Source organism: Nycticebus coucang, chromosome 12, assembly GCF_027406575.1.
Source record: "Nycticebus coucang isolate mNycCou1 chromosome 12, mNycCou1.pri, whole genome shotgun sequence".
NCBI lineage: Eukaryota > Metazoa > Chordata > Mammalia > Primates > Lorisidae > Nycticebus > Nycticebus coucang.
The window spans coordinates 80,735,342-80,840,679 of record NC_069791.1 but is presented as its reverse complement, the minus strand read 5'-3'; the positions used below and the strand labels follow the sequence as shown (position 1 = coordinate 80,840,679).

The 105,338-nt window shown below is 44.4% G+C and overlaps 5 protein-coding genes, 2 non-coding genes and 1 pseudogene across 9 annotated transcripts; 5 read left to right on the top strand and 3 right to left on the bottom strand.

Annotated features, from left to right (window-relative positions):
- The first annotated feature begins 11,870 nt into the window (after positions 1-11,870).
- Positions 11,871-25,946, top strand: CCT6A (chaperonin containing TCP1 subunit 6A). The gene is made up of 14 exons (XM_053555068.1): positions 11,871-12,151; positions 12,545-12,608; positions 15,689-15,823; positions 16,608-16,781; positions 18,807-18,910; positions 19,416-19,526; positions 19,767-19,926; positions 20,018-20,100; positions 21,583-21,679; positions 22,442-22,589; positions 23,370-23,503; positions 24,046-24,148; positions 25,211-25,283; positions 25,556-25,946. Exons 1-14 carry the CDS (start codon positions 12,015-12,017, stop codon positions 25,626-25,628), a joined length of 1,596 nt encoding a protein of 531 aa, XP_053411043.1. The 5' UTR covers positions 11,871-12,014; the 3' UTR covers positions 25,629-25,946.
- LOC128563003 (small nucleolar RNA SNORA22) lies at positions 16,336-16,469 on the top strand. Its single transcript, XR_008373680.1, has one exon. It is a non-coding gene; the product is annotated as a small nucleolar RNA SNORA22 (small nucleolar RNA).
- On the top strand, positions 22,638-22,772 carry LOC128562989 (small nucleolar RNA SNORA15). The gene has a single exon (XR_008373667.1). It is a non-coding gene; the product is annotated as a small nucleolar RNA SNORA15 (small nucleolar RNA).
- An 815-nt stretch (positions 25,947-26,761) lies between the features above and the next one.
- On the top strand, positions 26,762-48,990 carry SUMF2 (sulfatase modifying factor 2). Of its 3 annotated transcripts, none has more exons than XM_053555151.1 (9): positions 26,762-26,845; positions 28,989-29,145; positions 34,800-34,914; positions 35,335-35,379; positions 35,743-35,893; positions 37,289-37,344; positions 40,672-40,756; positions 40,937-41,081; positions 47,438-48,990. In XM_053555151.1, exons 1-9 carry the CDS (start codon positions 26,791-26,793, stop codon positions 47,454-47,456), a joined length of 828 nt encoding a protein of 275 aa, XP_053411126.1. In that variant the 5' UTR covers positions 26,762-26,790; the 3' UTR covers positions 47,457-48,990. The 3 variants fall into 3 exon arrangements, with proteins under 3 accessions (XP_053411126.1, XP_053411125.1, XP_053411127.1); XM_053555150.1 differs by lacking the exon at positions 47,438-48,990 and adding an exon at positions 42,572-42,883; XM_053555152.1 differs by lacking the exons at positions 35,743-35,893; positions 37,289-37,344; positions 47,438-48,990 and adding an exon at positions 42,572-42,883.
- On the bottom strand, positions 42,883-53,924 carry PHKG1 (phosphorylase kinase catalytic subunit gamma 1). Its single transcript, XM_053555111.1, has 10 exons — positions 53,748-53,924; positions 50,705-50,820; positions 49,993-50,171; positions 49,572-49,626; positions 46,499-46,564; positions 46,066-46,229; positions 45,312-45,402; positions 45,022-45,175; positions 44,724-44,849; positions 42,883-44,354 (listed from the first exon to the last, which is right to left on the bottom strand). The coding sequence occupies exons 2-10, from the start codon at positions 50,785-50,787 to the stop codon at positions 44,109-44,111; spliced, it is 1,164 nt and encodes a 387-aa protein (XP_053411086.1). The 5' UTR covers positions 50,788-50,820; positions 53,748-53,924; the 3' UTR covers positions 42,883-44,108.
- A 5,378-nt stretch (positions 53,925-59,302) lies between these two features.
- Positions 59,303-66,151, bottom strand: CHCHD2 (coiled-coil-helix-coiled-coil-helix domain containing 2). The gene is made up of 4 exons (XM_053555186.1): positions 65,992-66,151; positions 62,930-63,179; positions 60,276-60,426; positions 59,303-59,420 (listed from the first exon to the last, which is right to left on the bottom strand). Exons 1-4 carry the CDS (start codon positions 66,039-66,041, stop codon positions 59,410-59,412), a joined length of 462 nt encoding a protein of 153 aa, XP_053411161.1. The 5' UTR covers positions 66,042-66,151; the 3' UTR covers positions 59,303-59,409.
- A 12,803-nt stretch (positions 66,152-78,954) lies between these two features.
- Positions 78,955-79,756, bottom strand: NUPR2 (nuclear protein 2, transcriptional regulator). The gene has a single exon (XM_053555206.1). It carries the CDS (start codon positions 79,738-79,740, stop codon positions 79,453-79,455), a length of 288 nt encoding a protein of 95 aa, XP_053411181.1. The 5' UTR covers positions 79,741-79,756; the 3' UTR covers positions 78,955-79,452.
- A 20,812-nt stretch (positions 79,757-100,568) lies between these two features.
- On the top strand, positions 100,569-101,793 carry LOC128562002 (target of EGR1 protein 1-like; annotated as a pseudogene).
- Positions 101,794-105,338: the final 3,545 nt, after the last annotated feature.

Sequence of the window (105,338 nt, the reverse complement as noted above, 5' to 3'; positions counted from 1 at the left end):
ATAGTGGTTCACACTTTGCATCTTCAAAATTCAAGAAAAAAAAATAACAAGCAAAGGTATGAACAGGCAAGTCATAGATGATGAAATGGAAACAGCCAATAAATACATGAAAAAAGTCCACATAGCATTTAGGAAAAAGCAATTCAAATTCAAACAAAATAGCATACTAAATTCCATATAAGTGGCTAAGGCGCCAGCCACATACACCAGAGCTGGCGTGTTTGAATCCAGCCTGGGCTCACCAAACAACAATGACAACTACAACCAAAAAATAGCCGGGCGTTATGGTGGGTGCCTGTACTCCCAGCTACTTGGGAGACTGAGGCAAGAGAATCGCTTAAGCCCAGGAGTTGGAGGTTGCTGTGAGCTGTGATGCCACAGCACTCTACCGAGGGTGACAGCTTGAGGCTCTGTCTCAAAAATAAATAAATAAATAAAATAAATTCCACATAAGAAATGCAAATGAAAAAGTGTCTTGGTAAAGAGTGAGAACAAAATGAGCAGGAGAAAACTGATACAATACTTCTAGATAGAAATTTAGAGAATTTATCAAGTCTTTAAAATTTGTGTGTGAGCCAGGCATGGTGGCACATGCCTGTAATGCTGGCAGTCTGGGAGGCTGAGGCGAGGGGATTGCCTGAGCCCAGGGTTTGAGTTTGCTATACGCTATAGCACTCTACTAAGGGTGACAAAGTGAAACTCTGTCTTAAATAAATAAATAAATAGCTAGGTGTTGTGATGCATGCCTGTGGTCCCAGCTACTTGGGAGGCTGAGGCAAGAGGATTGCTTATGCCCAAGAGTTTGAGGTTGCTGTGAGCTGTGATATCATAGCACTCTACCCAGGGCGACAAAGTGAGACTCTTGTCTCAAAAAACAGGAAAAAAAAGATACATTGGTTAGTAAAGAATGCAAGACAAGAAGAGTGTTATGTTACTTTTTTTTTTTTGTAGAGACAGAGTCTCACTTTATGGCCCTCGGTAGAGTGCCGTGGCCTCACATAGCTCACAGCAACCTCCAACTCCTGGGCTTAAGCGATTCTCTTGCCTCAGCCTCCCGAGTAGCTGGGACTACAGGCGCCCGCCACAACGCCCAGCTATTTTTTGGTTGCAGTTTGGCCGGGGTTGGGTTTGAACCCGCCACCCTCAGTATATGGGGCCGGCGCCTTACCGACTGAGCCACAGGCGCCGCCCTATGTTACCTTTTTAAATAAAGAAAAAGGAAAAGATCATATATATTCTTATTTTTTCTGTTTGCATAAGGTAATTTTGGGGAGATACATAAGTAACAAAAGTAGTAATCTAACAAAAAAATAAAGTAGTAATCTAAAGGTTGGTGGGAACTGGGTGGATGGAGTGGTGGATAGGGGTAGCGATGACACTCTTTATCACACACCTTTTATGCTGTTTATACTAAATAAAAATGCAAAACAAGGGCAGCGCCTGTGGCTCAGTGAGTAGGGCGCTGGCCCCATATGCCGAGGGTGGCGGGTTCAAACCCAGCCCCGGCCAAACTGCAACAAAAAAATAGCCAGGCGTTGTGGCGGGCGCCTGTAGTCCCAGCTGCTCGGGAGGCTGAGGCAAGAGAATCGCGTAAGCCCAAGAGTTGGGGGTTGCTGTGAGCCGTGTGACGCCATGGCACTCTACCCGAGGGCGGTACAGTGAGAATCTGTCTCTACAAAAAAAAAAAAAAAAGTGGCGGGTGCCTGTAGTCCCAGCTACTCGGAGGCTGAGCCAAGAGAATCGCTTAAGCCCAGGAGTTGGAGGTTGCTGTGAGCTGTGTGAGGCCACGGCACTCTACCGAGGGCCATAAAGCAAGACTCTGTCTCTACAAAAAAAAAAAAAAATGCAAAACAAAACAATATGTACAGTATGTAAGATCAATATTATATATACACATAGACCGGGCGGCACCTGTGGCTCAAGGAGTAGGGCGCCGGTCCCATATGCCGGAGGTGGTGGGTTCATAACCTAGCCCCGGCCAAAAAAAAAAAAAAAAAAAAATATATATATATATATATATATACACATAGACCATAGCCTGGCAGCGTAGACAATAAATGGTTAACAATGGTGTATTAGTCAGAGTTCTCCAAGGAAACAGAATCAACAGATATGTGTGTGTGCAGTAGAGATTTATTTTAAAGAATTGGCTCATACAGTTTTAGAGCCCCAAAACTGCTGGGTAGGCCAGCAGGATGGAGAGCCAGGGAAAGGTTGCAGTTTGAATGCACAGGCAGTCTGCTGGCAGAATTCCTTTTTGCTAGGGCATGGCTAGTCTTTGTTCTACTAAGGCCTTCAACTGATGGGATGAGGCTCACTCACATTATGGAGTGTAATCTGATTTCCTGAAAGTCAACCTTGATTTAAATATTAATCTCAGCCAAAAACACCTTCACAGAGGCATGCAGAATAACGTAAGCCAAATATCTGTACACTTTGGCCCAACCAAACTGACATAAAATTAACCATCACAAGTCCACCCCTTGTATACTTGGCACCCAAACATATCTCCTTAAACTTCAACTCCAAATAAATACGATAACAAGGTCACACTTCCACTTAATATGATACAAATATCCTGCATACACCAAAAATACACTAACGCTTTCCTCAGAAGATGCAAAGTCTTTTGGTGATGTTTACTCTTCTTGGTAGCTTATAACTTAAACACTATGATGTAATGCTAACACTTAAATGCCATGATATTAAGTCAATATCTTCTTATGTTCTGTGCTAAAGGGATAAGAGAGAGAAAATAAAGCTATTTGCTTAATACACACATAGAGACAGACACAAACATATTCATAGCAAAATAAGAAAGAAATTACTCCTGACACCTACAGTCCTCATTTCTGTGACTGGTCATGTGGTTGTAGCTGGTATCTATAACTACCTTCTTCCACTCCCCAGTCCATATTCCCTTTGCCTTCAGCAAGCACCTCAGCTGACTGTGGTTCTTCACTTTGATGGTCGAATGCAAACCTTCATTCCTGAAGGGTGTGGGCCTTTAGTAGTCCTGCCTGAATTGGATAACTGGAGTTTTCCATTGACTTTAATCACAGGGCATAGTAATACTTGGGCATGCCCTAAGGGAATGCCTGTTTAGCAGACATACTCTCCTTTACCTCCATTGTGGAGTAGCAGTCCAATTTCCCCTTGGTAGACAGCCAGCACAGTATGGCTGTCTATTCTTTGCCTATTGATTCAGAGACATGAGGAGCAAAAAATGCCTGGGTGGCAGTCTTAATGTCCAGTTCTTTTTTTTTTTTTGTAGAGACAGAATCTCACTTTATGGCCCTCGGTAGAGTGCCGTGGCCTCACACAGCTCACAGCAACCTCCAACTCCTGGGCTTAAGCGATTCTCTTGCCTCAGCCTCCCGAGCAGCTGGGACTACAGGCGCCCGCCACAGGGCCCGGCTATTTTTTGGTTGCAGTTTGGCCGGGGCCGGGTTTGAACACGCCAACCTCGGTATATGGGGCCGGCGCCTTACTCACTGAGCCACAGGCGCCGCCCTTAATGTCCAGTTCTGTGGAATCAATATTGTACGGGCTGGTGGAAACATTTGTCCCTTTGGAACCAAGACCTCTAGGTCAGCAGAGAATAAGGTCATGGAGAAAGGTAGCAAACATTTTGTTACTGGGGTACTAAGGGTAATAGTAAATGGTATCGCTCTCATTTCCACCCCTTGATTCCTGGACCCGTATGTTCTGGCTATGGGAGAAAAAGGACTGTCTATTTAACATTGATCCAGGGGACACATATTGTACTCGTGTATCCTCCTAGAGAACTCTTCCCCAACCCTACTGCTAGTGCAGTAATGCAGTCTTCAAATAGCCATTTTATTATTCTGTCAAGCCAGCTGCTTCAGGACAGCAGAGAACATGGTAAGACCAGGGAATTCCATGAGCATTAGCCCATTTCTGCACTTCTTTTGCTGTGAAGTGAGGTCTTTGATCAGAAGCAATGCTGTGTGTAATAACACGGTCAGTGGATAAAGCAGTCTATAAGTCTATCGTCAGTAGTTTTGGGAAAAGCAAAACTACTTTTGTCAAAAGAAGAAAGAAAGGCAAATCCATATCCAGAGGAAGTCTCTATTACAATTAAGAACTGCTGTCCCTTCCCTAATGGAACCAGTCCAGAGTAGTCACACTACCACCAACAACTAGCTGGGTTATCAGCCTAAAGAATGGTGCCCTATCAAGGTTATTCTCTACTGCAGGCAGATTGAGCACTCAGTTACGGCTGTATCCGGAGCGGCCTAGTGAGTGGAAGCCCATGTTGCTGAGCCCCTGTATAACCTCTATCCCCACCACCATAAGCTACTTTGTTCATGAGTCCACCGGGTGGATGACAAGAATGGCTAGGAAAAGAAGGTGACTAGTATCCACAGAATGGGTCATCTTATTTATTTGATTATTAAAATCCTCTGTTGAGGTCATGCTTCAGTAAGCATTCATATGAGACGTGTTTTTGTTTTTTTTTTTGAGACAGAGTCTCACTATGTTACCTTTGGTAGAGTTCTGTGGCATCACAGCTCACAGCAACCTCAAACTCTTGGGCTTCAAACAATTCTCTTGCCTCAGCCTCCCAAGTAACTGGGACTACGGGCACCTGCCACAACGCCCAGCTGTTTTGCTGTTGTAGCAGTCATTGTTTAGCTGGCCCTGACTGGGTTTGAATCCACCACCCTTAGTGCATGGGGCTGGCGCCATACCTCCCAGAAAGGTCTATCCACATATCTCTTTCTTTTTTTTTCTTTTTGTTGACACAAAGACTCACTATGTCACCCTTGGTTGACTGCCGTGGCATCACAGCTCACAGCAACCTCAAACTCTTGGGCTTAAGCGATTCTCATGCCTCAGCCTCCCAAATGGCTGGGACTATAGACGCCCACCACAACGCCTGGTTATTTTGCTGTTGTTGTTACCATTATTTTTTTAGCTGGCTGGGGTCAGATTCGAACCCACCAGCCTTGGTGTATGTGGCCGGTGCCCTACCCATTGAGCTATGGGTGCCACCGCACATACCTCTTTCTCAGACTTTGTTATCAACAATCTTCTTCCCATATCATTGATCATACAGCCAAACCATGGGCCACAGGCCACGAACTCCTATGTAATTGCTCTTTCTCTTTCCAAGCAAAGTGAACAACCCAAAGTTCTGCCCACTGGGAGGATTTCCTTTAGCACTGTCCTCCAGGGATAAGCTAGCAAGAGGTTGCTATAAACCAAGCCTGAGTCTTTTCTTCCTCTTGTCAAGTGATTGTAGGGAACTCCCCATGAAGCCATAAATGCAAGTTGGGAAAGAGTGGGAACCATGGGTGACTGGGTCACTTTTTTTTTTTTTTTTTTTTGAGACAAAGCCTCAAGCTGTTGCCCTGGGTGTCATGGCATCACAGCTCACAGCAACCTCCAACTCCTGGGCTTAAGTGAGTCTCTTGCCTCAGCCTCCCATGTAGCTGGGACTACAGGTGCCCGCCACAGTGCCCAGCTATTTTTTGGTTGTAGTTGTCATTGTTGTTTGGCAGGCCCAGGCTGAATTCGAACACGTCAGCTGAAGTGTATGTAGCTGGTGCCTTAGCCGCTTGAGCTACAGGTGCTGAACTATTGAGACAGAGTATTACTTTGTCTCCCTGGGTAGAGGGCTGTGACATCATAGCTCAAGGCAACCTCATACTCTTGGGCTCAAGCAATCCTCTTGCCTCAGCCTCCGAAGTAGCTGGGCCTACAGGCACCCCTCCCAACACCCAGCTATTTTTAGAAATGAGGTCTCCCTCTAGCTTAGGCTGGCCTCAAACTCCTGAGCTCAAGCAATCCATCTGCCTTGGCCTTCCAGAGTGCTAGGATTACAGGCATGAGCAATTGAGCCTGGCCTCACCTGGGACACTGGGTGTAATAATTTACTTGTGCCTTTAGGACATGCTGGGACTTTAATCTAGCAAAGGAAGGAGACAGGAGGAGAATTAGCAATGTCTAGCATGGCAATTGCCTCAAAGGCAATCCAAGGTGAATTTCCTCAGGTAGGGGTGGACAGACTACATCCATTAGCAGAAAAAACTCAGCATTTTGGGCCTCAATGTCCTCAGGTTCATCAGAGAATCCCTACACAACTCCATCCCAAATTTCATGATCCCATTTGTTCAGATCAGTGCCCTGACTTTAACATAAGACCTTGCAAGGCTGAAGAGTTCAATTTGTATTGTAATTTAGCCACTCACAGAATGAAATTCTGGGTTTGGTTTTCAGTAATCTCAGCTCTGCAGGAGATAAGGATCTCCTTCCGGAAAGACATAGAAGTTTTCAGGTCATTCATATACAACACCTGAGCTGGGAATTTGAATCCTAGAGCTCATCCTTTCTTTTCCCACTTAGTCCAGTGATTTGAGGAACAACCAGCCAATCTCATTATAACTTGTTAGTTTGACAAAAATGTTCAAAAGTATCATATATATATGGTCACTCAGATCCCTGTCTCTTATACATGTTTGATTAGGAACGTCCAATGGTAACATTTTGCACATTTCTGTTGCCACATCATGCCACTGACTATTGATGCTCTTTACTACTGGAAATGGAATAATCAATATGTTTAAATCTAATCAGATTGGATAGCCAATTCCACAAACTCCAGAACCCAAATCAGAAAACTCATCCTTCAGATTCTGTTCTTCTAGAGCCATTCTCAGTACCAAAATGTGCATTAGGATTCTCTGGGAAAATAGAGCCTACATATAAAATAGAGATTTATTTTAAGGAATTGGCTCACATGATTGATAATGGAGGTGTATCCAAATTCTGCAGGGAGGGCTGGCAGGTTGGAGACCCAGTTTGAGTATAAAGGCAGTCTGCTGATAGAATTTCTTTTTCTTTTTCTTTTTTTTTTTTTGAGACACAGTCTCACTTTGTCACCCTCAGTAAAGGGCCTAGAGGGCCGTGGCATCACCTCCAGCTCCTGGGCTTCGGCGATTCTCTTGCCTCAGCCTCCCAAGTAGCTGGGACTACAGGTGCCTGCCACAACGCCTGGCTATTTTTTTGTTGCAGTTTGGCTGGGTCTGAGCTTGAACCCACCACCCTCGGTATATGGGGCTGGCGCCCTACTCACTGAGCCACAGGCGCTGCCCTAGAATTTCTTATTGCTAATGGGAGATCAGCCTTTGTTCCATTAAGCCCTTTAGCTGATTAGACAAGGCTCACCCACATTATGGACAGTAGTCTTTTTTTGAGACAGAGTCTCACTATGTTGCCATGGCATCACAACTGACAGCAACCTCAAACTCTTGGGCTTAAGTGATTCTCTTGCCTCAGCCTCCCAAGTAGCTGGGATTACAGGCACAGCTATTATCTGGCCACAACGCCCAGCTATTTTTGTTGTTGTTGTGTTGTTGTTGTTGTTGTTGCAGTTGTCATTGTTGTTTACCTGGCCCAGGCTGGGTTTGAACCTGCCAGCCTGGGTGTATGTGGCCAGCACCCTACTCACTGAGCTACGGGGGCCACCTGACAGTAATCTGTTTTATCCCAAGTCCATTGATTTAAATGTTAATCTCATCCAAAAAAACACTCTCACAGAAACAAACATCTGCACACAAGGCCTAGCCAAGTTGACACATAAAATTAACTATTACCAATAGTTTGTGGTGAGATTAGTAATTTATTTAAAATGTATTTGTTTTTGCTACCTTTTCTAAAGGAATGTGGCATTTTTGCAATCAGAAAATCAGGCTAGATGCTGTGGTTCACACCTGTAATCTTAGCATCTGGGAGGCCATGACAGGAGGATCCCTTGAATTCAGAAGTTTAAAACCAGCCTGAGCAAGAGCAAGACCCCATCTCTATTAAAAATAGAAAAATTAGCCAGTCATTGTATTGTGGCAGGCACCTGTAGTCTCAGCTACTTGGGAAGCTGAGGCATGAGGATCACTTGAGCCAAACAGTTTGAGTTTGCTGTAAACTATGATGATGCCAGGGCACTCTACCCCAGAGTGACAGAATAAGACTCAGTTTCCAAAAAAAGAGAGAGAGAGAGAAAAGAAAAGAAGAGAAAATCTAAGTTTTTAATAAAAAAAATTTGCTTTAGGGGTGGCGCCTGTGGCTCAGTGGGTAGGGCACTGGCTCCATATACTGAAGATGGCGGGTTTGAACCTGTCCCCAACCATCTAAAACAGCAGTGGCAACTGCAACAAAAAACAGCCGGGTGTTGTGGCAGGCACCTGTAGTCCCAGCTACTTGGGAAGCTGAGACAAGAGAATTGCTTAAGCCCAAGAGTTGGAGGTTGTTGTGAGCTGTGATGCTATAGCACTCTACTGAGGGTGACAGAATGAGACTCTGTCTCAAAAAAAAAAAGAAAGAAAGAAAGAAAGAAATTTGCTTTAGGAAGTCTTCCTTAGTAGCCTGGCACTGAGAATATACCTCCATTTCAGTTCTTTAGTACATTATGTACATATAATGCTTGTCTCTTTAAGAGACTTGGAAGTCTAAAGACAAGGTCCTTCTCTTTTCCTGTCTATATGTTTACCCTAATCACAGTAGATCCTCAGAGAGTGAATGATCTACAACAAAAATAATAATTACCCAAAATCAATACTGTCACTCCACTTCCCCTTTCCAAACCTGCCCATTTTTGAAATTGCCTTGACCTTTCCAGACCCCAAGACTAGAAATGGAAACCGTGCAGCATGTTTTGAAATTCTGTCAATTTGATGTCAAAAATGTTTCTCACCTCTGGCCTTTGCTATCTCCACTATCACTGCTTTAATTTGGAATACCCCACCTATTAACAGATGTGTTTTACTAAAAAACGAGTATGTGTTACAGCATTTTTAAAACAATATACAACCAAAAATAACAACAGATTTTTAAAACTAGATAATTCTATCATTCACCTGGAAAGAAAAACAAATGTGAAAATAGCCAAAAATATTTTGAAAAAGACTGATAAAGAGGTCTAGCCCTACAAAATTTTGAAACATTATAAAACTATAGTAAATAAAACAATATGGCATTGATACTTGAATAGATAGAGCTATGAAACAGAATACAGTGGAAAGCAAGTACACATGTAGTAAGAATAAGATGGAGTAAGTCAGGCTAGGGCTGACCTGACACAGCTGGTCTGGTCAGTTTAAGTCCTAAGTGACCTTTACCTCATGTCTCCCATTCTTGTTGTTTTCTAAATTTAGCTCCCACCCTAAAGATTTCTATATTGAGTAGTCAAGAAGAACTTATTTAGGAAATTAACTTTTGAATTGGAAATGTTATAATGGGTCACCGTGTTATGCTGATTATTATTTAAAATAAGGGTTAATGTGGTCTTTGCTTTAAACTTTTGTTTTGGAAATGGAAGATCAGAACAGTCTTGCAGCGGCTACTTTCACCATTCTCCAGAATGGCTGGCCTTCTGACAAAGTTTGGTGGTACTATCCGCATCTCTGCATATTGCCTGACAGTGACAAGGGGCTGGACCCTCTTTATCCGGTAACAAAAGTAGGTCCACATATTAATACATCTGGGAATGTAACATATGCTAACAATTGTATTACATATATATATATTTTTGAGACAAGAGTCACTCTATCATCCTCGGTAGAGTGCTGTGACGTCACAGCTCACAGCAACCTCAAACTCCTGGGCTTAGGTGATTCTCTTGCCTCAGCCTCCGGAGTAGCTGGGACTACAGGCGCCCACCACAAGCCCCAGCTATTTTTTTGTTGCGGTTTGGCTGGGGCCAGGTTTGAAACTGCCGCCCTCAGTATATGAGGCCAGCGCCCTACCCACTGAACCACAGGTGCCACTCCGTATTACATATTAATTGTGGAAAAGAATAAGTATTCTGGAAAAAAATCAAAGTGGATTTCTGTGTGAGTTTTTTGGTAAACATTAACGATTCTCCAATTCTTAGACACCAAGTCCTTGATTCTCCAACATAATTTACATATCCAACAATTCAATTTTGACACTATTGTAGTCAGACTCCACCAGTTAAGGATTCAGTCCCATAAGGATGTTCCTTTTTTTTTTGAGACAGAGTCTCACTTTGTCACCCTCAGTAGAGTGCTGTTGTGTCATAGCTCACAGCAACCTTGAACTCGGGGCTTAAGTGATTCTCTTGCCTCAGCCTCCCAAGCAGCTGGGATGACAGGTGTTTGCCACAAGGCCCGGTTATTTTTTTGTTGCAGTTGTCATTGTTGTTTAGCAGGGCTGAGCTGGGTTCGAACCTGTCTGCCTTGGTATATGTGGCCAGCACCCTAACTACTGAGCTATGGGTGCCAAGAAACCCCACTCGAAATTATTATTAAGACATTCACTATAGCTTGAATAACAGAAGATGGGGGACAAGCCAGTAGGTGACTGGTTAGTTCCCTTATTCTTACGAAGAGTTATCATGCAGCTATTAATAAAAACTTCCTATTTGTATTGATATGGTACAATATTCAAGATACTTTTTTTTTTTTTTTTTTGAGACAAAGTCTCAAGCTATTGCCCTGGGTAGAGTGCCATGGTGTTGTAAGTCATAGCAACCTCAAACTCTTGGGCTCAAGTGATTCCCTTGTCTCAGTTATTCTATTTTTAGTAGAGATTCACTTTTTTTCTCAGGCTGGTTTTGAACTCATGAAATCAAGCAATCCACCCGCCTAGGCCTCCCAGAGTGCTAGGATTACAAGTGTGAGCCCAGCCATTCAAGATACTTTTTTTTCTTGTAGAGACAGAGTCTCACTTTATGGCCCTCGGTAGAGTGCCGTGGCCTCACAACAGCTCACAGCAACCTCCAACTCCTGGGCTTAAGCGATTCTCTTGCCTCAGCCTCCCAAGTAAGCTGGGACTACAGGCGCTGCCACAACGCCCGACTATTTTTTGGTTGCAGTTTGGCCAGGGCTGGGTTTGAACCCGCCACCCTCGGTATATGGGGCCAGCACCTTTCCAACTGAGCCACAGGCGCCCTCAAGATACTTTTAATACACCCAACAGTATGTACTCTGAATTGCCATTTGTGTGGAGAAACAATTAGTGTTTATACTTCATGTTTATAAATTCAGAAAGCCTTTGGAGACTTTAGAGTATCTAAAGGTAATTGTGCTTGCCTCTAGTGTTGAATTAGAGAGAGGCAGGCTTAAACCATTTGCCCTTTAGCAAGCACCTTTTGAACGCAGAGCAATTTTTCGTTATTACCTATTAAAAGTAAAATACCACACACTACCAAACACGTGGTATTTTGCGAGACACCAGTATTAGAAAACGATTTTAGAAATTTTATATCTTGTAAAGAGCTCCCTCAAAGGCTGGGCAACACGACTCAACCAAGTTTTAATTTTCAATCAGCAGTATGGACAGGCTGATTCTTGTTCAATTCGCATCGCACCATTCCTATAGCTTCCTAAAGGCATCTAGCACTTTCTATCTTGCATTACATCTTAGCTTCCCTAGGCCTTAAAACAGCTAGGGAAAGGTCGGTATTAGACCCACTCTGTGTACCCCAAGCACCTAGTATACCATCAAGTACGTAAATTTAGAAAACTCCAGTGAAAGGGATAAAAGCAGCAAGGGAAGAAAACTAAGAGCAAAACGCGCACGTGGGGGAGGAAAGAAACCCACCCTATGCCCTTCCGACGCGTGCGCCTTACTCGCGGGGCAGACAGGCCCTGCCTCTCGCAGAGCAGGCTGCGCGCCCCGCCCCGCCTGCGTCCTATGGTCCCAGGTCAGCAAAGCTGGGCTCAGGCAGCACGCGCTGCCGGAACCCTGTGGGCCCAGACAGCCACGGCACAGGCTCCTCCCCCGCGCAATGGCGCCCCTGCCGGGGCGCGGCGGGCGGGGCCATGCATAGCCCTGTGGCTGCGATCCAATCAACGGGCGCTGGACGACACTCCACCCAATGGCGGTGGCGCGCGGGCACGCTGGGGGCGGGCCGGGTGCGTCCGACTGTTCCAGAACGCCCGGATAGTAGTACCTCCTGGCCACGCTGAGCCGGCCCTGAACCTTGCGCACGCCGGCTTTTTTTTTTCCTTCCTTTGCTGGATCAAGCTATGGCGGCCGTGAAGACCCTGAACCCCAAGGCCGAGGTGGCCCGAGCCCAGGCGGCGCTAGCGGTGAACATCAGCGCGGCTCGGGGGTTGCAGGACGTGCTGAGGACCAACTTGGGGCCTAAAGGCACCATGAAAATGTGAGGCGGGGCAGGCGGGTGGGTCGGGCGGGCACCTCGCGCTGCTCCGGGTCTGGCGAGCTCGAGCCGCGGACTCGAGTCCGGTGCCTTCAGGCCTCCGCGCTCGCCGCTGTAGCCCCCCTCCCCGATCCTCCTTCCTGCACAGAGCTCCTCCTGTGTCAGGGTTATCTCGGTGGAGAACAAAGCTTTCCTCGTGCGCGGCTCTCCCCCGCCCTCGGGCTCCCAGCCTCCGTGAAGGCTCGGCGCTGCACAGTTCACCTTCCTTCGAGGAGATAATCCGCCCCGTGACTCCGGCTACTTAGGATCTGGGAAAAGCTCAGTTTTTATGGGACTTTTAATTTAATTTGGTTGCCGTAGAAAAGTGACAGTGGTTCATTTCTACCCGTTGTACAGGTTGGTTTCTGGCGCTGGAGACATCAAGCTTACCAAAGACGGCAATGTGCTGCTTCACGAAATGGTGAGGCTGCTATGTTAGGTCAAAAACCTCTTGTTTTTTTTTTTGTGTGTGTTTTTTTGTAGTCTGCTTGATTTGTAAAAAGATTTCTAACGTTAAGTCTCAGGTAGGAGAAAATTATATTCATGAACTTTCAACAGGTAGTCATCCAGAAAAGGAAGGTAATGTGTAATGGTTCTCACCGTGCAATACTAGGAGGAGCCCTAGAGCCTGACAGCCTTAGCATTTGAATTCCTGCTCTTTTGCCATTCATAGTCTAACAGATTGTAATTATGTATTTAAAATAATTATAATAAAATCTGGAAGATTAAGGGTGATTGACAGAATCAGCTGGGGAAAATGCAGCAGGGTGGTTATGGTGTTTATTTATTTTTTGAAACACTTTGTTACCCTGGGTAGAGTCCTATGGAATCATAGCTCACAGCAACCTCAAGTCCTGGGTTCCAGTGATGATCCTCTTGCCTAGTTTGCGGGGGTTTTTTTTGTTTGTTTTTTTGTTTTTGTTTTTTGCAGTTTGGGCCAGGGCCAGGCTTGAACCCGCTACCTCCAGCATATGGGGCCAGCACCCTACTCCTTTGAGTCACAGGTGCCACCCATTGTTTTTTTTTTGTTTTTTTTTTTGTACAGACAGAGTCTCCCTTTATGGCCCTCAGTAGAGTGCCGTGGCCTCACACAGCTCACAGCAACCTCCAACTCCTGGGCTTAAGCGATTCTCTTTTTTTTTTTTTTTTTTGCAGTTTTTTGGCCACGGCTGGGTTTGAACCTGCCACCTCTGGCATATGGGACCAGCGCCCTACCCCTTTGAGCCATAGGGGCTGCCCAGCTTAAGCGATTCTCTTGCCTCAGCCTCCCGAGTAGCTGGGACTACAGGCACCCGCTACAACGCCCGGCTATTGTTTGGTTGCATTTTGGCCGGGGCCGGGTTTGAACCCGCCAAAACCCGCCACCCTCGGTATATGGGGCCAGCGCCTTACCGACTGAGCCACAGGCGCCACCCCATTGTTTTTGTTTTTTAATAGCAGTTTCTCTGTTACATCTCCTCCCTCCATCTCCAAGTGGATAAAAGATAAAACTCCTTAATATTGGTTCATGCCCGTAATCCTAGCACTCTTTGGAGGCAAGGTGGATCCTCTGAATACAACCTGAGCAACAATGAGACCCAGTCTCTACTAAATATAGAAAACCTAGCTGGGTGTTGTGGCTGGTGCTGGCAGTCCCAGGTACGTGGGGAGACGGAGGCATGAGGATGGCTTGAGCCTAGGAGTTTGAGTTGCTGTGAGTTATTATGGCACAGTACTCAACCAAGGGTGACAGAATGAGACTTTGTCTCAAAGACAAAAGAAAAAAACCGAAACTTTAATATTTTTAAGGTCCCAGGGATCAAAAAATAATAATTATAAGGGGAGTATCTGTTTTATTTATCCCTAAATTCTCAAAGCCTAGCAATTCAAAATTTCAAATGCAATAGAGAGAAATGTCTTGCCTTGGGGTTTTTTTTTTTTTTTTTTTTTTGAGACAGTTTTACTGTGTCGCCCTCGGTAGAGTGCTGTGGAGTTACAGCTAACAGCAACCACCAACTCTTGGACTTAAGTGATTCTCTTGCCTCAGCCTCCCAAGTAGCTGGGTCTACAGGTGCCCACCACAACGCCCAGATGTTCTTTTGTTTTTTTGGTTGCAGTTGTCATTGTTGATTTTAGCTGGCCTGGACTGAGTTCAAACCCACCACCTTCTATGTATGTGGCCAGCGCCCTACCCACTGAGCGACAGGCGCTGCCCATTGCCTCTGATTTCAGACTAAAATTTAGGGGTTTGTTAATAGGATACTGTGCTGTCAACATCCAGATATTTATAAATATTTTCAATAAGGACTACCTATTCTAGAGGATTAGTTTTGTTTTTAGTGGGCTAAATGGTTGCTTTTGTCATCAGAGAACAAGTGCATCCATAGTTTAAACTTGGTATCAGAAAATCTGTATGTCTACGTGGCTTCTTTTTATTTGGTTTTTATTGTGAAATGCAAAGAAGTGGATTAAACATTTACAGTTTGAGGAGTATAAGGTAAATACATGTAGTCACGGCCTAAGAAATTCCCTCCCCCTTATATCACCTCTTTTCAAGTACCAGGGGTCTGTGTTATGACTTTTTCCTTAAATTACAAAGTTATTGGCTCGGCACCTATGGCTCAAATGGCTAAGGCACCAGCCACATACACCTAAGCTAGCAAGTTCGAATCCAGCCCAGGTCCACCAAACAACTACGGCTGCAACCAAAAAAAAAAAAGCCGAGTGTTGTGGCAGGTGCCTGTAGTCCCAGCTACTTGGGAGGCGGAGGCAGGAGAATAGCTTGAGCCCAGGAGTTGGAGGTTGCTGTGAGCTGTGATGCCACAGCACTCTACCCGTGGTGACAGCTTGAGGCTCTGTCTCAAAACAAAACATTGCAACCAAATGCTATGTAGGGCCCCTGATCCTTTTTAATTGAGAATCTCTAGGATGATTTTGGAGATGTGAAGGTCCGCACAGAGATATTAGCATCCATGATAATGTATGCTAAGAACACTATTTTATTTCTCTTTTTAATTTGGTCAGTGCTGCTGGGCTTTTTATTTTAGAGGGTACCTGGCTTATCATACAGAGAGATCTGAGAAGTAAATTTGTTTATTTTTTTAGACAGTCTCACTACGTCTTCCTCTGTAGAAAGCTGTGGCATCACACCTCACAGCAACCTCAAACTCTTGGGCTGAAGTGATTCTCTCGCTTCAGCCTCCCAAGTAGCTGGGACTACAGGCGCCTGCCACAATGCCTGGCTGTTTTCTTTGTTGTAGTTGTCATTGTTGTTTAGCAGGCCTGGGCTGGGTTTGAACCTGTGCCCTAACCACTGAGCTATGCACGCAGAGCCAGAAGTAAATTTATATGAGAAAATGTTTTGATCATCACAAGTGAGCATGTGGAGTAGCTAATTTTGACATTTTAATGGAAGTAAAATGTAGCCAAACACTTGGGCAGTCTTTTAAAGTAGATTGCATGTTTTGTTTGAGGTATATTTGGACTGCTTCACTTTAAGTGATTCTTTTCTTTTTCTTTTAGCAAATTCAACACCCAACAGCCTCCTTAATAGCAAAAGTGGCAACAGCCCAGGATGACATAACTGGTGATGGTACTACTTCCAATGTCCTAATCATTGGAGAGCTACTGAAACAGGCGGATCTCTACATTTCTGAAGTACACAGACTCTCTTGTTTGTGTGGTATTTTATTGTATATAGGGAAGTCTGGTATTTATTTATATAAATTGATGTGTTAGTAGTACCTGAGGTCATAGAGTAGAAGATAGAGATCAGGGAACTTAAATCTAGGAACCTGGGTCTTTATCCTGGTCTGACACAATTAATTGTTATCTTGAACAATTTTTGGAAACTTCTTTGGCTGAAAAGATGATTTTTTTTTGGTCAAGTTGTAAACATGATTTATATTTGTCTTTATAATATAGATTAATAATTGAGACCTGAAAATGGGATGCCCAGGACTAGGCATATTTATTTATAAGGAAAAAAACCAATCAGAAACTTACACCGAAATAAGAATTCCACAATTTTTTAACCCCAGCTAGTCAAGACTAAAGCAAACCTTAACACTAATCCACTATCAGACTTTGCTTGGAAGATTAGTTTCAAATTACCTGAGACTGCATGTTGTTAGGACACAATTTTGGGTTTTGATACTATTGCTTGTGGTGTGCACAGTGAACACCCAAGTGTGCTTTATAGTTCCCTTGGCTTTGACCCTGTGCTAGAGCAATGCCTGTCTTTTTCCTCTGCATTGAAAGGTGTATTTATCCTTTTAAATGTATTCAGAAAGCCAGCACATTATTACTTTGATTGTATTAAAATATATAAATGATTTAGAATATACCTTCAAAGATTAAAATTATCTGAACTTTATCATGAACTCATGAACTTTTAATTGCACTAATTGAAGGTGTGTGTGTACTTGTATGTTTATTACAGGGTCTTCATCCCAGAATAGTCACTGAAGGATTTGAAGCTGCAAAGGAAAAGGCCCTTAACTTTTTGGAACAAGTGAAAGTAAGCAGGGAGATGGACAGGGAAACACTTATAGATGTGGCCAGAACATCTCTTCGAACTAAAGTTCATGCTGAACTTGCAGATGTCTTAACAGAGGTATGTGTTAAATACTGTGTGTGTCAGCTATAGTACACCTAAGTGGGAAATCCCTGGTAATGGACACATTGGTGTACTTACCAATTCCAATTACAGGGTGTTAGTCTTCATAGCATGCTGTGTGAAGCCAGATCTGGTGGCTTACACCTATAATTCTAGCATTCTGGGAGGCAGACGTGGGAGGATCACTTGAGCTCAGGAGTTTGAGATGAGCCTGAGCAAGAACAAGACCTGGTTTCCACTAAAAATAGAAAAATTATCTGGGCAATCTGGTGGGCAACTGTAGTCTTTAGCTACTCAAGAGGCTGAGGCAGGAGGATCACTTAAACCTAGGAATTTGAGGTTACTGTGAGCTAGGCTGACTCCACAGCACTCTAGCCTGGGCAGCAGGGTGAGACTGCCACACACACACACACAGACAAACACATAGGCTTGTTTTTGTTTTTGTGGTAATGAAGTCTAATCTATGTCTCTGAAAAATAAAATGAGAAAATTAAAATAATAGTATACCTCAATAGGTTACCAAAATGTAACTAGAGCTTTTATTAAAAAGCTTATAAAATGGTAATATGGTCATTAGAAAGTTTTCAATTATCAGAGGTTTTTTTTTTTTTTTTTTTTTTTTGTAGAGACAGAGTCTCACTTTATGGCCCTCGGTAGAGTGCCGTGGCCTCACACAGCTCACAGCAACCTCTAACTCCTGGGCTCAAGCGATTCTCTTGCCTCAGCCTCCCAAGTAGCTGGGACTACAGGCACCCGCCACAACGCCTGGCTATTTTTTGGTTGCAGTTTGGTTGGGGCCGGGCTTGAACCTGCCACCCTCCATATATGGGGCCAGCGCCTTACCGACTGAGCCACAGGTGCCACCCTTTCTTTTTTTTTTTTTTTTTTTTTTTTTAGAGACAAGAATCTCACTTTGTTGCCCTCGGTAGTGTGCTGTGGCGTCACAGCTCACAGCAACCTCCAGCACTTGAGCTTAGGCGATTCTCTTGCCTCAGCCTCCCAAGTAGCTGGGACTACAGGCGCCTGCCACAATGCCCGGCTATTTTTTGGTTGTAGTTTGGCTGGGGCCGGGTTCAAACCTCCCACCTTCAGTATATGGGGCTGGCGCCCTACTCAGGGAACCACAGGCGCCACCCATGTTTGTTTGTTTGTTTGTTTGTTTTTGAGACAGAGTCTCACTATGTCGCCCTTGGTAGAGTGTCATGGAGTTACGGCTCACAGTAATCTCAAACTCTTAGGCTTTTTTTTTTTTTTTTTTTGTGGTTTTTGGCCAGGGCTGGGTTTGAACCTGCCACTTCCGGCATATAGGACCAGCGCCCTACTCCTTGAGCCACAGGTGCCGCCCAACTCTTAGGCTTAATCGATTCTCTTGCCTCAGCCTCTCAAATAGCTGGGCCTACTGCTGCCTACACAATTCCTGGCTATGTTTTTTTTGTAGAGACAGAGTCTCACTTTATGGCCCTTGGTAGAGTGCTGTGGCCTCACACAGCTCACAGCAACCTCCAACTCCTGGGCTTAAGCAATTCTGTTGCCTCAGCCTCCCAAGTACCTGGGACTACAGGCGCCTGCCACAACGCCTGGCTATTTTTTGGTTGCATTTTGGCCGGGGCCGGGTTTGAACCCGCCACCCTCGGCATATGGGGCCGGCGCCCTACTCACTGAGCCACCCGCCTGGCTATTTTTTTGTTGCAGTTGTTGTTTAGCAGGCCCGGCCCGGATTTGAACCCACCTGCCTCAGTATATGTGGCCAGCGTCCTAACCACTTAGCTATGGGCACCGAGCCAATTATCAGTATTTTTAATAAAATAACAAGAGAGATGTGATTCTTTAGGTAATTACAAATTGAGATTTCAGAAATATAAATTACTTTAGTCTTTTACATGTAATGTATTTGCTTATAGAAAAAACTTAAGTCAGTTCAAAGATATTTAACTGAAGAAACTGTTGAAATTTGTGAAAAACAAGTACATTAAATGTTTTGATTTCTGCAAATTGTATTTAATAGTTAAACTCCTATTGTAGGCTGTTGTGGACGCCATTTTGGCCATTAAAAGAAAAGATGAACCTATTGACCTCTTCATGGTTGAGATCATGGAGATGAAACATAAATCTGAAACTGATACAAGGTAGGTGATACAAAGCTATGAAATACTTAACCATATATTAAGAGATTTATAGGTGTTTTTTATAGGAATTGCTAGGTGACTGTTCACTTTTAGTGACATTTTCTCTTGAAATAAATGGAATGTTATGCTCTATTTGTGGTCAAAATGTTTCTAAAAACTGAAATACATCAGCCACCTTCCAGTTACTGAACTTAGAGATATAAAGCATAATGCGCGGAGGCTGTTGGAGAATTTAAAAAAATTTTTTTCAAAGACCTAGTTTGGAAATGTTTTTAAAGGAGGTGATCACATTTCTGTAGCCTATCACTTGAGACTATGTCTCAGAATTTTCTGTGTAAGGGAAGGTTAACTTTCGTTTTAATGGCTTGTCCTGTTCAAAAATTTAACAGATAAAAGTGGTTGGGTGGAAATTATCAATACAGTCTAAGTTCAGTGTTAATATTTTATACATTACACCCCCATTTGGAAATCAGGAACAGTGTATGTTTCTTACATGTTTTAATAGCTTAATCAGGGGGCTTGTTTTGGACCACGGAGCCCGGCATCCTGATATGAAGAAAAGAGTAGAAGATGCGTACATCCTCACATGCAATGTGTCGTTAGAATATGAAAAAACGTGAGTTTATAGCCCCTTAACAGAGGAATGGGGGAGCTTGGTATTGTGGGGAAGCCACTTTTTGTAACTCAGTGCCTCAATTTGGTTTGGGAGAGTTATAGGAAACAAACTCTGAACTTGTGCAAGAGGCAGGATTCAAGCTCAGTGAATTATTTGTTAAATCTTAAAACTAATGCAGTTTCAGAGCCTGCTGTCTTAAAAATAAACATTTTCCCCCTTTTTGTAACTTTTTTTTAATAGAGAAGTGAATTCTGGCTTTTTTTACAAGAGTGCAGAAGAGAGAGAGAAACTAGTAAAAGCAGAAAGAAAATTCATTGAAGATAGAGTTAAAAAAATAATAGAACTGAAAAAGAAAGTCTGTGGTGATTCAGATAAAGGATTTGTTGTTATTAATCAAAAGGTGAGAATGACATTTTCATTTATACACTAATCTTTATTGTCTTTATTTTTAAGATGAAAGTGCTGAAACTAATTGTTTTGTTTTGTTTTAGGGAATTGACCCCTTTTCCTTTGATGCTCTTGCGAAAGAAGGCATAGTAGCTCTGCGCAGGGCTAAAAGGAGAAATATGGAGAGGTACGGGTAGCAGATCACCTGAGTAATGTGAATTTTACTTATTTTGCAAGTGAATTTGGGTTGTTCCTTTTTTCTCTACTTATTTTACTTTTATTTCTTTTTAAGTGTACAGTTTGTTGGCATTAACTTCATTCACATTATTGTGCAGCTGTCACCACTATCCATCTCCAAAACTTCTTCATTATTTCAGACTGAAACTCTAGCCATTAAACAATTTCTCCCTCCCTGTGCCCCAGAGTTTAAATTTGGTACTTCATATAGTGAGATTATATATCTGTCCTTTTGTGTCTGGCTGATTTTACTTAGCGTAATGTGTTCAAGTTCATATAATGTATCAGAATTTCTTCCCCTTCATCCCCCCTTCCTTTCAGACAGAGTCTCACTCTGCTGCCCAGGCTAGAGTGCCATGGCATCAGCCTAACTCACAGCAAACTTAAGCTCCTGGGCTCAAGTGATTCTACTACCTCAGGCTCCTAAGTAGCTGAGACTAGAGGCACTCACCACAACTGGCTAATTTTTTTGTTTTTATTAGAGACCAGGTCTTGCTGAGGCTGGTCTCAAACTCCTGACCCCAAATGATCCTCCTGACTGAGCCACAGGATTTCATTCCTTTTTAAGGTTGAATGATACTCAATTGTATGTGTGTACCACATTTGGTTTATCCTTTCATCTGTTGGTGAACATTTGGGTTGTTTCCACCTTTTGGCTATTATGAATAAATAATAATGCTTTGAACATTGGTATATACTTGTATTTTTTTTTTTTTTTTTTTTTTTTGGCCAGGGCTGGGTTTGAACCTGCCACCTCTGGCATATGGGACCAGTGTCCTACCCCTTTGAGCCACAGGCGCCGCCCATACTTGTTGTATTTTTAAACCATGATACATACTGTGCATAGTTTTCTTTGCCAAGAGACAGTTTCAAAAAGTTTCAGAGAAATAGTTTTCTCCCAGAGAGCTCACCCAGTAAAGAGCTCTTTTTGGGCAGTGCCCGTGGCTCAGTGAATAGGCGCCAGCCCCCATATACCAAGGGTGGCAGGTTCAAACCCGGCCCTGGCCAAACTGCAACAAAAAAAATAGCTGGGATTTGTGGCAGGTGCCTGTAGTCCCAGCTACTCAGGAGGCTGAGGCAAGAGAATCGCCTGAGCCCAGGAGTTGAAGGTTGCTGTGAGCTGTGATGTCAGAGCACTCTACCGAGGGCAACAAAGTGAGACTCTGTCTCAAAAAAAAAAAAAGCTCTTTTCCACTTCTATATTTCATATCAAAGTAGTATTTGCTCTCTTGGGGAAAGCAGTTTAAATGGTTAGGAGGAAAGACCAGTTCTCGGCTGATTGATGGTGAGGAAAGGGCTTAGGATAAAGTATATTTTAAAATATGATTTAGTAATAGTTCTGAAAAATTCTTCCCCAAAATTTCAGTCTTCTGTTTGAATGTAACTGGTAATGTTGCTTATACATCTCCCTTAAAACTCTTTAATATTTCAGGCTGACTCTTGCTTGTGGTGGGGTAGCTCTAAATTCTTTGGATGACCTAAATCCTGACTGTTTGGGACGTGCGGGACTTGTTTATGAGTATACATTGGTAAGTATTTTCTTCCTGAAGGTAATAGTACTTCTTTATGAATTCTTCAGTAGAAAAATTGATGGGGCGGCGCCTGTGGCTCAGTGGGTCGAGCACCAACTCCATATACCGAGGGTGGCGGGTTTGAACCCAGCCCTGGCCAAACTGCAACAAAAAAAATAGCTGGGAGTTGTGGCAGGCACCTGTAGTCCCAGCTACTCAGGAGTTGGAGGTTTGCTGTGAGCTGTGATGCCATGGTACTCTACCAAGGATGATAAAAATGAGACTGTCTCTTTTTAAAAAAAAAAAAAGTCTCAGCTCTGTAGCTCAAGCAGCTAGGGCGCCAGCCTCATACACCAGAGCTGGTGGGTTCAAATTCAGCCCCGGCCCTCCAAATGACAACTACAAACAAAAAAATAGCTGGGCACCTGTCGTCTCAGCTACTTGGGAGGCTGAGGCAAGAGAATCACTTCAACCCAAGAGTTTGAGGTTGCTGTGAGCTGTGATGCTACGGCACTCTACCCAGGGTGACATAGTGAGACTGTCTCAAAAAAAGAAAAATTAATGGAAATTGAAGATCAGATTTTTCTTTGTTTATATGCATTTTGATAGTTTATGTGTAGTAATGATAAGCCATTGATGAGGAAAAATCACACTTCCGTATGGTTTTTCTAGAAGAATTGCTTTAATGTAGTTGATGTTCTCTATTATGATAGTTATTCTCTCTGAGCCCTTCCCCTCAGCCAAATCCTGTTTTTGAATATAATCTGTTTCTATATGTAGGGAGAAGAGAAGTTCACCTTTATTGAGAAATGTAACAATCCTCGCTCTGTCACACTGCTGGTCAAAGGACCAAATAAGCACACACTCACTCAAATCAAAGATGCAATAAGAGATGGCTTGAGGGCTGTTAAAAATGCTATTGATGATGGTAAGATCCTGACCGTATTTAAACCGTATTCTTTTCCTGGTCTGAAAGGCATGGCTGAATACTGTGTTCTTTTATCAGTAGTTTACACAGCCAGACACCATGCAAAAGCAGTCTTCCCTTTTAAATGACTGATGATATGCTAAGTTATTTCATAGCATATCATTGTTAAAGGTGAACACAAATATGAACTAGTACTAATGGCTTGAAAGAGCTGCCAAGTGCTGTTTAAACCATTGTAGCTGGGGGGCTGGGCCTGGTGGCTCATGACTATCATCCTAGCACTCTAGGAGGCCAAGGTGAGAGAATTGCTTGATCTCAGGAGTTCAAGACCAGACTGAGGTAGAGCAAGACCCTGTCTCTTAAAAACAGTGGAACATTGTGCTGGGTGCCTGTAGTCTTAGCTACTTAGGAGGCTGAGGCAAGAGAATCACTTGAGCCCAAGAGTTTGAGGTTGCTGTGAGCTGTGATGCTATGGTACTCTACTGAGGGTAACAAAAATACCACCATTGTAGCCGAACCATCTGCTGTTTGATACGTTGTTTATATTGAACCATCTGCTGTTTGATACGTTGTTTATATTGTGGCTTTCAAATTTACATTGTGGCAATATTTAGATTGCTGTTGTCATAGTGAATTTGTAAAAATTAACGGCTTTCATATGTGTAGGGGTTTTTCTTCCTCTTATAATAGGTTTGGGAGGGTTTTTCATGGGTTTGAGGGGGGGTTGTTTGTTTGGGGAGGGGTAGCTTGGCATTTCTTTTTTTCCCCCTCGTCCAACAGGCTGTGTGGTTCCTGGTGCTGGTGCAGTAGAAGTGGCAATGGCAGAAGCCCTGATGAAATACAAGCCCAGTATAAAGGGCCGGGCCCAACTTGGAGTCCAGGCATTCGCTGATGCATTGCTCATTATTCCAAAGGTGGGAATATTTTTAACATTCAGTTTCTGAACTACATCAAAATGATTCAACCGATTAAGTCTTTTTGATAGTGTAGATTTTTTCATAATATGGGTTATGGATAAGCGCATTTGATCAGTTTTCTTCCTGACTCCTGAACAGGTATTCATCAACATCTAAATGTATATGATTCCTCTGAGAGGCTTTGAATATCTAAAGTTTCATATGGCAAGACATAATTCTATTTTAAGAAGATTTGCAGTATAGGGATTATCATAGTTGGGTACAAGCTTTTTGTTTTAATTAAACTGATGAATATCCTTGTTTTCTGTTGTCTACTCATTTGGGGATTTAATTTATGACCAGCATATTATTGGGCTTGGGGTAGATTAGTGAGTTGATCAGTAATATGTATAGTTGTTCTGTGATGGGAACATAGATAAATCATTCTTAAGGAAGGTTTTTTTTCTTTAATTAATTGGAAATACTGTTGATTAATTTTGTTTTGTAGACTACCAATTCTTAATTCTTACATTTTCAAGAATTAAATTTGTTTACTTTAGGTTCTTGCTCAGAACTCTGGTTTTGACCTTCAGGAAACATTAGTTAAAATTCAGGCTGAACATTCAGAATCAGGTCAACTTGTGGGTGTGGACTTGAACACAGGTAAGAAAGAGGGACCATGTGTAGGGGTGAAACTTGTAGATAACGTGTATAGAACCAGGAAAGATGAAAATGGGAGAAAAAATATTTTTTTGCTTTACATTTTGACACCAGTACTATCAGGGAACTCTGGGTTCTAAATTGGAAAATGATATAAAAATGGAATGACTAGATACAGTAATTGAGGGAATAGAGTAGACATGAGTCATTTCAAAGAGGACAGTCTCCTATTACGTGGCTGAGCCAGGCACAGTGGCTCACACCTGTAATCCTAGCACTCTGGGAGGCCAAGGCAGGTGGCTTGCCTGAGCAAGAGTAAGACCTCATCTCTAAAAATAGCTGGGTGTTGTGGTGGGTGCCTATAGTCCCAGCTACTCGGGAGGCTGAGGCAAGGGGATTTCTTGAGCCCAAGAGTTTGAGGTTGCTGTGAGTTGTGATGCCAGGGCACTCTACTGAGCAAGCTACAAAGTGAGACTCTTGTCTCAAAAAAAAAGATGTTGCTGAATGGTGGTATGTTATTCAGTTTATATATTCAATGATTATACACATACTCAAGGGTGAACAAAAGCTAAAGATAACAAAATGCCTGAAAAGTGAACCTAGAAATCAAATAAAATGGTTACAGCCCTGGTCTTGGGTCCCAGTAACACCACAGATTATACAAGTACAAAGTAGAAGATAGGTAGAAGATATATCCATGTACTATGTGTAAGGCCATTTGCTGTCAACATTAATAGAAAAGTTTCTGGAATGAGGGAAATGATAAATGGCCAGATTATAGTTCACATGCTGTACTTTAGTATGGATAAACAGGAATGTGTCCAGAAGATCAGAGCAAGATGATCAAATATTTGTTAACCAAAGAGAACACCCATCAAGTCTCATAAGTAGAGGTCAGCCATTCCTCAGAAAGATTGTAGGTAGGCATCATTGTGGTTTGGAAAAATCATACTGATAGAGAAGCTTTGAAGTCTTATAGTTAATACTGGAGGAAATGAGTATATTCATATAAGCAAAGCAGCACAAAGTACTTCTGATCTTATGACCTACTATATGTGATTTTAGGTGAGCCAATGGTAGCAGCAGAAGTAGGCGTATGGGACAACTATTGTGTAAAGAAACAGCTTCTTCACTCCTGGTAAGTTGGGGGAAATCAAAATTAAAATTACCCTTTAGAGAATCTTCATACTGTTTGGTAGGGGTGTTCTGTTTTAGTTGCTGCTTTCTTCCCCCCTGCTTGCCCCAAAGAAATAACGTAATCAACTAAAAGTACAGAAAATAAACTAGCCGTCTGTGTAGAGGGGAAAGAGGAAGTTTAATTCAATGTAATGTGTGCAGCTTATTTAGAAATAGAAAGTTGAATGAGGGTTCATATCTAAGCCATCTGATTTACCCCCCCCCCCCTTTCAGCACTGTGATTGCCACCAACATTCTCTTGGTTGATGAGATCATGCGAGCTGGAATGTCTTCTCTGAAAGGCTGAATTGAAGCTTCCTTTGTTTCTGAATCTTGAAGACTCTACAAAGTGATCCTGAGGAAGATAGCTGTGGAATTTTTGTCCGAGCTTCAAGTGGTTTTCAAAGGAATTTTCTTTTCCCATATGAAAAAAAGGAGAGAAAACTGGCACCTATTCAAATTCTGATGTCCCAAAATTATACAGTATTTTTCAAATTGCACTGAAATAAATAAAAGCAGGTCTGGCGAACAGGACGTCCATTTTGCTTTAGCTACAGTGATAAAAAATTACATGTTAGATAAGCATATGTTATTATCTACCTTGTCATTAAATATTCCTTGAAAAACAAATTTTAATGGTTTAATAATTTCTCATGTGGATGTTATTTTAATTTATCCAACCCTACCCTCTTGTTAAGCATTTAAGTTTAAAATTTTTGTTAATATAAATAACACTGAAGTAATTTATGATTTTGAAAGCATCCCTGTTTCCTTGTAAGTTTCTATGAGTAAAATTCCTGGGTCATAGACTTAACCACGCTTTTGAAATAGCTTTGCTGAAATGTTCCCCTGGAAAAGTTGTAAAGGAGTAAACTAGAGCCAAGAGAGTCCAAAGAGTTGCAAAAACAGGCAGGGTGATAAGGTAGCCAAAGGCATAGTGACTTAAGGACCAGGCTACTAGGTCAAATAGGAGATTTTTAAACTGATGGCATATTCTCAAGTCTCTGAACTTTATGTGAAATATCCATCCAAAGTCTGGTGTCTTTTTTAAAATTCAAATTACTGTTCTCTCCATGTTTCCATGAGCTTGTTATGTAGTGGGTTTTATCTCTGAAGTACTTGAAGGTGATGTGTTACTCAGCTTTGTATTTTGAAGGCTTCAGCGCTGTGTGCAATAAATGTTTAGTTGAAACCTCTCCGTGGTCTTGCATGGTATGGTGCACGGAAGTAGTCTCAACCAGCCACATTTTGAACATTTGTACCAATGTTCAAAAAGTAGTGAGGGGACTTACGTACTAAAGCGTGTGGCAAACTCCAGCCTCCTCTTCCAGGACGGTGGTTCAGTGTCGGGAGGAGTCGAGGATGCTGGGCGGGGGAGTGCGCACGCGCGAGAGGCTGCCCGCCTGGCGTGCGGGCGCATGCGCAGTAGAGCGGCGCAGTGTGCGTGCTATGCTCGTCCGGCTCTCGGCATGGATCTCTGGCTACTGCTGCTGTCGCTCCTGCTTGGCGGACGGCTCAAGCTAGGTCAGTATGCTGGCCTGCCCGCCTCCCGTTTGCGCCACTTGTCCACCAGGCACTGGGCAAGGGATGGGGCCCTCCTACCCGCTTACTGGATGTGCTCGGAGTGTCTGGAGACGCCCAATTTGGGGAGGTGGTTAACACCTTATGTTGTACCTCACCGTTTTTAAACTTCTATCTTCTTTCTTTGGAATCTTTCGAACGTAGAAAGAAAAAAGAGAACATGATGAGCCAGCCGCTCACGTACTTGTCGCCTTGCTTAGCTGCCAATTTGTGGCCAATCTTGCTCCTTTGAAATCCCACTTCCCCCTCCTCTGGAGCCATTTTGAAGTGAATCCAGGCATTATATTCATACGTATTCAGCTTGAATAGTAAAAAGACGCGGAAAAAAATTAGCATATCCTTTCCCACCTAAAAAGTCGACAGTAGTCCTTAATGTTATAGCCACTTTAACCTTTTATCTCATAAATCTTTTTAAACTGTAGTTTACGTGTTGAATTACAGACAAAACAAAGTTCATGCATTGCAATTGTATGTTGTTTCTTTCTTTCTTCCCTTTCTTTCCTCCTTTTTTTTTTTTTTTTTTTTTTTTGAGACAGAGCCTAACTTTATTGTCCTTGGTAGAGTATGGAGGTGTTGTAGTTCACAACAACCTCAAACTCTAGGGCTCAAGAGTATCTGGGACTACTGGCACCCACCACAACCCCTGTCTAGTATTTCTTTCTTTTTTTTTTTTTTGTGGTTATTGCCCAGGGCTGAGTTTGAACCCACCACCTCCAGCATATGGGACTGGTGCCCTACTTCTTGAGCTACAGGCGCCACCCCTGTCTAGTATTTCTGTTTTTAGTAGAGATGGGGTCTCTCTCTTGCTCAGGCTGGTCTTGAACTCCTGAGCTCAAGCAATCCATCCATCTCAGCCTGCCTGAGTGCTAGGATTAGAGGGGTGAGCCACCGCACCCAGCCTTGTATGTTATTTCTTAATTCCATTTTTTCCTTGCAATTTATTTGTTGAAGAACCTGAAAATGGGCTGGCCCCCGTAGCACTGTTGTTACGGCCCCAGCCACATACATCAAGACTGGCGGATTTGAACCCATCCCAGGCCACCTAAACAACAAAGACAACTGCAAAAAAAGAAATAGCCAGGCATTGTGGCTGTCACCTGGAGTGCCAGCTACTTGGGAGGCTGAGGCAAGAGAATCACTTAAGCCCAAGAGTTTGAGGTTGCTGTGAGCTGTGATGCTATGGCACTCTACCGAGGGTGACATAGTGAGACTGTGTATCAAAAAAAAACAAAAAACAAAAAACCCCCTGAAAATAGATGAAGTCAGTATGAATGTGTCAGGATGAGAAGAGGGCCAAAGATAGAATTCTGAGGAACATCAAAAGACCTAGACTCTGCCTTTGAGGAACTAATTTACAGGGCTTAGGTATCCTTTCTTGAAAACAATACCATGAAGTGGTACATCCAGCTAGAGAAGCCAGGCCTCTTGAAAACAGCACTGTAAAGAGACCTGGTTCTAGTCTTGTCTCCTGCTAATCAGCCTTTTAAGACATTTTCCTTTATTAGGTCCTTGTTTCCACCCATAAAATAAGGAGATTATAGCAAAGATTTTTCTGAGGAATTCAAGCAACAAGTCTGTTGCTTGCGGTAGGTGCCAAGGATACACTGGCAAAATAGAGGTCCCTTTCCTTCTGAAGCATATCATGTAATCGTGAGAATCACTAAGAATTGATGAGGTCATTAAGTGGAGAGGAATAAAAAGAAATGATGTAAGCAGAAGTATGGGTAGAAAATGCTAAATGTATCTCAGGGTAGTATTAGGTTTACTTACCTGGGACAAAGGGTTATGTAGAAGAATAAAGAGCTGAGTGAACACCTATTATGTGCTCAACATTTTACACATGTTATTTTAATCCATACAGCTCTTATCTAAGAGATAGATGTTATCCCCATTTTATAGAAGAAGAAATTGATTCTCAAATCAAGTAATTTTCCAAAGGTCACACAGCAAATTAAGTAGCAGAACAAAAATTTAAGGCCAAAATTTTTAGGCCTATCTGTTCTGTTTTGTTATAAGTATTACATATGATCCAAATATCACCACTTGTTTTATGTATATTACTGATAACTCTCCTTTTTTGCTGCAGGTAATGGACAGACTACTAGCATGGTCCAGCTGCCAGGTGGAAGATTCCTTATGGGAACAGATTCTCCAGATGGCAGAGATGGTGAAGGGCCTGTCCGAGAGGTGACAGTAAAACCCTTTGCCATTGACATATTTCCTGTCACCAACAAAGATTTCAGGTATATCAAGTGTTCTTCAAGGAGGAGTAAAAGCCTTTTCTAATCTCTTTCCTAAAATCTAAAGGGAAACTAGGTTGTTTGCTACCACATATTATCTTTGCAGTGGTACTATGGGACAAGTTTTACCTAAATATTTCAAATGAGGAATCCAAAGTCCAAAGAGGTTTGACTGACTCTCTGTTAGTGGACAAATGGGCCTGGAACTCAAATCCCTTGACTCTTCAGCCAGTGCATTTCTTTTTCTTTTTCTTTTTGAGACAGAGCCTCAAGCTGTTGTCCTGGGTAGAGTGTGGCATCATCACTTACAGCAACCTCAAGGTCCCGGGCTCAAGCGATTCTCCTGCCTCCGCCTCCCAAGTAGCTGGGACTACAGGTGCCCACCACAACGCCCGTCTATTTTTTATTTTTTGGTTGCAGCCATTATTGTTGTTTGGTGGGTCGGGCTGGATTTGAAACTGCCAGCTCAGGTGTATGTGGCTAGCGCCTTAGCCACTTGAGCCACAGGCGCCCAGCCAGCCAGTGCATTTCTTTTTCTTCTCTTTTTTCTTTTCTTTCTTTTCTTTTTTTAAATTGAGACTGAGTCTCACTTGATCACCCAGGCTAGAATGCTGTGGCATCAACTCATAGCAACATCAAATTTTTGGGTTCAGGCTACCCTCCTGCCTCAGCCTCCTGAGTAGCTGGGATTACAGGATGTACCGCAATGCCTGGCTAATTTTTTTTTTTTTTTTGAGACAGAGTTTCACTGTGTTGCCCTGGGTAGAGTGCTATGGCATCACAGCTCACAGCAACCTCAAACTCTTGGGCTCAAGCGATTCTCTTGCCTCAGCCTCCCAAGTAGTTGGGACTACAGGTGCCCTCCACACGCCCGGCTATTTTTTGTTGCAGTTGTCATTGTTGTTTAGTTGGCCCAGACTGGGCTCGAACCTGCCAGCCTTGGTGTGTATGGTTGGCACTGTAACCACTATGCTCTGAGCGCCGAGCCATGCCTGGCTAATTTTTATTTTTAGTAGAGACCAGTCTCTCTCTTGCTAAGGCTGGTCTCAGACTTCTAAGCTCAAGGGGTCTGTGGTCTCAGCCTTCCAGAGAGCTAGGATTGCAGGCATGAGCCATCTCTCCCAGCCCAGCTAGTGTATTTTCCATTACACTGGATGTAGCACTGAGAAATATAAGCAAAATCAAACACCCAATAGAAACTTCTCCTTCAGCGGGGGTGCGGGTTAGGGAGAGGGAAGGTGGAGAGCAGGATTTGGAGAAGGGTCATACACATAGCTGAGAAGTCCTTAGATTTCGTTTATATTGGTTGAAGGAAATAAATTGTTTAAGCAGTTAGACATTCTGGTTTCAGCTCATTTTAAGAAACCATGGTGAGCTGCCTCTATTTTCCTAAGGCTATATGTTTTGGGGAGATTAAAATAAAAATGATCAAGGTATGTAACTTACCTTCAAATGGTACAAGAAAAAAATACAGAGCAAGATAGAGAAATGGGAGGGGCACAGGAAGGGCAGAGGACACTAAAGCCAGTGTGAGAAATGACTTAACTATTGTATTTGTGGACCTAAATAAAAAGTTGCAGGAAAAAAATTGAGGACACACAGACTGAAGTAAGCATAATGATTGTTGGTATAATCCTCAGACCCGTGGACCTGGTGACTCCACCTCTAGGGATTTGTCTTAAGGAAGGATTAAAGTTATCTAAAACATTCAGTTACAAAGATGACATTGTAAGCAAATGTCTTAATTTAAGGATTACTTAAACATACTATATCAGTATAACAATATTTAACAGCCATTAAAAATCTTGTTGAAAGGCTTGGCGCCTGTGGCTCAAGCGGCTAAGGCGCCAGCCACATACAACTGAGCTGGAGGGTTCGAATCCAGCCCAGGCCCACCAAACAACAATGACGGCTGCAACTAAAAAATAGCCAGGCGTTGTGGTGGGTGCCTGTAGTCTGAGGCTGAGGCAGGAGAATCACTTGAGCCCAGGAGGTGGAGGTTGCTGTGAGCTGTAATGCCACCGCACTCTACCCAGGGCAACAGCTTGAGGCTCTGTCTCAAAAAAAAAAAAAAAAAAAAAAAAATCTTGTTGAAAGATAGTTACAAGATGTTAGGTGAAAAAAGTAACTTGCAAAATAATATACAGGATGGACATAAAAGTTCATGTTCAAATTACTATCTTAAACTATTTTAAATTGCACATGAACTTTATGTCCACCCTGTACAGGTATGATCCCATTTTTAAAAACTATATATAGAGAGGCTCAGTGCCTATAGCTCAGCAGCTAGGATGCCGGCCACATACACCAGAGCTGGCAGGTTCAAACCCAGCCTGAGCCTGCCAAACAACAGTGACAACTCCAACCAAAAAATAGCTGGGTGTTGTGGCCAGCACCTGTATTCCCAGCTACTTGGGAGGCTGAAACAAGAGGATCGCTTAAGCCCCAGAGTTTGAGGTTGCTGTGAGCAGTGACACCACGGTACTCTACTCAGGGCGACCTAATTAGACTCTGTCTCAAAAAAAAAAAAAGAAACAACTCTCTATACAGAATATATAAAGAATCTGAAATACGGGCAGTGCCTATAGCTCAGTGAGACTGCCTCAAAAAAAAAAAAAAAGTCTTGGGCGGCGCCTGTGGCTCAAGGAGTAGGGCGCTGGTCCCATATGCCAGAGGTGGCGGGTTCAAACCTAGCCCCGGCCAAAATAAAAAAAAAAAAAATTAAAAAAAAAAAAAAAAAAAGTCTTGAGTAGGAGTGGGGAGGGAGAATCTGGAAGAATATATCTTTTAGTTGACATGATAATGGGTAATTTTATTTTTTTCTTTTTATCTACCTATATTTACTAGTTTTTGTGGATTTTTTTTTTTTTTTAGAGACAAAGTCTCACTTTGTCGCCCTCGGTAGAGTACTGTGGCATCACAGCTCACAGCAACCTCCAGCTCTTGGGCTTAGGTGATTCTCTTGCCTCAGCCTCCCAAGTAGCTGGGGCTACAGGCTCCCACTACAACGCCCAGCTATTTTTTCGTTGCAGTTTGGCTGGGGCTGGGTTTGAACCTGCCACCCTCAGTATATGGGGTTAGTGCCCTACTCACTGAGCCACAGGTGCTGCCCAGTTTTTGTGGAATTTAATGTGCATTTCTTATATATGATTTTTTTTTTTTTTTAAGAGACAGTTTCACTTTCTTGCCCTCAGTAGAGTGCTGTGGTGTCACAGCTGACAGCAACCTCCAGCTCTTGGGCTTAGGCGATTCTCTTGCCTCAGCCTCCCAAATAGCTGGGACTACAGGCGCCCGCCACAACACCCGACTATTTTTTTTGTTGTTGCAGTTTGGCCAGGGCCAGGTTTGAACCTACCATCCTCCGTATGTGGGACTGGCGCCTTATTCACTGCACCACAGGCACCACCCAATTTTTTTTTTTTTTTAAACAGCGTCTCTCTGTGTCGCTGTAGGTAGAATTCCATGGTGTCACAGCTCACAGCAACCTCCAACTCCTGGGCTCAAGCAATTCTACTGCCTCCTCCTCTCAAGGCACCTATAGGCACCTGCCACAGCACCTGGCTACTTTTTGGTTGTAGCTGTCATTGTTGTTTGGCAGCCTGGGCTGGATTTGAACCCACCAGCTCCAGTGTATGTGGCTGGCGCCTTAGCCGTTTGAGCCACAGGCGCCAAGCCTACATATAAAAAGTATTTTGAACAGGACAATTATAAAAATTGGAGGTGAAATCACTTTTGATCAGGCTGTAGCTTTTGTGACAGCTAGAAACAACCAAACAGATAGATGTATAATATGCATTTTTTATATTTCAAATGATGACCTATTATATGATGACAATGTAATATCACTGCTAACAGGTTCCTAAACTTTGCTTAGAACCCATGATTTGTCTCTGTTTCTCTGGTGAAAGATTGTCAAACTGGTGAGATGCTATGGAGTTGGTGAGTTGTTACAAAATCTCCTGATTACCTCCTTGATTCCCAAAGTCCATTTGATGGGTGAACAATGTATTCTCATCAAAACTCTGGAACAGACAGAGTACTGTTACCCCCAGGACAATAATCTGTCTTACCTTGGCAATTTGCTGAAATTTACTAAAATTGCAAACTGTATGAAAATCCACTCTAAAATCTTGGCATATCATTTTTATTTGACCTAGCGTCTTTCACCTGTGGACTTAATAACTATGACATCTGGCTCCATGCCTGTAGCTCAGCAGCTAGGTTGCCGGCCACATACACCGGGGCTGGCAGGTTTGACCTTGCCCGGGCCTGCCAAACAACAGCAACAAAATAGCCAGGCATTGTGGCAGGCACCTGTAGTCCCAGCTACTTGGGAGGCTGAGGCAAGAGAATCTTGGGGCTTAAGGATAAGCCCAAGAGTTTGAAGTTGCTGTGAGCTGTGACGCCACAGTACTCTACCAAGGGTGACATAGTGAGACTGTGTCTCAAAAAAAAAACAAAACAAAAAACTATGACACTTATTCTGTCTACCTTTCATGATTGTTGCAAAACTAGGTATGTGATGTAGACTCATTCCCCACCCTTAAATCTCCTGCTCACTGGTTTTATTCATAATCTCCAAAAATTAGTGATAACCCACCTGACCCTTAACTGTTGAGTGTATAAACAAAAACTGGCATATCCATAATCCATACAATAAAATGCAACTCACCTGTAAAAAGGAAGAGACTACTAATGATGGCAGCAACATGGTTGAATCTCAACAGCTTTTTGCTAAGTAAAAGAAGCCAGACTCCAAAGACTACATACGAGCAGTCCCTGGATGATGAGATAGCTTCTGTAGGTTTATTCTTAAGTTGGATTTGTATGTAAGTCAGAACAGTTACATTTACTTATTGCCTGTAATAGCTTCCGTTCATAAGTGCAAGTTGTATGTGGGTCAGATATTTGTAACTTGAGGACTTACCTATAATAGCCTCTGTAAGTGAGAGTTGTATGTGATCAGATATTTGTAACTCAGGGACTGCCTGTACTATATGATTTCATTTTGTATGAAACTGTGGAAAAGGCAAAACAAAAAAGGGACCAAAAAAAGGTCAGTGGCTACAGAGGCACTGGGATTGTTTGGGGTGGCTAATGGACCCATTCTGTATCTTCATTGTGGAGTGACTGTGTACTTTGTCAAAACTCACAGAAATAGTCACTAACAAGAATAATTTTACTGTATGCGAATCATGTCCTAATCTAAAAGAAAATCTTCTCAGGCTTTCAGGTTAATTCCTTGGTGGTTGTTAAAACTCCCAGGTGTGGGCGGCACCTGTGGCTCAGTGAGCAGGGCGCCGGCCCCATATGCTGAGGGTGGCGGGTTCAAACCCAGCCCCGGCCAAACTGCAACAAAAAAAAAATAGTCGGGCATTGTGGCGGGCGCCTGTAGTCCCAGCTACTCGGGAGGCTGAGGCAGGAGAATCGCCTAAGCCCAGGAGTTGGAGGTTGCTGTGAGCTGTGTGACGCCACGGCACTCTACCGAGGGCAATAAAGTGAAACTCTGTCTCTACAAAAAAAAAAAAAAAAACTCCCAGGCGTGTGACTTATAGGACAATGGTATATTAGATATATTAGGTTTCCTGGACTAGGAGAAGGTGGTAGTAGGGCAGAGAACTCTCATTAGCTAACCCAGGTGAAATATCTCTTTGCAGGGATTTTGTCAGGGAGAAAAAGTACCGGACAGAGGCTGAGATGTTTGGGTGGAGCTTCGTGTTTGAGGACTTAGTCTCCAGTGAGCTAAGAAACAAAGTGACCCAGCAAATGAAGGTGAGAGAACCTGGTCTTAAATGGGAGTGGGACTTGGACAGAGCATCCTGTTGCCATATGGGGTTACTAGGGCCACAGTGGACAAGTAGACATGTGACCTGGAGGCAAAAAGGAGCAAGAAAAGCCCACCCTGGAAGAATCAGATGAACACTCACTCCTAGGAAGTTAACCCTTAGCTAGTTCTTGCATTGAGATCTTTGTCAAAATAGGGTTCAAAACACTTTTTGAACCAGCAAAAAAATCTTGGCAAGATGTCTAGTATGGGTAGTGAGACGTCCCTCTTCAGAGATTCTAGCCATAGTCTTACTCTGACCACTTGGGCCTCAGTTTGAAGTCTCTGTCCCAGCTCCTGCAGCTCAGTGAGGAAGGTGCCCTTTCTGGGCCAGTGCATCTTGCAGTAATGTTTCTTTTTTCTTGCAGTCTATTCTCTGGTGGCTTCCAGTGGAAAAGGCATTTTGGAGGCAGGTAAGGGTTCATTCCTCTGCCTCATTTCTACCCCTGTTTACTCCTATTCTCAAGGTCTGGCTTCCTTATACCCCTTGCACATCTAGGAACACTGAGTTTGAAAGGATGATAGGGGCATTTCAGGGAAATAGCCAAGCAGTCCTGTTTTCTTTCCCCTAATTTTTTCCCTTGTGCTCATCCTATTTCACCCTTCAGTTTCATGTAGTCTCTTCTGACTCTGAACACTCTTCACTTACCAGGCTATTTCTTCCAACTTCCTTTCTCTGTCTAGTGGTAAAAGCTGAAATTAGGAACCCTAAGCCTAGTCTTCCTCAGTCTTCCATGAGATCCTAGAAGCCTGTCTCACTACATCCTGGCTGTTAGCCTGCAGGTCCTGGCTCTGGCATCCGAGAGAGACTGGAACTCCCAGTGGTTCATGTGAGCTGGAATGATGCTCGTGCCTACTGTGCTTGGCGGGGGAAACGACTACCCACCGAGGAAGAGTGGGAGTTTGCTGCCCGAGGGGGCTTGAAGGGTATACAGATATCAAGGCAATTTACCTTTCTTCTATCCATCCCACCTTCCATGGGGGCCTTCACAGGGTGGGAAGGGTCTGTGTTTCCTAGAGTAGTGCTTATTAAGATATCGATGGTGAAAGACCAGTTGATTTGGGGTTATTTTTTTGTTTTCTTATTTCACACAGGGCTATTTTGTCTCTTTCACCCTAGGCTGGAGTGCAGTGGCATGATCACAGCTGCTCACTGCAGTCTTGAACTCCTGAGCTCCAATGATCCTCCCACCTTAGCCTCCCAAGTAGCTTAGAATACAGGTGTGCACCACCACACCTGGGCTAATTTTTTTTTCAGTAGAGTAGAGGGTCTTACTATATGTAGTAGCCCAGGCTGGTCTCAAATTCTTGGTGTCAGTGATCTTCCCACCTTGGCTTTCCAAAGTGCTAAGATTACAGACATGAGTCATTATACTTGGCCTTTTTTTCATTTTTAATATATCTCAGACCAATACATCTATAAAATACCGTAAAAGTTCGTAACTGGAAAAGTGAACTAAAAAACAGACATAAAATATTTTATTGTTGGAGATTCCACATGTTTGTTACATTTCAGTGAATATAATCAGAAAAACTTAGCATAGAGAAAAGGAAGTACTACCAAAACTACAGGGTAGGAAGGGTCTGTGTTTCTTAGAGTAGTGCTTATTAAGATATAGATTAATCCATACAGTGCAAGGATTAAAATAGAGTCACTGTTTACTAATAACTATCATTCTACAATCCTAACTACACAAAAAGTTCTAAGGCCAGGTGAGGTGGCGCATGCCTATAGTGTCAGCTTCTGGGGAGGCCGAGGTAGGAGGATCATTCAAGCTCAGGAGTGCAAGTCTGCACTGAGCGATTATCAGGCCACTTCACTCCAGGCTGGGGCAGCAGATCAGATCTGTCTCTAAAGAAAAAAAGAGGCTATGAGAATGAAAATAAATTCCCTACATTATATACCTCTACACACTCTTTGAATGAACTGGTGTTTGTGGATACATCAGTAATCAAAGTATGACAAATGAGATTGCTTCTTGATTGTTTATTTATCTAATCTAAGTCCAGTTAACACATTTCTTGATGCTTACTCAACTTCTGTACTTATCTCTACATGAACTGGGAACAGATAGTTTACAGACTAGCACTGGTCTCAAAACCACATTTAGAATTGCACTGCCCTGGAGCAAAGTAGGAAGCCTGAGACTCTAATGCAATCTAGTGAGTAGGGGATGGGCATGGGAAAATAAAAGTAAGTAAGCTTACTATTTTTTTCTCATCATCTTTTAACTTCCTTTTGGTTCCATCACTCTTTCTGCCCTTTTTCTTCTCCAACTCTTCACCTCTTCTTCCTCTGCTATCTTCTTATCCTCTTGGCAGGTCAGGTTTACCCCTGGGGGAATCGGTTCCAGCCAAACCGCACCAACCTGTGGCAGGTAAGACCAGTGTCTCCTTTCACCAAGCATTGATTGAGACTTGCTATAGGCCATGCACTGTATAAGGCTGTGGGATTCAGAGGGCTTTGTGTTCTTTTTTTTTTTTTTTTTTTTTTTTGTAGAGACAGAGTCTCACTGTACCGCCCTTGGGTAGAGTGCCGTGGCGTCACACGGCTCACAGCAACCTCCAGCTCTTGGGCTTACGCGATTCTCTTGCCTCAGCCTCCCAAGCAGCTGGGACTACAGGCGCCCGCCACAACGCCCGGCTATTTTTTTGTTGCAGTTTGGCCGGGGCTGGGTCTGAACCCGCCACCCTCGGCATATGGGGCCGGCACCCTACTCACTGAGCCATAGGCGCCGCCCGGCTTTGTGTTCTAATGGTGCTGATAAAATGGCAAAGCAAAGGAGAGCATGGTAAATACTGTGTATTAAAGATTTGCAGAGTCGGGGAGGAAATCAATGCCTGAGGGTGCTGGGGATGACTCCTAGAGAGGGTGACATTTGAGCTGATTGAATAGGAGTTTGTCAAGTATAAGTAAAAGATACGGCATTCCAACCATAGGAAACAGCACAAGTGCTGGCTTTGCTCATTTATCCAATCTAAGTCCAGTTAACATATTTCTCAATGCTTACTCACTTTCTGTACTTACCTCGACATGAACTGGTAACAGATAGTTTATAGACTGGCACTGGTTCACCCTGTCAGAGATGTGACAGATCCATGGAGGCTGGAGCACAGAGAAATGGGGATGAGGGAGATGAAGTAGAGAGTGGGCTGGGAGAAGATTACGGAGGACTATGTGTGCCAACCAGAGGGTTTAGATTTTACCCTCCCGGCAGTGGAGAGCTAAGATGGGATTTTTTTTTTGTTTTGTTTCATTTTGTTATTGTTTTTGAGACAGAGTCCTACTATGTCATCCCGGGTAGAGTGCCGTGGCATCACTGCTCACAGCTACCTCAAACTCTTTGGGCTCAAGTGATTCTCCTGCCTCAGCTTCCCAAGTAGCTGGGACTACAGGTGCCCACCACAATGCCAGGCTGTTTTTTTGTTTCAGTTGTCATCGTTTAGCTGGCTCGGGCCAGGCTCAAACCTGCCAGCCCTGGTGCATGTGACTGGCCCCCTACCCACCGAGCTACAGGCACCTCCTAAGACAGCGTTTTAATGGGAATAACAGCATCACATTGATGTGCAGGGATGCTAGTTATTGCTGATTCATGCAGGACCAGTTGAGGTCCAGCTGTAGTTATAGCAAGGGTCTTTGAATTTGAGGCTGTGGCAGGGCCCCAGGGATTATCAACACTCGAACTGGAAGTGAATTCAAAAGAGGAAGCCAAACATGAGAGGCGTGTCTGAGAGGATGGGCAGGCTTTGGTAATTAATCAGAAGTGGGAGAGTAGACAACATGGTGGTGGTACTACTATTATCCAGAATAGGTAACATGCATGTCACAGGTCAGAGGGATAGAACTTGATCAGTTTAGGATCAGCTTAGCTTGAAGTGCCTTTGGGACATTTATAAGCTTAGAAGATGAAAATTAGGAGCCTGTTGGTTCCCGTAGCTCAGTGACTAGAGTGCCAGCCACATACACCAAGGCTGGTGGGTTCGAACCCAACCTGGGCCAGCTAAACAACAATGACAACTGCAACAAAAAAATAGCTGGGTGTGTGGCAGGTACCTGTAGTCCTAGCTACTTTTTTTTTTTTTTGTAGAGACAGAGTCTCACTTTATGGCCCTCAGTAGAGTGCCGTGGCCTCACACAGCTCACAGCAACCTCCAACTCCTGGGCTTAAGCGATTCTCTTGCCTCGGCCTCCCGAGTAGCTGGGACTACAGGTGCCCGCCACAACACCCAGCCATTTTTTTTTTTTTTTTTTGGTTGCAGTTTGGCCGGGGCTAGGTTTGAACCCGTCACCCTCGGTATATGGGGCCGGCGCCTTACCAACTGAGCCACAGGTGTCGCCCATAGTCCCAGCTGCTTGGAAGACTGAGACAAGAGAATTGCTTAAGCCCAAGAGTTTGAGGTTGTGAGCTGTGATGCCACTGCACTCTACCCAGGGCAACATAGTAAGACTCTGTCTCAAAAATAAGTAAATAAATAAAAATAAAAAATATATATAGAGAGAGAAAAATAGGAGCCTGAAGCTTATTAGAACAGAGGTCTGGGTTAGAGAATCCAGCATACCTTGCAGACCTTGGCAAGTATGAAATCCCCTGGGGAGACTCTATAGAGGGAGGGATACCACAACCTCAGCAGTGAAAAGGGCCTAAGGGTTAGGCTGACCTTTTTTTTTAATTATTAAATCATAACTATGTACATTATTGCAATCATGGGACACCATACAGTGGTTTAGGCTGACCTTTTTTAGACATTGTTAGCTTAGAATCAGAGCTTTGCAGAAAGACAAATCTGACTTATTCACTGTTCAATCTTTGGTAACTATTAAATAATTTTTTTTTTTTTTTTTTTGCAGTTTTTGGCCGGGGCTGGGTTTGAACCCGCCACCTCTGGCATATGGGGCTGGCACCCTACCCCTTTGAGCCACAGGCGCCGCCCATAACTATTACTATTTTGAGGTAGCTGGGACTGCAGGTCTATGGTTGGTTTTTAAATGGAGGCAGCACCTGCCTGACAAGGTCATGAAGATTAAAAGAGATAAATGAAACTGACCGAGCACATAGTACTGTTGAGTGTATTTTAACCCTTTCATGTTCCCTTATGTAAGAGCAGCCTCCATAGAGTGGTGGCAGCTGAACACTAGTTCTAATGAGAATAACCATGAATAAGTCAAACAAACTGCATCAGCAAGTGTAGGTTACTTTTTCAAGAATTTCAGTGGTAAAGAGCAGGAGATAGGGAAGGTGGAGTCAAGGCAGATGAGAAGGGGTTCATTCTGTTGGTGGTAAGTGGGGAAAGAGATTTTGTTGCAGTAGAGCACAGGCCCGTATCAGAGGTGCTTGAGAGCCAGACAGGGCTAGGCCCCAATGCTCAGGCAGGGGGTGCAAAACACAGAGGAGGAGAGCAGCTCTCTTCTCAAGGCAAAATGGCATGTGGGGTGTGAGGTGGAGGGGAGGAAGTTGCTGAGAGTGAAGGAAGCAGGAATGGGATGGGCTTGACATGGACCACCATGGGCACAGGAGAAACACACATTCTGCCCAATCCATCTGGGGCGTCCTGTTTGGGAGTTCAAGATAGGAACCCCACTGCTCCATGCCCTCCCCACTCCTCCAGATGATACAGCAAGATGACCTTGGTTTTCCTCTGTTTAGGCAGAGAGACCTGCCTTATGACAGGACGGTAAAACCTTTAGCCTTTATTTCTCCGACCAGGGAAAGTTCCCCAAGGGTGACAAAGCTGAGGACGGCTTTCATGGAGTCTCCCCAGTGAATGCCTTCCCTCCACAGAATGACTATGGTAAGATTTCTCATCAGGTTGCTGTCAGTGCTTACCCATTGGTTCGTGGGATCATTCTGTCTGATAGATGAGGCAGAGAGAAACACCTCTTTCTACCCCAAATTTGCTTGGGCCTTGGATGAGGAGGAGGGGTGGTTTGGTGGTTCCTAGCTTTGAACTAACCCACCTGTTGTGTTATAGGCCTCTATGACCTCCTGGGCAATGTGTGGGAGTGGACAGCATCGTCATACAAGGCTGCTGGCCAGGACATGCGTGTCCTTCGCGGGGCATCCTGGATTGATACAGCTGATGGCTCTGCCAATCACCGAGCCCGGGTCACCACCAGGTGAGGGGGTTGGTCCCAGGGAATGTACAACTCTGGAGCAGGGGCTGCAGGTCTAGATCCTGGGCTTCCAGAGCACAGGCAGCACCAGAGCTGATGTTGGTGCTACTCTCATACCCCTGTCTCCACCAAGAGACGTGTGCACAGAAAAGAAAGCAAGCAGTGTTTGCTGTGAAAAGCACAAAGGCCTGAGATAACTTGTAACTTTCTCCTGCCAGCTCTCTGTACCAAGGAGACAGTGTGGTCAGCATCTTAATTATATGGGTTTCTCCTCTTGTCCTCACAACTAGGTGGGCAGGGGAGTGGAATGTCCATATCAATAGGCCATTGCTGGTGGTTATGGAATTATTGACTCTTCAAATTGCTGGACACGCAAAAATCAATGTTTTATAATCACTTTGTTTTACAATCAAGGAAAAAAGGCTCAGGGAGGGGCTGAGAACTGCTCATTTCACACGATGGTTAGTGGTGGCACCTGAACAGTAGAATCCCTGTCTCCTGAGTTTCCTTCTAGGACTCGTTCTACTTCATTAATCTGTAGATTGAATTTTGTTGATCTCTGCAACTCCAGCCCTGGATTCCTTGAAGACTGTAGAGAGGCTCCTATTTCTGTGGCCTCTGGATATCAGAGTGGCTAATGTTTCTGTGACGCATTGAAACCCCTGAATTTTCCTTATGTCCATTTTGAGGACAACTTAGTGGGAGAAACTTAGTGGGTAGAACCACTAAAGCAGTAATTAGCCTTGGACAAGACATTTCAATTTTTCTAGTATCTGATTCCAGGTTTGAAAAATGGTGAATGTAGGCCAGCCACAGTGGCTCACGCCTGTAATCCCAGCACTCTGGGAGGCCGAGGCGGGTGGATAGCTTGAGCTCAAGAGTTCAAGACCAGCCTGAGCAAGAGTGAGACCCCCATCTCTAAAAAATAGGCAAGGGTTGTGGTGGGCACCTGTAGTTTCAACTACTCGGGAGGTTAAGGTAAGAGGATTGCTTAAGCCCAAGAGTTTGAGGTTGCTATGAGCTGTGAAGCCATGGCCCTCTCCCAAGGGCAATAAAGTAAGACTCTGTCTCCAAAATAAATAAATAAATAAAATAAAATAAAATAAAAATGGTGAATGTATCCTGCCTTCCAGAGCATCAGAACGGTTGGGAAATGGTAAATGAAGGAATATCTGTAAAAGTTCTTTGAAAAATATGAGATGCCGATTAGTGCTGAGTTACTCTAAACACTAACAGTAAAAGTTATTAGTCACTGTCTTTCCCACCCTCCAGTGTAGCCTCTCAGGGCCACTCTCACTTCCCCCACCCTGTCCTTTCTTGTCCCTTTGCCCCAGGAATGGCACTCACCCAAGTCCTGCCCTCACACCAGGTTTCTTCCAACCCTCCCCAGTCCTCAGGCACACCAGACCACAGCAGGCCTTGGGGGGCAGGGCATAGAAGTTGGCTAAGCCCCCAGGTTCCTTTCTCAAGGAATGTTCACTCTCTGGTGGCAGGATGGGCAATACTCCAGACTCGGCCTCAGACAACCTGGGCTTCCGCTGTGCTTCCAGTACAGGCCGACCACCTGAGGAGCTGTGAGCAGCCACGCACAGACAAAGAGAGTCCTCCATGGTACTGGTACCTTTCCCTGGCCATATCCCAAACACAGCTAGACTTCAAGCACTTCAACTTCAGCCTCAAAAAATAACTCCTTCCCTGTCTCCTGTCCATCTGTGTCAGGTGCCTCTCCCCAGGACAGAAAAAGACTAACCCACAGAGGAGGGCTGCCACTGTCTCTTGGAGAAGGGACCTAGCTTATCGACTGTGGCTAGGAGCTGGGTGTTTCTCTTAGAGGTAAAGCACTACCAATGTGGGAGCTAAATACATAATTGGAACAGTGTTCTGGAAGGCAGTTAGTTAAAATTTTTTAAATCTATTCTGTCCCACTTTCTCCCTGTCTGATTCCATTGAGCTATGGGCACCCAGCCTCCCTGTCTGATTCCAGAATCTAATATTGTTTCCTCAAGGCAGAATGTGTGCAGTTCTCTTTGTCTCCCCAACAAATTACTGTAGAAGGGAAATGCTTTCTTCATTTGTCTTGCCCATAGCATTTCATGATCCTCCAAAGGAACCTAATTTCCACTCTGTAAAATGCCATCATGTGGGCTTTTTAAAGCACAAATCAGTCTTAAAGGGTCTGGAAGAACTGAATGATTTACCAGGTGAAGCTATGCATTGTGGGAGTCACAAAGCAAATAATACTCCAAAAGACCAATATCAAAAGTTTCCCCTTCTGTTGTTAATTATGTAAGGGCATCCATACGCCTCTAAAAACATGTCCTTGAAGAGTAACCTGTTCCTGTGATGTCACTGGATGTCGCGAGTTTAGTAAAATCTGTGATTAGGTATCTAAAACATTTCAGTATCTTTTTTTTTTTTTTTTGACACACAGTCTCACTATGTTGCTCTCGGTAGAGTGCTGTGATATCACGGCTCACAGCAGCCTCCAACTCTTGGGCTTAAGCAATTCTCTTGCCTCAGCCCCCAAATTGCTGGGACTATAGGCACCCGCCACAACGCCTGGCTATTTTTTGTTATAGTTGTCATTGTTGTTTTGGCAGACCCCGGCTGGATTCAAACCCGCCCGCCCAGATGTATGTGGCTGGTGCCCTAGCCGCTGAGCTACAGGAGCCACTTTTCAGTATCTTTTATCCTCACTCTGAGACCCTAAGGGGGGAGAGAATAACTCAGGGCCTCCCATAAACAGAAACTGAGATGGTGGCACTACTGGGAAGTGGAGAAGCAGGAGGGAACCGCACCTGCTCCACCCCACTGCAGTGGTCTGCCCCAGTCTGCATTTATTGCCCTGTGGCAGGAATACCTCTCCTGTGCAGAGCCTTTGAGAAGGGATTGTAGCCTCCATTCCAGGGATTCCTGGCCTGGGCCAAGTGCTCTTTTTGTGCAGAGGCCTGCACACAGTCTCACTCCTTTGACTTACATTTCTGTGGTTTCCCCTCGTGTCACCCCAGCCCTATCCCACCTGCCAGCCTCTCAGAAGTCCTCTTCAGCCAGGGAGAGGAGCACAGCCTTGGGTGTGTTCTCAAAGAGGGCAGCCCGGTTCTGCTGCTGCCCCTTCTTCACCCAGTGGCCATAAATTCGGAAGGCATAGGCGTCGATGAGTCGGCGCAGAGGCCGAAGGGCGTACGGGTCGCGGATGACCATCTCCCTTGTCACAGGCTTCAGCCGGCGGTACTGATAGTAGATGCGCACTGAAGCTAGCACTGTCAGAGCAATCACCTACATAGGGCCGAGATGGGGAACCCTGAGCTGGCAGCCCCCACCTGTTGCAGCACAGGGGAGCATTGAGCTTTTTGCTTCAAAGGCTTAGACAGCTTCTGCCAGGCCCTTCCTTGTTTCCACCAATCTCCACCCTGCCAGCATCTACAGGGACTTAGGCCAGTGGAGCCAGTCAGGTGACACCTGCCTTCTCTGAAGGGAGAAGTTAAACTGGAACCGTTACAGGGTGAGTGGGAGTGGAAGGGCAAGTGCTCTGGAAACCTCAGAGGGATGTCAGGAACCCGTAGGGAGAGCAAGGGGGCTTGCAGACTTGGACTTAGGGAGCCAGTAGCGACTGCTCCAGGCCTGGGTCAAGGGGAGCTTCAGTACCTTGAATTTCCCCCGGGGGCTGAAGTGACGCACTTCTTCCACCACATACTGCTGGAAGAAGGGGTGTGCCAAGGCCTCTTCTGCCGTATAGCGGTTTTGGGGGTTCACCACCAAGAAGCGAGAGACCTGAGAGGATGGGAGAGGGGAAAGGAGTTGTCAAGGCAGGGTCCCCCCAACATTTCAGGAGACATGGGGTCTCTCCTGGTGGGCTCCTTCATACTGGGGCACAGTGTACTCCTTCCCCTCCATGGACTTTTCCCCCCATCCTAGTCCAGGAGCCGATAGGCCCGCCTCTCACCAAGTCCTTCACAGTGTCTGAGTAATCATCCCACTCAGGTGAGCCAAACTGGTAGTTGCCACTCATGATCATCCTCAGCATGAGCATCTGCTTCCGGTGCCAAAAGGGTGGGGAGCCAGCCAGCAGGGTGTACATGATGACACCTGTACTCCACCTGGGGCATTAGGGACACTGACCACACCAGCATCAGGCACCAGCTGTAGTTACCACTGTTCCCTCCCTCTCCAGCCATGTGGTCTTGCCAAGGGCTCACCTCCCTCCTTCTTCCCTCCTCCCACCAACACACTCACATGTCCACTTCCTTCCCATAGCCTGGATGGTCATCATTCATGGAGCACTCAATGATCTCAGGGGCCAGATAACTGGGGGTCCCACAAACCTCTAAAGGAACAGGTACCATCAGGACAGGTCAGCCTGGGGCACTCAGAAGAGGAAGCCCAAAAGAACAGATGGGACAGGAATGGTACTTGGGCTGGAACTCTGCAAACACCAGCCAAGGGCAGGGCCAGGGTACTGTCTCATAGGGCCACTGTTGGGGCCCAATGTTCCCCTGGTCACTTCCAGCCATCTTGGCCATTCATTATTGGGAAGAGGACTTACTTGAAGAGAAGCCTAGCCCCTCTTCCGATAATGATTTTTGCCTAAATGGTAGGATTTTTTTGTTGTTGTTGAGACAGAGTCTCACTTTGTCACCCACTTGGTAGAGGGCTGTGGTGTCATAGCTCACAGCAATCTCAAACTGTTGGGCTCAAGCGATTCTCTTGCCTCCACCTCCTAAGTACCTGGAACTACAGGTGCCTGCCACAACGCCCAGCTATTTTTAGAGACAAGGTCTTGCTCTAACTCAGGCTGGTTTCGAACTCCTGAGCTCAGGCAGTTCACCTGCCTCAGCCTCCCAAGTGTTGGGATTACAGGTATGAGCCACTGTGCCCAGCCCTAACTGGTAGTTTTGTTCTGGGGAAAAATTAAGGGAGAAACCTCTGTCCCTGAGAAAACTGAGGAGAGCCTGAGCTCTTGACATGGGCCAAGCCCCTGTTCACAGACCTCGCAGCTTCTTTCCTGGCTCCAGCTGGCAGGAAAAGCCAAAGTCTGTGAGCTTGATGTTCATGTTGTCATCCAGGAGGATGTTCTCGGGCTTCAGGTCCCGATGCACAATGTTGAGTTTGTGTAAGGTACAGATCACCTCCAGCAGGGCTCTCATGATCTTCCTGGGGTGGAGGGCAGACATGTTACTTTCCCACTCTGTGGGTCGGATAATAGGCAGGGAGACCAAACCCCCACGTCAGCCACACTGAAGGTGAGGGAGGACTCAGGACAAGCTGGAGTACTCCAGACAGCCCGGGAGGGAAGGAGGCCAGTAAAGCCAGTGGCGTGTACTCCCAGCCCAGACAAGTGCATACTGTGCCTCCTCCATGACTCAGCCTGTAGCAGTAGGACCTGGGGAGAGGACTGGAGAGAGGGGCAAATGGAACCTCACCTAGTCTCCTTCTCGCTCAAGGTGACCTTCTCAGTGAGGTAGTCAAAGAGCTCCCCTCTCTTCATCCTGTGGGAACGGGACGTGTAGCTGGATTGATCCCAAGACCACCTCCTTCTCTCCCTACTCCCCAAGAGTTGTCTCCCACCCCCAACCTTCTGGCACGGGAAGCAAATGCTGATGCTCTACAAGCACAGTAGGTTGTGGTCTGGGAGGGGAGAAGTCTGGGGAGACTGGGAGGAAGAACAGAGGAGGCTGGAGAGCGGGTGAGAATCCCTGGGTCTGTGCAGTGACATCATGGCCTGGAGTCTGTCAGGGTCTAGGGACTGCAAAAGGGGACCCCAGGCTACTTTCCCAGAGAACAAATGGAAAGAATTAGCTGTGCCAAGCAAGCATGGGAAGAGTAAAGTTTGCTCTTTGTAGGATTAAGAATTGTGGTTCAGTCTTCTCTTCTTAAGATGATCTAGAAAGAGGTCTCTGCTGCAACAATCCAGTTATTCTTTGGAGGGCTCCTCAGGGCAGCATTAAAAATAGCTATCTTACTTTTAATAGGGTACGCTAAGAAACTTCTTCAAAGGTTAAAGACATCTGAGCTGCCCCCATGAGCTGTACAGGCCCGTGCAGCTGATCAGGTTTTGCTGGTCAAGTCTGGAAAGGTCCTAGGAAAGTCTCCCTCGGCTAAGTAGGGAAATGTATCTCCTGCCCCCACTCCTTTCCCTTCCAGTGGGATTGCTGGAGCAAAAGGGGAGGAGAATGGAGGGAGATTTCCAGCCAGCTTCCGGAAGAAGCATGAAAGTCCTTGGTTTTGGCTGGTGGGGGGGAGAGGGGACCCTGTTTGAGAAGACACCTAGAATTTATAGAGGTAAATTTACTGACCATTGTTTTATTAACTGTACTGCGTTCCTGAAGGGCAATGTGTGAATCTAGTTTTTGTCATTCTAGTTCATTTGAAAGATACTAGAAGAATTTGGGCAGCACCTGTGGCTCAAGGAGTAGCGCCAGCCCCATATACCAGGGGTAGTGAGTTCAAACCCAACCCCAGACAAAAACTGCAAAAAAAAAAAAAAGATACTAGAAGACTTTGCTGTTAGCAGCAGCAGAACAAAGATTTACCAGGAACCATGCAAGCTCCTGCATACCGGGAGCTGACAGTCCAATTGCACACACATGCCAAGTTAAACTGCATCTCAAAGTCAGATTAAGCTGTACATACTCAATACAGCTACAGTATGAAATGTCCCAATGATACCAAATCTACTTAATAATTTCCCCATGTATATCCAGCCCCTAAATAGCTGTTCTGGGTGGAACTCAAGACACCTCTACATGATTCGTGTCACAGCAGAGATTTATGTTCTGCAGTGAGAATTCAACAGGGAGGGGCACAGATGCTGAAGAGCTCCCTTGCCTGGAAACATGTCTAATAAAAATGATGTTAAGTCTTGAACACAGTCCACAGAGCACTTTGTATCACTTGCATCTGATGCTTAGTAATAAGGAGCTTATCATGCTAGCCCTGTTGGCACAGAAGCAGAGAATGATGATGAAGATGATAATATCAATCTTTGGACCATACCCTAAGTGCAATTCTGACCACTTGCCTCTCCCCTCAATACCGCTGACCTCTCCCGTCCACTCTGGCCTCCTTACACTCATCCCCAGAGCGCCAGTGGGATCTTTGTGCAGAGTAAATCAGATTCCACCTCTCTCCCTCTCTGGGCTCTCCAAACTCCTACCATGACTAAAATGCCTGCAGAATCTGGTCTTTGGTACTGCCCCACCTTAAATCCTACCGGCCTCCACGAGCTCATTCCACCCTCTCCGTCCCCACCCCTGGCTTCCTTGCCTCGAGAAGTGCCGACCCATTCAGCTGTGGGGCCCCTGTGCTGACTGTTTCTTTTGCTGCAAGGCCTTTCTCCAGGCTTTTGCTCTGGTGCCTCCCTCCTTTCATCCAGGTCTCTGCTCAAGTCACTTCCTAGAGAGCCTTTCCTGACTACTTTGTCTAAAGAAGCCCCTGTGTCTCTCTCTTGCCCCTCGTTCTGCTTTACATATATCTACAGTAGTACACCCTTGTCTGCAGGGAATACGTTCAAGACCCCTTTTAGAAAGTGGATGCCTAAAACCTCAGATAATACCAAACCTTATTCATACTATGTTTTTTCTAATATGTCCAAACGTATGATAACATACTTTAATTTATAAATCAGGCACAGTGAGCAATTAACAATACTAAAATAGAACAATAATAGTATGCTGTAATAAAAATTATGCAAATGCAATGTCTGTCTCGTCAAAACATTTCATTATGCTGTACTCACCTGTTTTCAAACAATGATGGATGATGGAAACTGAAACCTCAAAAAGAGAAACTGCAGATAAGGAGGGACTATACCTGTAATTATGTACATGTACATGTACGGTACATGTAGTTACAGTGCATGTACATAATTACAAGTCAGAGACCTTGTGTGTCTTTTCATTGCTGTATCCTCAGGTCCTAGAATAAATATCAAACCCACCATCATTGTCACCTAGTTAATAATTACTAGCATTGGGCGGCGCCTGTGGCTCAGTGAGTAGGGCGCCGGCCCCATATACTGAGAGTGGTGGCTTCAAACCCAGCCCCGGCCAAACTGCAACAGCAACAAAAAATAGCCGGGTGTTGTGGCGGGCGCCTGTAGTCCCAGCTACTTGGGAGGCTGAGGCAAGAGAATCACCTAACCCCAGGAGTTGGAGGTTGCTGTGAGCTGTGTGATGCCATGGTATTCTTATCGAGGGTGATAAAGTGAGACTCTGTCTCTAAAAAAAAAATTACTAGCATTTACATTGTGCCATTCACTGTGCTATTATGACTTCAATAACACCAGTGAGAAAACTGATACTTAAAATTGATCCAGCCCATAAATGGTGGGCCCAGGTTTCCAAAGCTGGCAGCCTGAGCCCAGGGCCTGACCTGCCTAATGCATCTGTGATCCTATGTGGCATCCACAGTGAGGGGTTGGCTGGGTTGAGGACCACGGAGGGAGATTCTTCAAGAGACCCCAGGCTGTGCCTGGCTCTGGGGCTGGGTACTTACAGGTCAAACACCAAGAAGAAGAAAGTGTTGGTCTCATAAGTGTCCTTCAGCTGTACTGAAATGGAAATGGCTAGCTGGTCTCCGGTAGCGTGGGCAGCCGGGGATAGGGGCACGGGGACTGAGGCTGCTGTGGGCTAACTGCCAAAGCTGAGGGGGGAATCAGGATGTTGCCCATAGAAGTTTAATTATGGGTGTGGGCTGTTTGGGGACTTCAAACTCCCATTCCCCCGCCCACACCCATCCCTAGTCGGGGACCCTTTCTGTTCCAGCAGTGAGGATGGAACTAGGAACCTCAAGGCTCAGGGAACAGGAGATGCTTTGGATGGCTCTAGCTGGCTGTGCAGTGGGGCCACACTCCCAGAGTTGGGTCACCAGGGCAGAATCATGGCGCACCCTCCTGTGGCTTGGGGCCATCACTCACTGATGTTGGGAAGCCCTGAGACCTTCTGCAGGATGTCCACCTCCTTCAGCGTGGCTTCCCGCAGTTCCTGCGCCTCCTCAGAGCTAAAACTACCCCCACCGGTGACATCGATGATCTTCACGGCATATTCCTGGCATGTGGGCTTGTGGATGCACCGTCTGACCACGCTGCTAACGCCCCTGGGGGAGAGGATGGAAGAGGACAGATGGCCTCAGAGGCTCCCCACCCCAGGGGAATCCTAGGTCCAGGCCACAGCAGAGATGTCACGTTCCTCTAACTCCCTGTGAACTTTTGGGGACAGTCGATGATGAAATAAAGACTCAAGAGAAGTGATTTTCCCAGAGTTGATGAGTGACTTGCCTGGTCTCATGCTTCCTGATGCCTAGCTGAGTGCCCTTTCTTAGCACATAGAAAGAAGCGGTACACTCTTCAGGGCCTTGACCTTCCATCTGGCCCCTGATCCCTGACCTGGCCCAGAGCCCGGTTTGGACATGCACCTGGGAGCATTTTGCTAGGAGAGGTCTCTAGTCTTATACCCTTCTTTTCTGTCCTGGCTGCAGGAGGGCAGGACTCCAAACCAAGGGATTCTCCAAGTGGACACTGCTTTGGAGATGGAAATGGGTCAGTACTCAGGGTCAAGCAGAGACCACTCCACCCTACAGAGCCTGCTGGAGCCCGGGCCAGCACTTGGAGGGGATAGTCTGGCTCTTACCTGCCCAGGATCTCCTTGGGCTCATAATTCTCATAAAAGCCCTGTGCAGAATGCGAGTCAGGCAGTGCCTCATCCCGGGTCATCCTCAGCTCCTCAGAGGGTGACTCCAAAGGGCTCTGATGGGTGAGGAGAAAGAAGGTGTCAGCCCTCCTGACCCAGGGGATGTACCCTTGGAGGGCTGAGCTGCTACTCAGACACCTTTATATCTCCTAGCCCAAGACTGGCCTATAGTCAATGTTCAAAATAAATGTTAGTGAATTGAAAAAATTCAGCCAGGGCAGGCATGGTGGCTCACACCGGTAATCCCGTCACTCTGGGAGGCTAAGGCAGGTAAATTGCTTGAGCTCAGAAGTTTGAGACCAGTCTGAACAAGAGCGAGACCCTGTCTCTACTAAAAATAGAAAAACTAGCCGGGTGTTTTGGCATCTGTAGTCCCAGCTACTCAGGAGGCTGAGGCAGGAGGATCATTTGAACCCAAGAGTTTGAGGTTGCCATGAGCCATGATGATGCCATAGCACTCTACCCTGGGTAACAAAGTGAGACTATGTCTCAAAAGCAAAAACAAGGGCGGCACCTGTGGTTCAGTGGGTGGGGTGCCAGCCCTATATACCAAGGGTGACGGATTCAAACCCAGCCCTGGTCAAACTGCAACAACAACAACAAAATAGCTAGGCATTGTGGCAGGTGCCTGTAGTCCCAGCTGCTCGGGAGGCAGGAGAATCATTTAAGCCCAGGAGTTGGAGGTTGCTGTGAGCTGTGACGGCACAGCACTCTACTGAGGGCGATAAAGTGAGATTCTATCTCTTTATTTAAAAAAAAAAAAAAATTCAGCCAGCTTTGCTTTTCTACTCCTTTCTGGCACCCATCCCCTGGTTTCCCTTCTGGTTTCTCCTCCTGATTATTGCCTGGAGCTTTGGGAAGAGTCCGGCTTGCATCTTCCCACTGGGTCTCTCCTTCTGTGACCCCAGGAGACCACGTGGCTCCTTACATCTGGGGAGAGGAGGGTGCAGATAGTTAGCCAGGCCTGGGTCCAAAGTTAGCCAATGTGCCCTTGATTTTAGAAAGAACCACAAAGAAATTGCAGAGAACAAATTAAAGTGCAGTTTCCTTTCCTTTCTGAGGAGATGAGGCTGGTCCTTTTTTCTCTCTGCTCTCTACACTTGAGGAAAAGGCAAGAAGCTGCAAGATTTCCTCTTTTTTTTTTTTTTTTTTTTGAGATAGAGTCTCACTTTGTTGCCCTCAGTAGAGTGCCATAGCATCATAGCTTATAGCAACCTCAAACTCCTGGGCTCAAGCGATTCTCTTGCCTCAGCCTCCCAAGTAGCTGAGACTACAGGTGCCCACCACAATGCCCAGCTAGTTTTTCTATTTTTAGTAGAGACATGGGTCTCATTCTTGTTCAGTCTGGTCTTGAACTTCTGAGTTCAAAGGATCTACCCACCTGGGTCTCCCGAAGTGCTAGGATTACAGGTGTGAGCCACTGCACCCAGCCAGAATTTCCTTCTCAACATGCCATACCTACAGCATCTCTGCATCTGCCCCCAGTTGTAACTGTCCCACCCTGAAAACACCCCTCTTTCCGGAACATGCTTCCTGCAGTTCCCCCACTGCTCCTTCTTCACTCCTGTCTGTAATTGGGACTTTCATGGTCACCCACTCATTCCCTCATCCCTTCTTCATTCTACAGACATTGAACACCTGTTCTTTGCCAAGCACCATGCCCGGTGCTCTGAGGGATGCAGAGTTGGGTGGGTGAGTCCTAGTCCCCGCCCTGGTATCACATGTCAGTGTGTGCGCCATCTTGCCCAGTGCCTGGTGGTCTCCTCTAGATGTCCCAGCCATCTCTGTCCTCTGTGCCCAGTGTAGGCACAATGGGTGTTGCTCCCAGATGGGAGCTGGTGTTTGGGTAGGTGTGCCTTTGGTCTAGGGTCCTGCTGGCAGGATGCCCTAAATCCTACGGAACAATGTCCACTGAGCCCTTGAGGGAGACTGCTCTAGTGTGGGGCAGTACAGAGCCAGACGTTCAGGCCTGGACAGAGGGCTGAGCGGGCTGGCCTTGCTTTAGGAACACAGAGCCTCCTATCAGGGAACTCCTGGCTCAGATGCAGGATTCGAAGAATGCAGGAAATCATCTACCAACAAACAGAGCCCAGGCAGGGGGAAAACAGGGATAAGCTGCCTCCAGCTCCACTTCCCCTGCTCCTTGTGGCCCAGAAGGGCCTGGCCTCTCAAAGGAGCCAATTTGCTGACCAGCCGAGTAGCAGTCTTGGCTGCCTCAGAGATCAGGCTGGTTGTTCCAGGAATCCTGGTGTCCTTGCTACTGGGTGCCTGGTTACGAGAGAAAGATTTAGAATAGCAAGTGCTGTCTGCCAGCAGCAGGCAGCTGGGCTGCTCACAGGCCGCCTCTGCCCCACCAGCAACATGAGGGGGCCCCGGAGTCTCTGTTCCCCACAAAACAAGCCTATTTCCTGGCAAATCCTAAGTTTCTAAGATGAGCATCTGTGTCCCTCACCTTCTAGAGCTGAGCTGCACCAACCTCCTCCCCTCTCTGGCCGCAAACCTTCCACCCATGTACCCAGTGCCATCCAGAGCCTGGGGCTCCTTTTTCTGGCACAACTAGCTTGGCCAGGTACTGGCTGCTCTCACCATTCCTGAGAGTCCCCCTGCCCTGCCCTGAGGCCTTACTGTGGCCAATATTGTGCCTCTGTCTGCTGTCCCACCCACCCTTCACCTTTTCCCCAAGCTTCCTTTGGAGAGAGTTTCCCAAATGGGAAAGGGCTTGGTCCTTTTTGAAATGTAATATCTTTTTCCCCAAACTCTGAAGGTCTAAAACATAGCCACAGGGACCCACTTTCTGTAGAAAACTCCCCAGAGGGGAGTTTCAAGAGTCACTGGGGCCACTCTCCTGGGTCTGTCCAACAGCCTTCAACAGAGAAGAGTAATGGAACTAACGGATTTAGAGGTTTCTTCCTCCTCTACCCAGCAGGCTCCCCTCTCCCCACCTGCTGCCTGGCTTTTATCCATTGTTGGTCTGGCTACTCACTGTTAGGTCCTTGCAGGCCCTCAAATGAACTTGACAAGAATCCCAAAGGTCTCAGAGCCCCTGAGGAAAGAGGGGACCACAGACGGCTGAAACTGTGTCCCAAGCAGACACTTGTGGCCAGAGTAAGATATCTTGCTGTTCTTTGGGGTTTTGCTACTTGAAGACCAAAGGCTGAAGTGCCAAAAATAAACCGCAACTGCAAACCTGGGAGGCAGGCCAAGGCCCCACAGGGACAGGGCACTGGGCCGAGTCTCACCAGGGGGTGACCTCTGGTGGAGGATGAGGGAAGCTCGGGGGGCCTGGGACCAGGCAAGACAGTGTGAGGTGACCAGTCTTCCTGCTGCAGCTCACTTCTAGGCCCCCAAGAAGGCAAAGCCAGCCTCATAGGGAAGGCACTTGCTTCTCTGGAAGTGATTTCAGTTTCCTGGAGAATGCCTCAGCACATAGTGGCTACAGCTGGCAGCCCTCGCTGGCACAGGGACCAGAAGTTGGGACCCACTCACAGTTTGTATGGTTGCCCCACATAAGACAGCCCTTAAAGGTTAGGGAACTCCCACTTCGGGAATCTATTTCTGATCTACTTTCCATCATCTAAAGAAACTTCCTTAACCCATTTTGTGTTCAGCCTGCAGTTTCTGCTGAGAGAGGTTCCATGGCCCAGGAAAAGCACATGGGCTCTAACCTCGTGCAAGCTCAGGTCAGGGTTCTCATCATTATGATTCTACTTTCAGGGATTGACAGCATTGTAAATATAATGTATGCAACATGCTCAGCACACAGTAAGACACCTGTTCTTCATTACTCTCCCTCATTCCTTTTTTAAATCCTTAATTCTAATGTTCCCAATTGGGGGGTAGGCAATACAGTGCTTTTACACAGGAGCTGGGCCCAAATACCTGTTTGATTAGCATTTTACAAACCCCTTCAGACACAATTGCACTTGGTCCCCAAAACTCTTGTAATAAGCAAATTTTAAAGAGAAACTAACTTTCTCAAGGTCACCAAGTAGGCGAGTGGCAGTGCTTTTTCCACATCATGTTCACTATCTGTTTGTTTCACCCTGGGGAAAGTTTTTGCTGAGCTGCTCTATAGGAAACAGTCGAAAAAGACAGACTTCAGGGTATAAGCTCCAACCAAAAAGGCCTCCAACTTACAAAAATACAACACACTGAAACACAAATTCTCCAAGGATGAAAACTCTGAAACTTCTTTTTTTTTTTTTTTTGAGACAGAGCCTCAAGCTGTCACCCTGGGTAGAGTGCCGTAGCGTCACAGTTCACAGCAATCTCCAAATTCTGGGCTCAAGCGATTCTCCTGCCTCCATCTCCCAAGTAGCTGGGACTACAGACGCCCACCAACCACAATGCCCGGCTATTTTTTGGTGGCAGCCATCACTGTTGTTTGGTAGGCCCGGGCTGGATTCGAACCTGCCAGCTCAGGTGTATGTGGCTGGTGCCTTAGCCACTTGAACCACAGGCACTGAGCTGTGAAATTCTTTCTTTTACTTGCTCTTACTGGACATATTTCCTAAGCTAGAGATTTTTTTAAAATTATTATTATTATTTTTTTTTTTTTTTTTCAGTTTTTGGCCAGGGCCAGGCTTGAACCCACTACCTCCGGCATATGGGGTCAGCGCCCAACCCTTTGAGCCACAGGCGCTGCCCTAAAAATTATTTTTTAAATTAATTTATTTTTGAGACACAGTCTCACTCTGTTGCCCTGGGTACAGTGGTGTGGCATCATAGCTCACAGCAACCTCAAACTCCTGGGTTCAAGCAATCCTCTTGCCTCATCCTCCCGAGTAGCTGGAACTACAGGTGCCCACCACAATGGCTGGCTTGTTTTTCTGTTTAGTAGAGACAGGTCTGGCTCTTGCTCAGGCTGGTCTTGAACTTCTGAGCCCAAGCAATCCACCCGCCTTGGCCTCCTAGACTGCTTGGCCTCCTAGACTCCTAGATTATAGACATGAGCCACCACCCTCAGGCTTTTTTTGTTTTTTGAGACACAGTCCCACTTTGTCGCCCTGGATAGAGTGCCATGGCATCATAGCTCACACCTCAAGCGATCCTCTTGCCTCAGCTTCCCAAGCAGCTGGGACTACAATCACCCACCACAACACTGGCTAGTTTTTTCTATTTTTAGTAGAAACAGGTGTGACTCTTGCTTAGGCTGATCTTGAGCTTCTGAGTTCTAGGGAATCCATCCACCCTGGCCTCCCAGAATGCTAGGATTACAGGCAATAGCCAACACACTTGGCTTAATTCATCCTTTTTTTTTTTTAAAGAGACAGAGTCTCACTTTATTGCCCTTGGTAGAGTCACAGCTCACAGCAACCTCCAACTCCTGGGCTTAGGCGATTCTCTTGCTTCAGCCTCCCAAGTAGCTGGTTCTAAAGGTGCCCACCACAACGCCCAGCTATTTTTTGTTGTAGTTTGGCTGGGTCCAGGTTTGAACCCACCACTCTCGGTACATGGGGTCAGTGCCCTACTCACTGAGCCACAGGTGCTGCCCAATTCATCCTTTTTTTTTAAATGGCTAATTAATACTTTATGGTACACATACACGTTTTGTTGTTCCACTCATGAACTGATGGGTTAACTCCAGATCTTTGCAATTGTGAATTGTGCTGCAATAAACATTTAAATGCAGATGTTGGGTTGATAAAACGACTTCTTTTCCTTTGGGTAGAAACCCAGTAGTAGTATTGCTGGATGGAATCCTTTGCCCAGTCTTTAATCAGCTTATTTGATTTTTCCTATCAAGTTGTTGGAATTCTAGTTATTAATCCCTTTTCAGATGGGTATTTGCAAATATTTTTTCCCATTCTGTGGGTTGTCTCTTCACTTTGTTGATTGTTTTCTTTGCTATGCAGCTTTGTAGGTTGATGTGATTTTATTTGTTCAATTTTGCTTTGGTTGTCTAAGCTACAGACTTGACTCTTGTTAGCTTATAAGGTATCTTTGGGAGATTGGTTCCATAACCCACATGGATACCAAAATCCACAGATGCTCAAGTCCCTTATATAGAATGGCATATAGTTCTAAGTATGCACATCCTATGCACATCCTGTCATATACTTTAAATCATCTTTAGATTACATACAATACCTAATACAGTGTAAATCTATACAAATAGTCATTGTTCTGTATTATTTGGGGGAATGACAAGGAAAAAAAGCCTGTACATGTTCAGTATATAGACACAAACTTCCATTTTTATTTTCCATCCTCAGTTGAATTGTGAATGCAGAACTCTTGGATTCAGAGGGCCAACTGTACTTTAAATACATCACAAAATCTCTTCTGACTTTAGGGCAAAAGGCCAATGCAACAAGTGTACTATTCCATGACCTCCTTATGGCCATGACTCCTATCAGGGAGAAACCAGGCCAGCCACTCGTACATCTTGTCATTGTCAGTAGTTCATTTTTCTTTGATCAATTCAGCAATATTTGGATACTCACCATTTACCATTACAACCTTAGACACAAGGAACACCTTGGCATTACACTATGGACTCACAGAGGTCCTAAGCCTCCAGGAAATGAGCAAAGGAGCCTACCATTATCCAGGAGGGAATATCCTGGGGGCCTGGGCACAAGAGAATTGTTTGTGGTCATTCAGGTCCTTTGCCATGGAGTCTTGGCCCTTTTTTTTTTTTTTTGCTTTTTATTATATTTATTTATTTGTGGGTTTTGGCCAGGGCTGGGTTTGAACCCACCACCTCTGGCATATGGGACCGGCGCCCTACCCCTTTGAGCCACAGGTGCCACCCAGAGTCTTGGCCCTTTTAGGGACTGAACTTTCAGGCAGAGTGATGCACTCCAAGAACACAGAAGAGGATAGGAAGCAGCAACTGAGTAATTTGCCCCAAACCAGAACCTAACTCACCCTGTAGTAATTAATGGAGGTCTCTGAAACTTGAAAGCGAAAAAAAAATAATAGAACCTATGGAAGGAACTACTAAAAGTATGAAAACTGGGGCGGTGCCTGTGGCTCAAAGGAGTAGGGCACCAGCCCCATATGCTGGAGGTGGCGGGTTCAAACCCAGCCCGGCCAAAAACTGCAAAAAAAAAAAAAAAGAAAACCGTAGGGTGGCACCTGTGGCTCAGTGATTAGGGCGCCAGCCCCACATACCAAGGGTGGCAGGTTCAAATCCAGCCCCAGCCAAACTGCAATAAAAAAAATAGCCAGGCATTGTGGCTGGCGCCTGTAGTCCCAGCTACTCGGGAGATTGAGAGAGAATCACCTAAACTCAAGAGCTGGAGGTTGCTGTGAGCTCTGATACAATGGCACTCTACTGAGGGTGACAAAGTGAGACTGTTTCTAAAAAAAAAAAAAAAAAAGGTATGAAACTGCAAAGCAAGATGCAGGCTGGAGATTAACTCTCGATAGAATGAAATTTTGAGCTTTCCATGAAGGATGTGTTCACTTTATAAAAAAGTTTCCATCTCCATCTGGGGAGGATGGCTCACGCTTGTAATCCCAGCACTCTGGGAGGCCCAGGTTGGTGAACTGCTTGAGCTCAGGAGTTCGAGACCAGCCTGAGCAAGAGCAAGACCTCATCTCTAAAAATAGCTGGGCATTGCCATGGGTGCCTGTAGACCCAGGTACTTGGGAAGCTGAGGTAAGAGCATCATTTCAGCCCAAGAGTTTGAGGTTTGTATGAACTGCCATGCCACTCTACCCAGGGCAACAGAGTGACCATCTCAAAAATATCCAAATGGTATTTTAAACAGTTTCCTGCTCCAGCTCAGTTTATTCAACCCCAGGCCCGCGGCATCTGGAACCATTTTATTGAAAAGCATGTTTGCTAATGAGCTACTCCTTACATAACTCCCCAGGGAGCTGTCATCCTCTGAAGGGGTGCTCATTTAACCCCTTGGAGACAACATACTAATTTAAAAGACATGTAGAGATTGGGCCTGGTGGCTCATGCTTATAATCCTAGCACTTTTGGAATCCCAGGCAGGAGAATTGCTTGAGGACAAGAGTTTGAGACCAGCCTGACCAAGAGTAAGACCCCAGCTCTACTAAAAATAAAAAATTTAGCCAGGAGTGGCAGGTGCCTGTAGTCCCAGCTACTTGGGAGGCTAAGGCAGGAGGATCACTTGAGGCTAAGAGTTTGAATTTGCTGCGAGCTATGATGATGCCACTGCACGTCTGCCTGGGTGACACCTGCCTCAAAAACAACAAAACCCTAAAACCTCAAACCCCCAAAGACATGTTGATAGTTGTGTTCTTTTGCAAAATGCATACGGTCAGCACATGTGTGTATAACATGTGCAATTTATCTTACACTTAAAATGACAAGATCTTTGGGAGGCCAAAGTAGGAGAGGATCACTCTAGCCCAGGAGTTTGAGGGTACAGTGAGCTATGAAAATAAACCAGACACATCCTGGAAGAAAATCACTTTATTCTAATTACTTCACAAATAATATCACAATAGCTGGTTTAAGGAGGCCACACCCACATGTGCCCCCTATCACTTCTACACACTAAGAACACCCTCTTCCACTACAATTCTGAAGAAAGGAAGCTATTAACAACAAGAGAGGTTTAACTGATGATTTTACCCTTTTCATTATCAATTACATTTTCATGCTAAATTAACTTGGTCTTGAAAGGCAATTTTCCTTTTCTTCAATTTGTACTTCTTGATTAGGATAATCCTGGAAACAGAAAAGGTAAGTTAGAAGAGTTCTAGCTGCATACATATACTCAACAGAACAGAAGCCCTCCAAATAATGAATGGAGGGACATCAGCCCAGGGTCACTGGTTTCTTCTGCAAACTACAGAAGGCATCTCTGTGACCAACAAAACAACTCTACACTTGCCACAACCGAGAAAAGAGGGGGCATATGTGCTTCTAAGGACTGAATCCTAAAGTAGATATTCAGCCTCTTTGGTACTAGAAGTAGCTTCAGCAAAGACCTGTGATAAACTTGGACATGGAATCTCTTAATCCCATAGTTTAACCACCCGCGAGGACTAACTTCTTCCCCATTTCCTAAATGAAGGTGGAAAATTAAAAATAAGCATTTTAATGGACAGTGAATTCTTAGGCTGCCAAAACTCCAGAGACCCTCAATCTCAAGAGTTCCATTAAGGGACTGAATGAACTACTCTTTTTCAAGAGTAGTAGTAGTTTTTTATACCTCTTTTAAGTATAAAAAATGCCAATAATATATCACAGTCTTTATGTCCATTCCTGGATTTTGATGAAAATAGAATATAATTTTATATTCATAATGTTAAGACTCACTCATGAGCAGTAATGACAGAACATCTGACATACTGTCTTATACCTGCTTAAGGGAAAATCAGATTAAGAACACAACCAGTAAAAGCTAAGACCATGACTAGAAACCTCTAGATTAGCTCCCTGTTAAAGAGTTATAATTATTTCTAGAGCTATTTAAACATGTTAAAGTGTCAATTTAATTAAATACAAACTCTCTAAATTCTACAGCGCCTAGGAATACCATCAAGAATCAAACAGATCTAAGTTTTAAAAATCACCTACCATTTGCAAGTTTGCATTGCTTCAGCACCTCATTGAATCCCTCACAGAGCTTGATATCAGTCTGGTTCTGGGCACATTCCAAAAACTGTTTCATCTCATAGAAGCAAGGGCCAACCTGCTGCTGCTGTGCTGGCTGGCTTCCGAGAGGCTCCTGTAAAGACAAAACATTCAACATAATTATGAAAGGAAATTGGGCGGCGCCTGTGGCTCAGTGAGCAGGGCACCGGCCCCATATACTGAGGGTGGCGGGTTCAAACCCAGCCCCGGCCAAACTGCAACAAAAAAATAGCCGGGCGTTGTGACGGGCGCCTGTAGTCCCAGCTACTCGGGAGGCTGAGGCAGGAGAATCGCCTAAGCCCAGGAGTTGGAGGTTGCTGTGAGCTCTGTGACGTCACAGCACTCTACCGAGGGCAATAAGTGAAACTCTGTCTCTACAAAAAAAAAAAAAAGAAAAGAAAGGAAATTATGGCTTGGTGCCTGCAGCTCACCCACTGGGGCTGGTGGGTTCAAACCCGACCCTGGCCAACTAAACAACAATGACAACTGCAACAAAAAAATAGCTGGGCTTTGTGGCAGGTGCCTGTAGTCCCAGCTACTTGGGAAGCTGAGGCAAGGGCATCACTTGAGCCCTGGAATTTGAAGTTGTTGTGAGCTGTGACGCCACTGCACTCTACCCAGGACAACATAGTGAGACTCTATCTCAAAAAAAAAAAAAAAAAAAAGTTCCTTTCCTTTGTAATGTGGTGTTCAAAAGGAAATTGAAAGCTGGCACCTCATCTCTCCCCTTCTCTTATGCCTTAGCCGCTTAAGCCGCAAGCACTGAGCCTCTCCCTTTTTTTGAGAAAAAGTTCCCCTCTGTTGCCTAGTCTAGAGTGCTAGGGAGTCAGCCTACTTCCCAGCAACCTCAACCTTCTGGTCTCAAGTGATCCTTCTGCCTCAGCCTCCCAATTAGCTGGAACGATATAGGCACTCGCCACAACACTTGGCTAATTTTTTTTTTTCTTTTCTATTTTTAGTACAGAGTGGGGTCTTGCTCTTGCTCAGGCTGGTCTGGAACTCCTGAGCTCAAGGGATCTTCCTACCTAGGCCTCCCAGAGTGCTAGGATTATAGGTGTAAGCCATGGAGCCTGGCCTTAACCCATTTCTTTAAAACATCTAGCAGACTTGGTACCTGTAACTTAGCAGCTAGGGCACCAGCCACATACACTGGGCTGGCGGGTTCAAACCTGGCCCGAGCCTGCCAAACAACAACAATAACAACTGCAACAAAAAATAACCGGTACCAGCTACTTGGGAAGCTGAGACAAGAGAATCCCTTAAGCCCAAGAGTTTGAGGTTGCTATGAGCTGTGATGCCACAGCACTCTACTGAGGGCAACATAGTGAGACTGTCTCAAAAAAAAAAAAAAAATCTTGTCAGAAGATCCCAGAAAAGTTCTAAATTTTGTTAGCAATTAATAAAGTTATTTATGCAGAAGTGTACACAACAGAACACTGCTCTTTTTGATTTATTTGTACTTTGGGACCTGTGATATGGATTCTAAAAGGACATTCTCTGTACTAGCTTCCTTAAATAACAGTATTTGTAAAAATAAAAGAAATAAAAACTGAAAAATATTGAAGGCAGACAGTGAACAAGCTTAAACAAAATTCCAGTTTTAAGCAGAAAGATTCAAGAACACCCAAATACCCATCAACCCATGAATGGATTAACAAACTGTGGCATATGTATACCACAGAGTACTATTCAGCCTTAAGATGGAGACTTTACATCTTTTAAGGTTTACCTGGATGGAGATGAAAGAAATTCCACACTCTCAAATTGAAAAGTAGCTTCTTGAGTGAAGAATATCTCAGGAATGGGAAAAAAGAGTATCCAAAGTACTCAATACTAATATGAAACCAACATATAAACAAATACATGCCCACACAAGCAATAAAACACAAATATAGTCTAGGAAGGGGAAGCGGAAAAGAGGGGGCAGGGTAACTGGTGGGATCTCACCTAATGTGCACAAAGAAAGAATGTTCAGCACACCCCCTGGGGGAAGGGCTCAACTACAACTTGAACTTTACCTTGTAATTAAAAAGAATATAACCTGGGCGGCGCCTGTGGCTCAGTCAGTAGGGCGCTGGCCCCATATACCGAGGGTGGCGGGTTCAAACCCGGACCGGCCAAACTGCAACCAAAAAATAGCCGGGCGTTGTGGCGGGCGCCTGTAGTCCCAGCTACTCGGGAGGCTGAGGCAAGAGAATCGCTTAAGCCCAGGAGTTGGAGGTTGCTGTGAGCTGTGTGAGGCCACGGGACTCTTCTGAAGGCCATAAAGTGAGACCCTGTCTCTACAAAAAAAAAAAAAAACAAAAAACGAACTTATACCACCCTGAGCAAGAGCAAGACCCTGTTTCTATTAAAAATAGAGAAACTAACTGGGGGTTGTGGTGGGTACCTGTAGTCCCAGCTACTCAGGAGATGAAGCAAGATGATCGCTTGAGCCCAAGAGTTTGAGGTTGCTGTGAGCTATGATGCCACAGTACTCTACTCAGGGTAACATGAGAGTAGAGTCTGTTTCCAAACACAAACAAACATAGTTTATAAACAACTAGGTTTTCTCATAAAATACATCCATTAAAGGGAAATGCTGCTCAAAATCTTACCTGGTAAGTGATGTCGGGGTTTGAGGGCTCAGCATTACGTCCTCCACTGAAGCCCCCTGTGATGGCATGACCCAGAGTGTGCCCAACTGCAGAGCCCACAGCCACACCAGCTGCAGTAGTTGCCATTTGGGCCATCAGACCGGGTTGCCGGGGTGCAGCAGCAGGTGAGCCAACTGCAGATGGTGGGGCTGCTGCTGGTGGCTGAGCTACTGGTGCTGGTCTGGGTGCAGCTCTCATCTGAGGTGCCCGGCTGTGAAAGAAAAGAACAAAATGTATTATGTTCCCTTACCCAACCAGTTTTGGAAACTGTCAATTAAAAAAATACATTAAAGGGCAGCGCCTGTGGCTCAAGGAGTAGGGCGCTGGTCCCATATGCTGGAGGTGGCAGGTTCAAACCTAGCCCCGGCCAAAAACAAACAAACAAACAAAAATACATTAAAATAAGCTTGAGAATTTTAATTTATTAGACATGAACACAATCCCATGAACTATTTACATCATTTTATCTTTTAAGGTTTTAATTACCAAACAATTTTTTTCCTACTTTACTGCAATCATTTCTATGTACTCACACAGGCCACATTTTTTGTTTTTTTGAGATACAGTCTCATTTTGTTGCCCTCAGTAGAGGGCTCTGGCGTCACAGCTCACAGCAACCTCAAACTCTTGGGCTTGCCTCAGCCTCCCAAGTAGCTGGGACTAAAGGTACCCAGCTTTTTTTTAAGAGATGAGGTCTTGTTCTGTCTCGAACCTATGAGCTCTGGCAATCCAGCTGCCTTGGCCTCCCAGAGAGCTAGGATTACAGGCATGAGCCACCTCACCCGCCCAGCCCACATAGTTTTAGAGAAGTTATTCCAATACTTCACAAAAAATAACAGAATATTAAAAGTTAGACTGGGAAGGGCAGCACCTGTTGCTCAGTGGGTAGGGTACCGCCCCATATACGGAACATGGCGGGGTCCGAACCTGGCCCCCGGCCAAACTGCAACAAAAAGTAGCCCGGAGGTGGGGTGGGGTGGGTGGGGTGCAAGCCCCATATGACAGAGGTGCTGGGTTCAAACCCAGCCTTGGCCAAAAAAAAAGTAGCTGGGCACTGTGGCCAGCGCCTGTAATCCCAGTTACTTGGGAGGCTGAGGCAAGAGAATAGCCTAAGCCCAGGAATTGGAGGTTGCTGTGAGCTGTGATGCCACAGCACTCTACTGAGGGTGATAAGAGTGAGACTCTGTCTCTTTAAAAAACAAAAAAACAAAAAGGGTGGCGCCTGTGGCTCCATATACCAGAGGTGGTGGGTTCAAACCCAGCTCCGGCCAAAAACTGAAAAAAAAAAAAAAAAAAAAGAAAAAGTTAGACTGGGTGTGGTAGCTCCTGCTTATTAATCCTAGCACTTTGGGAGGCTGAGGTGGGAAGACTGATCTCAAGGCCAAGGGTTCAAGAGCAACCTGGGCAATAAAGCGAGACCTCATCTCTACAAAAAATTAAAACATTTAGCTGGGCATGGTGCCACTCCCTGCAGTCCCAGGGGACTAGGGAGAATAAGACAGAAACTATCTTGAGCCCAGAAGTTGGAGGCTGCAGTGAACTTGGGCTGTGATTGCATCACTGCACTCCAGCCTGGGCAACAGAGCAAGATCCTGTCTCTTAAAAAAAAAAAAAAAAAAAGAAGGTGGCTTCTGTAGCTCAAGCGGCTAAGGTACCAGCCACATACACCAGAGCTGGTGGGTTCAAATCCCGCCCAGGCCTGCCAAAAAAAAAAAAGAAAGAAAGAAAAGAACAGCCGGGCCTTATGGCGGGCGCCTGTAGTCCCAGCTACTTGGCAGGCTGAGGCAAGAGAATCACTTGAGCCCAGGAGTTGGAGATTGCTGTGAGTTGTGACACCACAGTACTCCACCCAGGGCGACAGCCTGAGGCTCTGTCTCAAAAAAAAAAAAAAAGACGAAGAAGTGGTGGCTCCTGTGGCTCAGTGTGTAGGGCACTGGCCCCATATACCAAGGGTGGCAGGTTTGATCCCCGCCTGGCCAAACTGTAACAAAAAATAGCTAGGTGTTGTGGTGGGCGCCTATAGTCCCAGTTATTCAGGAGTCTGAGGCAAGAGAATCGCATAAGCCCAGGAGCTGGAGGTTGTTGTGAGCTGTGACGACATAGCACTCTACCGAGGACGATAAAATGAGATTCTGTCTCTTAAAAAAAAAAATAAATAAAAAGGTCATACCATATTGGTGTTAAGGAAGAAATGCTGGGAGGAAGAATATAATAATACAAGTAAGTTATCTGAATTTGAAGATACTCAAGAAAGGTCTCACCAAACCAAAATAACATTTGAATCAGGACGGTCTTCCAGGGAAAGAACCTTTCATTCAACAGATTAGAAAACCAAATTCTAGTAAGTGAAAGTGAGTTGTCCCGACTACTACACCAAAACCAACTTCAGCTACTTCCCATCTGTAGGCCATTTGGATGCTTTCAACAATTTTACAAATACGTCCAACACCGTTTTACAAATGTTCTCATGTGAGGCAAGAGAATCACTTAAGCCCAGGAGTTTGAGTTACTGTGAGCTGTGATGCCACGGCACTCTACCGAGGGTGACAAAGTGAGACTCTGTCTCAAAAAAGAAAAAAATTTTTTTCTTATGGCTTATACTCAACTCTGCCTATCTTTTTCTTATTTCCTTGGGTGCTCTTCGCCCAAATAAGGCTAGGTCAAAAGGTTATGACTTCACTTCCTATCAAGTAGCATCAGGACATAACGTTATGTCTTTTCCGTGTTCAGAAAAATAAGTTTTTCAGGGCGGCCCTTGTGGCTCAAGGAGTAGAGCACCAGCCCTATATGTCAGAGGTGGTGGGTTCAAACCCACCCTTGGCCAAAACTAAAAAAAAAAAAAAAAAGAAAAATAAGTTTTTCTCCATAAATAAATTCCCTCTTACACTTGCAGCACACTGAACACAATCCCCTGCCTGGGAACGCCGCGGCCTCCGCTCGCCCAACCTGCGGCTTTCCCGTGCGTCATGCGCCGACAAGGTCCGGGCACCGCGTTTCTACTCCAAACCCTGCGATGGCCTTACCTGGCCGGAGGGGCCATGCGGGAGGTGCGGCTTCGGCTTCCACGCGGCATTGCGAGCGTGCGGATCCTCGGCGTCTAGAACTGAGACAACCTGCGAAGATCCCAGAAGCTTCTATCAAGGGGAGCAGAAGTTAGGAGGTGGGGCTGGCCTGAGCTCATGACCAATCAGCGCACAGGTACAGAACTTCCGTTCGCCGACGTCTTCGCGGCTCTAAAGGTCATTGGAAGAGCAGGGTGTCGCGTCCTTCACGGTGACGTCATAAACTCTGCGCCAGGGTTTTTTTAAACCGGAAGTTCCTGCGGCAGATCTTGTCCTCTGATGCCCGCTAGAGTGAGAACCGTTAGTAGTTTGCTTCTTGTGGGTAGAAGGACCGTCGTTGCTTCCTTCAAACACTTGCTTTAACAAAGCATGTTAAATCCAATTTTGAGAGTGAGTCACATCTCCGGCTTGACTGCCAGAGAACCTTGGAGAGTTTACTTAACCTCAGCATGAAGTCGCATAGGGCCCACATTTTTTTTTTTTTTTTTTTTTAGGTAATCAAAAATGTTTTAATGATTAATGTTGAGACACTATTTAACAGTGTGGGTATATCCAGATGAGCTAAGCACACTTTGACAGCACACTATAGAATGTTACAGTTTCTGTACTGAAATATGTAAAGGCATCTGCAAATTAGTACCTAGGAATGAAGACAGACATTTATAAATATACACATTCTAGGGCCCACATTTTTTGAGACAAAGTATGGACGAATTGAATGGAAAAAACAAAGTTTTAGGCAGGAATTGACAGAGCTGGATTGGTTCTATTTGTATTTCTCTTCCTTATCTATGGATGCAGCCAACAGGAGTTAAATTCAGGTGGTAAAAAGCCCGGAGCAGTGGCTCACTGCTGTAATCCTAGCACTCTGGGAGGCTGAAAGGGGAGGATCCTTTGGCCTCAGGAGTTCGAGACCAGCCTGAGCCAGAGTGAGACCATGTCTCTACTAAAAATAGAAGAAAGCCGTCTTTAAAGTCAAAGAGTGTGTTACAAAGTAGTGCACATGGTAGGCTATATTTTGAGAAAGTGAATACATAAATATCTTGAAGACTGGAATAACGTATATACTCAAGTAGTGATTTTATACATTGCATAGAAGAATTATAAATGATTTCTTGCTTTCGTCCTTTTTTAGGGCTTGTCCATATTTTGCAGTTTTTCTACAATGAACGTACAATGATTAAACAAACCAGGGTAGTTTATTTTTAAATTTCCTTTAGAGATAGGATCTCCCTATGTCACCTGAGCTGCTCTGGAACTCCTGGGCTCAAGTGATCCTGTCTCATAAATAATCTGGACTGCAGGTGAGACCACTGAGCCCAGCTAATACTGTGGTTGTTAAAAAGATGCCCACAGCCTTGATGCCCGTAGCACAGTGGTTACGGTGCCAGCCACATACACCAAAGTTGGCGGGTTCAAACCCAGCCTGGGCCAGCTAAACAACAATGACAACCGCAACAAAAAATAGCTGGGCATTATGGTGGGCATCTGTGTTCCCAGCTACTTGTGAGGCTGAGGCAGGTTGCTGTGAGCTCTAAGGCCATGGTACTCTACTGAGGGTGACATAGTGAGACTCTGTCAAAAAAAGAAAAAAAGATGTCCACAGGCCTGAACATGGTGAATTACACCTGTAATCCTAGCACTCTGGGAGGCCAAGGTGGGTGGATTGCTTGAACTCAGGAGTTTGAGACCAGCCTGAGCAAGATTGAGACCCTCATCTCTACTAAAAATGAAAAACTGAAGCAAGAGATTTCTTAACTCCCAAGAGTTTGAGGCAGCTGTGAGCTATGACACCATGGCACTCTACCAAGGGTGAAAAAGTGAGATTCTGTCTCAAAAAATAAATAAATAAATAAATGTCCACAAATTCTTTGATATGCTCCTGAAAAGGTGAAGCCTAATTTCTCTCCCCTTGAGTGTGGGCTGGACTTAGTGACTCACTTCTGGCAGGAAGAAACAAAAGTGATGGTTTGCAACTTTGCAAACTAGATCATAAAAGGTACTGTGGCTTCCTCCTTGCTTACTCTTTCAGATCATTCACTCTGGGGAAAGCCAGCTGTCACTCTGTGACACCTACATAACCTATAGAGAGGCTGATGTGCCAGGAAACAGAGGCCTCCTATCAAGAACTACATGACTGAACCACCTTGGAAATGGCCTTTACATGACTGTAATCTCAGCCAACAGCTTGACTCATGAGTCATCCTGAGCTAGAACAACTCAGCTATGTCACTCCTGAATTCCTGACCCACAGAAATTGAGATAATAATGCTTGGGCTGTAACAAGACACACACACACCCCTTATGCAAAATGGAAGATCAAACCTGGAGGCCGAGTCATGGAATACCCTCTTCCAAATACATAGCTCTGACAGCCAGATCCCCCTGGGGAAGGTAAAAGACCTTAGGTGTCTACAAAGGACTGACCTCACAGATCATTCCTAAGGAAATTCTTTGCTGGTCTCTCATAAGCAACGACATTCGAATTGTAAATTTAGATCTGCAGAATAAGTCTAGATGCAAAACAAAGTCTATTCAGTTGCACACTAATAATGCAAAAGTTTACCTTCCCAGGTGTAGAACAGAGACAAGATCAATCATTCTTCCACCTATCCTGGGACATCTACATAATTGATTCTTCCTTCACTACCTTTGTTAGCCTTACCTTATGTAAAATGTAAATTTCTTGGATCTCAAAAGATTGTAACCTTTTGTATCACTGGAAACCCCCTTCTCTTTTTTTCTTTATGTTCTTTAAAAATTGAATTCGTAAATCCTGCTTCAGAAAAAATAGTCACAGATATGTGACTTGTGGTTTATATTTTTCCTGGGCATGTCCTCAAATTTTGGCTTAATAAAACCTTCATTGATTGAGATCTTTGTCCCAATCACTTATTTTGAGTTGTCAGGACTCAGAAACTGACACCCCAAAAGATAATCAAAATTATATCAAAATATAACATGTTGAGGCTCTGCGCTTAAGTGACTAAGGCACCAGCCACATACACCGGAGCTGGTGGGTTCAAATCCAGCCCTGGCCCGTCAAACAACAATGACGGCTGCAACCAAAAAATAGCCAGGTGTTGTGGCGGGCGCCTGTAATCCCAGCTACTCGGAAGGCTGAGGCAAGAGAATCGCTTGAGCCCAGAAGTTGGAGGTTGCTGTGAGCTGTGATGCCACAGCACTCTACCCAGGGTGACAGCTTGAGGCTCTGTCTCAAAAAAAAAAAAAAATATATATATATATACATATATATGTATATATAACATGTTGAAGCTGAACTGAAGAAGCCTCAAGGTCTTTCCTTGAGAAGAAGTTGAAGTTCTTTTTTTTTTTTTTTCGTAGAGACAGAGTCTCACTTTATGGCCCTCGGTAGAGGGTTGTGGCCTCACACAGCTCACAGCAACCTCCAACTTCTGGGCTTAAGCGATTCTCTTGCCTCAGCCTCCCGAGTAGCTGGGACTACAGGCGCCCGCCACAACGCCCAGCTATTTTTTGGTTGCAGTTTGGCCGGGGCCAGGTTTGAACCCGCCACCCTCGGTATATGGGGCCACCCGCCACCCTCGGTATATGGGGCTGGCGCCTTACCGACTGAGCCACAGGCGCCGCCCGAAGTTGAAGTTCTTTATCTGGCAGAGATCCAGACCCACCAACAAGGGCAATTGCTTTTCCTTCCCCTCTGGATAAGACCAATGTAACCACATCAGAACAGACCCTTTCACTGTCAAAAGGAACTGTTCCCAGGGTGGCACCTGTGGCTCAGTGAGTAGGGCGCTGGCCCCAAATGCCGAGGGTGACGGGTTCAAACCCGGCTCCTGCCAAACTGCAACAAAAAAATAGCCGGGTGTTGTGGCGGGCGCCTGTAGTCCCAGCTACTTGGGAGGCTGAGGCAAGGGAATCGCCTGAGCCCAGGAATTGGAGGTTGCTGTGAGCTGTGTGACACCCTGGCACTCTACTAAGGGCAATAAAGTGAGACTCTAGTCTCTACAAAAAAAAAAAAAAAACTGTTCCTAGATCAATTCTTTTTTTTTTTGCAGTTTTTGGCCGGGGCTGGGTTTGAACCCGCCACCTCTGGCATATGGGGCCGGCACCCTACTCCTTTGAGCCACAGGAGCTGCTCCCAGATCAATTCTTCTCTCTAGTAATCTTTTATTGCCCCTCTTCTCACTTCCATAATCTGTGTTGCTAAAATGGTAATACAAGCTTCTGGACCTGTTTGGGTGGGGGGTAATCACTCTTTGTAAACCACCCCCAAACATGTTAAATATATGTGGATGCCTTTTCTTCAGTTTATCAGCCTTTTGTGAGTTGATTTTTCAGCAACCTTTGGAGAGCAAAAGAAGTCTCCCTTGCTCCCTCCCCTACAATAACTGCTTTAGGCCACTGGATTTGAAGTAATTTGTTACATAGCAATAGATAATACACATTTCTACAGTCACCATATTTATAATTTAAATTTTATTTAAAATTTTTATTTAAAATAATAAATTTATAAATAAAATTTTATTATTTAAAATAAGACTTCCAAAACCAGCCTGAGCAACACTTGTACTGCCAGCACTTTGGAAGGCCAAGGAAGGAGGATCACTTGAGGCCGGGACTTCCAAAACCAGCCTGAGCAACATAGTGAGACCCCATCTCTGCAAAAATTAAAAAAAAATTTTCTGGGGAGGTTGGCATGTGCCTGTAACCTTAGCAAGTAACTAAGCTGAGGTGGGAGGATAACTTCATCCTGGAAGCTTAAGGTTAAATAAGCTATAACCACATCATTGCATTCCAGCCTGGTCAACAGAAGGAAATGCTGTATCTAAAAGAATAAAGAAATGAGTAAAATCTAGTAAGCAGAACATCTTGCTGTTTTAAAATGGCTTATGTTTGTCTGGGGGGTACTATACAGCAGGAGTTGTGTAGGAACTGAAACGTATAGGTCATTATGGTCCTCACACTCTAGTTTTTTCTTTGGATAACTAAGACATATAAATATAGTGCCTTGCACGTATCAGACCAAAAAAAAAAAAAGGAATGAATATAATTATCAGTCTAAAAGTACTTAATATGTGGGTCACTATGAAAGTTTTGAGATACATTATGTTATGCCTCATTATTTCATTTCTTTTTTTTTTTGCAGTTTTTGACCAGGGCTGGGGTTTGAACCTGCCACCTCCAGCATATGGGGCTGGTGCCCTACTCCTTTGAGCCACAGGCACCACCCTATTTCATTTCTAATAAACACAGTTGACAGTATCCTTTCTGATTCACCCATGCAAGTTTCAACTTGCTTGGCTTATCAGTATTGCTGGGAGGGCTTCATTTGTTTCTAAGTAGATTTTATGTTTCTTGATTTTTGTGTATCTCAAAACTTCTGTAATGACCCATGTACTATATGAACAAGTGGTTAAGTGGTGTTTATATGAAGTTTTACAGGATTTCAAGGGAATATTCAATGTAGATGAAAGCTTCAGGGAGAAGGGAGCACTTAAATATAGGTGGGATTAGTTTATGAAGGATTAACAAAAGGGGAAAGGACATAGGAAATAGGACAGCACAGTTTCAAGTAGAGAGTCAGAACTGGTTAAGAGGCCAAAAGATCTGTGTCAGGAACCAGGGTGTGTGGGGGGAGGGGAATGGAGGAAGTAGGGAGTGGACAGGAAGGAGGGGGATTGGTGTTTTCCCATTTAATGGGAACAATGTGGGGGTATATGGCATACCTCCTGGAGGCAGGACACAACTACAACAGGCACTACATGTAATAAATGTAAACATTGTCAGGTAATTATTTATAACCTCAAATTAACCTGAAAAAAAAATTTTTTTTTAAAGACAGAGTCTCACTTTGTCGCCCTTGGTAGGGTGCTATGGCATCACAGCTCACAGCAACCTCCAGCTCCTGGGTTTAGGCGATTCTTTTGTCTCAGCCTCCTGAGTAGCTGGGACTACAGGCGCCCTCCACAACACCTGGCTATTTTTTTGTTGCAGCTTGGCTGGGGTTGGGTTTGAACCTGCCACCCTCGGCATATGGGGCCAGAGCCCTACTCACTGAGCCATAGGCACTGCCCAAATTAACCTAAAATAATAATAATAAAAAAAAAAGAACAACCAGGGTGTGTTTTGTAACCCATGGAAAACAAATTTAAGAAAATCCAATATGGGCGGCGCCTGTGGCTCAGTCGGTAAGGCGCCGGCCCCATATACCGAGGGTGGCGGGTTCAAACCCGACCCCAGCTGAACTGCAACCAAAAAAGTAGCCGGGCGTTGTGGCGGGCGCCTGTAGTCCTAGCTGCTCGGGAGGCTGAGGCAAGGGAATCGCCTAAGCCCAGGAGTTGGAGGTTGCTGTGAGCTGTGTGAGGCCACGGCACTCTACCCAGGGCCATAAAGTGAGACTCTGTCTCTACAAAAAAAAAAAAAAAAAATCCAATAGATGATTTCCAGGAAAATAAAAAGAATCTAGGCTTTTTTTTTTTTGTAGTGACTTACTTTATCACCCTCAGTAGACTGCCATGGTATCACACAGCTCACAGCAACCTCTAACTCCTGGGCTTAGGCGATTCTCTTGCCTCAGCCTCCTGAGTAGCTGGGACTACAGGGACCTACCACAACACCCGGCTATTTTTTTGTTGCAATTTGGCCAGGGCCAGGTTTGAACCCGCCACCCTCTGTATATGGGGCCAGTGCCCTACCCACTGAACCACAGATGCTGCCCCGGAATCTAGGCTTTTTATCCTACAAGATTAGAAAGGTTTTTTTTTTAAGACAGATTATTAAGCTGTTGCCCTGGGTAGAGTGCTGTGAAATCATAGCTCACAGCAACCTCCAACTCTTGGGCTTAAGAGATTGCATTTTTTGGCTAGGGCAGGGTTTGAACCCGCCACCTCCGGCATATGGGGCTGGCGCCCTACCCCTTTGAGCCACAGGTGCTGCCCAGGTTATTTCTTTTTCAGTTGTAGTTGTCATGTTGTTTAGCAGGCCTGGGCTGGATTCCAACCTGCCAGCTCCGGTGTATGTGGCTGGTACCCTAGCCACTGGAGCTATAGGTGCCAAGCCAGCCATTGAGGTATTTATTTATTTTTTTTTTTGAGACAGAGCCTCAAGCTGTCACTCTGGGTAGAGTGCTATGGCATCACAGCTCACAGCAACCTCCAATTCCTGGGCTCAAGCGATTCTCCTGCCTCTGCCTCCAAAGCAGCTGGGATTACAGGCACCCGCCACAGTGCCTGGCTATTTTTTTTTTTTTTTGGTTGTAGCTGTCAGTGTTGTTTGGCGGGCCAGGCTGGATTTGAACCCTCCAGCTCAGGTGTATGTGGCGCCGAGCTGCCATTGAGGTTTTTAATATGATTAAAATGGTGTGAAGACTAAAGTAACTCCATTTTTAGATGCTAATCTTGCCAAGTTGACTTCTGATTAACTCCAGACCTGGGAATGCCTCTTAAGGATTTTACTTTATTGGGAGGGGCGTGGTGGCTCATGTCTGTAATCTTAGTATTCTGGGAGGCCGAGGTGGGTGGATTGCCTGAGGTCACGGGTTCGAGCCCAGCCTGAGCATGAGTGAGACACACACCCCCATCTAAAAATAGCCTGGCAGACACCTGTAGTCCCAGCTACTTGGGAGGCTGAAGCAAGACAATCACTTGAGCCCAAGAGTTTCAAGTTGCTGTGAGCTATGACACCATAGCACTCTATTGAAGGTGACAAAGTGAGACTCTGTCTCAAAATATATATATATTTTATCTACTGTTGAGCACACATCAAAACAGCCTTGCTGGCTGGCATGGAAGCTCACACCTGTAATCTTAGTACTCTTGGAGGCCAAGGCAGGCTTGAGCTCCTGACGAGACCAACCAGAACAAGAGTAAGACCTGCATCTCTACTAAAAATAGAAAAACTAGCCTGGCATGGTGGCCCATGCCTGTAGTCCCAGCAACTGGGGAGGATGCAGAAGAGTTCTGCATGAGCTTGAGCCTGGGAGTTTGAGGTTGCTGTGAACTATGATACCAAAGTACTCTAGCCTGGGCCAACAGAGTTAAGACCCTGTCTCAAAACAAAACAAAAAGAAAACAGCAGCCTTGTGTTTTTCCCAGATGGGTTGACTTCAATTGTCCTACACATCTCATCCTTATGTTATATAAAGCCTGGGTCTAAGGGTAACAATGAGGAGATCCATCCTGTTTTAGCCACCCAGGACACCACCTCTCAGCTTCCTTGGCTTTTAAGGGGAGGTTTGCATAGAACTACTCTCCGTGGAATCAATGGTCTTCAAGAACATTAATTTGGATATGGTGTCTGAGACCTGGCAGAGGAGACCAGGGATAAAGAATAAAATCCTAAATGCTAAAAACAGTGGCAATGAGAACATTATTACTAATTTTCTTTTACTATTAATTATTTTAGTGCCTACTATGTATCAGGCACTAAAAACTTTATGTGCATTATTTCATTTACTCCTTAAAGGAGTAAATAGGCCTCAAGGAGGCACTTGAAATAGGCACTAATATTACCTCTATTTTATAGGTAAAGAAACAGATGCTTATTTAAGGGATTAAGTAACTTGCCCAAGTCTACACAGGTGTTTTCTTCTTTTTCTTTCTTTCTTTCTTTTTTTTTTTTTTTTTGGCCAGGGCTGGGTTTGAATCTGCCACCTCTGGCATTATGGGGCTGGCAACCTTTAAGACAGGATCTTTCTCTGTCGCTCAGGCTAGAGTACAGTGGCATCATCATGGCTCACTGCAACCTCAGCTGGAGCTGGGCTTCAGTGATCCTCCTGCTTGAGCCTCTCAAGTAGCTGACACTACAGGAACATGTCACCAGGCCCAGCTAATTTTTCTACTTTTTGTAGAGACAGGATCTCATTCTTGCTCAGAATGGTCTTACACTCCTGGCCTCTAGGGATTTTTCTGCCTGGGCCTCCCAAATGTTAGGATTATAGGTGTGAGCCACTTTGGCCTGTCTATACAGGTATTTGACTCCAAATCCAGGACTACTACCACACCACACTGCCTGGATATTGGGGACATTTTATAAGAAGAATTAATGTAATGAGTGAAATAATTTAAGACTTCATGACTAGAGAGGAAGTTGGGGAGGAATGGTGTTGCAGAAATTTAAAAATAACGACCATTCGTTTAGCTCCTATTAAGTTCCAGGCCCTTTACCAGGCTAGATGCTTTATATATTTTATATATAAACCTTACAATTTGGCAAGATAATCCAATACTAATCCCATTTTACAAATGAGAAAACTGAGGGTTGGTGGAACTTGAAGTTTGCTAGATGCCAGAGAGATTGTCAAAGCCAGGACTCAAATTCAGGCTGCTCCTTCCAGTATACCACCCTTCTCTCCTAACCAAGGGCTCACCACTAGGCACAGAAGGCCTGAATGAAAGCAGACTGAAAAGAGGAAAGCTAGCCTGCTATTTCTGCATAATTTTAAAACTGTAACTCAACTCTTGTTTTTGTTTAACAGAAAAACTGAAGTTGGAAAGAGTGAATGGTTTTTTAAGGATCTGCTGGTTTGGGAGCCTTAAAGCACACTTCTCTCAACTCTTGGGAAAAATTAAAAATTAAAAAAATATACTTGAAAAGAAAGGCATCATTTCTTTTTTTTTTTTTTTTTTTTTTGGTTTTTGGCCGGGGCTGGGTTTGAACCTGCCACCTCCAGCATATGGGACCGGTGCCCTACTCCTTGAGCCACAGGCACCGCCCAGGCATCATTTCTTTATCAATTAGTTTGAAGGAAAGTAAAAGTTTCAATTTTCAAAAATATCCTTAAAATATAGCATCATGGGCGGTGCCTGTGGCTCAGTGAGTAGGGCGCCGGCCCCATATACCGAGGGTGGTGGGTTCAAACCCAGCTCCAGCCAATCTGCAACAAAAAAATAGCTGGGCACTGTGGCATGTGCCTGTAGTCCCAGCTACTTGGGAGGCTGAGGCAAGAGAATCGCCTAAACCCAGGAGTTGGAGGTTGCTGTCAGTTGTGACACCACGGCACTCTACCAAAGGTGATAAAGTGAGACTCTGTCTCAAAAAAAAAAAAAAAATATATATATATATAGCATTGTTTGCCTTAATCTACAGGAAAATAATGGATAAAATTAAATTTGAAATATTTACTGCTGTGCTAAATAACGTAGGGGTCAAGAGCACAATTACTGGCTCAGCGCCTGTAGCACAGTGGTCACGGTGCCAGCCACATACAACAAAGGTGGCGGATTTGAACCCTGCCCAGGCCTGCTAAACAACAACAACTGCAACAAAAATAGCTGGGTGTTGTGGCGGACATCTGTAGTCCCAGCTACTTGGGAGGCTGAGGCAAGAGAATTGCTTAGGCCCAAGAGTTTGAGGTTGCTGTGAACTGTGACACCATGGCACTCTATTGAGAGTGACATAGTGAGACTGTCTCAAAAAAAAAGAGCACAATTATGGGGTCAGACCACCTGGTCTACCTCTAATTAGCTGTGTGACCTCTGGAAAGTTAGTTGAACTTCTGTGCCTTCTCTAAAATGCAGATAGCAGCAGCATCTATCTCAAAGGAGTATTGTGGGATCCGTAGTACAGAGAACCTAGCAAATATAAAAGAAAATTTCAGAACACTCTTAATTTATTATGCTAAGGAGAGATTAGCCTTGGAAACCGAGTCATGTTTCTAATTTTTAATTTTTTTATTTTTTTGTAAAGTGAGACAGAGTCTCACTTTGTAGAGTGCAGTGACAGAGTCTCACTTTATTGCCCCCTGACGTGGGGTCACAAGGCTCACAGCAATCTCCAACTCCTGGGCTTGGCGATTCTTTTGCCTCAGCCTCCCAAGTAGCTGGGACTACAGGCGCCCGCCACAACGCCGGGCTATTTTTTTGTTGCACTTCAGCCGGGCCTGGGTTGAACCCGCCACCCTCGGTATACGGGGTGGCGCCCTAACCACGGAGCCACAAGTGCCGCCCTCTAATTTGTTTCTTATCCTCCCCTTCCAATCTCTGATCTTTGTTATAAACCGCCTCCTTTATTGTCCTCTACCTAACTCACACCAGATGGCGCAAAAGACCCCGTGACAGTTACATCTTCAATGTGCAGTGTTAAATATACATATATATATATATATATATATATATAAAAAGATGACTATCCGTGGCGCCGGCTACAGATACCTAAGGTGGCAGATTCAAACCCGGCCCGGGCCTGCTAAGCAACAATGACAACTGCAACCAAAAAAAAAAAAAAAAAAAAAAAAAACAGGGGCGGTGCCTGTGGCTCAGTGGGTAGGGCGCCGGCCCCATATACTGAGGGTGGCCGGTTCAAACCCAGCCCCGGCCAAACTGCAACAAAAAAATAGCCGGGCGTTCTGGCCGGCGCCTGTAGTCCCAGCTGCTCGGGAGGCTGAGGCAAGAGAATTGCGTAAGCCCAAGAGTTAGAGGTTGCTGTGAGCCGTGTGACACCACGGTACTCTACCCGAGGGTGGTACAGTGAGACTCTGTCTCTACAAAAAAAAATAAAACAAAACAAAGCTGGGCGTTGTGTCAGGTGCCTGTAGTACCAGCTACTTGGGAGGCTGAGGCAAGAGAATCACTTAAGCCCAAGAGTTTGAGGTTGCTGTGAGCTGTGATGTCACTGCCCTCTTGACAGCTTGAGACTCTGTCTCAAAAAAAAAACTATCTCGACTAATCAGGTTATTGAAACTATGCACTAAACCTTACACAGAAAGATGTTAAAATTGTTATGCTTCCCTTAACTTTATGCAACAATCTTAAACTTATACACTTTGGACGCTCGTATTTGGAATCTGTACTTTGTAGGCAGTTTTCCTTAAATTTTTCCTGTGAGGCTCTGAGCCTGTAGCTCAAGCGGCTATGGCGTTAGCCACATACACGGGAGCTGGAGGGTTCGAATCCAGCCCAGGCCTGCCAAACAATGATGAGAACTACAACCAAAAAAGAAAAATAGTTGGGCATTGCGGCGGGCACCTGTAGTCCCAGCTACTCGGGAGGCTGAGGCAAGAGAATCTCTTAAACCCAAGAGTTGGAGGTTGCTGTGAGCTGTGATACCACAGCACTCTACCCAGAGCGACAGCTTGAGACTCTGTCTAAAAAAAAAAACTTCCTGTGAATAAACTCATACACACACACACACACACACACACATTCTCTCTCTCTTTTTTTTTTTTTTTTTTGCAGTTTTTGGCTGGGGCCGTGTTTGAACCACCACCTCTGGTATATGGGGCTGGTGCCCAACTCCTTGAGCCACAGGCACCACCCCACTTTTTCTTATATATACATACATACTAACTAGATGCTGACCCTTTTGTTAATTTTAGGTTGACACACTGTACAATACACGTTATTATAATAAGCAAATATTAAGCCTTCTGTATAGTCTATGACATTTAGGTAGAAATCTTGTCCAAATTCCTATCTTTGGCCTTCTCTCATTTATCTTTGCGACCTCTTCTTCTTCTTCTTTTTTGTTTTTTTGTAGAGATACTTTATCACCCTTGGTAGAGTGCTGTGGCATCACACAGCTCACAGCAACCTCCAACTCCTGGGTTTTGGTGATTTATTTTGCCTCAGCCTCCCAAGTAGACGCCCTGCAACCTCTTATACTTAAGAAGTATCTGTGAGCTGGCGCCTGTGGCTCAGTGAGTAGGGCGCCGGCCCCATATACCGAGGGTGGGGGGTTCAAACCCAGCCCCGGCTGAACTGCAACCAAAAAATAGCCGGGCGTTGTGGCGGGCGCCTGTAGTCCCAGCTGCTCGGGAGGCTGAGGAAGGAGAATCGCGGAAGCCCAAGAACTAGAGGTTGCTGTGAGTCCTGTGACATCAAGGCACTCTACCGAGGGCGGTAAAGTGAGACTCTGTCTCTACCAAAAAATATATATATATATATCTGTGAACTGGAAACGAGTTACCAGAGTAACTGAAAATAAACCAGAAGAGTTAAATGCCATTCTTGCTGCTCTCTTTTAATTAAAAATCCTACAAAGACACACCCACTTGGACATTAATCAACAATCAATTAGTAAGGAAAAGCTACCAAAGCAGTAACCTTAAGCAATGTCGAAAAGTTCTCTTGACCAACATGGCTCTCTTCCCCTTAGGACCACAGTTATAGTTGCAGTCAGAGAAAATATTTTTATCAGGTCCTTCGGGTATTCTGTAGAAAATCAGACAAAACACAAATTATTCTCTTTAGTCCGATCATGAGCACTGGAAGTAATTCTCTCCCTTGAATTTTTTTTTTTTTTTATAAAAGGTGTTTTCTTCGTTTCTAGCCCCTTCTACTGCAAAGTTCCAAAAAGTTTTACACTATTCCAACCGCAGTTAGGAGGTACATATGGGTATAGGGGGTGGTAATGCGGGGCAGCCTCAGAACCGCCAACTCTGCCCAGGTGGAGTTGTACAGTTGGTTGGGGCGCTGGCCGGTGGCGGCCCGCACGCACCGGCGCTCAGCAGAGGCGAGTGCGCGCTCGGGGCTGCAGCTGGCGCTGGCGACGCTTGCGCTGGCCGTAGAAGAGCTTCTGAGCTATCTTGCGCTCGTGGCCGCCCGGTACCGGCCGGTTAGTGCGCAGTTCCTGTTCGCGCCGCGTCCGGCCCTTGCTGCGGCCGGCCCCGCAAGCTGGGAAGTCGCGTAGATAGTAGTAGTCGAGGCAGTCGTGAAGTTCATCCTCGAAGTTCACGGGCGGCTGGGCCCGAGGCCGGGCGCACTGAAGGACCCGGCAGGAACCCGGATCCATCGCACAGAGCAGCCAGACCGCCCGCCCGCGGGCGCGCTCTGGGAGGGCCGAGCGGCCCCGCTCCACGCTCCGATTGGCTCCGCTAGATATAGAGGCGGGCCTCTATGACGCCACAGAGTGAGCGGTGCCGTAGGCGGCCACAGAGTGAGCGGTGCCGTAGGCGGTGCTTGTGCGGTCCAGTCACTGCACCAGAGACCGAATATCTAAGGCCTGGGCGCTGGGAGCCGGATAGAGGCGGTGGATAAAAGGACCTAGCATTACTTTTCTGTCAAAAATATAAAACTATCCGGCGGCGCGTGTGGCTCAAAGGAGTAGGGCACCGGCCCCATATGCTGGAGGTGGCGGGTTCAAACCCAGGCCCAGACAGAAACTTGAAAAAAAAAAGAAAAGAAAAGAAAACTATCCAAGTGTCCACAAAGAGGGACTGTTTCAAGACAGCGTAAGTCTGTGCATACCTCCGAAGGACTTCTTTCAGCCACTACCATTAGGAAAGTACTCATTCACGAATGATGATAAAAGTGCAGATGTACCTTATGAAGAAATACCTGTGTTACCCCAGTCATGTATTATTAAAAGGAAATATGCCTATATAAAAGATGGAAGGGAAATTCATCAAGTGCTAAAAGTATATCCGGCTGGTAGAGCCATGCATATTTTACATTTGCTCTTTTTCCTTTCAACGAGTCCATTCCAATCTCGCTAAGGAAGGAGCGCAGTGGAGGTGAAAAAGGCAGGCTACCTGATGCCAGGCACGAACCGAAGGCGGGTTCGGCCTGCCAGCCCAGCCTTTCGCGTCCGAGGAGGTGTGGTCCGCGCACTATTTCGGATTATCCGTGGGCCCCGACACCCTGGGGTCCTGCGAAGCTACGCGCTACAGCTCGAGGGGCCAGCCGGTCACGTGGGGAGGGGCCAGTGCTTCTGCCCGCGGGTCACAGCTGCCCGGTCTCTGGGGCTAGACGATAGTGTGCGCGACAGTAGCTGCAGCGGGGAGAGGAATCAGGCCAGGCGAACTGCGCTCAGACGAGTCCCAGTTCTCTCTCGCCAAATGCTACGCCGCGGAACTGGATTCATTATACTCTGCGGCACATTATGCTCCGGGCTCTGCATGGACTCCCAAGTCTAATTACCTAATTACTGCCTCCCCAAACGCTGCTCTCAGCGAGTTAAGGCAAGGCAGGCCTTGTTTTGGCTTGGTTTGATGAGCACAGATAATTCTTGTCCCACAAAAATTTCAGCTACTCCTTGGGGATTTTCAAAAGATCGAAAATAATTCTCTGCTTAAAAAGAGAAAAAGAAAAACTTGTGAAATATTTGATCATGTTGAATTTCACTCTGTGACTAAGCTACGGATTTGCACCCTGGAGCCAGATCCCTGGTGGTGGCGTGGCCAATATACTACACCCTGAGGACAATTTTGGTGGTTTCTGAAATGAAATGAGTCCCAAGAGAGTGTTTTTAATAAAACACCAAGGGGGCTTGGCGCCTGTGGCTCAAGCAGCTAAGGCGCCAGCCACATACACCTGAGTTCGCGGGTTCGAATCCAGCCCACATACACCTGAGCTGCTGGGTTCGAATCCAGCCCCGGGCTGCCAAACAACAATGATGGCTGCAACCAAAAATAGCCGGGCGTTGTGGCGGGCACCTGTAGTCCCAGTTACTTGGGAGGCAGAGGCAGGAGAATCGCTTGAGCCCAGGAGTTGGAAGTTGCTGTGAGCTGTGATGCTACAGCACTCTACCCAGGGCCACAGCTTGAGGCTCTGTCTCAAAATAAATAAAAAAATAAAAAATAAAACACCGAGGTGATTTTTTACTTCCACTCTTATGTCTTTTTTTTTTTTTTTGGAAACAGGTTTTCCCCTTATTGCCCAGGCTGGAGAACAGTGGCACAATCTGTAGGATCTTTGCCTCCTTGACTTGCCAGAGTGCTGCTGTTACAGGTGTGAACCACCCACCCCACTCTACATTATCTCTTTAAAAAAATAATCTTTTTAAAGTTTATGGCAATATTCAGACATTTTAAAAAATGAAGTGAATAGAATAACGAACTCTTACATCTCATCCCAGGGACTCAACAGTTATCAAGCTCCTGAAACATTTGTTATCTGTTTTCTTCCACTGCATCCTTTTAGATCAAATTGCAGACATTATGTCATTTCACTCCTATATATCTCATATTACTGCTCTAAAAAAAAGTAGATCTTTTGCTTATGTAACCACAATGCCATTTTCATACCTGACAAAATCATCTGGCCCCAGTATTATCTAATAACCAGTCCAGAATAGAATTGCTCTGATTGTCTAAAATACATTATTTCACCACTGGTTTGTTCAACTCAGAATACATGCAAAATCTACACTTGAAATTTGCTTATATGGCTTTTAAGTCTTTTATATTTTAGAGCAACACCCAACCCCCACCACCCTTTTAACTTTTCCCTGGTATTGACTTGCAGAAACTGGGTCAGTTGTCCCGTAGAATGTCCCACTTTGTGGATTTGACTGCTTCTTTCTGGTGTCACTTAAATTCTTCCTCTCCCATATTTCTTGTAAGTTGAAGAATATAGGGGCTTGTTTGTACTCAGATTCAATTTTGAGGGACAAAAAAGCTTTTTTTTTTTTGCAGTTTTTGGCCGGGGCTGGGTTTGAACCCATCACCTCCGGCATATGGGACTGGTGCCCTACTCCTTTGAGCCACAGGCACCACTCTGGACAAAAAAGCTTTTTAGGAAATAATGTACGGTGGGATCTCACAATGACTCCTTGTCCCACTTTTAGTGATGTGGGATCAGGTGGTGACATTCTGACCTTGCAATTGTAAAGCCTCAATTTACTTTTATCTAATGATTATGTCCATTGTTCATTTCCTATTTGCTGTTACTTTCATTTGCTATTATTTCATCAGGGGTTGTGGTAATTTTCTAAATCATCCCTTCTACATTTATTAGTTAGAACTCTTTCCCTCGTGAACTATTTGAGTAGCCTGAAATACCCTTTGACGCAAAAGGCAGGACAAATGCTTAATTCTTCCCCTTTAAAGGTGGTTTTTCAGGGACTGTAATGGACTATGTTTTTCCCCTTGAGAGTCATGAACTTGTGGATCTTTAAAAAATACAGTCAATGTGTTTCAATTTTATTCTTTTGATGCTCAAATTTCCTCATTTTTTTTTGGCTAGTGGGAGGTCCTTCATGTAATTTCTCTGTTATTTTGCCTTTAACTTAATGGTCTTAGATAAAGTCTTTGCTTTTTGCCACACCAAAATGTCTAGGCTCATCCTGTACATTTATGCCCTAGACCCAGAATCGGCCAGGCTTATCCTGTAAATTTATGACCTAGACCTAGCATCAGTCATTTCTCCAAGGAGTCCTGGATCCTTTTGGTGTGGGAAATAGGATCTAGAGGCAACAGTCTTAGTGGTGTGTTATGTCCCTTCATCTTCTTGAACAAAATTTACAGGAGTCCATTGGTTTGGACTGAGCTCCTCCAAAAGACCAAACCCAAATGGAGTCACTCATGCTGAAGTCTCATGGTACCAAGCCAAAACCAAGTTGTTTATCTGACTTTCTAAGAAATCAAGAGAAAGAGGGAAACTAGCCAAATCTCTAAATAGGGCAGCGCTAGCTGGCATGATAAAGAAGTCCTTTTTGGGCCAGGCACAGTGGCTCAAAAATAGCCAGGTGTTGGCTCAGCGCCCATAGCACAGTGGTTACCACACTGGCCACATGCACCAAGGCTGGTGGGTTTGAACTCAGCCTGGGCCAGCTAAACAACAATGACAACTGCAACAAAAAAATAGCTGGGCGTTGTGGCAGGCGCCTGTAGTCCCAGCTAGTTGGGAGGCTGAGACAAGAGAACTGCTTAAGCCCAAGAGTTTGAGGTTGCTGTGAGCTATGACGCCATGGCACTCTACCATGGGCAACAAAGTGAGACTCTGTCTCAAAAAAAAAAAAAAAAGTTCTCTCTGCTTTAACCTTTACAAAGGAAGTAACTTTGAAATAACCCACTGCTTTTTGTTCTCTGTTTCTGCTTCTCTTCAGCTCTTTTCTGCCCATACAGTCAAGTTCCTCTGCTCAGCTCATTGGAACACTCATTATCCTATAGGTGCTCTGGAAAACAGTCAAATGCCTATGACAACTGAGAAAATGCCCAGTTTTATAAAAAGTCACATTCAAAATGGTAGGAAATGTTGTGCTATTTTTGCTCACCCTTGCTCTACCTCTTCCATGGCACAGCAGTGGTCATGGTCTGAAGTAGATGGCAGCCTAGTTTCCAGTTGTATAGAAAGAGCTAAATTCTAGAATTGCAAATAAAATCCAATTAGATCTTTAAACTAAACTTGTGGTAGTTTCGACTTTTGACAATCTTTACAAGAACCGTGTGAGATATTACTGTCCCAATTTTCCCTATGAGAAAACAGTAACGGCTTTCTCAAGGTTATGTAATTAATGGAAAACAGGCTTAAACTAAGACTGGGATCTTCTGACCCCTATGTAGTACCTTCTTTTATTGTATTGTGCCTCTTGGTATGAACTTATTGTTAGTTCATAGACTTATTGCTAATCATTCCTGCTCTCCTAGCTTCTGAGATGGGTTTTTTTTTTTTGTTTGGCCAGGGCTGGGTTTGAACCCACCACCTGGGGTATATGGGGCCAGCGCCCTACTCCTTTGAGACACAGGCGCTGCCCCTGAGATGGTATTTAAAAGTAGGCGCCACCATCTGTCTTGCTCTCCTGCCTGAGGAGTCTAAACTAATGCTGATTATATTGTTGGAATAAGATTTAAAATATGTCTTGTCCAAGGATCAGGGCAGAGTGATGCCCTGTGCCTGCTTTTGGACCTAAGAAAAGCTTAGCTCATTATCTTATAGGAGCTCTGGAAAACAAATGTCTACAGCAACCAAACAAGTACAAACACATACACACAAAGCCAAATTCAAAATGGCAGGAAATTCTGTGCAGTTTTACTCATCCTTGCCCCATCTCTTCCATGGCACAGCAGCTGTCTTGGTCTGAAGTAGGTGGTAGTCCAGTTTCCAATTCATTTCCTTCAATCAGAGCCAGCAGAGCAGACCTTTTTGCAACTTTGTAACCTATCTGGGGGCTTTCCAATAGACTAGGTTTTGGAAGTTCAGATGGAAAAGCAGTGAGAACTGCTCAGGAAAGCTGTAGGGCAGTGGTTCTCAACCTGTAGGTCGCGACCCCTTTGGGGGTCAGACAACCCTTTCACAGGGGTTGCTTAAGACCATCCTGCATATCAGATATTTACATTACAATTCATAACAGTAGCAAAATTACAGTTATGAAATAGCAATGAAAATGTGGGGGTCACCTCAACATGAGGAACTGTATTAAAGGATCACAGCATTTGGAAGGTTGAGAACCACTGCTGTGGGGAGACCATAGACCCACAGGTGCCTACAGTGAGAGATTATGGATGGAGACATACAACAGACCTTCTGAGTCCCTAGGAAGAAGCTGGGTGAGACTCTTTGGGAAATCATTACTTTTAAAAGCAGCTGTGGCTCGGTGCCCATAGCACAGTGGTTATGGTGCCAGCCATATACACTGAAGTTGGTGGGTTTGAACCCGGCCTGGGCCAGCTAAAAAACAATGACAACTGGAACAACAAAAAAATAGCTGGGTGTTATGGCGAGTCTGTAGTCCCAGCTACTTGGGAGGCTGACGCAAGAGAATCACTTTAGCCCAAGAATTTGAGATTGCTGTGAGCTGAGATGCCACAGCACTCTACTGAGGGTGACATAGCGAGACTCTGTCTAAAAAAAAAAAAAAAAAAGCAGCTGTGTATATTAAGAAATTGAAAAAGCCACCCACAGTCGAGATACATGCTCGGAAAAGAAATGAAGACTTAAATTTACACTTCAGTTTGATCCAAAGGCTCAGAGGAGGCCCAGCTACCCAGTAAAGGACTGTCTAAGCACAGAGCTAGTCTGCAAAGATTGGAAGAAGTGGATGTCCTTTTAAATGTGTAATTTTTAACAACCTCACAAAATCAGAAGGCGTGCTCCTTTAAAAGAAAAAATTAATTGGCAGAAACCATTCCTGAAGAAACACAGGCATTAGATTTAGACTTACTAGACAAACACGTTTTAAAAACTATCTTAAATATGGAAAAATAGCTGAAGGAAAACATGGACAGGGAACTAAAGGAAATCAGGAAAATGATACATGAACAAAATGAGAATATCAACAAGGAGATGTTGTAAAAAGCAAACAAATAAAAATCCTGGAACTAAAGCATACAATATATAAATCAGAAAATTCACGAGAGGGGCTTAACAGCAGATTTGAGCAAGCAGAAGAAAGAATCAGTGAACCTATAGATGGGGCTTATAAAATTATCGAGTCTGAAGAGAAGGAAGAAAAAAGAATGAATAAAAATAAACAGAGGCTAAGGAACTTGTAGAACATCAGAGCAGAACAAAATATACAGTCTCAGAAAGAGAAGAAAAAGAGAAAGATGAAGAGAGATTATTTGAAGAAAATAATGGCCCCAAACTTCCCAAATTTGAAGAAATTAATAAATCTACAAATATAAGAAGCTTAATCACTCCAAATAGGATAAATCCCTATTTAAAATTAAATCAAATATTAAAATCAAAGTATTTAAAAACAGACAAAGAGAGGGCTTGGTGTCTGTAGCTCAGTGGCTAGGGCGCCAACCACATACCAGAGCTGGCGGGTTCAAATCCAGTCTGGCCCCTTCCAAACAACAATGACAACTACCACCAAAAAATAGCTGGATGTTGTGGAAGGCACCTGTAGTCCCAGCTACTTGGGAGGCTGAGGCAAGAGAATCGCTTAAGCCCACGAGTTGGAGATTGCTGTGGACTGTCATGTCACAGCACTCTACCCAGGGCGACACCTTAAGACTTTGTCTCAAGAAAAAACAAAAAAACAAACAAAAAAACCCAAAGAGACAATCTTAAAAGCTACAAGAGAATAGTAGTTTGTTACATTGATCCTCATTGAGATTATCAGCCAATTTCTTAGCAGAAATCTTGGCCAGAAGGAAGTAGAATGATATATTTAAGATACTGTAAGAAAAAATTGTCAATCGAGAGAATTCTATATTAGGGAAAATGGTTCTTAAAAAATGAGGGTAAGGGACTGGTATGGTGGCTTACACCTGTAATCTTAGCAATCTGGGAGGCCAAGGTGGGCAGATTGCTTGAGTTCAGGAGTTCGAGACCAACCTGAGCAAGAGCAAGACCTCATCTGTAAAAAGATATCCAGGTGTTGTGGCAATTGCCTGTAGTCTTAGCTACTTGGGAGGCTAAGACAAGAGGATTGCTTGAGCCCAACAGTTCGAGGTTGCTGTGAGTTGTGACACTTGGCATTCTACCAAGGGTGACAAAGCGAGACTCTGTCACAAAAAAAAAAAAAAGAAATGAGGGTAAGTTAAGACATTTTCAGGTAAAATGGGAGGTTGTTACGATTAGACATGATCCCCAAGAAACTCGAGAGTTCTTCAGTTGGAGTGAAAAAAAGTTAGGCAGTAATTCAAAGCCATATGAACACATAAAGATCTTGGGTAAAGGTAAATACATCAGCAAATATAAGAGCCAGTATTACTCTAATTTTTGTTTGTAGCCCCACTTTCTACAGGATTTAAAAGGCAAATGCAAGCTAGGTACAGTGGTTCATGCCTACAATCCTAGCACTCTGGAAGACTGAGGTGGAAGGATTCCTTCAGCTCAGGAATTCAAGACCAGTTTTAGCAAGAGTGAGACCCTGTCTCTACTAAAAATAGAAAAAAACTAGTGGGACATTGTGGTGGGCATCTGTAGTCCTAGCTACTCCATAGGCTGAGGCAAGAGGATCACTTGAACCCAGAAATCTGCGGTTGCTGTGATCTAGGCTTATACCACTGCGCTCTAGACTAGGCAACAGAGTGAGACTCTTGTCTCAAAATAGAAATAAAAATAAAAGGCAAATGCATGAGATTAAAATTTTATTAGGTATACATGATTGCAAGAGGGACTTTACCTAACAAATGCAATCAGTGTAACCTGGCTTATTGTGCCCTCAATGAATCCCCAACAATAAAATAAAATAAATGGAAAAAAAAATTTATTAGGGAGTACACAATATATAAAGAGAGATCATATAACTTATGATCTCTATAATAAAGTAAGGGGGCTGAGCTGTGTAGGAATAGTTTCCCTTTTTTTTTTTTTTTTTGGAGACAGAGTCTCACTATGTCACATTCTATAGGGTGCTGTAGCATCACAGCTCACAGTAACCTCCAACTCTTGGGCTTAAGCGATTCTCTTGCCTCAGCCTTCCAAGTAGCTGGGACTACAGGCGCCTACCACAACATCCAGCTATTTTTTGGTTGCAGTTGTCATTGTTATTTAGCTGGCCCAAGCATACATGCAATATTCTCTCCCAGTTGGAACCCACCAACCTTGGTGCATGTGGCTGGCATTGTAACCACTGTGCTACGAGTGCCCAGCCAGGAATAGTTTTTTTTTAAGTGATTAAAGTCAAGTTTGCATCAATTCAAAACAAATTATTATAACTTAAAGATGTTGGGCGGCGCCTGTGGCTTAGTGAGTAGGGTGCCAGCCCTATATACCAACGGTGGCAGGTTCAAACCCAGCCCTGGCCAAACTGCAAAAAAAAATAGCCAGGCGTTGTAGTGGGCGTCTGTGGTCCCAGCTACTTGGGAGGCTGAGGCAAGAGAATCGCCTAAGCCTAAGAGTTGGAGGTTGCTGTGAGCTGTGACTCCACAGCACTCTACCAAGGGTGACAAAGTGAGACTCTGTGTCAAAAAAAAAAAAGATGTTATATGCAATCCTCATGGTAACCACAAAGAAAATATTAATAGAATATGCACAAAACAAAATGAGAAGCGGATCAAAAGTGTCACTACAAAAAAATCCACTTAACCTGAATGAAGGCAGTAATTGAGGAGACAAGGGACAAACTTGCTATGAGACATTTATAAAACAAATAACCAAATGGCAATTGTAAATACTTCTCTTTGATTACCCTTGATTACCTTAAACACAAATGGAATAAAATCCTCAATTAGAAGGCATGGATTGGAGGAGTGGATTAAAAACAATCCAGCTAAATCTCATGTATAAGAAATTTATATTATTTTACTTTTATTTATTTAAACCCTTGTACCAGCACACTTAAAAATTTAAATCTGGGCGGCCCCTGTGGTTCAGTGAGCAGGGCGCCGGCCCCATATACCGAGGGTGGCGGGTTCAAACCCAGCCCTGGCCAAACTGCAACAAAAAAATAGCTGGGCGTTGTGGCAGGCGCCTGTAGTCCCAGCTACTCGGGAGGCTGAGGCAAGAGAATCGCCTAAGCCCAGGAGTTGGAGGTTGCTGTGAGCTGTGTGAGGCCACGGCACTCTACCGAGGGCAATAAAGTGAAACTCTGTCTCTACAAAAAAAAAAAAAAAAAGAAAAATTTAAATCTATATTCTCCGGAAGGGTTTGAATGAGATTGAGATGATCTGTTCTGGGATAGGTTCCTCACTTAAGACTTTTTCTGAGATTAAAGATGGCGGCCGAGTAACAGCTTCCCTGCAACTGGGAACAGCGAGTCTGGGGAGACAAGACTCCAGGCATCTCTGGCCGGTGGGATCTGCCTATAATCATCCCTTTGACGATACAGGGAGCCAGCAAGGGACTTCTGGACCCCAAGAGGAGGACAAAAACAGTGGAAAACTGGCAAATGGTTGTGTGTGTTCGATAGACCTAATCATGCCAGCAACCCTAAGTACAAGCAGCAGTGAGACCGCAAACCGGAAAGGCCTTACCTGTAAACTGTTTCCATGTTCTTGGACTTGGCACTCAGTTGAACTGCCTTGGGGAGAGCTTGAGCAGGAGTGTGGAGAACTTTGGGCATTTTTTGGGGCCCCAGACTGAGCCACTGAGCTGGGCGCAGGAAGCCATTCTGAAAGAACTGCCCTGGCAAGCTCTACCCTCAGGGTCTCAGAGCAAGGATGGGGGGGGGGTCAAAGTAACCTACTGACTGAGCAGCCTAAAGGCAGGGACTGAGCTGCCTTACAGCCTTAATCCTTAGGGGCAGAGCGAGACAATTTTGGCACACTGGAGCCTTGGGCTGTTGCCCTGGGTAGAGTGCCGTGACGTCACAGCTCATAGCAACCTCAAACTCCTGGGCTTGGCGCCGCCCAGACCTCCATAAGAGCTGTGCAGTGACCCCCGACCGGTGACACGCATCCACTGGGCCTCCACATTCCCTGACAAGGAACTGCAGGAGCCACGCAACCCTGCGTCCTCCCTCCTGTGTCCTCCCAGCTTCCACACTAGCCTGTTCATCTGGACAGGGACTCTGGTAGCTGTGTGCCCTTTGCAGCCCTCCCTGCCTCTGCACAGAGCTCTTCTCCTGGCCAGAGACTGCTGGAGCCTTGGGCTCTCTGTGCCAAAGTCACTGGGCACCAGGCACTCCCAGAACCGTGTGCACTACCCCCAGCCCTGTTGCTGGATCCGGGTGTGTCACAAACCGGAGCTGCTTCCACAACCAGAACTCCCTAGCTAGAGCAGCCCCAGAGGAACTACACAGGGTCACTCCCTACAAAGATCCAGCAACAATAGAGGGATCCCGCTGGGGTCTAATCTTGGAGAGACACCTCCCCAACTCTGAGGACAGCCAGAGGCAATGGTGAAAAACAATCATGAGGCGAAATCAACAGAAAAACTCTGGCAATATGAATAATCAGAGTAGATCAACTCCCCCAAGGATCAATGGGGCAGAAAGACCCCATGGATAAACAAATAGCTGAGATGTCAGAAATTGAATTCAGAATCTGGATAGCAAATAAGATTGAATTAGAATTCCAAAAGTTACCTCAAGAATTCAACGGATTCAAAGACCAAATGACCAAAGATTTCGACACATTGAGACAAGAAGTTACATCCGTCAAAGATCTGAGAAACACAGTAGAATCCCTCAGTAACAGAATGGAGCAAGCAGAAGAAAGAATTTCTGACATTGAAGACAAAGCTTTCGAACATTCCCAAACCCTCAAAGAAGAAGAGAAATGGAGAGCCAAAACAGACCACTCTGTCAGAGAGCTCTTGGATAATTTGAAGAAAACCAATATTCATCTTATAGGGATCCCTGAAAATGATGAAGTGGCTTCACAAGGCACAAAGTCTCTTCTCCATGAGATTATGAAGGAGAACTTTCCAGACATGCCAAGAGATTCCGAAATTCAGATAGCAGACAGTTTCAGAACTCCAGCATGACTCAACCCAAATAAGACATCCCCCAGACACATCATAATCAATTTCACTAAAGTTAATATGAAGGAGAAAATTCTGAAAGCTGCCAGATGAAAGAAAACCATTACCTACAAGGGGAAGAATATCAGAATAACTGCAGATCTCTCTGCTGAAACCTTTCAAGCTAGAAGAGGATGGTCATCGACTTTTAATCTCCTAAAACAAAATAACTTTCAACCCAGGATCCTGTACCCAGCTAAACTGAGCTTCATTTATGACGGAGAAATTAAATACTTCAACGACATTCACATGTTGAAGAAATTTGCCACAACTAAACCAGCTCTCCAGGACATTCTTAGACCTATCCTCCACAAAGACCAGAGTAATTCTCCACCACAAAAGTAAACCCACCCAAAAAATTTTTGATCAAATTCCAACTTCCACAGTCACAAAAGGATTAAAAATGTCCATCAGTCTCTCGAAAGGCTTATCAATACTCTCAATTAATGTGAATGGTTTAAATTGTCCTCTAAAGAGCTGTAGGTTGGCGGACTGGATACAAAAACTCAAGCCAGATATCTGCTACATCCAAGAATCACATCTTACATTAAAAGACAGATATAGACTCAAGGTGAAGGGATGGTCATCTATATTCCAGGCAAATGGAAAGCAGAAAAAAGCAGGCGTTGCAATCCTGTTCGCAGACGCAATAGGCTTTAAACCAACCAAAATAATTAAGGATAAGGATGGACACTTCATATTTGTTAAAGGTAATACTCAATATGATGAGATCTCAATTATTAATATTTATGCATCCAACCACAACGCACCTCAATTTATAAGAGAAACTCTAACAGACATGAGCAACTTGATTTCCTCCACTTCCATAGTAGTTGGAGATTTTAACACCCCTTTAGCAGTCCTGGATAGATTCTCCAAAAAGAAGCTAAGCAAAGAAATTTTAGATTTAAACTCAACCATTCAACATCTGGATTTAACAGACATCTACAGAACATTTCATCCCAAAAAAACTGAATACATATTCTTCTCATCAGCCCACGGAACATACTCCAAAATCGACCACATCCTAGGCCACAAATATAACCTCAGCAAATTTAAAAAAATAGAAATTATTCCTTGCATCTTCTCAGACCATTGTGGAATAAAAGTTGAACTAAATAACAACAGGAACCTGCATACCCATACAAAAACATGGAAGCTAAACAACCTTATGCTGAAGGATACATGGGTTATAGACAAGATTAAGAAGGAAATCACCAAATTTTTGGAACAAAACAACAATCAAGACACGAATTACCAGAACCTCTGGGATACTGCAAAGGCATTCCTGAGACGGAAATTTATAGCACTGCAAGCCTTCCTCAAGAAAATGGAAAGAGAGGAAGTCAATAACTTAATGGAACATCTCAAACAATTGGAGAAAGAAGAACACTTCAACCCCAAACGCAGCAGAAGAAAAGAAATAACCAAAATCAGAGTAGAACTAAATGAAATTGAAAACAAAAGAATTATACAACAGATCAATAAATCCAAAAGCTGTTTTTTGAAAAGATCAATAAAATAGATAAACCTTTGGCCAACCTAACCAGGAAAAAAGAGTAAAATCTCTAATTTCATCGATCAGAAATGGTAATGATGAAATAACAACAGACCCCTCAGAAATTCAAAAAGTCCTTAACGAATACTACAAGAAACTCTATACTCTCACAAATACGAAAATCTGAAAGAAATGGACCAATACCTGGAAGCATGCCACCTACCAAGACTTAGACAGAATGAAGTGGAAATGTTGAACAGGCCTATATCAAGTTCCGAAATAGCATCAACTATACAAAATGTCCCTAAAAAGAAAAGCCCAGGACCAGATGGCTTTACGTCAGAATTCTACCAAACCTTTAAAGAAGAACTATCCTACTAAACCTCTTCCAAAATATAGAAAAAGAAGGAACTATCCTACTAAACCTCTTCCAAAATATAGAAAAAGAAGGAATATTACCCAGCGCATTCTACGAAGCAAACATCACCTTGATCCCTAAACCAGGGAAAGACCCAACAAGAAAAGAAAATTATAGACCAATATCACTAATGAATATAGATGCTAAAATACTCAATAAGATCCTAACAAACAGAATCCAACAACACATCAAAAAAATTATACACCATGACCAAGTCGGATTTATCCCAGGGTCTCAAGGCTGGTTCAATATACGTAAATCTATAAATGTAATTCAACACATAAACTTAAAAAGAAAGACCATATGATTCTTTCAATTGATGCAGAAAAAGCTTTTGATAATATTCAGCATCCCTTCATGATCAGAGCACTTAAGAAAATTGGTATAGAAGGAACATTTCTTAAACTAATAGAGGCCATCTACAGCAAACCCACAGCCAATATCGTATTGAATGGAGTTAAATTGAAATCATTTCCACTTAGATCAGGAACCAGGCAACGTTGCCCATTGTCTCCATTGCTCTTTAACATTGTAATAGAAGTTTTAGCCATTGCAATTAGGGAAGAAAAGGCGATCAAGGGTATCCACATAGAGTCAGAAGAGATCAAACTTTCACTCTTTGCAGATGATATGATCGTATATCTGGAAAACACTAGGGATTCTACTACAAAACTTTTAGAAGTGATCAAGGAATATAGCAATGTCTCAGGCTACAAAATCAACACCCATAAATCTGTAGCCTTTGTATATACCAACAATAACCAAGCCAAACAAATAGTCAAGGACTCTATTCCTTTCGCAGTAGTGCCAAAGAATATGAAATATTTGGGAGTATACCTAACAAAGGACGTGAAAGATCTCTACAAAGAGAACTATGAAACTCTAAGAAAAGAAATAGCTGAAGATGTTAACAGATGGAAAAACATACCATGCTCATGGCTGGGAAGAATCAACATTGTTAAAATGTCCATACTGCCCAAAGCAATATATAATTTTAATGCAATTCCTATTAAAGCTCCATTGTCATACTTTAAAGATCTTGAAAAAATAATACTTCATTTTATATGGAATCAGAAAAAACCTCGAATAGCCAAAACATTACTCAGCAATAAAAACAAAGCAGGAGGAATCACGCTACCAGACCTGAGACTGTACTATAAATCCATAGTGATCAAAACAGCATGGTACTGGCACAAAAGCAGAGAAGTAGATGTCTGGAACAGAGTAGAGAACCAAGAGATGGATCCAGCTACTTACCATTATTTGATCTTTGACAAGCCAATTAAAAACATTCAGTGGGGAAAAGATTCTGTATTTAACAAATGGTGCTGGGTAAACTGGCTGACAACCTGTAGAAGATTGAAACTGGACCCACACCTTTCACCATTAACTTAAGATAGACTCTCACTGGATAAAAGATTTAAACTTAAGACATGAAACTATAAAAATACTTGAAGAAAGTGCAGAAAAAACTCTTGAAGGAATTGGCCTGGGTGAATATTTTATGAGGAGGACTCCCCAGGCAATTGAAGCAGTATCAAAAATACACTACTGGTACCTGATCAAACTAAAAAGCTTCTGCACAGCCAAGAACATAGTGAGTAAAGCAAGCAGACAGCTCTCAGAATGGGAGAAAATATTTGCAGGTTATACCTCCCATAAAGGTCTAATAACCAGAATCCACAGAGAACTCAAACGTATTAACAAGAAAAGAACACGTGATCCCATCTCAAGGTGGGCAAGGGACTTGAAGAGAAACTTCTCTAAAGAAGACGGACGCAAGATCTACAAACACATGAAAAGAAGCTCATCATCCTTAACCATCAGAGAAATGCAAATCAAAACTGCTCTGAGATATCACCTAACCCCAGTAAGAGTAGCCCACATAACAAAATCCCAAAACCAGAAATGTTGGCGTGGATGTGGAGGAAAGGGCACACTTCTACACTGCTGGTGGGAATGCACACTAATACGTTCCTTCTGGAAGGATGTTTGGAGTACACTTAGAGACCTAAAAATAGACCTGCCATTCGATCCTATAATTCCTTTACTAGGTTTATACCCAGAAGACCAAAAGTCACAATATAACAAAGACATCTGTACCAGAATGTTTATTGCAGCCCAATTCATAATTGCTAAGTCATGGAAGAAGCCCAAGTGCCCATCGACCCACGAATGGACTAGTAAATTGTGGTACATGTATACCATGGAATACCATGCAACCTTAAAGAAAGATGGAGACTTTACCTCTTTCATGTTTACATGGATGGAGCTGGAACATATTCTTCTTAGCAAAGTATCTCAGGAATGGAAGAAAAGTATCCAATGTACTCAGCCCTACTATGAAGCTAAATTATAGCTTTCACATGAAGGCTATAACCCAACTATAGCACAAGACTATGGGGAAAGGGCCAAGGAAGGGGAAAGGAGGGGGGAGGTTTTAGTGGAGGGAGGGTAATGGGTGGGGCCACATCTATGGTGCATCTTAGAATGGGTACAGGCGATTGCACTAATGTACACAGCTATGATTTAAGAATAAAAAAGAAATAAATTTAAAAAAGTATTTAAATCTATGGAAACAAATGAAAGGAAAGGAAAAAAAATTTCTAGGCAAACAATAACCAAGAGAGGTGGAGTAGATATAATAATATCAGACAAAATAAATTTTTTTTTTTTTTTGTAGAGACAGAGTCTCACTTTATGGCCCTCGGTAGAGTGCCGTGGCCTCACACAGCTCACAGCAACCTCCAACTCCTGGGCTTAAGCGATTCTCTTGCCTCAGCCTCCCGAGCAGCTGGGACTACAGGCACCCGCCACAACGCCCAGCTATTTTTTGGTTGCAGTTTGGCTGGGGCCAGGTTTGAACCCGCCACCCTCGGTATATGGGGCCGGTGCCTTACCGACTGAGCCATAGGCGCCACCCCAAAATAAATTTTTTTTTTAGACAAAGCCTCAAGCTGTCACCCTGGGGAGAGTACTGTGACATCACAGCTCACAGTAATCTCCAACTCCTGGGCTCAAGCGATTCTCATGCCTCAGCCTCCCAAGTAGCTGGGACTACAGGCGCCTGCCACAATGCCCAGCTATGTTTTTTGGTTGTAGTTGTCATTGTTGTTTGGCAGGCCCGGCTAGATTTGAACCCGCCAGCTCTGGTGTATGTGGCTGGTGCCTTAGCCACTTGAGCTACAGGCGCTGAGCCCAGACAAAATTTTAAGCCAAAAACTATCACAAGAGACAATGGAAGACATTATATAATGATACAATGGTCAGTTTACCAGGAAGATATAACAATTATAAATATTTATGCACCAAACCTCAGCATTTTTAAGTATATGAAGCAAATATTGACAAAATTGAAGAAAGAAAGAAATAACAATTGAATAATAATAGGAGATCTGAAACTCCACTTTAAGTAATGGATAGAAAAACCAAACAAAAGATAATAAAGAAATTGAAAACTTGAAAAACATTAAGGACCAGTTGAACCTAACGGAACACTTCACCCAGTAACAGCAGAATGTACGTTCTTCCTAAGCATACATGCAACATTCTCCAGGATAGGCCATGTCTTAGGTCACAAAACAAGTCTTAACAGATTTTTAAAAGATTGGAGCAATACAAAGTATCTTTCCAATCACAAAGAAACAAAACTAGAAAATAATAGCAAGAGGAAAACCATAATACATGAAAATTAAACAGCACTTTTTTTTTTATTTTCAGTTTTTTATTTTGGTCGGGGCCAGGTTTGAACCCACCACCTCCGGTATATGGGGCTGGCGCCCTACTCCTTAAGCCACAGGCGCTGCCCCCAAACAAAACATTTTTTTTTTTTTTTGTAGAGACTGAGTCTCACTTTATTGCCCTCGGTAGAGTGCCGTGGCCTCACACAGCTCACAGCAACCTCCAACTCCTGGGCTTAAGCGATTCTCTGGCCTCAGCCTCCCGAGCAGCTGGGACTACAGGCGCCCGCCACAACGCCCGGCTACAAACAAAACATTTTTAAATAACCAATGAATCAAAGAAGAAATCACAAGGGAAATTTGAAAATGTTTTCAGAGAAAAATAAAATGAAATACAACAGACTAAGCCCAGTGCCTGTAGCTCTGCAGCTAGGGCACCAGCCACGTACACTGGAGCTGGCAGGTTCGAATTCAGCCTGGGCCAAACAAAAATGACATGCAACACCCCCCCCCACAAAAAAATAAGCTGGGTGTTCTGGCAGGCGTCTGTAGTCCAGCTTCTTGGGAGGCTGAGGCAAGAGAATCACTTAAGCACAAGAGTTTGAGGTTGCTGTGAGCTGTGACGCCATAGCACTCTACCAAGGGTGACATAGTGAGACTCTGTCTCAAAAAAAAAACGAAAAAAAAAAACACAATATACTAAAACTTACAAGATATAGCAAAAGCAATTCTAAGAAGGAAATTTATAGCAACAAATGCCTATATTGAAAAAGAAGATTGAGCCAAGCACAGTGGTTCACACATATAATCCTAGCACTTTGGGAGGGCGAGGCCGGTGGATTGCCCAAGCTCAGGGGTTCGAGACCAGCCTGAGCAAAAGTAAGAGTCTGAGACCGGTCTTTACTAAAAATTAAAAAAACAGCTAGGCATTGTGGTGGGTGCCTGTAGTCCCAGCTACTTGGGAGGCTGAGGCAAGAGGATCACTTGAGCCCAAGAGTTTGATGTTGCTGTGAGCTGTGACACCCCAGCACTCTACCTGGGTGACAGAATGAGACTCTGTCTTAAAAAAAAAAAAATTAAAAAAGAAAGGAAAAGAAGACTCAGAATACTTGGGAAAGAATGCTTTTAAAATAGATGACAAATTTCAAATGAACAACCTAGCTTTACATCTTTAGGAACAAGGAAAAGAAGAAGAAACTAAACCCAAAGCTAAGAGAAAGGAGACATTAGGGGTGGTGCCTGTGGCTCAAAGGAGTAGGACACCAGCCCCATATGCCGGAGGTGGTGGGTTCAAACCCGGCCCCGGCCAAAAATTGCAAAAAAAAAAAAAAAAAAGGAAGGAGACATTAATGAGGCGTGATGGCTCGTGCCTGTCTGTAATCCTAGCACTTTGGGAGGCTGAAGAGAGAGGATCACTTGAGACCAGGAGTTTGAGACCAGCCTTGGCAAAAGAATGATATATGCACAGTTTCTACAAAAATAAGAAAAATTAGCTGGGCATGGTGGCACATACCTGTCATCCTAGCTACTTGGGAGGCTGAAGAAGGAGGTTTCATTCCTGGAGCAGGAATTGGAGGTTACAGTAAGCTATGATCACGTCTGATCACACCACTGCACTTTGGTCCGGGCAACAGAGCAAGAGTCTGCTTCCAAAAGAAAAAAAAATATTAGTGTCTAGAAAATGTAATAGAGAATAGAAAAACAATGGACAAAAATCAGTGAAAGGGCGGCACCTGTGGCTTAAGGAGTAGGGCACCGGCCCCATGTACGGAGGTGGCAGGTTCAAGCCCTGCCCTGAACAAAACTCCAAAAAAACCCCCAAACAGACAAACAAAAAACCCAATGAAAACTAAATGTTTTTTTGAAAAGATCAACAAGGGGTGGCGTCTGTGGCTCAAGGAGTAAGGCGCCGGTCCCATATGCCAGAGGTGGTGGGTTCAAACCCAGCCCCAGGCAAAAACCACAAAAAAAAAAAAAAAAAAAATGAAAAGATCAACCAAATTGACAAACTGGTATATCAACTAAGAAAAAAGAGAGGACTCAAATAACAAAAATCAGAAATAAAATGAAGTTACAATTGATGCCTCAGAAATAAAAGAATTACGAGAATATAGCAACTATACACCAACTAATTAGATAACATATATGAGATGGACAAATTTCTAGAAAAATACACCTAGGATAAAACACAAAAAAATAGAAATAGGGATAGACCTATAACTAGTAAAGAGAATCAAATACCCACCACCCATCAAAGGTAAGTCCTGGACAAGGTGGCTTCACTGGTGAATTCTACTAACCATTTAAAGAAGAATTACAATAACCCCTCTCAAATTCTTCCAAAAATTTGATGAGGAAAGACCATTTTAGAACTCATTGTATGCAGTCAGCATGGCCCTGGTTCCAAAGCTACATGACAGCTACAGGCCAATATTCTTTATGGACATTGATGTAACAATCTTCAACGAAATACTAGCAAACTGAATTTAGTAGCATGTTGACAGGATTACACATCATGACCCAGAGTAAGTTATTCCTAGAATGCAAGGATGGCTTAGAATACAAAATATACCACATTAACGGAAGGGAGTAGAAGGAAACTGTAATTATCTCAATGAATGCAGAAAATGTTTGACAAAATATAATATCCTTTCGTGATAAAACACTTAATTATCTCAACATAATAAAAGCCATATATGAAATGCCCACAGCTAATATTACACTAACATTTTCCTCTAACACCAGGGACAAGGCAAGGATGACCACTCTTGCCATTTCTATTGGACATAGTACTGAAAGTCCAAGCCACAGTGATTAGACACCAAAAAGAAATGAAAGGCTTCTAAATTGGAAAGGAAGAAGAAAAATAACCCACCCCAACAATCAGTGACAATGTGGCCCGGAGCCCAGACAACTGTCGTTCTGCCTGGGGTCTTATGTTTGGACTTTCAGTTTTTTAAAGGGTCTCAGATGTAAAATGTTTGCTGATCTTAAGTGCACTGGCCCATGCAAGGCCCCTTGATTTGGCATTTCCCTTCATTTTTTTCTTTTATCCCCCAAACTCTGGTACCCTTTATGTAATTTAAAAATGCAAAGTGCACAAAGCTCATTTTACAAGGTTGCATGCGTATTTGAGGACCTATAGCAAATCTATTAGGCTACTAGGGTGTTTCCATTCTGTCTCCCATGATGCTTATATCCCCACTTTTCTTCCCAGATACTGTATATATTAAAGAAAGGAAGAAAGTAAAATAAAAAAAGATAGACCAATACAACCGAATAAAAAACAAAATAAATCCTTGCAGATACAGTCAAATGATCTTTGACAAGGGTGCCAAGACTACACAATGAGGAAAAGGCAGTTTCTTCAATAAATGGTGTTAGAAAAACTGGATATCCACATGCATACATGCATAAGAATACACTTTTTTTTTTTTTTTTCAGTTTTTGGCGGGGGCTGGGCTTGAACCTGCCACCTCCAGCATATGGGGCCGGCGCCCCACTCCTTTGAGCCACAGGTACCACCCATGGAAGACAACGGTTTTTTTGTTTGTTTGTTTGTTTTTTGAGACAGAGCCTCAACCTGTAGCCCTGGGTAGAGTGCTGTGGCATCATAGCTCACAGCAACCTCAAACTCCTGGGCTCAAGCGAGTCTCCTGCCTCTGTCTCCCAAGTAGCTGGGACTACAGGTGCCCACCACAACACCCTACTATTTTTTGGTTGCAGCCATCATTGTTGTAGGCAGTTGGCGGGCCTGGGCTGGATTCAAACCTGCCAGCTCAGGTGTATGTGGCTGGCACCTTAGCTGCTTGAGCCACAGGCGCTGAGCCCACATGCATAAGAATAAAATTGGGGACTCAGGCTGGATACATGCAACATCATGGCTGCTGACAACAAACATGGTGAGCTTTGGTTCCAGTGACTTCCTATGTGATGTCAGGAAAAGCACAAAATCTAGGGAGGACCTAGCAGTCCAGGTTCCCGTGATGCATGTGCAAAGCAACAACTTCAAGGAGATGTGGCCATCCCTTCTGCTGGCCATAAAGACAGCTAACTTCGTGGCTGTGGACATGAAGCTGAGTGGGCTTGGGGACAGGAAGAGTTTGCTGAATAAGTACATCAAGGAACGTTATAAGGCTGTGTGTCATGCTGCTAAGGCCCATTCTACCCTTTCCTGGGCCTTGCCTGCTTCAAGCAGCAGCTAGACAAGGGCGAACTTTCCTACCTGGCTCAAGTGTACAATTTCACCCTATTGTGCATGGAGGGGTATGTCATAGAACCGAAGTCTGTACAGTTCCTGGTACAGCTTGGCTTCAACTTCAACCAGCAATATGCCCAGGGCATCCCTTACCATAAAGGCAATGACAAGGGTGATAAGAGTCGGTGCCTGTCAGTATGGACACTTCCTGGAGCTGATCTGGGCCCCCCAGCCCCTAGTGCTGCACAATGGCCTTATAGACTTGGTGTTCCTGTACACCTTCCAGATAATCTGCGAACCTTCACAGTTGACCTGTGTGAGATGTTCCCAGCAGGCATTTATGACACCAAATATGCTGCTGAGTTTCATGCTTGCTTTGTAGCCTCCTACTTAGAATGTGTGTTCTGGAAATGTGAACAGGAAATGGGAAGCAGCCGGCAGCTGGCAGTCCACATCTTACCCTGGAGTTCTACAGCTATCCTTCCAGCATGAGGGCCAATATTGACGACTGCTGCTGCATGGCCCCTGCAACCCACCCCCCTCAATCCACCAGTGTCTGTGATGACGTCTCAGCCTATGCCTGGTGCCCTCTGGGACCACAGTGTCCACAGTCCCACGATATTGACATTCTCATTGATACTGATGAGGCTGTGCTGGAGGATAAGCCGTGATGGTAACGGTGTAGGGAAAAATGGAGGAGGGCTTTGTTGAGCCTGCCTGGGACTCAGAACTCTGAAGAAGCTAAGGATTGTCCTCCCATGAAGTAGGGATATCCTCAAAGCTGAGGAAGAAACTAGGGCCCTGCCTTGCTCTGACCAAGGTCACAAAAATGACATTGAGCTGGGGTTTAAGACAGCAAACTCTGAAAAAGCTGACATGGCTGCCTCAGAAGTGCTGGGAGTTAATCCAGTCCTAAGCCAGTGCCTGGGGGATTATATCCCGGCTGTTTTGTTTGTTTGTTTGTTTGTTTTTGAGACAGATTTGAGGTATAAGGGTACAAGAAGGTTGACCAGTACCTGTAATGCCAACTTTATTTATTTTTAAATCTGAAAGTGTCTTGAGAAAGTTTTATAAAAAATATCAACAGAAACAAGTTACAAAAATAAAAAAAGAATAAAATTGGATCCTTACTTTACATTATCTATCAAAATTAACTCCAAGTGTATTACAGACCTAAGCATTAAGAGCTAAATCTATAAGACTACTAGAAGGAAGCATAGGGGAACAATCTGTGGTATTGGATTTGACAATGATTTCTTGGATATGACACCAAAAGTACAGGCAAGAACAGAAAAGTGGATTGTACATGTACTTCATCAAAATGAAAAAATGTGCACATCAAAGCAGAGTGAAAAGGCAGCTTACAAAATTTAGAAAATATTTGCAAATCATATGTATGGTGAGGGATTAATATCTGGAGTACATAAGAAACTCCGGCTTGGCGCCTGTACTTCAGTGGGTAGGGCGCTGGCCACATACACCAGGGCTGGTGGGTTCAAACCCGGCTAAAAACAACAATGACAACTACAACAAAAAATAGCCAAGTGTTGTGGCGGGCACCTATAGTCCCAGCTACTTGGCAGGCTGAGGCAAGAGAATCATTTAAGCCCAAGAGTTTGAGGTTGCTGTGAGCTGTGACGCTATGGCACTCTACCGAGGGCATAGTAAGACTCTGTCTCAAGAATAAAAAAGAAAACTCCTACAACTAAACAACACAAAAGACAAACCGATTAAAAACAGGCAAAGGCATTCAATATACATTTTTCCAAAGAAGATCTACAAATGGGTAGTGGGCACAAGAAAAGATGCTCAACATCTCTAATCCTTAGGGAAATGCAAATCAAAACCACAATCAATGAGATACTGCTTGACACCCATTAGCATGGCTATTATGGAAGAGAGAGAGGAGAGAGGGGAAAAATAAAGAATGCAACAGTGTAACAGTTGCCAGCAAGCATATGGAGAAATTGGAATACTGTGCTTTGCTGTTGGAAATGTAGAATGGTACAGATGCCATTGGAAACCATATGGCAAGTTCAAAAAAATTAAATACATTAAACATAGAATTACTGTATGATACAGCAATTTCGTTTCTAGATATATACCCAGAAGAATTGAAAGCAGGGAGTTGAACTGATATTTACACACTCCAGAGCAATATTCACAATAGCGAAAAGGTGGAAACCACCCAAATGTCCATTGACAGATGAATGAATAAAGAAAATGTGATATAGATAAAAAATGGAATATTATTCAGTCTTAAGAAGGAACAAACTTCTGGTACACTCTATTACACAGAAACATTATGCTAAGCGAAATAAAACGAAAGGACACACATTGTATGATTCCACTAATATGTGTATCTAGAGTGGTCAAATTCATAGAGCCAGAAAGTAGAACAGATGTTATTTGGGGTGGAAGGTAGAGACTTAGTGTTTAATGGGGACAGACTTTCACTTTGGGATGGTGAAAAATTATGGAAATGGATTGTGATGATGTTTGCACAACAGTGTGAATATACTAATGCCACTGAATTTTGTGCTTTAAAATGGCGAAGAGGGCACATTTGATGTTATGTGTATTTTATCACAATTAAAAACAAATGAGGAGCGCAATCCCTTTCAAAGTCTGGGCAAGAGCATTTCAGGCAGTGAGAACAGGCCTGAAGGCAGAAAATGCTTGTTGTGTTTGAAGAATAGCTGGGACAGTTATTGCAGAGCTCACATACCCCTCTGTGATCATGGTCAACACATCACCATTATGGTTGTTAAATCGTCTTTGTTGATTTCACATAGTCACTTACTTGGTCTGTCAGTAGGGCGGTGTCCTTGAATGAATGAAGCCGTCCATGTTAAACAAGAGGTCCTAAATTGAGAGGCTGCACTGGATTCAGGCCTATCTATGGAGGCCAGCCTGGGGAGCAGGAGGCTCTGTCAGGTGGTACCTATGGGTCCATGGTCTCTGTAACTTAGTTTTGAGCTATTTGGGAGAAGAGTATTCTGACCTACACCAACATGGCAGCCTGGGAATCAGGAGCCCAAAAGTCATCAGCCGGACCTGGAGCAGCCAGGGAAGCCAGCTAGGCCTGTTGCGTGAAGAACACCTCACCCATTAGAAGTGGAGAGGATTAGATGTGGTAGGGAAATTCTAAGAATTTTGATGTTCAGTGCTCAGGTTCATGAACTTCAACTTTTTTTTTCTTTTTGAGGCAGAGTCTCATTTTCTCGTCCTTGATAGAGTGCCATGGCATCATCACAGCTCACAGCAACCTCAAACTCTTGGGCTCAAGCGATTCTCTTGCCTCAGTTTTTCATTTTAGTAGAGATTTAGTAGAAGAGTACCACTCTTACGCAGGCTGGTCCCGAACTCCTGAGCTCAGGCAACCCACCCGCCTTGGCCTCCCAGAGTGCTAGGATTACAGGTATGAGCCACCCTACTGGCCCCTAACTTCAACTATTTGAAAGGCATTGGAGACAACCAAGTTCCACTTTAGTTTCCAGGGCCTTGACTTTCTGCTGAACCCATATAGTCTAACATGACTATATGGTTTAGACTAGGGACTTGGACCTTTTCTGAAAAAGGCCAGATAGTAACTATCTTAGGCCTTGCGGGCCATATTGTCTCTGTTGCAACTACTCATCTCTACTCATGTAGCATGAAAGCAGACAGAAAATATGTAAACAAATAAGAATAGCTACGTTCAATAAAACTTTGCAAAAATAGGGGACAGGCCCAGTTTTAGTCCATGGATCGTAATTTACTGCCACTGGTTTGGGTTTTCCATGCCCCTATTTGCCACTGAAGCCAAAAGTGAGAAAAATCCTTTCTGAACTTCACTTGTGTTGATTTCAAGCCCCACTGGTACAGCAACCATGATGAACAAGATGGAGCCTGTGCCAGTGACCAGTGACCAGTTTATTGTCCATTGGCTCTAAATTCACCCTTCATTGCTTGCTCTGCAAAAATGGAGAGGGCTGGGTGGCGCCTGTGGCTCAAGGAGTAGGGCGCCCATCCCATATGCCGGAGGTGGCGGGTTCAAACCTAGCCCCGCCAAAAACCAAAAAAAAAAAAAAAATGGAGAGGGCTCATTGAAGTTTTTTTTTTTTGCAGTTTTTGGCCAGGGCTGGGTTTGAACCCGCCACCTCTGACATATGGGGCCAGCGCCCTACCCCTTTGAGCCACAGGAGCTGCCCTGAAGTATTTTTTTTTTCTTTGCCAGCTGGCACAATGTTAAGCTGAGGACTCTGGAGAGTCATTGTGGAAAGAAGGGATATGTTTTCTTCCTCGTTCTGGTGTGCTCTTTCATAGGCCTCTGCAGAATGCATGAGTTCCTCAATACCTGCTCCTGCAATGCGGATGTTTTTTCAGCATCTAGGCTCTACAGCTCATGTAGCTGCTCCAGAGCCTGATTTCTGCAGTGACAGTAACCAACAACATCCAGTGGCCAGTTGTTTCCATTTTAGTTGATTTTGTAGCTAAGTTGCTCTGTTGAGATACCTTTCTTCATCACACTAGAAGG

What these genes read in the sequence shown, in the direction of transcription:
- NUPR2 (XM_053555206.1), bottom strand. Translation starts at nt 79,740, where the DNA reads ATGGATCCGGGTTCCTGCCGGGTCCTTCAGTGCGCCCGGCCTCGGGCC.
- CHCHD2 (XM_053555186.1), bottom strand. Translation starts at nt 66,041, where the DNA reads ATGCCGCGTGGAAGCCGAAGCCGCACCTCCCGCATGGCCCCTCCGGCC. An exon ending in CGCATGGCCCCTCCGGCCAG is followed by an intron (nt 63,180 to 65,991) that starts GTAAGGCCATCG and finishes TTTCTTTCACAG; the next exon opens with CCGGGCACCTCAGATGAGAG. An exon ending in ACCCCGACATCACTTACCAG is followed by an intron (nt 60,427 to 62,929) that starts GTAAGATTTTGA and finishes TTGTCTTTACAG; the next exon opens with GAGCCTCTCGGAAGCCAGCC.
- PHKG1 (XM_053555111.1), bottom strand. Translation starts at nt 50,787, where the DNA reads ATGACCCGGGATGAGGCACTGCCTGACTCGCATTCTGCACAGGGCTTT. An exon ending in CCCAAGGAGATCCTGGGCAG is followed by an intron (nt 50,172 to 50,704) that starts GTAAGAGCCAGA and finishes CCTCTCCCCCAG; the next exon opens with GGGCGTTAGCAGCGTGGTCA. An exon ending in TATGGGAAGGAAGTGGACAT is followed by an intron (nt 45,176 to 45,311) that starts GTGAGTGTGTTG and finishes CTAATGCCCCAG; the next exon opens with GTGGAGTACAGGTGTCATCA.
- SUMF2 (XM_053555150.1), top strand. Translation starts at nt 26,791, where the DNA reads ATGGATCTCTGGCTACTGCTGCTGTCGCTCCTGCTTGGCGGACGGCTC. An exon ending in AAAAGGCATTTTGGAGGCAG is followed by an intron (nt 35,380 to 35,742) that starts GTAAGGGTTCAT and finishes CCTGGCTGTTAG; the next exon opens with CCTGCAGGTCCTGGCTCTGG. An exon ending in TGCCCGAGGGGGCTTGAAGG is followed by an intron (nt 35,894 to 37,288) that starts GTATACAGATAT and finishes TCCTCTTGGCAG; the next exon opens with GTCAGGTTTACCCCTGGGGG.
- CCT6A (XM_053555068.1), top strand. Translation starts at nt 12,015, where the DNA reads ATGGCGGCCGTGAAGACCCTGAACCCCAAGGCCGAGGTGGCCCGAGCC. An exon ending in CGGATCTCTACATTTCTGAA is followed by an intron (nt 15,824 to 16,607) that starts GTACACAGACTC and finishes TGTTTATTACAG; the next exon opens with GGTCTTCATCCCAGAATAGT. An exon ending in GGGTGTGGACTTGAACACAG is followed by an intron (nt 24,149 to 25,210) that starts GTAAGAAAGAGG and finishes ATGTGATTTTAG; the next exon opens with GTGAGCCAATGGTAGCAGCA.